This window comes from Salmo trutta, chromosome 33 (assembly GCF_901001165.1).
Source record: "Salmo trutta chromosome 33, fSalTru1.1, whole genome shotgun sequence".
NCBI classification, from domain to species: domain Eukaryota; kingdom Metazoa; phylum Chordata; class Actinopteri; order Salmoniformes; family Salmonidae; genus Salmo; species Salmo trutta.
This window is the reverse complement of record NC_042989.1, coordinates 13,555,247-13,692,511: the sequence shown is the minus strand read 5'-3', so window position 1 is coordinate 13,692,511 and position 137,265 is coordinate 13,555,247. Positions and strand designations below refer to the sequence as shown.

The window sequence follows — 137,265 nt, the reverse complement described above, 5'->3', positions numbered from 1 at the left end:
CCAAATACATTTAAACTCAGTTTTTCACAATTCCCTGTCTTAGGTCAGTTAGGATCACCACTTTATTTTAAGAATGTGAAATGTCAGAATAATAGTAGAGATAATGATTTATTTCAGCTTTTATTTCTTTCATCGCATTCCCAGTGGGTCAGAAGTTTACATACACTCAATTAGTATTTGGTAGCATTGTTTTTAAATTGTTTAACTTGGGTCAAACATTTCGGGTAGCCTTCCACAACAAGTTGGGTGAATTTTGGCCCATTCCTCCTGACAGAGCTGGTGTAACTGAGTCAGGTTTGTAGGCCTCCTTGCTCGCACATGCTTTTTCAGTTCTGCCCACAAATGTTCTATAGAGTTGAGGTCAGGGCTTTGTGATGGCCACTCCAATCCCTTGACTTTGTTGTCCGTAAGCCATTTTGCCACAACTTTGGAAGTATGCTTGGGGTCATTGTTCATTTGGAAGACCCATTTGCGACAAAGCTTTAACTTCCTGACTGATGTCTTGAGATGTTGCTTCAATATATCCACATAACTTTCCTACCTCATGATGCCATCTATTTTCTGAAGTGCACCAGTCCCTCCTGCAGCAAAGCACCCCCACAACATGATGCTGCCACCCCCATGCTTCACGGTTGGGATGGTGTTCTTCGGCTTGCAAGCCTCCCCCTTTTTCCTCCAAATATTAGGATGGTCATTATGGCCAAACAATTCTATTTTTGTTTCATCAGACCAGAGGACATTTCTACAAAAAGTATCTTTGTCCCCATGTGTAGTTGCAAACCGTGGTCTGGCTTTTTTTATGGCGGTTTTTGAGCAGTGGTTTCTTCCTTGCTGAGCGGCCTTTCAGGTTATGTCAATATAGGACTATTTTTACTGTGGATATAGATACTTTTTTACCTGTTTCCTCCAGCATCTTCACAAGGTCCTATGCTGTTCTGGTATTGATTTGCACTTTTCGCACCAAAGTACGTTCATCTCTAGGAGACAGAACGCGTCTCCTTCCTGAGCGGTATGATGGCTGCGTGGTCCCAAGGTTTTTATACTTGCTTACTATTGTTTGTACAGATGTACGTGGTACCTTCAGGTGTTTGGAAATTGCTCCCAAGGATGAACCAGACTTATGGAGGTCTACAATTATTTTTCTGAGGTCGTGGCTGATTTTCTTTTGATTTTCCAATGATGTCAAGCAAAGAGGCACTGAGTTTGAAGGTAGGCCTTTAAATACATCCACAGGTACACCTCCAATTGACTCAAATGATGTAAATTAGCCTATCAGAAGCTTCTAAAGCCATGACATCATTTTCTGCAATTTTCCAAGCTGTTTAAAGGCACAGTCAATTTAGTGCATGTAAACTTCTGACCCACTGGAATTGTGATACAGTGAATTATAAGTGGAGTGGTTGAAAAACAAGTTAATGACTCCAACCTGTGTATGTAAACTTCTGACTTCAACTGTAGTAGCCTAAACCTGTCGCTGTTACATTGAACTGGGTGAATGGAATATGAATGAGTCATCCAATATGCTGTAATAGAAAAATAAGGCCATGCTCATGAAAAGAAAATAGCCCTCCCTCATTTTAAATAGCACTGACCGCCAATGATCACAGGACCTCACTAAACAGAGATGCAACTCATTATATCTCTCCAGCCAGGCCAACGCCTCTGAGTGGACCGTGATTCTGGGTCGTCTGAAGCAGAGCGGCTCCAATCCCCATGAGGTAACCCAGAACGTCATCAACATCACCATGAGCAATGTGACAGGCAAAAACGTGGCCATCCTCCGACTGGCCAGCCAACCCACATTGTCTGACTACATCCAGCCTATCTGTGTGGACAAGGGAACCAGAACCTTCAGCACAGGGACTCTGTGTTGGGTAGCTGGCTGGGCAACAGGTCAGGGTGGGGGTGAGTGGAAGGACAACTGTCTTTGTGTGTTAGTGAGAAATGTTCCCTGTTCAGAAACAAACCCTATAGCACCAAGGCATTTGTGTAGATTTGAAAGAATTGGGTAAGCAATAGTAGTAGGTCCACCTGTCTTCTGATAGGATAGGTGAGATTTTCACCATATTGCTTACAACCTATCCAGGCGTCTCAGATCTTCACAAATGCCTAGGGTAGGGGCTGGCTGTCCTGTAAGACGTTTCTGTAATTTCAACAGTAAATCACTGTAGAATAATACACAGTAATTATCGTGCATTGTGGGAAACTTGTTGGCAGGGAAAGTGTCTTTGGCTCCTAAATATATTTGAAGGTGTGCCTTGTAAGAGGCTATATTTGTTGCACCTGTGAGTGAGAATGCTGTACACAGAATCAAATCAAATCAAATTTATTTATATAGCCCTTCGTACATCAGCTGAAATCGCAAAGTGCTGTACAGAAACCCAGCCTAAAACCCCAAACAGCAAGCAATGCATGTGAAAGAGGCACGGTGGCTAGGAAAAACTCCCTAGAAAGGCCAAAAACCTAGGAAGAAACCTAGAGAGGAACCAGGCTATGAGGGGTGGCCAGTCCTCTTCTGGCTGTGCCGGGTGGATATTATAACAGAACATGATCAAGATGTTAAAATGTTCATAAATGACCAGCATGGTCAAATAATAATAATCATTGTAGTTGTCGAGGGTGCAACAAGCACGTCCGGTGAACAGGTCAGGGTTCCGTAGCCGCAGGCAGAACAGTTGAAACTGGAGCAGCAGCATGGCCAGGTGGACTGGGGACAGCAAGGAGTCATCATGCCAGGTAGTCCCGAGGCATGGTCCTAGGGCTCAGGTCCTCCGAGAGAAAGAAAGAAAGAGAGAAAGAAAGAGAAAATTAGAGAGAGCATATTTAAATTCACACAGGACACCGGATAAGACAAGAGAATACTCCAGATGAAACAGACTGACCCTAGCCCCCCGGCACATAAACTACTGCAGCATAAATACTGGAGGCTGAGACAGGAGGGATCAGAAGACACTGTGGCCCCATCCGATGATACCCCCGGACAGGACCAAACAAGCAGGATATAACCCCACCCACTTTGCCAAAGCACAGCCCCCACACCACTAGAGGGATGTCTACAACCACCAACTTACCGTCCGAAGACAAGGTTGAGTATAGCCCACAAAAATCTCCGCCATGGCACAACCCAAGGGGGGGCGCCAACCCAGACAGGAAGACCACGTCAGTGACTCAACCCACTCAAGTGACGCACCCCTCCCATGGACGGCATGGAAGAACACCAGTAAGTCAGTGACTCAGCCCCTGTAATAGGGTTAGAGGCAGAGAATCCCAGTGGAAAGAGGGGAACCGGCAAGGCAGAGACAGCAAGGGCGGTTCGTTGCTCCAGCCTTTCCGTTCACCTTCACACTCCTGGGCCAGACTACACTTAATCATAGGACCTACTGAAGAGATAAGTCTTCAGTAAAGACTTAAAGGTTGAGACTGAGTCTGCGTCTCTCACATGGGTAGGCAGACCATTCCATAAAAATGGAGCTCTATAGGAGAAAGCCCTACCTCCAGCCGTTTGCTTAGAAATTCTAGGGACAATTAGGAGGCCTGCGTCTTGTGACCGTAGCGTACGTGTAGGTATGTACGGCAGGACCAAATCGGAAAGATAGGTAGGAGCAAGCCCATGTAATGCTTTGTAGGTTAGCAGTAAAACCTTGAAATCAGCCCTTGCCTTAACAGGAAGCCAGTGTAGGGAGGCTAGCACTGGAGTAATATGATCACATTTTTTGGTTCTAGTCAGGATTCTAGCAGCCGTATTTAGCACTAACTGAAGTTTGTTTAGTGCTTTATCCGGGTAGCCGGAAAGTAGAGCATTGCAGTAGTCCAGCCTAGAAGTAACAAAAGCATGGATTAATTTTTCTGCGTCATTTTTGGACATAAAGTTCCTGATTTTTGCAATGTTACGTAGATGGAAAAAAGCTGTCCTTGAAACAGTCTTGATATGTTCTTCAAAAGAGAGATCAGGGTCCAGGGTAACACCGAGGTCCTTCACAGTTTTATCTGAGACGACTGTACAACCATCCAGATTAATTGTCAGATTGAACAGAAGATCTCTTTGTTTCTTGGGACCTAGAACAAGCATCTCTGTTTTGTCCGAGTTTAAAAGTAGAAAGTTTGCAGCCATCCACTTCCTTATGTCTGAAACACAGGCTTCTAGCGAGGGAAATTTTGGAGCTTCGCCATGTTTCATTGAAATGTACAGCTGTGTGTCGTCCGCATAGCAGTGAAATTTAACATTATGTTTTCGAATGACATCCCCAAGAGGTAAAATATATAGTGAAAACAATAGTGATCCTACAACGGAACCTTGAGGAACACCGAAATTTACAATTGATTTGTCAGAGGACAAACCATTCACAGAGACAAACTGATATCTTTCCGACAGATAAGATCTAAACCAGGCCAGAATCCTGTACCATACCGCATTTTTGGAGCGCCAAAAACCTTTTGAACAATAGTGGGTGGATGGTATTGTGTTTCTGACTAACATATTTTTAGGCATCTCTTGTAAGAGCTATATTTTTGCACCCATTAGGGAGAATCCTGTACGAATTTAACTGTATGTGTTAGTGGTCCCCTAACAATTTAATTTATATAGGGGACAAATCAGAGTGGCAGAAAGTCTCAAACCTTTAATAGTTGAATGGCTAGCCATGTCCTTTTGATCTGTTTTGCCCTGTAGTCACTGTCAGCATAGAAGCCTTTGTTAAGGCATAAAGTGCAAGTGATGTAAAACACCAAATATATAGAGTAGACAGTTTATTAGGTATACCAATCCAGTACTGGGTCAGACCCCTCTTTGCCTCCAGAACAGCCTGGGTAATTTGGGGAATGGATTCTACAAGGTGGGGAGTTCAAACGTTGCTCAATTGGCATCAAGGAACCTAACGTGCCAGGAAAACATTCCCCACACCAGAGCCATCAGCATGTAATGTTGACACCAGGCAGGATGTGGCCATGGACTTATGCTGCTTACGCTAAATCCTGACTCTGCCATCAGCATGACGCAACAGGAACTGGGATTTGTCAGACCAGGCAATGTTTTTCCACTCCTCAATTGTCCAGTGTTGGTGATCATGTGCCTACTGGAGGCACTTCTTGTTTTTAGCTGGTAGGAGTGAAACCCGGTATGGTCGTCTGCTGCAATCGCCCATCCATGACAAGGACAGACGCGTTGTGCGTTCCGAGATGCCGTTCTGCACATTACTGTTGTACTGCGCTGTTATATGCCTGTTTGTTTGTTATATGGCCTGCCTGTTTGCTTACAAGATTCTTGCCATTCTCCTTCGACCTCTCTCATCCACAAGCTGTTTTCGCCCACAGGACTGCCGCTGACTGGATGTTTTTCGTTTGTCGCACCATTCTTGATAAACCCTAGACACTGTCATGTGTGAAAAGCCCAGGAGGCCGGCCATTTCTGATATATTGGAACCGGCGCACCTAGCACCAACAATCATACCACACTCAAAGTTGCTTAGGTCACTCGTTTTGCCCATTCTAACGTTGAATTGAACAGTAGCACTGCCTCTGCCTGTCTGCCTTCTTTAAATAGTAAGCCACGGCAATGTGACTACTGTCTGAAGGAGCAAAACATTTTTGTGAATGGGGTGTACCTAATATACTGGCCACTGAGTGTACAGTAAGTTCATATGCTGTAATATCACTGGATTCACTATTAGCAATTGCAGTTTTTCAATACAGTTCAACAATAAATTACTGTATTGCTGTATATTTAATGCAGCATACTGTTGCATCCAGGCCTTGGACCCTCCACGTCACTTGCGGTGTCCCACAAGGATCTATTCTTGGACCCATGCTGCTCATCCTGTACATGGTCGTGTCATTAGCCGGAATGGAATCTCATTCCACTGCTACGCTGATGACACCCAGCTGTATGTAAAAACTACCCCAAGTCCGTCTGATGCATATGCCTGTCAGAACACCTGCGTTGAGGAGATAAGGGCATGGATGAAGCAAAACTTCCTTCAACTGAACAGCAGAAAAACCGAGGCCCTGCTTGTTGGCACCCCCCACCAGGTCCACCATTCATCAATAGCAGGACAGAACCTCCCCTTCAGTTTCCAATCTGGGTGCAAAGCTTGATTCCTCCATGACCTTTGGCAGCTACGTCAAAGAACTGTGTAAAGTGTCATTCTATCACTTCAAGAACATTGCCAAACTCCGTCCCATCCTGACTCAGTCTGATGCAGAAAAGCTCATCAATGCCTTTATCTCCTCAAGCCTGGACTACTGCAACACACTCTTCATTGTGATCCCTGGCAGGAGTCTCCAGAAGCGCCAATACATCCAGAACAGCACTGTCAGTATGCTGGTGAGAGTGCGGAAACATCACCCCCATCGTGGCACCTCTGCACTGGCTCCCAGTCTCATTACGGATTTAATTAAAAACCCTCTTGCTGACTTTCCAGCGTAGTCATGGATATCCCACTTCTTATCTCAAATACCATAACCCCACCTGCACCCTCAGGTCAAGCGATGGCCTACTCCTCCACGCCCCTAGGACCAAGCTCTGCTCCTTGGGGGAATCGGGCTTTCAGCTCGACCATCCCGAGCCTCTAGAATACCCTCCTGGACCACCTGAAGGCACCACAGACTCTGAGCTCCTTTGAAAGGGGTCCAAAGACTTTTGTTAAGGAAGGTCATTCTGTTGATAGCTGAAGCTCCTTGGTGTCCTTGTCCCTTGTAGCGTCAGCTGGGTTCTTTGTTCCTGTTTCCCTGTGATTTTGTTTTTTGTTTTAAGGCAATTTGAGATTATTCTGTATAATGAAAAGCGCTTTACAAAGGTAATACATTATTATTCATTGCTGGGGGGGAATGCATCACTGTCTCATGAACATATTTTAAGCCGTGCCTTGTAAGTGGCTATAATTGCTTCACCCATTAGTGAGAGTCCTGTACTAATTTAAGTGATATGTGGTAGTAGTTCCCTAACAATTTAAATGTATATAGAGGACAGATCAGAGTGACAGCAGGTCACCTTTAATGGTTGAATATTTAATATTTGTCCATTTGATCGGTTTTGCCCTGTAATCACAGCCAGTTTGGAAGCCTTTGTTTAGGCCTCTGGGCCTCATTTAATATGCTGTAATATACAAATGCCTAGCAGCCAATCTGCTTACTCTAATCCCTTGTAATTACAGTAAAATACTGTAAAAAGGACTTTCCTACAGTTGATTTACAGTGCCTTGAGCATTGTACTGTGTTTCATTACTTTGACATTTTAGTAATTTACAGGAAGCTGGCATCAAGTTACCGTGAATATCTCAGTAATGTATTGGTACTATCCAGAGATATCATCATAAGATATCTTGTTGTAATTACAATTATTTTAAAGACCAGTATATCCTTAACTACGACAACATTTTCAGTAATGGTTATAGAAATGTTTACATGCTATGACTGTGATGTTTTTTTTATCAACCTTGGTTGACTGCACCGACTGTAAGTTGATAAGGACAAGAGCGCCGCTAAATGACCAAAATGAAAACTTGCAAATAACACTGGGTAATATGCAGTAATTATAATTGGTACTGTAAATTAGTAACTGACTTGGTACTGTAAATTAGATTTTAGTAACGTTTTTGGTACCGTTAAATGGATTACAGTAGCTGTACTGTAAAATAAAGTACAGTACCTTTCTGGCCAATTGCTGCCACTAAGTTTCTGTTAATTTTACAGGAAATGTTTTACAGTGTAGGTATTGTTTCCGGACGGGACCGTGTGTGTAGGTATGATAAGTAATAAACCCATCTCTCGTTCTCCTTAGCTGAGGAAGTTCTGCAGGAGTTCCAGACCTCTGTGGTGGAATGTGTGAATGTTTCGTCTACGGACAACATTTGCACCAGAGCTGTGACACTACTGCGGGTTTAGTACACATCTGTCTTACTATTTAGCTTGCAACATGTTGTTATAAGCACATAACATTATAACCATATTAACCCTAGTGTACTTCTCCCCACAGGGTAATGCCGGTGGTCCTTTGATGTGTAAGCATGGCAACTCATGGTTCCAGACTGCTGTGTTGACTGTCGACAGCAGTAGCAACACCACTAGCAATAACAGCACCAACAAAGCACGTTGGAGCGGGGGTCCCCACACCTCCCCTATCCAAGTCTTCACCAAAACCTCCCACTTCCAAAACTTCCTGGCTGCCAATTTGGGAACCTTCCTATCCCCTGCCGCCTCAGCTGGTGGCAGCAGTGGAGCTTCCCTGACCCACTCCTCTCTCCTCTTCTCCCTCTCCACTGTCCTACTGTTGGGTTGGTACTAGGAAACTCCACGGCTACCATTGACAAGCCCTCAGCCAATCAACCAATCACAAGTATATTTTTCGAGCCATTAATCAATTTGTGTCAGTGACTGGCAGTGTCAAAGCCAGGATTCTAGTTTTGAACTCAGGGAGCCTTAATTTCCAGTCATTTGAATGATGAATGTTTCCAACTTCCTTTGTCTTTCTTTACTATTTTTGCCATCACAATGTTTTCGTATCAGTAGCATTTTCTGGATACTATGTTATTTTGTTATGACACTTACAGCATTGGTGTTTGAGACACAATATGCAAGATTTTCTGTTAACTGCCTGGGTATGTGTAACATTGTTATATGAAAAAATCCAGATACCATGTAAGACAATGGAACATAATGTTTTCAGAGTTGACCCTTTCTAGCCTGAGCGAAATGTTCCATTTCTTGCTGGATCAAGACCTCTGCGTTCATTAATGGGTATACTTTGCTGGTGGAAAACCATATATAAAAACATATGCTTTTTGAAAGCTGAGAAACAGCCCCTTGAAATTATATGGCATCCCATCAATTGTAATCAGTCAAGAAATAACCTGTGAAAATAAGCTTCTTATACAAAAATCTATGCTTTTCCCAAACTGCCATTCCCACAATTTTTAATGAAGATGAGGAAAGAGAGCATATTGAGTCTTTGTTTTATAAGTGTTGAACATTTGAAATCAGAATAGAAATACCTTTTACTGTGACCGATGTTATTTTTCTAAAATTCTATGGAATATTCCTTGATCAGACTTTCTTATCTGGATAGTAAATACAAAAATATCTGCATCAAAACAAATAGCATTTAATCTTACATATGATAAGGAAACAAGTAATATAATATTAATAAAACAATAACTTTATTGAAAGAATAAGGTTATGGGGAATACATTGTCTGTCATAGCCATAACATTAATCTCAGTGATTTTATCAAAAAAATGGATCTGGAATTACAGTGCCTATAAAAAGTCGACACCCCTTGAACTTTTTCAACATTTTGTTGTGAGAAAATAAGTATATGTTAAAAATATCCAGTTCTGATATTTCAGTTTTGTAAGTCTCCATCCCCCTGATTTAATACTTGGTGGAAGCACCTTTGGCAGCAATTTCATCTGTGATTGCTGAAATACAGTGAGGGGAAAAAAGTATTTAAATAGAAATGATCAGTCTATAATTTTAAATGGTAGGTTTATTTGAAGTGAGAAACAGATTAACAACAAAAAAATCCAGAAAAACATGTCAAAAATGTTATAAAATGATTTGCATTTTAATGACAGAAATAAGTATTTGACCGCTCTGCAAAACATGACTTAGTACTTGGTGGCAAAACCCTTGATGGCAATCAGAGGTCAGACATTTCTTGTGTGTGCAAACCTGGTGGCCAACTACCTCAGGAGGGATTTTGTCCCACTCCTCTTTGCAGATCTTCTCCAAGTCATTAAGGTTTCGAGGCTGACGTTTGGCAACTCAGCTCCCTCCACACATTTTCTATGGGATTAAGGTCTGGAGACTGGCTAGGCCACTCCAGGACCTTAATGTGCTTCTTCTTGAGCCACTCCTTTGTTGCCTTGGCTGAGTGTTTTGGGTCCTTGTCATGCTGGAATACCCAAGATTTGACGGTACATGGCCCCGTCCATCGTCCCTTTGATGTGGTGAAGTTGTCCTGTCCCCTTAGCAGAAAAACACCCCCAAAGCATGCTGCTTCCACCTCCATGTTTGATGGTGGGGATGGTGTTCTTGGGGTCATAGGCAGCATTCCTCCTCCTCCAAACACGGCAAGTTGAGTTGATGCCAAAGAGCTCCATTTTGGTCTCATCTGACCACAACACTTTCACCCAGTTGTCCTCTGAATCATTCAGATGTTCATTGGCAAATTTCAGACGGGCATGTATATGTGCTTTCTTGAGCAGGGGGACCTTGTGGGCGCTGCAGGATTTCAGTCCTTCACGGCGTAGCGTGTTACCAATTGTTTTCTTGGTGACTGTGGTCCCAGCTGCCTTGAGATCATTGACAAGATCCTCCCATGTAGTTCTGGGCTGATTCCTCACCGTTCTCATGATCATTGCAACTCCACGAGGTGAGATCTTCCATGGAGCCCCAGGCCAAGGGAGATTGACAGTTATTTTGTTTCTTCCATTTGCGAATAATCGCACCAACTGTTGTCACCTTCTCACCAAGCTGCTTGGCGATGGTCTTGTAGCCCATTCCAGCCTTGTGTAGGTCTACAATCTTGTCCCTGACATCCTTGGAGAGCTCTTTGGTCTTGGCCATGGTGGAGAGTTCAGAATCTGATTGATTGATTGCTTCTGTGGACATGTGTCTTTTTTTACAGGTAACAAGCTGTGGTTCGGAGCACTCCCTTTAAGAGTGTGCTCCTAATCTCAGCTCGTTACCTGTATAAAAGATACCTGGGAGCCAGAAATCTTTCTGATTGAGAGGGAGTCAAATACTTATTTCCCTCATTAAAATGCAAATCAATTTATAACATTTATGACATGCGTTTTTCTGGATTTTTTGTTGTTATTCTGTCTCTCATGGTTCAAATAAACCTACCATTAAAATCATAGACTGATCATTTCTTTGTCAGTGGGCAAACATACAAAATCAGCAGGGGATCAAATACTTTTTTCCTCACTGTAAGACTCTACCAGCTTTGCACACCTACAGTGCATTCGCGGAATTAGAAGACTTTTTCCACATTTTGTTACATTACAGCCTTATTGTAAAATTCATTAAATAATTCATTAAAATCCTCAATCTACACACAATAACCTATAATCACAAAGTGAAAATAGAATTTTAGAAATTCTTGTAAATGTATTAAATATATAAAAAACAGAAATTCCTTATTTAAGTAAGTATTCAGACCCTTTGCTATGAGATGCAAAATTGAGCTCAGGTGCATCCTGTTTCCATTGATCATCCTTGATGTTTCTACAACTGGATTGGAGTCCATCTGTGGTAAATTTAATGGATTGGACATGATTTGTAAAGGCACACATCTGTCTATATAAGGTTCCACAGATTGACAGTGCATGTCAGAGCAGAAACCAGGCCATGAGGTTGAAGGAATTGTCCATAGAGCTCCGACACAGCATTGTGTCGAGGCACAGATCTGGGGAAGGGTACCAACACATTTCAGCAGCATTGAAGGTCCCCAAGAACCCAGTGGTCTCTACCATTCTTAAATGGAAGAAGTTTGGAACCACCAAGACTCTTCCAAGAGCTGGCCGCCCGGCCAAACTGAACAGGGACCAAGAACCCGACGGTCACTCTGACAGAGCTCCAGAGTTCTTCTATGGAGATGGGAGAACCTTCCAGAAGGACAACCATGTCTCCAGCACTCCACCAATCAGGCCTTTATGGTAGAGTGGCCAGACGGAAGCCACTCCTCAGTAAAAGGCACGACAGCCCGCTTGGAGTTTGCCAAAAGGAACCTAAAGTACTCAGACCATGAGAAACAAGATTCTCTGGTCTGATGAAACCAAGATTGAACTCTTTGGCCTGAATACCAAGCGTCACATCTGGAGGAAACCAGGCACCATCTCTACGGTGAAGCATGGTGGCGGCAGCATCATGTGGGGATTTTTTTCAGCGGCAGGAACTCAGACTAGTCAGGATCGAGGGAAAGATGAACAGAGCAAAGTACAGAGAGATCCTTGATGAAGTCCTGCGTGCTCTGGAGCAGGTTCTCAGAATGGGGTGAAGGTTCACCTTCCAACAGGACAACGCAGGAGTGGCTTTGGGACAAGTCTCCGAATGTGCTTGAGTGGCCCAGCCAGAGTCCGGACTTGAACCCAATTGAACATCTCTGAATAGACCTGAAAATAGCTGTGGAGCGACGCTCCCCATTCAACCTGACAGAGCTTGAGAGAATCTGCAGAGAAGAATGGGAGGAACTCCACAAATACAGGTGTGCCAAGATTGTTGCGTCATACCCAAGAAGACTCAAGGCTGTAATCGCTGCCAAAGGTGCTTCAACAAAGTACTGAGTAAAGGGTCTGAATACTTATGATATACATTTGTGATATTTCAGTATTTTTTTTCTTCACATTTGCAAAAATGTCTAAAAACCTGTTTTTGCCTTGTCATTATGTGGTAGTGTGTAGATTGATGAGGAAAAACAATTGAATCCATTTTAGAATTAGGCTGTAACATAACAAAATGTGGAAAAAGTCAAGAGGTCTGAATACTTTCCGAATGCACTGCAGATTTGATAATATATGAACATTCTTCTTTACAAAACCGTTCAAGCTGCTTGGGGAGCGTTGGACAGCAATCTTCAAGAAATGCCAGAAATTTTCAATTGGACATTTATCTTTTAATTATTTAGCCATTCCACTGTAGCTTTGGCTGTGTGCTTCATTGTCATGCTGAAAGGTAAACTTCCTTCCCAGTTTCAGCTTTCTTGCAGAGGGCAGCAGGTTTTCCTCAAGAACTTTCCTGTACATTGCTTTTTTCATTTTCTCTTCTATCCTGATTAGTTCCCCATTCCCTGACAATGAGAAACATCCCCAGACCATTATTCCTCCTCCACCAAACTTAACAGTTGGCACTATGCATTGGGGCAGGTAGCATTCTCCTGGCATCCGCCAAACCCAGATTTGTCCGTCGGACTGCTAGATAGTTTAGTGTGATTCATTACTCCAGAGAAGGCGTTTCCACTGCTCCAGAGTCCAATGGCCGCGAGCATTACACCACTCGAGCCGACGCTTGGCATTGCACATGGTGATCTTACTCGGCCATGGAAACCCATTTCATGAAGCTCCAGACGAACAGTTCTTGTGATGTTGCTTCCAGAGGCAGTTTGGAACTCCCTATGTGCTTCAGCACTCCGCGGTTCTGTTTTGTGAGCTTGTGCGGCCTACCACTGAGTTGTTACTCCTAGATGTTTCCACTTCACAATAGCAGCACATAGTTGACCGGGGCAGCTCTAGCAGGGCAGAAATTTGACGAACTTACTCGTTGGAAGGATGCCATGTTTAAAGTCACTGAGCTCTTCAGTAAGGCCGTTCTACCAATGTTTGTCTATGGATATTGCATGGCTGTGTGCTCGATTTTATACACCTGTCCGCAACGGGTGTGGCTGAAATAGCAAAATACACAAATTTGAAGGGGTGTCCACATACTTTTGTATTGTATGGCGTAGTCCAGGAAGGGACGTTGCAGGCCAGCTCAGTGCTGGAATTGGTGGAGCTGTGCTTCAGGATACTGTGCTCACCCAAGGATTAAACAAACAATTAGAGCTAAACTGTTTACTCTGGTATACATAGTTCTTCCTAGATTTACCAGTATATAGCCTTTTATGTATTTCATTGTTCTGAGTTTTTGATAATCGCCAGTGTGCCTGCTAATGTGTTTTTTTATACAACGTATTTTAAGCACCAATGCATATACTGTATTTTCTGCACGCAGCTCTGATAGCTTTATGCACGTCCTTTGTATAGACAACATTCCTGTGCCGTTTTTTTTGTTTTTAAATATGTACTTTTCATTTTGCCTCTACACTGACGTGATGTATATAGATTTTGTATATAGCCTAGTTATTTAGGTCTACCTGTCATGTGACATTTACTTGTCGGGTTGTCCCCACCTCTATTTCTAGAGACATGTCCACAAAGCTGCCTGAGCAAGATTAGTTGTCGAAACGCGTTGCAGTTATGCGTCCTGATGTACTATGATGACTGCTCCTATGTATTATGTAATTATTATTGTTGTGTTAATAGTTAAGTTAATTGCAACGTACTAGCGGCTTACTCGTCTGAGCGCAAAGGGTGGCTGCCGTGCCGAAGTAGTCAAAAGTCCGACAATGAGCATTTAATGGTTTCAGATGGCACTCTATCCCCGCTCTTTCAAAGAGAAAGAAACATCTTTTAAGTTCGATGCAGCGATAGAGCGGTATTTGAACTAGGGCTAACTCTATTCAATCTATAAAGCTGAAGCGTTACAAATTCTGTGATTGAAATGTAACGGTCATTTCTGATTGAGCCAATATGCAGCGTTGACCGTGAATGCAGTATCAATTCATTTCACTAGGCCTGTTCCTCCCTCTCTTCCCTAAATGTTCAATCAATAGCTGTTTTAATCTAAGAAAACGGTGATTTATTTACTTAGGCTATTCATATACGGGGCGGCAGCGTAGCCGCCCCATATAAGGTTGCAAGTTCGAATCCCCAAGCTGACAAGGTAAAGATCTGTCGTTCTGCCCCTGAGCAAGGCAGTTAACCCACTGTTCCTTGGCCGTCATTGAAAATAAGAATTTGTTTTTAACTGACTTGCCTAGTTAAATAAAGGTAAAATAAATTATAATTTGGAATAACAGAGTAGCTATATTTCCATGTATTGGATATGGCATAAATGTAAATGGTGTGTAGTGTAAATGACGGTAGTCTTCAATCTGGTGCTGATGTGACCATGATGAAAAAAATGCACTTTCCTATATGTCCAGCAGTTGGCAGGATGTACATCGTCTGAGTTCCAGAGAACACAAAAACAAAATATCGTATGAGTGCAGCTGTTTCTTACAAAAGTCTCAATACTTTCAAATACTTAATCTCAGCAGAAATGACTCCTTTAAATATATATATTTTTTACAATGGAATAATTCATTTTTGTCCTTCATTTTATACAGGTAATAGGTCTAAATTGGTTACAACAACATGGTGCTTTAAAGCTGAGGATTTCACAATGTGTACAGCATAGCAAACCGGTATATAACATCCTTAGATCAGATATGGGCAAAACTGTAGCCTCAGTCACAAATGAGTTACATTCTGTAACAACTTCCACAACATAAGACTCAAATCAATAATCAGCATGATCTTAAAAAAAAAAACTTTAAAAAAAACTTGAAGCAGCATGTACAAGGGCCTTTAAAATCCAGTTCTGTTCTAAGCCAACCAATGTCCACTCAGTTTCAGGGTTATGAGTTTTTTCCAGTTCAACCTAATAAATAACGTTTAAACAGTTTCACACCTAAACAAATTCCATTCTCATTCTAAAGCAAGCCTTATCAAACCCACCTTTCTGGAAGAGAATACTACTCTTTTGTTAAAATCTTCTAGTTGCAATGTTGGAACCTGCTTTTGAATCATCATTCCTGATAGACTGCTTTGACCAGATGATCCGCTTAAGAATATACATGTCAGTCAAAATACTTTCTGAAATTCTGACAGCAATTAATATATATATATTTTTTAAACTATCCCTTTACGGTTACTTTACAGGTACTGTGGCTATAGGCTAGCAAAAAGCTCACGGTCCAAAAATGGCACCCTACTCCCTAGTGCACTACTTTTCAAAAGAGCGTCTATCTATGCGCCCCTGCCAATAGGGTGCCATTTGGGAACCAATTTGACCTGATATATAGGATAGGGTCTTAACTCTGGTCCAGCATTTATTGGTTGTCATTGAGGTTAGGCCTGTTTTAACTACAGGATGTGTCTCTCTCTGTAGCAGAGGTGGTGTAAATGTCTCACTGGGGTGAAAACAAGCCCTGTGCCCAGGATAACTGCTGCCAGTGATACTCTGAACCAATCAGAGTCCACTAAACACATCTGTAATACAGCCCTGACACATACCTCCTCACACTAATGAGCATGGTACTTAGTTCTACATACCAAGCACAACTAGTGAACAGGATGACAAAATATGATTAGTGCTTCCCAATGAATGTGTAGGTCTGAATTCTCATCAAATACTTGCTTTTCCTTGTCTCTTATTGATCATGGCCGTGAACATAGGTGACATTAAAAATATCTAACCCAATCAAGATCTAACCCAATCAAGTTCTTTCAATTTTAGAACTCATAGGAAATGAGACAAGGAAAGGAAGCAATTTGTTACTATTGGGATGTTGCCGTCGTGAAGAGGGCCATAGAACACGTCACAGATGTATTTCTCCATAAGATGAGTAGAACAGACTACTTCATGGTACTATGTCAAAAGAAACTGATACGAACGATGCAAGAAAAAAAAACATGGCAATTTAAAGATTGTCATTCACAACACAAATTCCATCAGTGTTGTTTCCTTCATATATGCAATACATAAAGCCCTTTCAATGCAGATTTCTACAGTTAAAAAATATATATGTAGGCACTTTTTTTCCAGATATAAAAGAAAGCTCGCTGTAAAGGGGTATTTCCTCAACAATAGTTATGGCACTCATTTTAAAACACATTCTGTGTGTTTAAATTAGCATGGATCAGCAGCGTTCAGTCTCTGAACGGCTAAATATGTAAATCATCCACTACAAACCAAACCTTTCCGCCTCATTTCTCAAACCTTTTTCCATCTCATACACATGAATATGACTGAAGTAATCAAATCAATGGCCATGTCTCAATACCTACCTCCTTACAAACCGCTTTCTGACCTATAGTGCATTCAGAAAGTATTCAGAACCCCCTTTGTTGCAGCCTTATTCGAAAATTGATTAAATCATTTTTTCCTCTCTCAATCTACACACAATAACCCATAATGACAAAGCGAAAAAGTGTTTTAAAAATGTTTGCAAATGTATTAAAAATAAACAGAAATACGTAATTTAAATAAGTATTCAGACCCTTTGATATGAGACTCGAAATTAAGCTCTGTTTCCATTGTTCAACCTTGAGATGGTTCTACAACTTGGAGTCCACCGGTAGCAAATTCAATTAATTGGACATGATTTGGAAAGGCACACACCTGTCTATATAAGGTCCCACAGTTGACAGTGCATGTCAGAGCAAAAACCAAGCCATGGTCAAAGGAATTGTCCGTAGGGAGGTGACCAAGAACCTGATGGTCACTCTGCCAAGCTTGTAGCGTCACATCCAAGAAGACTCGAGGATGTAATCGCTGCCAAAGCTGCTTCAACAAAGTACTGAGTAAAGTGTCTGACTAAATAGTTACACTACCGTTCAAAAGTTTGGGGTCACTTAGAAATTTCCTTGTTTTTGAAAGAAAATATATATTTTTTTGTCCATTAAACTAACATCAAATTGATCAGAAATACAGTGTAGACATTGTTAATGTTGTAAATTACTATTGTAGCTGGAAACGGCAGATTTTTAATGGGTGTACAGAGGCCCATTATCAGCAACTATCACTCCTCTGTTCCAATGGCACGTTGTGTTAGCTAATCCAAGTTTATCATTTTAAAAGGCTAATTGATCATTAGAAAACCCTTTTGCAATTATGTTAACACAACTGAAAACTGATGTTCTGCTTAAAGAAGCAATAAAACTGGCCTTTAGACTAGTTGTATCTGGAGCATCAGCATTTGTGGGTTCAATTACATGCTCAAAATGGCCAGAAACAAAGAACTTTCTTCTGAAACTCGTCAGTCTATTCTTGTTCTGAGAAATGAATGCTATTCCATGCAAGAAATTGCCAAGAACCTGAAGATCTCTTACAATGCTGTGTACTACTCCCTTCACAGAACAGCACAAACTGGCACTAACTAGAATAGAAAGAGGAGTGGGAGGCCCCGGTGTACAACTGAGCAAGAGGACAAGTACACTTGAGTGTCTAGTTTGAGAAACAGACGCATCACAAGTCCTCAACTGGCAGCTTCATTAAATAGTACCCTCGAAACATCAGTCTCAACATCAACAGTGAAGAGGCGACTCCAGGATGCTGGCCTTCTAGGCAGAGTTCCTCTGTCCAATGTCTGTTCTTTTGACCATCTTAATATTTTCTTAGTGTATGTAAATGTGATTACATTTTTTTTATAACTTTGCAAAAATGTCAACCTGTTTTTGCTTTGTCATTATGGAGTATTGTATGTAGATTGAGGGGGAAAATATATTTAATCAATTTTAGAAAAAGGCTGTAACGTAACAAAATGTGGAAAAAGTCAAGGGGTCTGAATACTTTCCGAATGCACCGCATGTCCCTTTTCAATTGAAACTGTCTTATCCCACCAACCATTTAGGCACACATCAGTTAGAATGGAATGTACTTAAGGGTTAATCTGCAGTTACTACATCCATTTTTTTTTTTACTTACAAATGAATATGTGCCCATTGATTCTTGAAGAATATAAAACGTATAAATGCATTATGAGCTTGGTTCAACTGTCGTATCCCATCAGAACTTAAAATATAAGCTTGTTTTACTCCAATGTTTGTAAACAAAGTAAATGTAAAAGCCAATGTAAACAAACACTGTATAGCCTCAAAACATGGTTCCAACTATAATTTTGATATCATGGATGGTCAGTCCTTGCACACATAGCTCTGTCTATGAATTTGAGAGTGGCTACATTTCTCCAGCCCCATTCCTCAGCTTTTTACCAAAACAGTGTCGGGAAAAACCCTTATTATTTCAACTGCGGATTGCACATTACGTCTGGTATAGTGCTATATGGGAGAGACAGATGGGGGGGGCTAATGTTCAGTCTAACATCTTGGATAAGCAATGGTAGGTGGACAATTCCATGCATGTCCAAATACCTCAATGTGTGTTTGTGTTTAACAGTAAAGATTCTTTGGTAGACACCTGAATAACTCAACATGATGTGTGTAGCTATTGAATGACTTTAGCGCTTTGGTTACAAATACCCAGTTTTCCCCAAAGTGAGGTTTGTGCTACCAACATAAAATGAAACCCTCTAATAAATCAATACATAGTGTTAGTGTCAGGCCTATTGCTATGTCAAATAAGATCAAAGGAGAAATCCTAAACCACCACAGTAGAGACATGGTAACACATCTATACTCCTTAGATACAAGTGCAGTTCACCAAAGATGCCCTTCATTTTAAAAAAGTGGCCATTCTCATCTTCCATAATCAAGCAGACAACAAACAGTAGTCCAACGTAATCAAAGTGTGATTTTAACTTCCTCCAGGAATTCTCAATCAAAACATTAGTCAAGTCCTTCTTTATAAAGACCATCATCCAGCACAGCACACAAATCGTCAAAACTAAAATCTGTGATAAACAAATATCTGTAATTAATGATATTGATATACAATAATCAGAGTGCTGGGTTTCAAGTGCTGGGTTTCATGTCAGTAATTGTGTAGTGTAAAAAAATCCTACAGTGAAATCTCAATAATACTCTTCAAGAGGGGGACACGCACAGAGTCATGCGATCCTTTCATTGTCAGGTTTTATCGCAGTCTCGCCTCCATTAACACTTCGAAAAAGGACCATCCACCAGCACCACCATTTTGGAGCTAAAGGCCACAGATTCTTCCTCGTGGCCGACACAAACCTTTGGGGGGGGGGGGGGGGGGGCTGCTGAGGTTTGCGCTTAGATTAGCCTGGAGTTGCGAAGGAACTGGATAAGGACTTTGTAAATGAAGGTGTATTGTGAGATGGTCTGCACCATCATCATGCGTTGCTGCCGGAGCATGTTCAGGACGGTCGGGACGTCCAGCATCTGGAGGAAAGAGGGGGAAACAGGACACAGACACTTTAAAAAAGGAGTATGTTATTGGATTTGTTCAGGGGCATATTGAGCTAAACCAGGGATAGGCAACTTTGATGTGGGTGGGAACCACAAAAAATCTGAACTCATGAGGTGCCGCAGTTGCGCCCCATTGCAAGCAAAACATTTTAATGTCCCCCCTCTTGACAGTGGAGAGAAATGTTTTACATTTTAATTTTGTACATTTCTATTTTGCCATGGGTTGTAGAGAACACGTACTAGTTTTAAGGCAAGTTCGCGGCAATTCTATACATTTTGCCATGGGGGGAGAGATTTAGCAAATTTATAGCTAACAATGCAATTCTACTCATTTTTCCATGGGTCGGAGAGGAAAATGAGCTGTTTTACAGCTAAATTCCTGTAATTCTATCAATTTTGCCATAGTTTTTAATAGATCTAATTGAGACTAACAAAATCAAATGGGGGGCCCCCCGGCCGGTAATTCGACCATGATAACAATGTTTAGATAGCTGGCCCTAAACTAACTACTACTATCAGTGACTGCTGACATAATAAGAGAGATCAATGACTGCTGACATAATAAGAGAGATCACTGACTGCTGACATAAGAGAAACTGCTGACGCACAACCAAATTTCAAAATTGCACTTCGTGTATTTTACTAGTCTAACTCGCAACAGTAAGTTAATGAAATCAAATTATTATTTGTTTTTGGGGGAAATAGATCCAAGGGCCTTAAAAAGGGGGGCCCGTGGGCCAGCAGTTGCTCATCCCTGATCTAAACTGACCAATGCCTGCATTACTGATGGAATAGACTAGGGTTCAAGCCTGGCGACATGATTCACGCTGTCCTAACATAAAACAAAGAGAAGCATGAACCTTTACAGAATGTTTTAGGCGTTCTACATAGCCCAGCAATGTAATGGCAATATGCAGATCTCACTATATAGCCCAGTAGACCACTACTGTAATGGTAATATACATGTAGACGTTCGCTTGTTTTTTTTACCTCGTTGTGTTCCAGACAGGCGATCATAATCTCAGTGAGTATGACCACCCCGGTGCGGCCCACTCCAGCACTACAGTGGACCAGCACGGGTAGGTTGGTGTTCTTTGGGTCGCTGGTGCTATTGGTGTGTCTCCTCACTGACTGGATCTCCTCCAGGTACGCTGGGTAAAAAAAAAATAGATAAATGATTTATTATATTAACCAAACTCTTAATGAAAAAAGAGGATTTTACAACAACGTGCCAATTAATCACCCCTTCAAATTAGACAGGAACTGCCTTCTCGACCTCTCCCTTGGAATATAGATTTACAATCGTAAAGCGAATTCCTGGTTTGAATACATGTTACATCTGCATTTCAACCGATCCACTCACAGAGGAAGCCCTTGAAGTCCTCGGGGCAGCCGTGGTCGGGCCAGTCTGTGTACTGCAGGTGCCATACGGTGCGTTCCTGGCCTGTCAGCAGGTGTTTGATCTTCAGGCCCGTGGTGGCATAGCAGCCCGAGTCCGTCCTGAAGCGCGTGGTGATCTTAAAGCGTCCGTATGTCACCGTGTTGTGGCGAGAGCCCAGCCGTGGCCAGTAGCGGAAACTCTTCTCCCTGCCACCCTCCTGCAAAGGGGGTTAGAGGAAAAGGTTAAAGGTTAGCCGGAAGGATAGAGCTGAGAAACCTGCTACAGAAAGGTCCAAGGGTCATGTTACTGCTAGATCTGAGTGAAGGAAAAACGAAACCGCACACTGCTCTTGATAGTATCACTGATATTTAATAAGCTTACGTATCGGCCTCACGGCCTTCGTCAGAGCTTGCTAGATCTGAGGACATTCAATAACAACTTAAACTGATCTTTATTATGTCTGTCAGAAGTGTAACACACACACACACACACACACCTCTTCAGCTGTAACCATGGCGATTATGGCCACACCCTGCTCCCACACCATTTGCCAGAAGTCCAGACAGGTGTTAGAAAGAGGGCCCTGGGAGGCGATGTAGCTCCACTCGTCTCCGCCCACCGTAATCTAGGAAAAGCCAGAGGAGAGATATGGTTAGTGACCTCATTAAGCAATAAAGGCACTATCTGTGTTCTCCATCTAAAGCCACAGCAGGTATGCATGCATGCCATGCTGCTCATTACCCTACCCAGCCCTGGGGAAGGAATGATTATCAAGGAGACAATGTCTGCACAGATGCCCGAGCCATCAGCAGTAATCTGGAATGAAGAGCATTTAAAGGAATGTTGTTTTTTAGGATGTGACAGTCAACAGTTGGAGGTAGTGACTTAACATCCAGCACTTATTACTGTGCTGAGGACTATTTCTGTCTGTAATAAAGCCCTTCTGTGGGGAAAACCGTATTCTGATTGGCTGGCTCCCCAGTGGGTGGGTCTAGCTGCCAAGTGGGTGGGTCTATGCCCTCCCAGGCCCACCCAAGACTGCACCCCTGCCCGGTCATGTAAAAGCCATAGATTAGGGCATCATTCATTTATTTCAATTGGCTGATTTCCTTATATGAAATGTACCTCAGTCTTTGAAGTTGTTGCACGTTGCATTTATATTTTTGTTCAGTATATTTTGGCAACTGATGTGTCAATCCTACACCACATAACCTCGTTGTTCCCATGCACGGTCAGTAAGTTAACATACAAGACCATGAAAATACCTTACATTCTGACTAAGTATGATTGATTACATCTGAAATTATTGACTTAAATTACTTGGTGCAGTAATGCTATTCAATGTAATGCTCTTTTACGTTGTGTTTTGTGCTGCTATAACAAAGTAGAAAAATTGGGGCAAAAGGATAAAATATACTTTTCTTTAAATATCAATGTTTTGGCTACAAGGTCCTTTTCAAATGAAGTTCCAAATGGGACAATGCACTGTTGAAAACAGTTGATTAACCTCTTTGGGCTAGGGGGCAGTATTTTGACATCTGGATGAAAAGCGTGCCCAAAGTAAACTGCTTGTTACTCAGGCCCAGAAGCTTGGATATGCATATAATTGGTAGATTTGGATAGAAAACACTAACGTTTCTAAAACTGTTAAAATAATGTCTGTGAGTATAACAGAACTGATATGGCAGGCAAAACCCCGAGGACAAACCATCCCCCCCCAAAATATTCCGCCTAACACTGTTTTCAATGGCTGTCACTTATTATAAGGCGAAAACCTCCCAGATTGCAGTTCTCCTAGGGCTTCCACTAGATGTCAGTCTTTAGAAAGAGTTTCAGGCTGGTTTTTGGAAAAATGAGCTAGAATTTGAAGTTTTTCTAAGTGGCTCCCATTTTGGCTGTAGTGTTTCCATGCGCGTGGATGAGAGCGCGTTCTTTGTTGTTTGTCTCTGGTAAAGACTAACGATTTTCCCTCTTAAATTTGATCGTTTATTTACGTATGGGTACCTGAGGTTTGATTACAAACGTTGTTTGACTTGTTTGGAGAAGTTTATTGGTAACATTTGGGATTTATGTTGTATGCATTTTAAAGTTTGGAAACCGGTGGATTATTGAATGAGGTGCGCCAGCTAAACTGAGTTTTTGGGGATATAAAGAAGGATTTTATTGAACAAAAGGACCATTTGTGATGTAGCTGGGACCTTTTGGAGTGCCAACAGAAGAAGATCTTCAAAGGTAAGGCATTTATTATATCGCTATTTCTGACTTTAGTGGCGCACCTGCCTGGTTGAAAAATGTTTTTCATGCTTTTGTATGCCGGGCACTGTCCTCAGATAATCGCATGGTGTGCTTTCGCTGTAAAGCCTTTTTGAAATCTGACACAGCGGCTGGATTAACAAGAAGTTAAGCTTTATTTTGATGTATGACACTTGTATTTTCATGAATGTTAAATATTTCTATAATTTGAATTTTGCGCTCTGCAATTTCACCGGATGTTGTCGAGGTGGGTCGCTAGCGGAACGCCTGCGTCAGAAAGGTTATTAAGGGACTTGATTAAGAGGCTATATCCTTTGGTTGGACTCATAAGTCAGCATGAAATAAAGTAATGAATCCAGAAGTGATACTGTTTTTGTTGTCCAACTTTGTTTCTAAAACTACAGGGTGGGAGATGCAACATGGCCTTGAGAACAGCAGGAACTGTGTTGGTCATCTTTCATCTCTTGCAGGTAGCCTATGGTCTCATTTTTAGCTTTGCAGTAGCCCTTGTTGAATAACAATTATAGACTGGGTGGTTTGAGCCCTGAATACTGATTGGCTGACAGCCGTAGTATGCCCTGGATTTGACAAAACATGTATTTTTACTGCTCTAATTACATTGGTAACCAGTTTATAATAGCAATCAGGCACCTCGGGGGTTTGTGGCATATGGCCAATATACCACGGCTAAAGGCTGTATCCAGGCACTCCGCTTTACATCGTTCCTAAGAACAGCCCTTAGCCATGGTATAGTGGCCATATACACCACACCCCCTCATGCATTATTGCTTTAGTAGCTTGTTGTTATTCAACCTATTCTACAGACATTAAAACGGCATAAAATAAAGATTACTCTAAATCTTCTTCTGGTCTGACGTATTCAGTGTCTGTTAAACTGCCTTGTCATTTTAGTCGTCATCTTTCACACCTCACAGTGATGCTTATCTGTGGTTGTCATTCACACTCAGCAACTACTAATAAATGTGTGGATAAAAAAAGCCAAATGTCAGTATGAGCCAATAGGTCTTACAATACTAAATTCAATGTTGTTATAATCTGTGTGTGTGTTGCAGTGATATACAAGGTCAGAGCGACTGGAGTGTGACAATCATGAGCATACAGTATGCGCCTTGAAGGGCTCAACAGGGGACCTGACTTGGACGTACACATACAGTGCGCATTCGTCAAGTATTCAGACCCCTTGACTTTTCCCACTGTTACGTTACAGCCTTATTCTAAAATGGATTAAATAAAAACATTTCCTCAATCTACACACAACACCCCATAATGACAAAGCAAAGACAGGTTTTTAGATTTTTTTGCAAATGTATAAAAAATAAAAACAGAAATACCTTATTTACATAAGTATTCAGACCCTTTGCTATGAGACTCGAAATTGAGCTCAGGTAAATCCTGTTTCCATTGATCATCCTTGAGATGTTTCTACAACTTGATTGGAGTCCACCTGAGTTAAATTTCATTGATTGGACATGATTTGTAAAAGGCACACACCTGCCTATATAAGGTCCCACAGTTGACAGTGCATGTCAGAGCTGAAACCGAAGGAATTGTCCATAGAGCTCCGACACAGCATTGTGTCGAGGCACAGATCTGGGGAAGGGTACCAAAACATTTCAGCAGCATTGAAGGTCCCCAAGAACCCAGTGGTCTCTATCATTCTTAAATGGAAGAAGTTTGGAACCACCAAGACTCTTCCTAGAGCTGGCCGCCCGGCCAAACTGAGCAATCGGGGGAGTAGGGCTGTGGTCAGGGAGGTGACCAAGAACCCAATGGTCACTCTGACAGAGCTCCAGAGTTCTTCTATGGAGATGGGAGAACCTTCCAGAAGGACAACCATGTCTCCAGCACTCCACCAATCAGGCCTTTACGGTAGAGTGGCCAGACGGAAGCCACTCCTCAGTAAAAAGGCACCTAAAGGACTCTCAGACCATGAGAAAGATTCTCTGTCTGATGAAACCAAGATTGAACTCTTTGGCCTGAATGCCAAGCGTCACATCTGGAGGAAGCATGTTGGTGGCAGCATCATGCTGTGGGGATGTTTTTCAGCAACAGGGACTGGGAGACTGGTCAGGATCAAGGGAAAGATGAATGGCACAAAGTAGAGAGATCCTTGACGAAAACCTGCTCCAGAGCGCTCAGGACCTCAGACGGGGACGGGGGGGCGAAGGTTCAATTTCCAATAGGACAACGACCTTAAGCACACAGCCAAGACAACGCAGGAGTGGCTTCGGGACAATTCTCTGAATGTCCTTGATTGGCCCAGCCAGAGCCCAGACTTGAACCCGATCTAAAATCTATGGAGAGACCTGTAGCAATGCTCCCCATCCAACCTGAGAGACTGAGAGGATCTGCAGAGAAAAATGTGAGAAACTCTCCAAATACTGGTGTGCCAAGCTTGTACCGTCACACCCAAGAGGACTCGAGGCTGTAATCGCTGCCAGAGGTGCTTCAACAAAGTACTGAGTAAAGGGTCTGAATACTTATGTAAATGTGATTTTTTTAATTTTATTTACATTTGCAAAAATGCCTAAACCTGTTTCTGTGTCGTCATTATGGGGTAGTGTGTGTAGATTGATGTGGGACAAAAACACAGTTGAATCCATTTTAGAATAAGGCTGTAACGTAACAAAATTTGGAAAAAGTCAAGGGGTCTGAATACTTTCCGAATGCACTTTATCCGAGTGGTCTTAAGGTCACCAGAGTATTCTGGTTTAATAGATTGGAGGGTTTGAGCAAGGACTCAGGATATGCAGGTCACGTGGAGAACCATAGGGATAACAAGAGTGACTGCACCCTGATAATCCCAGAGCTGAGAGAAAAAGTGACACTCATGAGTTCAGACTAATAACAGATCAACCTGGATTCAGTGTGTCCATCACAGACCAACCTGGATTCAGTGTGTCCATCACAGACCTGCAGGTGAAGCTGACTCCTGCCACAGAGGGAGGGAAGGTGACACTGACCTGTAGCAGCACCCTGACTGACATTACCACCTATACCTGGTTCAAGAACGGACAACCTCTAGATCAGGCCACACTCTAGTTACTGCTGTGCTATAAAACACCAGAGATCTCTACTCTCCTGAAGTGGCTGTAATGCGTTCTCTTTGTCAGAGCGTTTTTCATTCATTTCTGCTGGGGAGCGGAGCTCCTGCCAAAGTGAACAAGAGTCAGATAGTGACACTGACCTGTAGCACCACCTGCACTCTGACTGACATTACCAATGCCACCTACACCTGGTACAAGAACGGATAATAAGAAGAGAATTACCCCAGAGCCAAGACTGAAGGGCTATGGCACAAAACCAACCGTAGGCCTCACACCTCTACTTTCATATTGACCTATGTGGGATGTTTTCTACATTCTACTTTAGCCTAAATTCATCATTTTCTTTCTGGATGTTAATAACAAAAACTCTATATTGATTCATTTATTACAGTAAATGGGATAATGTTTTCATAGTTCAAGATTATGCTTCTGTTCTTTCTCCATGGGATTCACTATTTCCAGATTTAAAACTGAGTAATGTACTCTACATGGAAAATACTGACGACATTAAAAAGCTATTTTTGCTTTTCGACCAAGTTGCTCTTAATTTATATGGTTTAGGTTTGTGCGTTCACATTTGTTTTTATGAGATAAATAATCATTTTAGAGAATATATTTAAGCATATGGTGTACGTAGTCTAACATTACCCTGATGTGCGAGGCGTTGATGTAGCCCGTGTTGTTCTCCTTGGTGGGCACCAGCTCCACACGCGTGTCGTCATAGGGCAGCACGTCCTGGAAGCGGTTCCTCTCGCCGCTCTCCGGCAGCTGGGCGATGCTGCAGTCGCCTGCCGGACGCCGCTTGGCCACCTGCTCGTACTCTGTGAACACCATGCCCTGCTCCATACGCTGCTCCAGCACCTTACACTGAGAGAAACAGTAAGACACATTGGATTGATCAGCTTCTAGATAGGAAACGGGTATGGAGTTGGAAAGCTATAGTTTTCTGAGTAAGTATGCAAGAAGAAAGTACATTTTCCTGATGGTTAGAAACATGTAGTAGCCGTATCTGTTGTGCATGAGACGGAAGCATATCAGTCACTGGTGAAATGTGATTAAGACTTAAAAAGCCCTACAGTACATATTACTTAAGATACACTAACACATGCAGGAGTTTCTACTAAAACAGATAAACATCAAGATTTACTTGGTAGACCTGCTCTCCTATTTATTTACGTCACCAGTATCATTCAACACCTTTGTTCTGTTTAAACTACGGTACTGTTTGGATCTCCTTAAATAAAGTCTTATATAATGCATGATGTAAAACACACCCCTTTGAATACCGCTGACCTGGATGTTCAATAGATGTTAGAAAACTCCCAACAGCAATTCTTTTAGACAACATTTACTCTGCCTGCTCGATCACCTGGTAATCGAAACCACTTACACGTCCCAAGTAAACTACGCAAATGTAGAGCCATGTCTGTTTCTTTAAGGGCTGGGTTTCATTTCTAATGTTCCCACCTACAAGCATGGCATTGTTTATTAAATCAGAAACACCAGCAAAGTTCAGAGTTGCGACTGAGCCAAACACCTTTCCGTCTTAGCCTACACTGAGCTAAAGGGGGTAAAAACTTGTTATCCATTGGATAATTAGTCATTTTCACTTATTTCTGCGCAGGTCTGTATTAAATATATTGACAGAGTACAAAACATTAGGAACACCTGCTCTTTCCACAACAGACTGACCAGGTGAAAGCTATGATCCCTTATTGATGTCACGTGTTAAATCCACTTCAATCAGTGTAGATGATGGGGAGGAGACAGGCTAAAGAAGGATAAGCCTAGAGACAATTGAGACATGGATTGTGTGTGTGAGCCATTCAGCGTGTGAATGGGCAAGACAAAAGATTGAAGTGCCTTTGAACAGGGTATGGCAGTAGGGGTCAAGAACCGCAATGCTTTTGACACCATGCCCCAACAAATTAAGTCTGTTCGGAGGGCAAATGAAGGTGTTCCTAATGTTTTGTACTCATGACTATTTTATAAATGGTATAATAATAGCTTGATATGATTGCATTTTGCAACCCTGTTTCCCCCCCCGTCGGCCCAAGATGAATGGCTTTGACCATTAAAGTCTTGCTTCACTACATGTTCACTGCTTTAAATTGGTGCAGCTAAACCACAAGTATCTATCCTATAATGAAAAGGCACCCGCAAAAGAAAATTAAAGGAACTTGTTTACCTATTTTGTTGTGCTGTTATTATATTTGTATTTTGTGTCTGATGCGCTCAGGGTGTTACATGTCATTTGCAATGAGCATCATGATCAAAGTCATTGTAGCCCAGCTGTCACCAACCTTTGCTGAGTCAAGATCACTTTCTGTGTCAAAATGCAAGCCGAGATCTACTGCTCTGATTTTCTAAAGCCTATGCAAGATTAACCTATTAAAAACAATACTGTAGCAATGAGGTTTGTGCAGTAGGCTATAGACCCAATACATTATCACTGCATATCGGCTTTGCTTGTTGTTCAGACCATTTTCAGTTTTTTTTATTACTTGAGGCACAGCTGAGTGAGCATACATTTAAATAATTTGCTTTTTATTTTTATTTTACTGGGCTGATGGTCCCTGCATCTGATGGTCAGTGTCAGCGGAGGGGGAGAGAGTAGCAGACTGAGGGTCCGCCTCTCACTGTCCGTCCTTTTCTCTACTGACACTGACCAAAAAGGGACACCGTCTTCCTGCTGATGGTGAAACTCGAGTCGCACCGCATTATTTCTGCCTCATGCACAAATTCATGTTGCTACTCCTATGAACAGAGAAAGTGAAATATTTCTAGGTATTAAAAAGACCCAAGCCGCTAATAATAAACGCAAACCTATCGATACACTTTCCTACTCATTCATTACAGCTGCAGTGCTGGTTGTAGCGCCGATGGAAGTAGGAAGAACACACATTTTATGGCTTATAAAAGTGTTGAGTAAAGTGTTGACAGTGCTGAGTAAGAACTTAAACATGAACTCACTCATAGAAACAGCAGATCTTTGCTTTATTCATTGACAGTTTCAGTCTAGTCAACTATGCCTTAACTTTCTTTTACACCTCCTATGTTACTGCAGACATTGTAATCTGAGCCATCCGATTGGCCAGTGGTAGGCCTATAGTGCACCTGATTTGCTCTCCAGGCCCTCTGGGAAGGCAGAGGTTGTACCTTCAGACACATGAAATGGGAACTTTTAGCCTACCCGGCGTGTCTGGCAGCTGAATCGGGTGCACCTACCGCCAACAGCGCAAAACAAATAAATAAAAAAACGAACGCAAGGCTTTATCGTTGGGTGTTTATGGAAATGTTTGGCGATCGACTAGGATTGCCTAGGAGATCGACCATACGACCGAGATCGACCGGTTGGTGACCACTGCTGTAGCCTATCATTTCACTTCCCCTGTGAGGACCATGAGCACGGGCTGACTGGCTTTGCTGTACCGCAGCCGAAGCCTGCCAGCAGCCTACCTACCAAAAGGTTGCACCGTGCCCATTACAATGTAGAAAAATACATGGCTCTTATTGAAGATGCAAAAACTTGAGATAACAATAGACGGCAAAGTCAAACATACTGATTTCCATCTGTGGCAAAGTTTTCCCTAACTGCTTATGACAAATCCAGCTCCAGAACCAGCCATAGCCTAGCCAGCTGGCTAATCTTTTTAATACGGTGTAGCAAAAAACAAACGGCAACAACAGATAACATTAGCTAGCTAGATAAGGTTAGCATACTAGCTAGCTACACTGACAGCTGTCAGTTCCCCATTTGTTGATGTTTCTCCACTCAATGTGGAATTCACCACAACGTTCTATCCCACCCTTAATTCGTAAATATGTATAAGTAGCCTGCGTCATTGTTCTGAGGTGGAAACGTAACTATTTATCTCTAGTGCAGGAATTACGCCGAACTAGGGGACGCATTACTCCTTGGTGGGCACCTTTAAACTAGTCTAGAGCATTGCCCACTGCCAGTGCCTACCCTCTCGTCGTTGGAGGCCTTCTCAGGTTGGTCCTTGCCCCCCTCGTGCATGGGCAGCCTGGACAGGGTCAGGCCGTTGAGGGCCGCCACCTTCAGAGGACCCATCTTCTTCAGCTCAGCCCGCTTCTTCATGCCCTGTTGTGACGGAGGACAGAGAGAGAGGTAGAGGGGAGAGAGAAAGTGAGTATGGCTCAAGTTGACCGAATGTCTAAGGAAGTTAGGGGAGGGGCAGTTATGGCTCAGTCTGGTTTGGTGGCGTGTTTTCCCATGGAATGCGACCGAACCAGCTACTGAGGTCGTCTTGCAACATTCCTTTCAGCTGCAGGTGCACAAGGTGTCATCATGAATCGGTCCCCCAACCACCATGAAACTACCCAGAATACCCCTGCATTGGTGGGTCAGTGAGTTTAGGAGTGATTGTGATGTCACAGGTTTAGTCACCTGACCAGCGAGTTTGTTTTTTACATTTATTTAACAAATCAGTTGAGCAAATCAGTTAAGAACAAATTCTTATTTACAATGACGGCCTACCCCAGCCAAACCCTAATCTGGACGACGCTGGGCCAATTGTGCGCCGCCCTATGGGACTCCCAATCACAGCCGGTTGTGATACAGCCTGGAATCGAACCAAGGTCTGTAGTGACGCCTCTAGCACTGAGATGCAGAGCCTTAGACCGCTGCGCCACTCGGGAGGTTGAAATGAACATGGCCCACTTCTGGCCTTCGGTATATTCCACTATTGTGTTGTGTGACAGTTTGTGATGTGAATGACAATCATTCAAATGTGAGACATTTTAGCTGAGAGGAAAAATGTATCTTAACTGACAGAAATTAAAAATAGTCTCCATGAAGATTGGGTAACAGCTGTTCCTTGAACAATGAAAGACACACTGACATGTGTCAAACATAGTAGTCAAATGTGCTTTTAAAAAACAATGCTAAATACACAGGCATGTTTGGGCAGCGAGTAAGGCAGTAGAGACTGGGGCTACTATGGCAGAGGAAACGGTGTATGACTCACGGCAGGAGGCAGGCCATCAATGGGTTTCTTCCCAGCAGGAACGTCTGACACAGGCCTCTTCTTGATGAAATCCTTCTTGGTCTTCGGTTTGTTCTGCCCACTGATGTCACTATCCGACATCGAGGGCACCATCCTGCCAGTCTGCCCACCCTCAAACAGGTACAGTGACTCAGCCTCCTGGATCAGTGGGTGCACCTGATAGGCCGGGAGGCCAGACAGGACAGGGTCAAGGAAGGAGCCAATGGGATATGCGGGCAGGGGCTCCAGGGGAATCTGGCCCAGATTGGTTAGAAGCTGCTGAGGGTCAGGCCCGGACAATAGTGCATCGTGGGATTGGGGGGTGTGGCGTCCGCTCTCATCCTCAAACTCCTCTTCCTCGCTGCTGTGCACCAGCATGGTGGCGTCTGACAGGGACTTCTTGTGGCCGTAGCGAACGTCCTCTTTCCCCTCCCCCCCGTCCTCTGACTTGGTCCGCTCCAGGAACACGTTGAGCTGGGAGCCTGAGGAGGGGCCATGTGGGGCCAGAGGGGGGGTGTCTGCGGCCGAGGCAGATACAGTCCTTTCCTTGACCCTCATACCCTCCAGGCTGTAAGCCAGGCCGGCAATCTCGATGGAGTTACGTTTGTGTGCGTTGTGTTGGTGGGGGTGGTGTTGTGGGGGTCCAGCCAGGAACAGGGGCTCGGATACCTCCTGCAGGGAATGGGCTACAGGCAAACTGTCCTCCTGGAAGGTCTGGACCGAGTGGTGAACGCGCCGCGTAATGATCAGGTCCGGGTTGCTGCTGCTCACATACAGGTGGCGAGACAGGTCCGGCGTGCTGTTGGCGGGCCGTGGGTGGGCGCCGTATGGGTAGGGGGGTGGAGGGCGGTACACTTGGGTCCTCATGATATTGGCCGCAGGATACTCCTGCGCCTGCTGCAGCTGGACGTTGGTCAGCTCGGGCACACTGACCGCCCCCACCACCGGCCTCCTCTCCGTGGGGTAGGGGTATGGCGAGGGGCTGTGGAAGCTGGAGTTGAGGTGAAAGGGGTAGTGGTGGTGCGCTCCTCCTCCACCATGCTCTCCTCTGATCTCCGGCTGGCTGTAGACCAGGGGATCCGGCCTGCTGTAGGCGTACGAGTTCCCAATGTTCAGGTTCCTCATGGAGTGGCTCTGGCGGTGCTCGTGGCTATGCACCATCCCCCCTCCACCTCCCCGGTTCTTCTGCCTCATGACTGTCTCGTAGTCCGGGGTGGCACGGTAGGAGGGGGGGATGAGTGCGCTGTGGCGGTGCGAGGGCACGTAGTCGGGCCGGGTGATGTCACTTCCTGTGATGGAGGGGTTGGAGGACATGGGCGAGGGCTGCATGTAGTGCTGGGGGTTGGTGAGGGAGCTGGTGCTGTGGGCGCTGTACACGCTGCCGTTACGCAGCCGCCCGTTCCCACCGCCGCTGTTGCCGTATTCGAGTGGTGAGCGGTCCAGGCTGGTCTGGGAGTGGTAGTAGTAGCCGTGCTGACTGTTCATGTACAGGTTGTCTGAGAGAAAGGACAAAGACGTATTTTAGAACTACAGGCATAGGAAGGACATACCCATTTTAATAACCCATTTTAATAACCCTTTAATCTAAGCATTGTTGCATGACTAAGCAGCGAGCGGACATTCACCTTCTCTTTGTTCATTAGGGCTCAGATAGATGCATGGTGCAGGTTGAAATTAGAGACAAAACACCAGTGATCTTGGTAAGGTCAGGCCTAACTCTATAGGTACCTTGTGAGGATGTGTAAGGCTCAGTGAAGTGACCATTGTAGTGCATCTGTGGCGGGGGCAACATGTAGGGCGGGGGCTTTGGCTGCACAGAGAGAGAGAGGGAGATCAACCAACAACACGATTTAGTTACTGCACACTTGATCTTCATGCAGCCCAACAGCATGGAATTACACACAAATCTAATAGCGTGCTGAAGCACTGGCCAGAGTCTGACGTTTGTCATGTGCTGCACTCCACCGGCCATAGCTTAGAGGGAAAGTGTGTGTGTTTGAGAGAAAAATTGTGTTTTTGTGTGTGTGCAGTTCACTGGCAGCGTACCAGAGACATCCTGGTGGAGGATCGGCGTCTCACCGGGTTCACAGCAGTAGGCTGGGTTTGGCTGAGAACAGGAACATAAAAACGAAACACAGGTAGTAAAAACAAAAAGGCTTTCTTTCAAGTTGAAAGGAACTCGGGGAAGTAGTTTTAAGGAGGCTGAATAGCTCAGATCATCTCTGTAAAATTAAATCTCCCCTTATCGCAGTGAAAGATACAAGCAATATCCAGGAGAGAAGTCCTTTTCTTAAGATTTGTTTTATTTGTATACGTCTTTCTTCGCCCAAACATTGAAAACCTAAAAAGGTGGTGATGAGAGGATTGGTGTCATTTGAATGTAGCTAGGGTGTTTTGTAGGCCTCTGGTTGGTTTTTAGGGGAGGCTCTCTGAAGAGACCTGTACTGTGGGCGGTGGCTGCGGACAGCGTTGCTCACCCCTTGTTAGAAGGCAGAAAAGGAAAGCGAGGAAAGGAAAGAGTGAGAATGGACTTCTGGGAGCCCTCAGAAGGCGAAGGGGGGTCAGACTCCTCTCTGGAGAGAGGAGGAGAGGGGACAGGAATGAGAGAACACACACACAGGAACAGGGCTAGATTTGTTAAGAGTGACACTTACAGGCTGCTCTTGTTGATCTTATAAAACTTGTGCCTGGCCAGACACATCCGGCACACATATTTGGAGGTTTCCAGGTCTTCCTGTAGAGGGGAAAGAAAACATTCACAGTGTTATACATTCAGTATACTGGACTAGTGGTGGTGTTCTACTCATTCACCGACCCAAATACAACTGAATGGGGCTTTAGCCAGCGGGTGTTGACCCTATACGCACGTGGCATAGTTACCGCCATACAAGATCACATGTTTATCTAGAAAGGTCAATACACATTCACACAGCATGCACTGTGAGAGCATAGAACTCCAGTGCATGTGTGGAGACAATGTGTATAATGGGAAGAGGATAATTGCGGTGTGTGGTGGTGGTGGTGGTTTGAGACTCACGGTCTGGAACTGCACGCTCTCCTCTTTGTTGGTCAGCTCCAGGGCAAAGAAGGACTTATTGTGAGTCATGTTGTTAATTTCATTCCACCTACACAGTTCATTAAAACACAGGAGGGGGGGGGGAGCATGAGGCAGTGGTCACAAAACCTCAATTTCTGCAGCCTGCTGTAGGAGGGGAGTGACGTTAACAGAAACCATATGAGTCAATAGTTAGAGAAGTGTTTACATTAAACACTCTCAGTAGCATTTAGACTGGGATATTCTACACAAAATGAATCTTCCTCTGGGTAAAATTGAAGGTTTTTAGTAAATTGAAGTCATGTAACCTGATCTGAGGCCTTGAGTTTCCCCTTGCCAGGTCACATGGCCAGAAAAAAACCCTGACCCCAACTATAGAACATCCCATCTGATCCAAAATAGCCAGAGACGACCATGCCATCTAAGAATAGTAGCTAGCTGTGGACTGAACCAGACTCAATATGCTGAGTCATTGGATCTAATACAATTACTGCTTCATGTACACAAATAGCAGACAGACTTTTATTCCGACAGCTCATATTTAGAAGCAGAACATATTGCAGGCCTCGGGGATTACTGTAAAAATTGTATATAAAAATAAACTAAATTCTTTCCTGTCTTACTTGAATACAAGGGGTGGCCTGCCGTTTTTGTGCTTGACAAAAATGCCATCCAGACAGGCCCCAAGGAGGATATCAGTGCCTTGGCTGTCCTGTGGGGATGGGAAGAGACAAGAGGATTAAATGGAAGAACTATAACTAATGAAAAATGTGGACCTCACTGAGCTTTTTTGTCCTCTGTGTGCTGGGGGGGGTGGGGGGGGGGGGGGTGTCTCTATATTTATGAATATATTCCAGAAGATCAGCACCTGCATCTACTGCATTTTGAACTGAAAAACCATCTGTCCCTTGATTAATGTCTTCACACATACATAATGTTGAAAGTAGGTATTGACCGAAAGTCAATAGGACTGGATAGCAATGTAGTAGTGCAGTAAGGCTTTGGTGGAGAAGGTTATGTAGGTTGGTGTAGCTGTGTTACCTTGGCTGGGGTACTCTCCTGGCCATAGCCCTCCATCTTCTCCACCTCCTGCATGTACAACATCTCAGCCTCTGGGGCAGGCAACCCCCTGAGAGAAACACACACAGCAATGGAAGTTAACAAACAATACACATGTCCAAAGCAGACAGACTCAAATGGAGACACCAACATCCATTAACCAGCACAGACAGGGTACACAGACAAACCCACACATACTTAGGTCACATTCCGAAACAGGATTCATGAGATCACACCCAGAGCTCCAGACTAACAGTTTCCCGTTGGCACTGGTGCCACTAACTCTTTCAGTTGGTGGCACCAACCCATGATATCGCTCCGTGACACAATAGAAGAAATAAGGAATCATATTATAAAGTAATTCAAAGTGCTTTATTAAAAAGGTGTACTAGACTACTGTTTGAGATTGTATTCAAGAAATAAGTTGTTTCATCTAACATGTCTATGCAGGAATAATGCATGATTCCAGCGAATTTTGGGCTGATAATTAGGTTATCGTTATATTACTGTTAAAATAGGGCCCCATCATTTTGAGGGTTCAGCATCGTAGCTGGTGAAACACTATTGTATTTATTGCAGTCGATTATTATTTTCCTTCTTCTGCCGATTGATGATAAAAATGCATTTTCCTGTGAGATGGTAAGACCGAGGTCAGGTTACAACTTTGCATGATGGTAAAGGAGCGAAGGCCACACCCTATCATGCAATGCAATATGGTGGCACTAACAAGTGATTGAATATGCAAACTTACATTTCACACCCCTCACCCTGTTTGAGCTAGAGTCCTGAAATTCAGTAGATCGGTCCCTCTCCTCACAAGGAACAAGTGTGCCTCAAGGACCCATAAGGTACACCATGATGGATTTTCTACCATTTAGAATTTTGTGAAAAACAGTTACTTAAAAACACTACTTCCCTGGCACCAAATGACTGATCTGTACAAAACATGGCATCGATGGAGCAAGCTCTCACAAATTACTTTTTTCCAGGATAGCATCTCAAGCATTGGCTACTGACCAATAAACAATCACGTGGGTGTGGTCTGGCACAAACGCATTTAATTCCGACACAGATATTAGCATTGTAACAACATTTGGTACACGTCACAAACACTGTCAAGACTCAACATATCTAAGCACATTCAGCTCAACCACACAGTAGTGCTATAATGGGCACGTTTATAATGGCTTGATCGGATTGACTCAGAGTGATGAAATTTGGCACACATGCTCAGGGATATGAGCCTGGTTAACCTGTTAAGTACGATTCAGTTTGGCTCCATGGTGGTGCCGTTGGACAGTAAAAATCTAAAATTCATGCACGCTCATTGGCTAATAGCAAAAGTCTTGGGGGAAAAATAAAAAAAATAAAAAAAAAAAAAAAAAAAAAAAAAAAAAATCGATCGGACTAGTGGTGCTGTAGAAGAATACATTTGAAAGTTGTAAACATCCTTCAAAATGGTCCAAAATACAAACGGATATTACACTGCATGATCAGTTTGATTTTGAGTTCTGATATTTGGCAAGTGTGGTAAACAGTACAGAAGTAACTCATCTTAGGGAAATGTGCCCAATTATTCCTGATGGTGACACAGTGAGCCCATTGCTGAACCATGTATTTTGTTCAATAAAGATACATTTGTCTAATATCACTTTTTTGGGGCTTATTCACTACCTGAATAAGTGGAAACTCCAAAACACATTAGCTAGATCGCTAACTCTAAACATAATACCCACTGACGGTAGCCACGTATTAATCTAAAAGTAAAAAATAAAATAAAAACATTGCTGTGGTAGCCTACTACTCAATGGAGTCCCATGCACTTGCAGTGGACAATGCACATTTCTTGTGCGCCATATCTCAAAGTCATATCAAATATCTTGGTTGTAAAATAGTTTCTATAGAGCTCCATTAGCAGAAGAAGAAAACATGCCTACAGAAAGCTGATAAACTCTTCTCTTCAACAGTGACGACAGTAGTTGCCTCCAAGGCTGTATTTTTCCCGCAATTTAGTTAAATGATTTTGCCTACAATCTGAGCACGGCGGAGAGGGAGTGAGTCGCTCGCTCTACACAGCATCAAAGCAAGCTCCATCGGAACAGGCACAGGGCAGAGACTTCCATTACAGGAACCACAAGGATTAGGGCCGTCCCGGACAAAAAACAATATTGTTTGACCAAGAGTCGTCTGTTCTTTCGACCAATCGGTTGGTGGCTGACTTAGTTGCTGAAGTGGCAACATAAATTACAGCAACTTCTGACTGAAAAGTTGTTTAGGAAATACATTCCCATTTCCCTCAACTCTTGCTCTATTTATGTGACACATGTACGCATTGCATGCGACCAATACGGCCTGACCTATTGCATATCATAATCACATCAATAAATAAAACTCTGATATGTAACACGTGACAAACACGAAACGGGGAAAGTTTACTGGTTAATCCGGAAGTAAATGTGGGGAAGTCAGATGTGTGGAATAAATTTCTCAAATTGTGGAAAATATTGCCGTTCAAGAAAAAAAAGAAAAAAAAAAAGAGGTAAGGCGCAAGCTCTGCGTGCATATTGTGTGTGCCAAACAGGTGCTGTTAGATTACAATATCCTTTTTTCTGACCGTTTGGAACAAATGTAAACACAATACATTACAAGCTTACCAACGAGTCCGTTGTAACACTTTTTTTGTAAAGCCTTTATTACAGCAAAGACTAAAAACAGTTGCATTCATTACTGAATGCAATTCCCGAAATGGAATAGTTTAGACCTATTTATTGTTTACGGTAATTATTCAATGGTCGCTTTGTTATTTTAAAACTAAAATGCTTGATTGTATTTCAAATGATGAAATCATGAATTTCCCTTCTAGGCAGAGTTGAAGAAAAAGCCATATCTCAGACTTGCCAATAAAAAGAAAATATTAAGATGGACAAAAGAACAGACACTGGACAGAGGAACTCTTCACTGTTGACGTTGAGACTTGACCTTGAGACTGGTGTTTTGCGGGTCCTATTTAATGAAGCTGCCAGTTGAGGACTTGTGAGGCGTCTGTTTCTCAAACTAAAACACTCTAATGTACTTGTCCTCTTAGTTGTGCACCGGGGCCTGCCACTCCTCGGTAGGCCTTTGTAGATTTTCCATAAAAATAAAAAATAACTGCCGTTTCCAGCTACAATAGTCATTTACAACATTAACTATGTCTACACTGTATTTCGGATCAATTTGATGTCATTTTAAAATAAACAAAAATGTTGCTTTCCTTTCAAAAACAAGGACATTTCTAAGTGACCCCAAACTTTTGAACGGTAGTGTATATGGATGATTTATAAAGCCAGGCACATTGAACAGTTAGGCTATTGATTATAGACCTAATTAAATTGGGGTTTCCTCTCGCCTCACTTGTTTAGACAAACCGGTGTCTAAAAAAAGTTAAGGGCTGTTTTCTTGCCTTCTAACGCCGTTGCTGCCTCCGCCGCATTGTTCAACACCAATATGCTGGTTAACTTTGCTATTATGCACATAGCAACATGGTCTAGGAAAAGGCACTAATTAAATGCGTTTCAAAACCGCGGAAAATGACCACTATCCGCAGGAGAAAACGCATTGGTGATAAAATAATATTTTTTACTTGTTTTGCACTATTGTCCTTACATAATATAACTATATACAATTTCAGATGCACATGTCTTAGACTGATGGACTGTGCCATCCCCACGGCCTCCACAATGGATCAGTCAACTCAGACAGCCTCCTGGGGGGGGGGGGGGGAAGCATTGCATGTGATACATTTTTCACTAAACCTCAACTAAATCTTGTAATGAATAATGTGGAAATTGAACAAGTTGAGGAGACTAAACTGCTTGGAGTAACCCTGGACTGTAAACTGTCATGGTCAAAACATATTGATGCAACATTAGCTAAGTTCGGGAGAGGTCTGTCCATAATAAAGCTAACAATAATATGCATGTCAATCTCTCCTGGCTCAAAGTAAAGGAGAGATTGACTTCACTACTTGTACTTGTGAGATGTATAGACATGTTGAATGCATTGTCTGTTTAAACTACTAGCACACAGCTCGGACACCCATGCAAAAACAGATGAAAAGACATCTTATGGAGCATGTGAAGAGACACCCACACAGACATGCATGATGATATACGCGCAATACACACATGTACACATAGATTTTGTGCCTGAGGGCACACAATGTGTTGTGAAAACTATTGTAATGTTTTTAAAATTGCTTTAGTTTTGCTAGACCCCAGGAAGAGAAGCTGCTGCCTTGGCAGGAAATACTGGGGACGTATAATAAATACAAATGTAGAATGTGCAGCTCGTACCCATGCAACCAATTAAAACATTTACTCGCACAGCCAAGTCAAAGGGTAGCAAAATGCAACGAAATGGGTCGCAGTCTGGAGCCCTGACAACCCTTATCTCAACAAACTGAAAGTGTCAGTCTAGTTCAACCACCAGCAAGATCAGCTGCTGCTATGTGCTATCCCCCATCACCTCCATCTTCTGTTCATCTGTGTCACTGCACTTCATTTGGCACACACAAAGCAGTGAAACCATTTCATACACAACAACATCGAGGCAAGCATCAACTCCTCACCTCAACTACAAAACCCACCCCCCAACCTGACACCTCCCTCCCCTGTAGCTGGGGCCCAAAACAGCTTTTTCCATCCATCTATCCAGTTCATATGGGGGGTGAGCAGAAGGCTGGAATACTGCAGGTTGGGATGGACGGAATGGAAACCAGCTGGCCTTGGAGGTGGCTTGGTGCCAGGCCAGCTTGGGGCTTTTCATCCATCTGCCTGACTGTAAATTAGAGCTGAGGACCCCTGGTCAGATGGGTTTATTTTCGGCCTGCTGAGGCCAGATGAGAAAGAAGCACCATGGACTGGCCCACTGCATGGATCGAACCTGGACTCAATTAAAAGGCACTGCGAATGCCAGCCTTAGGAGATGTTCAGGGGGTTCCTGTGGAGAATATAAAGCATGTCTTCTTTTCCACAGATGGAAAATCTGATGTTGTAACATCTGAAGATTTCTCACCTGTAGTTCTGGTAAAGCACAGCCACTTTCTGAGTGGCCTCTTCCAGTACTCTCTCATCCTGGATCCAGCCCTATGAATAGATGGGGAAACCTAGATTACATTGTGCACATTCATGAAAAGATGACTATAGATCGTAAAACAAGAACTTTGAGACGCAAAGCCATAGAGAAAAGAAAGAAACTGCTTACGATAGGAAAGAGCACAAACTTCTGAAGAAACTCCTGTGAATCGTAACGATTGAAGTCTCCGAAGTCAGCTGAAACAGAAAATACAATCTTAATTTTAGTACACTGGGTGAATACATAACACTACAGTAATATTTTTCCTAGCAGTGAATACAAGTGAAAACCTGACAAACATTTATTTAAATAGGTAAAAGTCTAATGTGTCTATTTCTGCAGTTAGTGCGAGGCAGACAAAGCGTCCATGGATTTTCAGAATGGTATGATGCTTATTTTAGAAAAGCAGGGGACCCGTGTGTTATGACACGGGATTGCTTTAATGCCTGAAACTGTAGTGGTCCAACGTTAACAGCAATCTCTGTCTGCACGCCAGCTATGTTCACAGCTATGTTCAGTATCCCAGGCATTGGCCATGCTAGCTACGGCTCTACCGGCCAGGCCCCTACAAGCCCTAACCTCAGCAGCTAGGTAAAAATAGACAATGTCCAACATCTTCCAAGCAAAAACCAAAAGCAAACTTAGCAGGGCTTTTTTTTTTTAAGTGAACAAACACTTGAGGTTTCTTAAAGCTTTTAGTATTACTGGGATGCTATTTTGATCTAGCTTGCTATGCAGTTTGGGCAGCAATAGTTTGGACCTGGGTTGCACCAGTAAGTGATCTCAGTTGCTGTGCAATGTTAACACCTAGGCCAGTAACTTGCACTGCCTGATATAACTTTGCCAGTAATGTTTGAGATTCTTCTGGCTGGGCAAAAGTAGGAGTCCAGAAATGTCAAGCTGGAGACTCATGCAAAGGAAGTTTACAGGTTGGTTTGGGCTTGATGGTGCTTGTTAAGTGTCCTACATTAACAGACTTGTGAAAAGGTCAATTAACCCAAAATAAAGGGCTCGACTCAGCTTTTATACAAACAAGGTTCCTTAGGATAGTAGAAAATGGCCTTACGTTGTACAATGAGACATCAATGATGCTCTCTTGAATAGCAACTGTAAATATTCAAGTTTAAAATTCACATTTTCCCTAGGTATGCTTTGAAATCATATGAGACTGCTGACGAGTCCCGAGCTGAGATTCAGTAATGATCCTCAAAACCTTACTCTAACAACTTCACTCCTGTTGCATTCGTGTACCGTCATCAGCTTTAGGTTCAATAAAGCATGAGCTGTGGAATTTACAACAGGTCATGACAGCAGTGTGTGAGTGTGGTGCAAAACACTTGCTGTGGCCACCTATGGCAGGACCTGACCTGTCACCACAGTTTGAACAGGTGGCAATCCTCAGTCACCCCATCAGTAGATAAGTGTGTACTGAGTTTAATTTCCCTTTGTCACATTCAGAGCCAGTGTTCAGTATTCACATTACCTTGCACTGCCAAGCCAGCCAGGCGGATGGCCTGTTCTATGGAGCAAGGGATTCGGCCTTCGAGAACATCCTTCTTCAACTGGAGATAATACTGATATCTGTAGGGAGGTAGAGGAAGTTGGTTAATCTCAAGGTGTGGACAGAAGAAAAACATGACTTGGTTTGACACCTCCATTCAAATCGGTCAGTGAGAGATGTGATGTCATACTGTAGTAGGTGCCAACACAGGGGGAAAAAAGTGGTTACTGGACTGAGTTGCTCAATGCTCAGTAAGTGTTATGGCATACGGAGTATGGCAAATCCTCTGGCATGTAGGACACACATGCATTACATTCCACTACTTTTGACTGATCCAATAGGAATGGATAGATTAAATCAATATGGTGGGAACTGTGTGGCTTAGAGTTACCCAAGAAATACATGGAGACAACATTTTGGCATGAGAAGCAACATGTGTCTAGTGTCCCTCTGTGTTAAGCGGATATCTGACCTAGTGATCTCCTGCTGCAGCTGGCCCACGGTGGGCACGTAGAAGACCACTCCGAAGTAGACGGTGGGCTCCAGGCCGTACTTGTCCAGCTGCTTCTTCAGGGGCTTCTCCAGATCGATCCATCGCTGCTGGTTCTGCTTGTTGAAGTACCATAGGCTGAAGTACGTTATCTGGTGGGGGGAGGAAAGGAAATATGGGGCTTTAAAAAAAAAAAAAAAAAAAAAAAAAAAAAAAAAAAAAAAAAAATCGGGGAAACTGGAAGCAGACTATTGAAAGATGAGGCGATTGTGAAATCGTTACTTGTTAATGAAATAACAGTAATATGGTATTTTGGTTTACAATGACAATAGCTTAGGTTAAATTTCCTATGCTAAATTATAGAATAGTTCATATGTTTGTGCTTCCTTCATTACCATGGCGATACTACTACACAAAGCTTGTATTCATCTGAAACATTAATCTTGACCCACAAGCCCAAAATAAAGTTAAAGGCTGCTGTGCTGCTGCCACTCCCTGTCCAGTCTTGTGACTGTCTGCTGGGGTGGAGCAGTGTGTATCACACAATGAACAGTGGTTCTGGAGTTGACCTGTATTGTTTATGATGAAGGGAGTCACAGCGTGATTGCTCTGACTACAATTATACCATTGCTAACCCATTTACAACGTCTGAATTATGTCTCTTTGAAGTGTTGGAATTTATATCAGAAATCACCGCTAGGCAATTTAAACCCTCCCCTATTGCTAACAATTCACAAAGTTCATGGTAAAGATCATCAACGTCTGTGAGAGAATCAAGACATTCCAACAAAGAGCATATTCTAGAGATTCTCTGATGGCAAAATAGTCAGACCAAAACATAGACTACTAGCCTACAGATTTTGAAAGCATTTCTATCTTCCTTTTATATATTGCATGGTAACAGATCCTTCAACCATGTGACCATAGATTTATTTCAGTGTCCTTTCCTATATAGGGCCCTATAAAAATCAAAAAAATGTTGGCCTGATTCCATTTAGTTTTTCCCTAAATTCAGTTCTCTGTTTTGTTTTCCAGGTTTCTGTTTTTTCTTCTCAGGTTTAAGCTCTAAAAAATAAATCACACTTTTAGAATAGAAAAACAAAATTGGATGTTCAAAGTCCACAACAATGCTTAAACAACAAGACCACTTTTGAGGTTTGGGAAAAATCTATAGAAATGTAGACTTTTTGGTTGTAGTTGCCGAGAGAAGTTTCTGTAGCGCTCATGTGATTGCAAAGTCGTCTATTCTTCCAATCAATCGACTGGTCTACATTTTTTTGTGTATTTTCCATTTAAAAGACACACCCTGTGTTTTAATAAAATCAATTATATGCACTGAGCAATGCTTTAAGGGCATTGTTTGATGAAATAATTAAGACAAATGACTCAAGGAGGGAGCCAGAGATCAAGACAACCAGAAGAACAAAAACCTGTACCCGACCATCCTCCTCCCGCTCCTACTGGCCTTTGCAGATTCTGCCTTTACGCTCCTGAAGTTGCAGGTAGGCTACACAAACCTGTTTCATGTCGAGTGCCAATTTATCTTACCATTTCTACCAATCTGCGTGCCAGTTCTGGTTTTCATATGCACATTCTCAAACAGTTTCATTTTTAATAACGTCTTCGCATCTCAAAACCATTGTCGTGTTGTTAATGAAAATTTGAACTAAATGAAAATGATTCAAATCTAAAAGTAACTTCTATTGCCAACTATGTAAAAATATCCTATATAAAGCCAACAAATAAAAACATTGCAGACTGCAGGTAGAAAATATCCTATGAATCACATTGGCTAAGCATGGCCTGTCTGCAAGGAACTTGAAACATTTTATCAACTTGGTCTGGTGCTAGAAAACTAGCAACACTGTATAAATATTCTGGGCCCTCAGAGTTTCCGGGTCAGACACAGCTGTAGGCTATTTGAGCAAGGGATAAGAAGTAATCAGGTAGGCCTATTTTCTGAAGTTTCCACTGGATCAGAGCATTGTTTTATTTTGCAGAGTGGTTATTGAGCTGTAAAGATTTTTCAAATGGTCTACACTGAGGAACTATTGTCAATGGATGTAAAAACAGAGTTTATTTGCTGTTTGAGATGAATTAAAAATTACTTTGAGATGCTCCACAGCTCATTAGTTGTGGTGGGTTAAGACAATCAGAAATACTATCAGATCCCAAATGGGCACATTTATAGCCCTACATTTGCACGCAGTCCAAGTAGCCTATGCCTACTTCTATGCGTAATCAGGTGCCTGTCCTTACTCAACATTGACAGGAGAACTCCAAACAAAAGACAATGAATAAATTGGCAAAACTCGTAAATGGAATGACATAAACCAAAACCTTGTTTTTCACAAGTATAGCATAGGTTTTTGAGCTCTGCAAACAATGTGTCCACTGACAATGAGAACAGTAAAAGACTGTCAAAATAATAATATATTGAATACATTAACAGAAATGACCATAACCAAACAAACATTGTAGATTACAAATTCTGAGAATTAACGGTAAATGTACTGGTGATAGTGGTGTGCCATCCCCGCGGCCTCCACAATGGATTAGTCCACTGAGCCTATCGACCAAACAATTTACCAGTCGACTAAATGGGATCAGCCATAAACCAATGGCCACTGGATTTATGTAAATAATCATGATATAACTTCTGCCAGGTATGCTTAGGCTACTTTATAGCTAACATTTAATTGAGTTTTTTTGGAAAGCCTTTCCATCTTACCAGAAGATGAGTATCATTAGCATCATTGTTAATGGCTACACAAAGTACAGACATACGCAAGCACACAATATTTTCTTTATGCGGATTCGAGAATATTCACATGAAACTCTGTTGCCAATTAAAGTGAAACCTAGCTACCGAGTCTGATTCAGATGCATACTGAATCACATCACAGGTGTGTCCACTGTGTCCACAGCAGAGGTGGGTCCACTTGAGCGGTGCATGCATGGCCTACGTGATTGAAGAATGACTAGGTCAATGTGGAATGCCTTTGGCTGAATCTAATTATTCTTTCCATACCCTCAAGACAATAGGATAGGTCCTAGGTTTCTGATTGTTTTATAATGACAGGACTATCAGGTAGGCTGTTGGAGAACAGATCATAGGCCATGATAACTTTAGCCTAAACAGCCACCCACTTGAGAAGAGTAATCACGAACAAAACGACAACCATCAGTGTTTCAGTCATCTTGAGCATACATACCTCTCGTAACTCAAGTCTCTGTGCAACTGCCTCCAAACATTCCTGGCCGGTGCTCTCGACAGAAAGAGTAAACTCAACAAATTCACCATTGAGCAGCTGAATGCGGGTGACCAGACAGCTCTTGCTTGAGACAGTATACCTTCGAGTTCTTTTGAGTTTTAAGCCGAATGGCAAGGGCATGTTTCAAAGTCCTTTGGCAAGGAGTACTTCCTTGATCCAGAAATATATGTCCCGTTGTCTCTAAACTTTGCCCATCAAAAATGTAGTGGATAAGAGGCCATCCATGAGTTGGATACATGTATCCCTGTGAAAACAGAGAGACAAATTGTTATGAGAGAATATAAATTATTTGATCATTCCAGATAACATTTTCATGACAAACAACATAGCAAGCAGTATTATACTATATGACATGTTATTCGGAATCACCAACTTTGGTTCTGGAGAGCAACAGTGGGTGCAGGCTTTTGTTCCAACCCAGCACTAACACCTGATTTTAATGTTCATCATTGATAAGTTGATTCAGTTATGTGGTGTGCGTGGCTGGAACAAAAGCCTGCAATCCCTGACCACCAGTGACCACTGGCAGAGGTAACCAATCTCAGAACATAAAACAGATGCCCTTTATGAAACAACCCATTTTATTGGTAATCCACTTAGCTAGTTAGACAGGGAGCATCTAATTTCTTGGTGCAAATCAGACAGTCGAGTGATTATTGAATGAGCTGCAAATAACTCTGTACCAGTAGCTTGCTAATGGTTCTCCATCCCAAAGTTATCTGTAGGACACTTCCATTACACTGGAATAACAGATCAACATTGAATGTTGACAGACAGTGCAGTGATCTCCAGTCCAGATTTAACTAGTAAACTAAAGTTGTTTGTTACAAAAGACAACGACTTTTACTAGCTAATAGCCAATATACTAGATGACAATGTTCAATACATTATATATTATAGAGACGGACAGTCTTCATCAGATATGAGCATTTTTTTTACGTTAGTTAACTAGTCCAGCTAGCAAAGTCAAATTAACCGTGTTAATTTAGTTAGCTAACGTTAGCTCATTAACGCCATCAAGTTGAAGCAACAAATTACTTCGGGTTACATAAAAAAGAAACACTATTTTAAACAAAGCTAGCTATACGGTTATAAAACAGATATGCTCCCCAAAAAGCCTAAACATAGAACCAAAGACAGTTTTTAAACGTACTGTACTATCCAGTAAGTTACTTCATGGTTTCCCAAGCTCGGTCCTGCCACCCTCCCCCGACTGCACTTTTTGTGTTTTGTCCTAGAGCCACACAGCTGATCCAAATAACCAACTCATCAAACTTTGATTATTTCAATCAGCTGTGTAGTGCTAGGGCAAACGTTTGGGAAAGCATGCAGTACACTAACTTTAGCTAATTAACTTGCAGGTTAGCATAGCTAACGTCGTCAGCGTCAAAATGGGATCTCCATCACCATAACAAAATCCCTGCAAATAGCCAGATAGTTGACATTAGCATCTTTACCTTATTGATGTCCGCCAAAAGGAAATTAGTCCATTTGTAAATTGTGCATATCCAAAGCTGCCGCCAGTCATTATAGGTGATAGTTATGTCAAATATCGAAAAGGTTTAGTTTGGAAGCTGCATCCAGAAAACCAACTCAGCTAACGACGTGCTTCACTTCCTGCGGAAAGAGCAACAAGTGTGTATGAATCTCTACATCCGCGGACCTATATTCTACTCTTTTTTTACGCAACCGTTTTCCTATTATTTTGATTTACATAGACAAACAAAACTATGAACATTTACATGAAATATAATATTTTCTTGAGGTCCTGTATGAGTTTCAACGGCTGTATTTCTTTATAAAGGTTTGAGTAGTTCTTCAACAGCGGCGTGATACACGGCAGATTTAGAGGCAATGACATCAGACAGCTGGAATGCCAGGCAGGGAAAATGCCAAGAATGAGACAGCTGCCACCCTGCCTACGACGTACGTTATTCAGCCCCGTACACTGAAAACCTAGATTTCTGCTCATGTTATACTCATTTGTGAACTGTCCGTTTACTTTACTATTTTATTAATGCCAGCTGAGGTTGCTGTAAAATAGTGTGATACTGCTGGATGAAAATAGACGCACACACACCCCTCCCACTAGGACAAAACTGAGACAAGTTGACTTTTGTGCAGAGTGCATGATGAAAGAGGAGGCGGTTCATAACAACATAACAAAACATTTTATTGTAAACATGAACAACACTGTTAGGCAGTCACAGCAAAGGTCACAGTTAACTAGGCTACATTTCTGGTCTAGTTCATTCTCATCATTGTGTAAGAATAATCGAAATACATATTGGTCAACACTTTGTACCGTAAATCTCCATGGCAATACAGTGTCCAGAACAGGAATGGGCATTTACAAAAAGTATGAAATATACAGCTTCCATTTATAAAACACATTCAAGATTCAAAAACCTCAATATCAAATTGCTCGTAGCGAAAATAGCACCCCTTGACTTCAAAGCTCATTAAACTAATCCTTAAAATACAAATAAAATCAGAACTCATCATCACTGAAAGAGGCTAGAGTGTTTATATTCTCCGTGACTCCTGGCGCTGGGAAATCAGTTGCATTGGACACGTAGAAAGACTCTTCCAGCTCTTTGGACAGTCCACCACGATTGTCTTCTAGGTTGATTGTGATCCTCAAGAGGCAGATGGGTATTTTCACCAAGTGAAAGACAACAGCCGTTTTCCCTGCCATGATCCTGCTCATCAAGGCCCTCTGTACCTTCATCAGCATCAGATGAACTAACAGACAGACAGAGTCAGTCCTCTCAGGAGGAGGGCTACCATGTAACGGTGTGGGCACTGACAATGGAACGACATTCTCCAGCCCACCACTGTCCTTGTTACTAAACTATGCATAGGGAAAAAGGTAATTGTCCTCTTTGGTTTCTGATGGTAATCCTCTGTCTAGAGACTCCATACACTGCAGATGACTATGAAGAAGGGCAGTCTCTGTCTCTTCACCAGTCTCAGGCTCTGCACCACAGGTAGGTGTGTTCGCTGGACTTTACAAGTCATTGCGCAGAGTCTCCAGAAGATGGCGCATTTTGTCCTTAAAAATAACAAATCCAAACTTATTGAAAAAAGTTCAGACCCTTTGCTATGAGACTCGGAATTGAGATTGGGTGCATCCTGTTTCCGTTGATCATCCTTGAGATGTTTCTACAACTTCATTTGAGTCCACCTGTGGTAAATACTATTGATTGGACATGATTTGGAAAGGCACACAACTGTCTATATAAGGTCCCACAGTTGGCATTGCATGTCAGAGCAAAAACCAAGCCATGAGGTTGAAGGAATTGTCCGTATAGCTCTGAGACAGGATTGTGTCGAGGCTCAGATCTGGTGAAGGGTACCAAAATATTTCTGTAGCACTGAAGGTCCCCAAGAACAGTGGCCTCCATTATTCCTAAATGGAAGAAGCTTGGAACCACAAAGACTCTTCCTAGAGCTTGCCGCCCAGCTAAACTGAGCAATCTGTGAAGAAGGGCCTTGGTCAAGGAGGTGACCATTTTCTGTGGAGATGGGAGAATCTTCCAGAAGGACAACCGTCTCTGCAGCACTCCACCAATCAGGCCATTATGGTAGAGTGGCCAGACGAAAGCCACTCCTCAGTAAAAGGCACATGACAGCCTGCTTGTAGTTTGCCCAAAGGCACCTAAAGGACTCTCAGACCATGAGAAACAAGATTCTCTGGTACCAAGATTGAACTCTTTGGCCTGAATGCCAAGCGTCACGGCTGGAGGAAACCTGGTGGCAGCATCATGCTGTGGCAGGGACTGGGAGACTAGTCAGGATCGAGGGAAAGATGAACGGAGAAAAGTACATAGAGATCCTTGATGAAAACCTGCTCCAGAGGGCTCAGGACCACAGACTGGGGCGAAGCACACAGCCAAGACAATGCAAGAGTGGCTTCAGGACAAATCTCTGTATGTCCTTGAATGGCCCAGCCAGAGCTTGGACTTGAACCCGATCGAACATCTCTGGAGAGTCCTGAAAATAGCCGTGCATCGACGCTCCCCATCCAACCTGACAGAGCTTGAGAGGATCTGCAGAAAAGGACGGGAGAAACTCCCCAAATACAGGTGTGCCAAGCTTGTAGCATCATACCCAAGAAGACTCGAGGCTGTAATCACTGCCAAAAGTGCTTCAGCAAAGTACTGAGTAAAGGGTCTGAATACTTATGATATATATTGTTTTTAAGTGATATTTCAGTATTGTTTTTCTTCACATTTGCAAACATTTCTAAAAAACAGTTTTTGCTTTGTCATTTTGGGGTATTGTGTGTTGATTGATGAATCCATTTTGGAATAAGGCTGTAATATAACAAAATATGGAAAAAGTCAAGGGGTCTGAACACTTTCCGAATGCACTGTACATACAAAAGTACGTGGACACCACTTCAAATTAGTGGATTCGGCTATTTCAGTCACACCCGTTTCTGACAGGTGTATAACATAGCGCACACAGCTATGCAATCTCCATAGTCGGGGCGGCCGGTAGCCTAGTGGTTAGCGCATTGGACCAGTAACCGAAAGGTTGCTAGCTCAAATCCCAGAGCTGACAAGGTAAAAACCTGTCGTTCTGCCCCTGAACAAGGCAGTTAACCCACTGTTCCTAGGCTGTCATTGTAAATAAGAATTTGTTCTTAACTGACTTGCCTAGTTAAATAAAGGTTAAATAATTTTTTAAATAAAAATAAAATAGACAAACACTGGCAGTAAAATGGCCTTACTGAAGAGCTCAGTGACTTTCAATGTGGCCCCGTGACATGATGCCACCTTTCCAACAAGTCAGTTCGTAACATTTCTGCTCTGCTAAACCTACCCCGGTCAACTGTCAGTGCTATTATTGTGAAGTGGAAACATCTAGGAGCAACAATGGCTCAGCCGCAAAGTGGTAGACCACACAAGCTCACAGAACGGGACCGCAGTGTGTAAAAATGCAACACTCACTACCGAGTTCAAAACTGCCTCTGGAAGCAACGTCAGCACATGAAATGGGTTTTCATGGCCGAGCAGCCACACACAATGCCAAGCATCGGCTGGAGTGGTGTAAAGCTCGCCGCTGTTGGACTCTGGAGCAGCGGATGCCAGGAGAACGCTACCTGCCCCAATGCATAGTGCCAACTGTAAAGTTTGGTGGAGGAGGAATAATGGTTTGGGGCTGTTTTACATGGTTCGGACTAGGCCCCTTAGTTCCAGTGAAGGGAAATCTTAACGCTATAGCATATAATGACATTCTAGACTATTCTGTGCTTCCAACTTTGTGGCAACAGTTTGGGGAAGGCCCTTTCCTGTTTCAGCATGACAATGCCCCCATGCACAAAGTAAGGTCCATAGAGAAATGGTTTGTCGAGATCGGTGTGGAATAACTTGACTGGCCTGCACAGAGACCTGCCCTAAACCCCATCGAACACCTTTGGGAAGAATTGGAACACCGACTGCGTGCCAGGCCTAATCGCTCCACAACATCAGTGCCCAACCTCACTAATGCTCTTGTGGCTGAATGGAATCAAGTCCCCGCAGCAATGTTCCAACATCTAGGGGAAAGCCCAGACGAGAGGAGGCTGTTATAGCAGCAAAGGGGGGACCAACTCCATATTAATGCCCATGATTTTGGAATGCGATTTCTTCGATGAGCAGCTGTCCACATACTTTTCGTCATGTAGTGTACCTGTCAGAGTACAGGCCCCTGGACAATATCTAATTTGTTACATTAGCAATACATTCAAGGTTAATTATTTCTACCTGTAGAGAAAATAATTGTAAGCCGGAATGGTTACTTTACAGGGAAACTATGTACTGTAGGTGAGACTGCTAGGAGTTGCTAGGGCTCTGAAGTGATCATGAATTTATTATATCTAGCTGCCTATTTCACACTTTACCATCTTCTCCTATATTTATAAAAGCTTTTAAAGCAGTAATTAAAAGTTTAAAAAATCATTCTTACTCTGCAAAAAAACCCTCTTCATGATAGGAGATTTCATTATTTCTGGTGAAACCCTGCAAGAAGACAACAATCAAGACAAAATACATACTTCTTCACAGAAAGCACAGCATTAAAAACAAAACAAATACAGTCTGAAACCAGAATAAACAGTACCTGTATGAGGAACTGAAGTGATCACTGCTTCTGCTCCTGTTTCCCTTGCTTCGTTGTCCAAATGCTGACAGATTCAGTGTATGGGACTCATCGTCTGTGTCCGAGCACTCATGCCCTATAATAACAGAGTGAACAATTCATTCCGCTTTAATTAGTCTCCATGTGTTTAATTAAGCTTTCTAAACATTTACAAGTATAATTTGCTCAAGACTTGTTCGTTGTTAATGAGTTTGGTGTTTGTTTCCTTATTTAGACCAGAGTTGTTTACTCTGCGTCTGAAATATTAGTCACTTCAATAATATTGACCTTGCAGCACAGCTAGTGTAATTCACCTCTCTCAATTTGAAAGAGTATTTTTATTGGATGCTGTTTCTTGCTACTCTAAGACAAACCAGGCTGTCAATATGATGGATGCTGCCTTAGTCCTCTCCCCCTTTACTATTACCTTATGGCAAGAACTTGGCACTGCGTCCAGATCAATCACATTTGTCTCTATTCTAGCCAATCCTACTTCTTGTCTATCATATTCTTAGCATGCCATACACCACTTCAACCTTCTAATTCTAATGGATGCTGATCTTGCATTGTCTTTCATTTGTGCTAGTTGCTCTTGAATTATTTATTTTTTGATTTCCTCTATTCATACTCTATTTAACAGCAACAAAATTCAATGAATTCTACCACACTTTTTTCCTAACTATATTGTATAATACTGCAATATGTGCCTCCAGGATTGAAGGGTTTAATCCAACCTCTGTGAATGTGAGTGGGCTGACTGAGGACTTCTCTCAAAGCTGGCATCTTTCCTCAACTGTTCCCGCCGTAACTGGTCATTGTCTGTGAATGTACACAACGATGATTAACTAAATCAGGTCATATAGCCTATGTGCGATTTTTTTCTTATTGAATTTTGTGATCGATTTCAGGCCACTCTGGTAGGCCTACATTATGATCAAATAGCCACAGTAGCCTACTTGGCCACTGATAAAACTGTAACTTATAGCGGGTACAGCCTCAGTGTTCACAGTAAACGTGCGTTGGAAGTTACACAGAATTTCCATAACATTCAAGTTTGCGCTCAGCAGACCTGAAATTTGCTCAGTGCCAAACAAAATTAGAGGGAACATTGGCCAGTACATCTCCATGCCATCCAGGACCTCTATACCAGGCGGTGTCAGAGGAAGGCCCTAAAAATTGTCAAAGACTCCAGACACGCAAGTCATAGACTGTTCTCTCTGCTACCTCACGGCAAGCGGTACCGATGCACCAAGTATGGAAACAACAGGACCCTAAACAGCTTCTACACCCAAGCCATAAGACAGCTAAATAGTTAGTTAAATAGTTAACCAAATAGCTACCGGACTCTGCATTGACCCTTTTTGCACAAATCTTTTGATTCATCACATACGCTGCTACTGTTTATTATCTGTCACTTTATTCCTAGTTATATGTACATATCTACCTCATTTACCTCATAGCCCTGCACATCCACTCAGTACTGGTACCTCTTGTATATAGCTAAGTTATCATTACTCATTGTGTATCTATTATTACTTTTATTATTACGTGTTTTACTTTTCTTTCTCTCTGCATTGTTGGGAAGTAAGCATTTCAAGTAAGCATTAGTCCACACCTGTTGTTTACGAAGGATGTGACCAATAAAATTGGATTTTGATCAGATTTTGAAAAGCCCACTCCTGGTCCCTCTGATTGACTTAACTTTTCCCAACAACCAATTTACCCTCTTCGAGACCCTAAATGGATTTCCCAGATAAACATCCTCATCCAAAAAATCGCATCCCAACAAGAAACAAATCCTTGTCCAATATACTATAATCTATAAACCTTCAAGTATCGTAGCTTTTTAACTTTTTCATTGCATTCTTCGACACTACTGTTGTCCATTCCTCTTCTCCAACTCCACTCGATGCACTTCTCCTTTCAAACTCTGCATTCACTTCTGACATCTTTTTCCTGTCCCTGTCTGACATTGTCAAAGTGGATTGGACAACATGAACATTGTGGAGGAGCCTCAGTGAATTACTGTAATCATGTGATTTGGAACTGGTCCGGTTGAATTAATTATTTGTGTGCTCTGATTGGTTGTAGCAGTTATGACCCTGGAGAATGCACCTCCACCTGTTTCCTACAAGATGATGGTGCTTTACTGCGTTTCCTGCCACAGGACAGAGAGGGAAAGACATGGCAGCGCTGCAATTGTCTCCAGACAGCTAGCAAGGTAATTCGTGTGAAGTGAAAATTGCATGTAAGTTGTAACCACTGAATTATTGTAGCAGCCCTGTTGTACTGAGTACTTTGAGACTAAACCTTTCATCAGGAAAATAACCTAAAACACAAGGCCAAATCGACACTGGAGTTGCTTACCAAGAAGACAGTGAATGTTCCTGAGTGTCTGAGTTACAGTTTTGACTTAAATGTACTTGAAAATCTATGGCAAGTGTCATGGGCGTCAAGGAACGGTGACCAAAATGCAGCGGGTATAGTGCTCATCTTTCTTCTTTATTTGAAAGAACACTCAAAACAAAATAAACAGACGACGAAACAGTTCCATAAGGCACACAGGCTATACAGAAAATAACCACACACAAAAACACAGGAAAAAACAGGCTGCCTAAGGATGGCTTCCAATCAGAGACAACGAAAGACACCTGCCTCTGATTGGAAGCCATACTTGGCCACACATAGAAAAAGAAACATAGAAATAGAAACTAGAATCAAAATCCCCTAGAACCAAAAACCCCAAAACACACAAAACAAACACCCCCTGCCACGCCCTGACCCCTTACTGGTCAGGACGTGACAGCAAGACCTGAAAATGGTTGTCTAGCAATGATCAACAACCAATTTGACAGAGCTTGAAGAATTTAGAAAACAATTATGGGCAAATGTTGCACAATCCAAGTGTGGAAAGCTCTTGGAGACTTACCCAGAAAAACTCACAGCTGTAATCGCTGCCAGAGGTGCTTCTACAAAGTATTGACTCAGGGGTGTGAATACTTATGTAAATGAGATATTTCTGTATTTAATTTTCAATAAATAAGCGAACATTTCTAAAAGCACGTTTTATTTTGAGTTCAGGATGTAACACAACAAAATGTGGAATAAGTCAAGGGGTATGAATACTTTCTGAATGCACTGAAGCAATTATCCCATACCATTAACAGTATAGGCCTATACCAGTAGTCAATAGATGGGGTCATGCCAGACATGACATCACACACTTACAATAAATGGTCTCTCTCAACAGCAATGGCCAATCAAAGATAAGGTGATAAATACCCCTTTTCCAAACACAAAGAAAAAAAGAGAATCTGATGAACACTATTTTGAGTACTCTTTGGTCAAAGGAACATGCTGTCAACAGCATATTGCTATTGCTGCCATGTTCCTTGTTTTGTTTAAGGGACCTTTTGACCCAGTACCGCCCATTATGAGCAAAGTATTATGATTTATTTTACAGCTGTGTGGTGAAGTACACAAGTGGGACAGATAACTCTCCCTCAAGGCTGGAGTGTTGGCAGTGTTGGGCAGCCCACTTACATCATAAAGCAATGTTCTCTACTTTTACCAATTTGCTCGATATTTCCTCTCAGACTCCTGAGTAGCGATCATTTATGAGCCTCAAGCTTGAAATATCTCTCTTGAAGTGTTTAAAGGCAAAACTCTTCATTTGTGCAACTCAATATTAGGAAGGTGATCTTAATGTTTTGTACTCTCAGTGTAGATACTTGTGTAAAACATACATATTTAAATGTTAAGTACACGAACCATAGGGACAAGTGTCATGTCAGCCATACTTTTGTATTAATGACAACTTTGTGTACAACAATCTATCCTCAATGTGTACATGTCATTGACATATGGTAGGCTATTTGCAGGCAGAAACCCTCCTGTTAACCTCTTAAATGCAGATGTGTTCATTCTGAGTAATGTCCTCTGACATGCTCTAGTAGTTGTTCACCTCTAATTTTGCAATGGGGTTGTGTACTGTGTATTTGAATATTGTTTTCTTTCACATACTGTATTTCTACTACTGTACATTGCTTTTTAGTTAGGCTTAGGCCTACACTGTTTATACACACCACATTTGATGTATTTACTGGATTCTTGACATAGCTCACTGTAATATATCTACTGCTGTACATATCATTCTTCCTTTATCTTGTGTAAATTCATCCTGTCTGTATACGTGTAGATTGCATTTAGATTACTGTTAGTGCTATTTGGGTTGTTAATTGGATTCGTTACGACATTTCTTGATTTATTTTTATGTATAAAAAAATGTGTATTTGTGCACTTTGACATTTTACTGCTTTGTTGAGAGCTAGTAACATACGCATTTCGCTGCACCCGCACTAACATCTGCTAAACTGTATGACCGACCAATACACTTTGATTTGATTTATTCACAAATCTATGCCCACAATAGGCTGACTACGATAGTATATCACCAACAAATGGCTTGCTTTCCTTGCAGACAGTTTTTACACTTGGTATGCCAATTCTATTTCAGCTGAAAGTCAGACAGCTGTCTATCATAAGAACTGGTTGAAGGTTCTTGGGGAAAGCATAGTCTATAGCAGCTACAGCCGCCGAGTGTTTCTGGAGGTGCACTTTTCTCATTGTGGAATACCATTGTAATGGTTTCTCTGGATAATTATGCATTTGTTAACAACAGTGAGATGTTCAATGAACTGTATCAGAATTAAATGAAATTAGGATTTATCCATTTGTTTGTTTAATTCCTTTAAAAAAGTGTCCACTAGTGGTTGAATGATATGCAATTATACTACTCAAATGCACAATTCAATACATAACATAATATGCAAATCATAGGACATGTTGATGTTATTAACATACCAGTGGCACAGTGCTTTGTTCTGCAAGGCCGATCCACTGCAAAAATAACAATCATTTGATTTAATTTTTTTGTAAACAAAATGTAGCCTACTGACTGAAAGTGCGTTTTGTATCTTAAATGCATTTCAAGCATCCCTATAAAATAAGTGCTGTTTATCTAGAACCTCAAAATAACACATCACAAGATTTAATGGCATCTTTTTAAGGGGCACAGTGACAGTATTGCAGAGATTACTGGTCTCGAGGTAGGCTATTCATTTTGATACATTATGTATGATTTCTCCAACATCGGATGATGTCATGTTTTTTTAGTTGTCTATGCTTGAATTTATTAATTCATTTATGACTTTTACTCCGCGCCATGTGCCTACACGCCGGTACCCAATCGTGATTGGAGTGGAGTGGGGATTTAACTGAAAAAGGCGGATAGGCGATATCCCTCCCTGGCACAAAATAGTAAGTAAACCATTTAGACATTTGTTAATTAGCATGAATATAATGAGCCTACAGTATTAGTGGTAATATCATTAATACTTTTAGAAAAGCGTCCATTGATGGAGAGATGGACTATTATCCAAGAAACGTCGTTCTTCCTTTGTTGGGGTTACATCCACATCCTTGTGTGAAGTTCGTTGTTCTAAGTGCGTTCGTTGTCCACTTCTGTTCCGAGCCTTCTTCAAGTGGACTGGCGTGTGAAATGTGTTGTAGCCCATAGGGTGGTCCTGAGTGGTGCGAGAGACAGAACACATACATAAACCTCATTACGATCAACCGCTGGCGTGCACCCGCCCATGTCAAGCTGAGAAGGATAGGCTACATCTATGGCTTCAGACCCTGTCATTGCTCCAGACACATTTTCGCCTTACTTTTCGGGTATATTTTATCATGCCATTCTAAGCAACACTAACACATATTTGTGACAAAGGTGCTGGCACATTTGTTTTATTTTTTCTACATTTTCTCAAGCGCTATTGAGCAGATCTATGGTCTTTGTGTTTATTGAGAAGAACAATAGCTATGAAATTTCCACTGGAAAACCCTAGAAAACAAGTCAATTTGGACCCCGAACAACAAGGTTAGTAAATGTACATTTTACTCTAAAAGTGGAGCTTGATAATGATGGCTTTGTGCAAGGATGTTCTATGTTGACTGAAGAACCTGAGTATACAGTTGTCTCAGCATCCTTACTGTGTGACTTGGACAAAATTAGTTACATTGTGAATATGTGCTATAGCCTTTCTTTCAAATGATTTATTTTGTGTTTATTTCATCTAAAATAGGAGCATTAATGCCATTTACAATCATGCAATGTGCTTTTTATGACGCCAGGTGGTTGGGAGTGGATCTCTTTCTTCTCCATCCCTTACGTGCTCAGCTGTGTGGTAGGCTACAGTGTGCTCTTCGTTAGGGATAGATAGAGGCGGGGATAGGACAGCTGCTGGGGAGATGTCGTTCAGGCCAATTGGGAATTACTGGGCAAAGAGAGAGCCTTTCTACTGACATTCCGCATGCTATTATCTGATTCAGTATTTGAATGTGATCCTCCACTCTTAATCTCCATACTGAACCCACACAGACAGACTCCTTTCATGTGATGTTTCCCCATCTACAGCTGCTAGGCTGGATAAATCAATATTCTGGCCTCCCACTGTGCCACTTGCCTGGCTTCCCAGACTCCTTGTTCCAGCCAAGCGCTACGCCACGCCCACGGACGTTAGCTTCTTCTCCACAATGAGTCTGGATCATAGACTTATGTTAGACATCGCATCATTGTATCTGTCCCAGTGTGGCATATGTGAGAGCATGGGCGGTGCCATTGAGGCCATCTCAATTTTGAAGTAGTACATTTTCTTCTACTACTTCAATGACTTCGCAAAGAAACTGAAAGGGTGCACACTGCCACCTGTATATTGTGTTGTTTGAACAGGTATAAAGCCAAGGTTGGTGATTTACTGCCACCTGCAGTTCTGGAATGTTTGCTCACGAGTGTAATTAATTGGCTGATCCAAAGACAGTACAGTATGAAGATAGGCATGAACTGCTTCTCCAATAGAACTGCCCAATCACGCTTGTAGGCGATGCCATGGCAACGCTGGCTAGCTAAGCTCATGCGCAGAAACACAAATCGGATCTAACAGTAGTCTCGTGCTGAACTGCACATGTACAGGCCATCAAATCAAAGGGAATCCGTCAATATAAAGTTGGTTTTGACAAAAATTAAAACTTGTCAGTTTTTCACTTTCCCAAAGGTTGGGGTAATAACACATTCAACTACCATTATCCCAGAAAATCTAGACCCACTCCAATTTGGATACCGCCTCAACAGATCCACAGATGATGTAATCTCTAATGCACTCCACACTGCCCTTTCCCACCAGGACAAAAGGAACAACTACGTGAGAATGCTATTCATTGACAACAGCTGAGCTTTCAACACAATAGTGCCCTCAAAGCTCATCACTAAGCTAAGGACCCTGGGACTAAACACCTCCCTCTGCAACTGGATCCTGGACTTCCTGATGGGCCGCCCCCAGGTGGTAAGGGTAGGTAACACATCTGCCACGCTGATTCTCAACACAGGGGCCCCTCAGAAGTGTGTGCTCAGTCCCCTCCTGTACTCCCTGTTCACCCATGACTGCATGGCCAAGCACGACTCCAACACCATCATTACGTTTGCTGACGACACAACAGTGGTAGGCCTGATCACTGACAATGATGAGACAGCCTATAGGGAGGATGTCAGAGGCCTGGTAGTGTGGTGCCAGGATAACAACCTCTCCCTCAACATGATCAAGACAAAGGAGATGATTGTGGACTACAGAAATAGAGGACCGAGCACGCCCCCATTCTCATTGACGGGGCTGTAATGTAGTGGAGCAGGTTGAGAGCTTCAAGTTCCTTAGGGTCCACATCACCAACAAACTATCATGGTTCAAACACACCAAGGCATGACAACGGCTATTTCTCCTCAGGAGACGGAAAAGATTTGGCATGGGTCCTCAGATCCTCAAAAAGTTATACAGCTGCACCATCAAGAGCATCCTGACTGGTTGCATCACTGCCTGGTATGGCAACTGCTCAGCCTCCGCAAGGCACTACAGAGGGTAGTGCGTACGGTCCAGTACATCACTGGGGCCAAGCTTCCTGCAATCCAGGACCTCTATACCAGGCGGTGTCAGAGGAAGGCCCAAAAAATTGCCAAAGACTCCAGTCACCCTAGTCATAGACTGTTCTCTCTGCTATCGCACGGCAAGCGGTACTGTAGCGCCAAGTCTAGGTCAAAAAGACTTCTTAACAGCTTCTATCCCCAAGCCATAAGACTCTTGAAAAGTTAATCAAATGGCTACCTGGACTATTTGGATTGTCCCCACCCCCCATTTTTACGCTGCTGATACTCACTGTTTATTATCCATGCATAGTCACTTTACCTCTACCTTATTTGTTATATATATTTATTTTTTCTTAAAACTGCATTGTTGGTTAAGGGCGTGTAAGTAATCATTTCACTGTCTACACCTTTTGTATTCAGCGCATGTGATGAATACAGTTTTATTTTAAAGGGATACTTCAGGATTTTGGCAATGAGGTCTTTTATCTACTCCCCCAAAATCAGATGAACTTGTTCGTACCATTTTTATGACTCCGTATCCAGTATTAAGGAAGTTAGAGGTAGGATTTGGGATCCGAATGTTAACTAATAATTGGAAGTCTATGGGTATCTGCTAGCATGCAATCAGATACCCATAGACTCCCAGTTATTACGCTAACGCAAATTAGCAATTGCGCTAGTGCAACTTTCTTCTAACTGCACGCAGAGTCATAAAAATGGTATCCACGAGTTCATCTGACTCTGGGTAGGTAGATAAAAGGCCTCATTGCCAAAATCCCGAAGTATCCCTTTAAGACATTGACTCGAACATAGGTTGAGCATCTGGTTTTCAGGGGAAATGGAAGGAGAACCTGTGACACGACTTCCACTTTTGGGCATTAATAAAGCTACACTCCGTCATAACTCCTCCTCCACATTTACTGGATTGGTTCGTCAAGATCAGAAGTAATTAAATGCCGCTCAGGCGTTTCTTTTACACCTGCTATGTTAGGTTACCGAACGAATGCGAACACATTCGGGGATGTCTGATTGGTCCAGAAACCGATGTATTCGGCCAGAGCAAGAACACGTGGGTAAAGCGCTGGTTTGAAAATTCGTCATTGGCTTTGATTTTCTGATGGTTTAGGCACAATCCAATTGCTGATGACTTTGTTTTGTATAACGCCTCTCGTCACCACAAATGACTTCAGTGATGGCAGTCTCAGACTAAAGTATGTAACGCATAGAGATTGATAGAGGCCTCTAGTGGCCAAAAGGCCAATTTAGCATGGGCAACGCCATTGAGGGCTTACACCATTTTAATGTAGTCAACTGGGTACAACTTCCAACTTTATTGGCTGATCCCTCTTAATGACCCCGTTGGAGTCATGTCCAACTGGGTCATCAGGAGGAATCAGCCAATCGGGAAGAAGAAAATCGACTACTTCAAAATGGAGTTTGCCTCAATGGAGCTGCCCCCTGTGCTCACAGACGCCATAATGGAAACTATATAGGGATGCTCTACTATTCTTTGAGCTAACGACAGAGCAGCGGAATAATTGAGTTTGAGTCGTCAGGCTACTGTGCCACAACAGTATACAAAAAGTTTAGGTGTCAGATTTAACACTTGCAATTTGTGTGGCTCGGCATAAGATATTTATTTTGTAAACATGGATAGGAGGTATGAAATTATCATATCATGATCACCAATCATCATCATCATAATGGCCTGTGGATGGCATCATCATATCCAGGATTTACCAACATGAGCACAAGAAAAAAAATAATCTTTATCATCCATGCAGTTTAATATAGCTTTTCTTTGAAGATCCTCCAGTGCATCACATCACACTTATTTTTGTCCTGTCAGCTTTGTATTCCTCTGGTAACGTCTGGATGAGAGACAGAGAGAGGTGTGGAAGATGGGGAGGAGGAATGTATTGAATAAAAGCTTTAGCCTACTCTCCTGCATAATCAAATCTTGTGAAACTATGGAACTCAACAGGAGGCAGATTCAGTGCTTTGAATACTATTATATATTTTGTGAAAGCTGAACTTGGAGCACAATATTCATTTCAAAGCCACGGTAGGTTTCAAATCTAGATCGCCATTACAACCATGAGTTATGCTAATAATGATGGAACCATTTGTGATTGGAATTGAATGGCTATTTTTAGACGGATGCAGATTTAGTGGTAGAGAAATAGCTCAACCCCTTTCATAAAGTACTCGTCCAAGTATGATAAACTGTAGTGCCCATTTATTCCATTCCACTCATTTATCACAAACGATGCAAACCAATTCATGGTTTTGTCAGAGGAGTCAGACACTTGAATGGGTGGGCTGTAGAGTTGGAGGTTCTATAATGTCCATCAGCAAGCCCCTCTCTGTAGCTTGCAGGTCTGAAAATATTACACCAAATGTCTTCCTAAAAATAATCCCACCCTAAGAAGTTCATTGTGAATTCCTTAATTGTGAAGTTAGTATTCTTGAGCCGGCTTCCCGAACTCCTAGTCTTGGACTAAAAAGCAAGCTCAATGGGGAATCTTCATCGAAAGTAGTTTTATATCCAGGACCACGCTTCATCTGTGTCTGGCAAACTGCCCTTAATATCCTAAAAATAGCTCGAAAATGTTTTCCTAGGCACCGGTAATGTGGTAACTCAATGTGGCCATGTTGGTGTTGATGTTGGTGAATCTCCGGCTGTGTCTTCCCATCCTGATGACAGTTTGTTTTGATCAATTTAAGCTGTGATCCATGTCAAAGGATGGACTAACATGATTTCGATCCCTGTAAGTGAGTGAAACTTCCTTGATGTTCTTGAGTCTTCATGACGGGTTGTGTTGGTGTTCATACTGAAGGATGCTAGACAGTTGTTCCAGGAACATATTATGTGGTAGTGTAGTAAATGTATAATACAGTAAAATACACAAAAAGTCTACAGTTTAAATAGAAAAATACAATTCTTCACAAATTACGCATATTCTCCCAGATATGTATTAAATGAATACATTACATATAGTATGCAAAGTATGACATATCTTGCAAACAAGGCTTCTTGTTTCAATTACACAAACATATCTTTAGTACAATAAGAGATTTGCTTCTAGAATACTGACAGGGGCTTTTTAGATTGTGTCACTTTAAAAATAAATAAAAAATGGGCTAGCACGTTACATGGCCATATAGCCAGTCAATCTCTCAAATTAAACAAAGAAGCACCTCCCTATGAACAATGAGCTCTTTTTAAAAACAGTGTTAGGTATTGCATCATGGTGAAACCCAGCCAGGCCCCTCCCACCCCCCCTGGGGCTCAGTCAGAACAATCTCCTATAGGAGGAGATCTAAATATGGATGCCTCCTTGACACAATCCCCCACCTTGAGTGACCCCACCCCCCTCCCCATTCACATGCATTTATTGCACACCCCATTCGCAAAGCAATGACCCAGTGGCAGTTATCCCCCTTTTACGGGCCACGCTTGTCTATTAGAGAGATTGAATCCTGCTTTTGGAGAGGAAGGCGTGTACATTTTTTAAGCACACTCTCGTCAATGTTCTTAGTGTCTCTGTGTGTCAACAACAACTTGTCCTTCCCTTGATATCAAAACACCCACCGCATAATGCCATTTAGATACGGCTGTGGAAATTAGAATCGAGGGTTGAATACAAAACTATTCTCACTGTGGTAACATTATAACATATCGCAATGGCCTGCTGGGATCTCAGAGAGAGAGCGATGAAACGCTATTCTACCCTAGGGTGGAATGGGGCATCAGTCCAGGGCTGCAGGCTGAGTACTACACTAATGGCTTCAATCATAAGTCTGCTCTGATAGATGAATACAGTTATCCCATCTGCCTCTCCGTTAATGTCTAGAACTGCAGAGGACAATGCACCATACTTGAACTTTGACTGTTTTTGAGTATTATTCAGGGCAGGTAAGGTCAATGACAACATTGTCAAAATGCCCTGTAATAACAAACTAAAAAGCTAAATTCCTGGAGGTTAATTAAAACAATAGTTTGCTAACACTTTAACTCTCTCTCCTCCTGTTAGTGGCAGTCCAAACCAACTTGGTCCCTCCCAAGAAGGTCCAGTCAGGGATGGTCCAATCCAGCCCTGTCCAGGCCAGTGTGGCGGCCATGCAGAACCCAATGGGCTGTGATCCCAAGGGAGCCAACGTCCACTGTCCCTTACCCCGGCTCTCCGTCTCCTCCCGTTCCGCCAGCGTGGTGGCCAGCATGGACACCACCGGTGACCTCTTGGCCCTCCACTCTGTGATGAAGTGGAAGACGGTGGTGGCGGTGTTTGTGGTGGTGGTGGCCTACTTGGTGGGAGGCGGCTTGGCCTTCCGGGCCCTGGAGCAGCCTTTCGAGAGCAACCAGAAGGACAGCATCACTCTGGAGAAGGCTTTGTTCCTGCAGAGGCATCGCTGTGTAATGCCTGCTGAACTGGAGGCACTCATCAAGGTGAGTGTTGGTGGTAGTGATGGTTCACTACATGTGGACACCTTCTTGTCAAAAATCAAATTCCAAAATCATGGGCATAAATATGGAGTTGGTCCCCCCTTTGCTGCTATAACAGCCTCCACTCTTCTAGGAAGGCTTTCCACTAGATGTTGGTACATTGCTGCGGGGACTTACATACATTCAGCCACAAGAGCATTTTTGAGGTCGGGCACTGATGTTGGGCGTTTAGGCCTGGCTTGCAGTCTGTGTTCCAATTCAACCCAAAGGTGTTTGATGGGGTTGAGGTCAGGGCTCTGTGCAGGCCAGTCAAGGTCTTCCACACCGATCTCGACAAACCATTTCTGTATGGACCTCGCTTTGTGCACGGGGGCATTGCCATGCTGAAACAGGAAAGGACCTTCTCCAAACTGTTGCCACAAAGCTGGAAGCACAGAATCGTCTATAATGTCATTGTATGCTGTAGGGTTAAGATTTCCCTTCACTGGAACTAAGGGGCCTAACCCGAACCATGAAAAACAGCCCCAGACCATTATTCCTTCTCCACTAAACTTTACACTTGGCACTATGCATTCGGGCAGGTAGTGTTCTCCTGGCATCCGCCAAACCCAGATTTGTCCGTCGGACTGCTAGATGGTGAAGTGTGATTCATCACTCCAGAGAACGCGTTTCCACTGCTCCAGAGTCCAATGACAGTGAGCTTTTCACCACTCCAGCCAACGCTTGGCATTGCGCATGATGATCTTAGGCTTGCGTGCGGCTGCTCGTCCATGGAAAGCCATTTCATGAAGCTACCGATGAACAGTTATTGTGCAGATGTTGCTTCCAGAGGCAGTTTGGAACTCTGTAGTGAGTGTTGCAACCAAGGACAGACAATTTTTATGCCCTACGCGCTTCAGCACTCGGCAGTCCAGTTCTGTGAGCTTTTGTGGCCTAACACTTCACGGTTGAGCCATTGTTGCTCCTAGACGTTTCCACTATAACAGCACTTTCATTTGACCGGGGCAGCTCTAGCAGGGCAGAAATTTGACAAAGACTTGTTGGAAAGGTGGCATCCTATGACAGTGCCACGTTGAAAGTCCCCGAGCTCCTCAGTATGGGCCATTCTTCTGACAATGTCTGTCTATGGAGATTGCATGGCCGGGTGCTCGATTTTATACACCTGTCAGCAATGAGTGCGGTTGAAATAGCCAAATCTACATACTTTTGGCCATGTAGTGTATGTGCGTGCGTGTGTGGCTGACTTTCATAAGGGGTCATTGGGACGTTGAATAGTGATGGTTATGGTGAATTAATAATTTATGTGATCTGGCAGATAATGGGATCTGTTTATGATAGATGATCATGGGATCCTCAAAGAATTCTTAGGGTCAACATGTGCTTACAATAAGTATTGGTCTGTTCATATGAACACTAATCTTTTCCAATTATATTCTATGTTCTGGAGCAATTCTGTTATAGTGAATGGACTTGGGTATTGTCATATCTACAAAGTTCTGGGTGTGCAGCATTAGTGCAAAGGTACATATATGTATGATGAGTTACGTAGATGCCCAGCTAGAGAAATGTAAAAAAGGGTTGTTTGTATCCATATTACATTTGCAATCCTGCTTTAGTAGCTCATTATAATTCCTCCAGCTGTGTCCATGAGTCATGAGATATGAGTTAGGAACTAGCTAGCTAGTCAGGGTTGTTATCAGTAGCTAGCTTAGCCAGCTAACTTTCTTAGCTAACTAGCTTGGAAATGAAACAACTCCCTGATGAACAATAACGTTTGACTCCTAGCTAGCTAACATTAGCTAACAACAACTCTTACCCCTAAACTCCTGCTTGCTTCACACAAAGTAGCTAGCTAGCTTGATAAAATATGTTTATTAATATCTGGTACTTCATTCAGCTGACTAACATTAGCTAGCTAGTAAATAATTGAAAGAACAGCTAATATTGCAGAGAGGCTTGACATTTATTTTGAATTATGCTAAGACAGTGAGTGGATCTCTCTAGCTAACTGACACTGAAATTCAAATATTCCCGCCCCAACGTGAGTGGTACTAGCCAGTTGGTCGGGTGTGTACTTACGTGACGCTATGACGTCTCCTCTTTCCAAGGGTTATCACTAGTTACCACAGCCACAAATGGTTAAACCCTGCCTTTTTCTACAAGTTTTCTTAAAATATGACTTTAAACAACCTTAATCACACGGCTAACCTTATGTCTAAATCTAACCTTAAATTAAGACTAAAAAGCAGAACATGTTCATTAATTTTTACAATATAGGTAATTTTGACTTTGTGGCTGTGGTACTAGTGACAACCCTTTGCAAGCGCGAGTGTCATGCAGTTTACACACCCGAAAATGTCATTACGTTAATGCCCAATAATGAGTATATGATCCCAGAAATCCTTGTTAATGTGTAATCAAGAATGTACGATCCTGGAAATACTTGTCAGTGCGTGGTCAGGAGTGTGCAGCGATCTGCACACAAATTTGAGAAATTACCGCTCACGTCAAATTTCACTGAATGTGTACAGGTAATAAAATACCCGTAAACACTTATTTTCATGCAGTGCATGGGAACACACCCTGCTGACTAGAGGTCGACCGATTATGATTTTTCAACGCCGATACCGATACCGATTATTGGAGGATAAAAAAAAAGCCAATGCTGATTAATCTGCCGATTTTTTTATTTATTTGTAATAATGACAATTCCAACAATACTGAATGAACACTTATTTTAACTTAATATAATACATAAATACTATCAATTTAGCCTCAAATAAATAATGAAACATGTTCAATTTGGTTTAAATAATGCGAAAACAAAGTGTTGGAGAAGAAAGTAAAAGTGCAATATGTGCCATGTAAAAAAGCTAACGTTTAAGTTCCTTGCTCAGAACATGAGAACATATGAAAGCTGGTGGTTCCTTTTAACCTGAGTCTTCCATATTCCCAGGTAAGAAGTTTTAGGTTGTAGTTATTATAGGAATTATAGGACTATTTCTCTCTATACGATTTGTATTTCATGTACCTTTGACTATTGGATGTTCTTATAGGCACTTTAGTATTGCCAGTGTAACAGTATAGCTTCCGTCCCTCTCCTCGCTCCTACCTGGGCTCAAACCAGAAACAAATCGACAACAGCCACCCTCGAAGCAGCGTTACCCATGCAGAGCAAGGGGAACAACTACTCCAAGTCTCAGAGCGAGTGACGTTTGAAACGCTATTAGCGCGCACCCGCAACTAGCTAGCCATTTCACATCGGTTACACCAGCCTAATCTTGGGAGTTGATAGGCTTGAAGTCATAAACAGCGCAATGCTTGAAGAATTGCGAAGGGCTGCTGGCAAAATGCACGAAAGTGCTGTTTGAATGAATGCTTACGAGCCTGCTGGTGCCTACCACCACTCAGTCAGACTGCTCTATCAAATATCAAATCATAGACTTAATTATAATATAATAAACACACAGAAATACGAGCCTTAGGTCATTAATATGGTCGAATCCGGAAACTATCATCTCGAAAACAAAACGTTTATTTTTTCAGTGAAATACTGAACCGTTCCGTATTTTATCTAACGGGTGGCATCCCTAAGTCTAAATATTCCTGTTACATTGCACAACCTTCAATGTTATGTCATAATTACGTACAATTCTGTCAAATTAGTTCGCAATGAGCCAGGCGGCCCAAACTGTTGCATATACCCTGACTCTGCGTGCAATGAACGCAAGAGAACTGACACAATTTCACCTGGTTAATATTGCCTGCTAACCTGGATTTCTTTTAGCTAAATATGCAGGTTTAAAAATATATACTTCTGTGTATTGATTTTAAGAAAGGCATTGATGTTTATGGTTAGGTACAGTCGTGCAACGATTGTGCTTTTTTCGCAAATGCGCTTTTGTTAAATCATCCCCTGTTTGGCGAAGTTGGCTGTCTTTGTTAGGAAGAAATAGTATTCACACAGTTTGCAACGAGCCAGGTGGCCCAAACTGCTGCATATACCCTGACTCTGTTGCAGAGGTGACACATTTTCCCTAGTTAAAAGAAATTCATGTTAGCAGGCAATATTAACTAAATATGCAGGTTTAAAAATATATACTTGTGTATTGATTTTAAGAAAGACATTGATGTTTATGGTTTGGTACACGTTGGAGCAACAACAGTCGTTTTTCGCGAATGCGCACCGCATTGATTATATGCAACGCAGGACAGGCTAGATAAACTAGTAATATCATCAACCATGTGTAGTTAACTAGTGATTATGATTGATTGATTGATTGATTGTTTTTTATAAGATAAGTTTAATGCTAGCTAGCAACTTACCTTGGCTTCTTACTGCATTCGCGTAACAGGCAGGCTCCTTGTGGAGTGCAATGTAAAGCAGGTGGTTAGAGCGTTGGACAAGTTAACCGTAAGGTTGCAAGATCGAATCCCCAAGCTGACAAGGTAAAAATCTGTCGTTCTGCCCCTGAACAAGGCAGTTAACCCACCGTTCCTAGGCCGTCATTGAAAATAAGAATGTGTTCTTAACTGACTTGCTTAATTAAAAAATATTATAAATGTAAAAAAATAAATACAAAAAAAAATACAAAAAAATCGGCAAATCGGTGGAGCACAGAGGAAGAATTCGGCAGACTGAATGAGAGGGTCGTCACACCCCCTCCCATAAAACTGGAGACCACGAAGGACCTCGGAACACCACACCAACCAAACAAACTACTGCCCTGGTTAACACTACCCCAGCCAGCCTGATCCTCCCCAGACCTCAGCAACCTTTGCGTACAGGAAGCAACCTTTTAGAGGAAAGAAAACGAGGACAGCAGGGAACAGATGACAGGAGCGACAGAACAGGCCAATACGAAACACAAAATAAACAGTGCTCAGTCACGTGGACGAAACGCATATACTCGGGGACAATGCGCTCATCCACCTCTGGCCTGCTGGCCCCCCTACCTCTGAGGAAGCACAGTTCCCGCTCAGCCCAGTCAAAACTGTTCGCTGCTCTGCCACCCCTATGGTGGAACAAGCTCCCTCACGACGCCAGGACAGCGGAGTCAATCACCACCTTCCGGAGACACCTGAAACCCCACCTCTTTAAGGAATACCTGGGATAGGACAAAGTAATCCTTCTAACCCCCCCCCCTAAAAGATTTAGATGCACTATTGTAAAGTGGTTGTTCCACTGGATATCATAAGGTGAATGCACCAATTTGTAAGTCGCTCTGGATAAGAGCGTCTGCTAAATGACTTAAATGTAAATGTAAATATGTGTCCACCGATCAATAGGACCGGACGCGTTCAAGACCGGGCGCACGAGAGGACGCGTCAGGAACGACATTATCAGTCCTCCTGACGTCAGACCTCAAGAAGGTAAGAGGGTTATGGTTACACCCGACCCGACGTACACCTCAAAGTGTTGTAGTGCCCATATGAGTGCTAGCACTTCTTTTTCCACCACAGAGTAGTTCAACTGATAATGGTTCTTGGAAAATAAGTTAACAGGCCTCTCAACACCGGACACATCTGCTTGCAGCAGGACTGCACCTGCCCCCACGTGACTGCGTCCACCCGCAAGTTGAATGACAAATTCACGCGAGCAGCAGCCAACACCGGAGTTGAGGTAAGCAACCTCTTTGCATCCCCAAAAGCCTGTTGACAGAGGAGACCAGACGTAAACCACCTTAGCTTTCAGCAAATCTGTCATTAGAGTGATTACGGTAGAGAAATTCCTACAGAAGCTACAGTAATAACCAATCATTCCCAAGAAACCCATCAGTTCCGTTTTAGTAGTTGGTGGTGGGAAAGCATCAATAGCTACTACTTTAGACCAAACAGGATGCACTTCACCCTGCCCAACCACTGTACCAAGGTATGTAAGAGTCACCTGAGCAAACTAACATTTATCCAGATTGATAGTGAGGCAACCCACAGCCAGGCGGTCGAACAAGGGTTGTATAAGGGACAGATGCTCCTCCCAGGTATCTGCATAAACTACTACATCATCCAGATAAACAGTGCACCCGACCAGACCGGAGACAACCCTGTTCACAAGGCGCTGAAAAGTGGCAGGTTCATTGCGCAGGCCGAAACTCATAACCAAATAAAAGTACAGACCGGAGGGTGTAATAAAGGCAGAGATTTCACATGCCCTACTAGTCAGTGGCACCTGGCAATAGCCCTTTAACAGGTCAAACTTGCTCACAAACTTAGGTGCTCCGACCTGATCAATGCAGTCCTCCAACCGAGGAAGAGGAAATTAATCTGGCTTAGTGACACGGTTTACCTTACGATAGTCCGTATAAAATCTGTTTGTCCCATCCAGTTTACTGACCAAGATACAGGGAGAAGCCCAGCTGAAGAAAGAATACTCTGCAATATCAATCTCAGCATCCAGACAATGCCATTTCTCTGAAGAAACTACAGAACTGCTGACAGATGGGGTCAGCATCCCCAACGTCAATATCATGTTCTATTAAGTTTGTACGTGTAGGTGTATCAGAAAACAACTGGAAAACTCAATCAGACCGACCAACTCGTCCTGCCTATCAGCTGGTAGATGAACGAGAAGGCTATCCAAAACATCCAGTGACTGAATTTTTCAATCTACCCTGCAGTACGCAATCGTCAGGACCAGGGATATCCTCACCATGCACGGATCTAGCATGACAAAAAGAAGAACCCAGCAATGTAACAGTACCGGCCAAAAGAACAGGTTTACCGTCCTCTGCGGACTCCCAGTTCGGCCCCAGAGGAATGTGCATAATAGGGTTTTAGCAGATTTACATGGCACAGTTGGTGCGCTTTCCTCCATTCCGGAGTGACAACTAGATAGTTTTGCTCAGTGCACTGGTGCACAACCGTATATGGACCTTGAAATATGGCTTGAAAAGGACAACCAACAATTGGCAGCAGAGCAAGACCTTGGTCACCGGGACTAAAGTGACGATGCTCAGCTCGCTGATCAAATATGCCTTTCATCCTCCCCTGTAAAGATGACAGCTTCTCTTTAGCCATCTCACCAGTGGTGTACAGGCGTCGCCAGAAATCACACACAAGATAACGAGGACTGAGGTGGCTCAGGAGACTTCTAGTCATCCTGGAGCACCGCTAGAAGCCCACGCACACTATGTCCAAACACTAGGTCATTTGGACTGAAACCTGTGCTCTTCTGTGAAACCTCCCTGGTGGCTAACAGTAAGCAAGGCAACCCCTCCTCCATCTCCGTACAATAAGCTCTCAACAAAGACTTGAGTGTTTGATGGAAACATTCCAGCGGTCCTTGACTCTGCGCCAAATTGTGTTTAATATGGAGCTGTTGGAGAACCTGACCAAACAGATTAGAGGTGAAATTACAATCTTGGTCACTCGGAATAACCTTAGGGATTCCAAACAGCGAGAAACTGAGTCAAAGCTTTTAGCACAGACTTAGTCGTCATAGACCAGAGAGGATAGGCAGCAGGAAACCTAGTGGTCTGACACATCACAGTGAACAAGTAACTACTACCATTCTTAGAACGAGGCAGAGGACCAACACAGTCAATAATCAGATACTCAAAAGGCTGGCTGAGTACGGGAATAGGAAACAGCAGTACCTGCTTAATAGCTTGATTAAGTTTACCCGTGTATTGACTGGTGTTACAGGTTGATGAAGGCAGAAACATCCCTCTTTAACCTAGGCCAAAAGCATGTCTCAGTATGCAACTGTAGGTTTTCCTCACACCCAGATGTCAAACAACATCGTCATGGGAAGTTAACGCCAACTCAGGAAGCTTAACTGGAACAACAACCAAACTAATAACCTCCCCCACAAAACTACTATGAGGCACCCACATTCTCATCAGAACATCAGCCTGGAGAAAATAGCCATGTGACATCTCCCAACTGTTCCACAGCAACAGTTTGGTAATGAACTCTTCTAATGTAGAGTCAGCCCGTTGCTCCTTGTTTAGATCAGAGCGGGGCACAGATAACGGAATAACAGGGAAAGTAGTGTCAGATTTCTTTGTAACATCATCATTAGCCGGCGCAGTGACCAAGTCGCCACGGCTCATGGAACCCGTCACGCGTACGCAGAGAACACCTCTGCGTGGCTTAGTGGAAACCATCAGAGATGAAGACACGACAGGCGACACAAGTTATTCCCAAGGATAACGTCGATACCCTCAACAGGCAACGAAGGACGCACCCCTACAACAACCTCACCTTTCACCAGTTAAGAATCCAACATCAGTTTATGCAAGGGAATTGACAGCGTGTTCAAACCGATTCCCCTAATTAAAACACTATTCCCCGAATTAAAACACTATTCCCCGAATCAGTCTCAGCAGATTGTACTAACCTCCTCGGACCAATGTCCCAACAGCAAGTAGAGGAAAAGTTTCCAGCCTTGGCAGGGGCCTGGAAACTAACGAATGTTACTCTCTCCAATGCAGCACACAACCAACTAGCCACCGCAGTGGCACATTTATCAAACAAACAAAGGCAACCAACACTGGGCCTACCAAACAGTACAATTTTTTTTTTTTTTAAGTTTAAATAAAAAATATTCAAATAAAGCACCTAACGCCACATTTCCTCCCAAACAAAATACTCATACCAGTTAGCTCAACACTAGTAGTAGGCCTACTGGCATACTTTTCCATTCAATGCACCGTTTAATGACATCACCGGACAACCAAAAATCACTGATGCGTCTCTAAGGCACTATACCGAACACTTATAAGACTATGCAGTGAATACCTACCCAAGCACATCCCAATTAGCATTACCCATTAATAAAATACCATCCACCAAAATATCTAGGAACAAACCTTATAATCCTGGACGAGCCCCCACTTGTCACAAACCGGCTTGTAGCCTGTAACAAAAAGACAACGCAGAGATCAAGGAATAACAAAAACATATTTATTAACTATATACAGTTAACAATGGTGTATGTAGTCAGTAATGTAAGTGAGTGGTTGTGTGCATAGATGGTGATAATGAGGGGTGTTGAGATGTGCTGAGACAAACAAGCCACAAAATGCCACAACTAAAAAATACAGAGTGACAGCATCGAGAGAGTCTCCTCAATGAATGGGGAGGTGTCCCATTTAGCTGACGACCCTCCTGGCTCCGCCCACTGGCATCCTATTAAGGAAAAGAAGATCAAAGAGAAATAATTCGGCAGACAGAGTGGAAGGGTTGTCACAGTTCTAATTGATAAGGAAATGTAATGTGCAGACTGACAGGTCAGGTCCACAGAGATCCTATTGAATTAATATTTTTGTACTATAATTCCTAATTCTATGGTCAAGCCATCCTTCCTACAGTAAGCACAATTAAGACCCCCAGGGCCTGAGTCAGTACACTCTTAAAAATAAAGATGTTATCTAGAACCTAAAAGGGTTATTCAGCTGTCCCTATGTAGGAGAACCCATTGGAGAACCCTTTTTGGTTGCAGGTAAAAAATGGAGAAGACCTTCCACAGAGGATTCAACAGGGAACCCAAAAGGGTTCTACAGGAAACCAAAAAGGGTTCTCCGCTGGGGAAAGTTGAAGAACCCTTTTATTTTAATTTTTTTAAGTCTAAGAGTGTAACCATAATATTAGCCAGTATAATGCACAATTACACATCATGTACATTCACTTCAGGCATCATGGTAAGTGACACAATCGACCAGCAGTCGTCTGTTACAAAACTGTCAGCAGAGAAACAATAAGGACTTGGGGGAATAACTGGATAGGTGATCATCTGGGTAAGAAATTCAGCCTTACCTAAAAAGTTGTAACAGCTGGACCTCTAGAAAATCTCCTTTTATGCCTGATCCTGTGAAAAATTAAGGCTGTGTATTGATTTTTTGCTATTTAACGGCGCCTACACGTCGCTAAATCAGGAAAACAAGCTGGTGGTCACTGGTCATAGCAGAGTTCATATTTCTTTAAACACAACAACAAGCTGTAGAAAGAGAGCGTTGTTTATGTATCAGACATCAGTTAATTGTGTAAAACATTCATCTGTGTCTTCAAGCGACTTTAGTTTGGCTAGGTAGGAATGTAGTCTCAGTATATTCACCTAATATGAAAGATGTACTGAAACTGATACCTACCAATTGAACCCGAAATTGAACCGAAATTCTGAATGTAGTGTTGCTGGCTATACAGTGCCTTCGGAAAGTATTCAGACCCCTTGACTTTTTCCACATTTTGTTACGTTACAACCTTATTCTAAAATTGATTAAATACATTGTTTTCCTCATCAATCTGTACACAATACTCCATAATGACAAAGCAAAAACAGGTTTTCAGAAATACCTTATTTACATAAGTATTCAGACCCTTTGCTATGAGACTCGAAGTTCAGCTCAGGTGCATCCTGTTTCCATTGATCATCCTTGACTGGAGTCCACCTGTGGTAAATTCAATTGATTGGACATGATTTAGAAAGGCACGCACCTGTCTGTAGAAGGTCCCACAGTTGATAGTGCATGTCAGAGCAAAAACCAAACCATGAGGTCGAAGGAATTGTCCGTAGAGCTCCGAGACAGATCTGGGGAAGGGTACCAAACATTTTCTGGAGCATTGAATGTCCCCAAGACCACAGTGGCCTCCATCATTCTGAAATGGAAGAAGTTTGGAACTACCAAAACTCTTCCTAGAGCTTGCTGCCCGGCCAAACTGAGCAATCGGGGGAGAAGGGCCTTGGTCAGGGAGGTGGCCAAGAACCCGATGGTCACTCTGACAGAGCTCCAGAGTTTCTCTTTGGAGATGGGAGAACCTTCCAGAAGGACAACCATCGCTGCAGCACTCTAACAATCAGGCCGTTATGGTAGAGTAAAACTAGGCCTTCAAAGTAAGGCCTTATAGCTTTTTTGTTTTACCTGGTTCCTGATCTTGAGCTAGGCTACTCATGATGATGGACCTGTATTGCTTGTTTGTTTTCTGCTTTTGGGATTGAGATTGTTCCACATAAATGTTATAAATTATTATTGTAATGTCATAAAGTTGTATATTTTTAATGATAATATTCACCTAGGTACTCAATTGGTGAAGTCACAGGCCTTTAAAATTAAAGAATGTCTCTGTCACTAACAAATACAGTCATGGGTGGTAACTCTACAATGCGCTCAAAAAGGAAAGGCACCATGGGAAATATGCAAATGAGGCTTAACCCATATAGTGTTCAAACAAACCATTTACTCTTAAGTCTTTTTCCATAACACTAATGGGAGTTAACTCTAGATTAGTGCTCTCCAACCCTGTTCCTGGAGAGCTACCATCCTGTAGGTTTTCACTCCAACCCTAATCTAGTGCACATGATTCTAATAATTAGCTGGTTGATAACTGAATCAGGTTAGTTACAACTGGTGTTGCAAAAACCTACAGGATGGGAGCTCTCTAGGAACAGGGTTGGAGAGCCCTGCTCAAGATGAATGCTAGTGTTGAGTAGAAATAACACTGGGAATGTTAATTATCCCATAGTGTTAAATTTGAGCAACATTGGCATGTGTGCTATTTTTGTGTTACATTAACATCAGAGTACTTTTTACATGCCATAGAGTGGGACCATATGTTATCTGAGGTAACTCTTTAAGTATTGATTTAACACTGCACAATTTGCTCTGTAGGGTCATGAACCTTCCAAAACCGCCAATTCCTGAGCCAGAACTGAATCAAATAACAAGCAGAAAATCCCATAGTATTTTTTTTATCCTACCAGTAAACCAGTTCACACCATTACAGTGCTCTCATGATGTCTGTACTATAAAATCACACCTAAAAATAGGCCTACTGAGGCCAAGAATGAATCCCTACATCTGACAAGCAAAGAACCGGGATTAGAAAATTGTTTGAGATCTATTGCTGCAGTTAACTGAGCTAAATGGTGAAGTATGAAGGAGTCAGATAATGGAAAGAGCTGACTGGAGATCAGTGCTGTTGTAGTGGTTGTTGATTCAGCTGGCAGTACACTCCTAGAAAAAAGGGTTCCAAAAGGGTTATTCGGCTGTCCTCATAGGATAACCCTTTTTGGTTCCGGGTAGAACCCTTTTTGGTTTCCGGTAGAACCCTTTTGGGTTCCATGTAGAACCCTCTGTGGAAAGGGATTTATATGGAACCCAAAAGGGTTCTACCTGGAACCAAAACAGTTCTACCTGGAACCAAAAAGGGTTCTCCTATGGGGACAGCTGAAGAACCCTTTTAGGTTCAAGATAGTGCCTTTTTGGATCATACAGCTGTAACACAGAAAATGTAACAGAAACATAATGGGGATATCGTATGTCAGATCATGTCAGGTTATTTGTCTTAGACAGCTCTTTTTCACTTTCAACTGATGAAACTGCAAATGTCACACTGTTTTAGTGAGTGTCTGCTGAGATCTTTGTTATTATCCTGGAAACAGACAGTCGTTACGGTAATTTGAGACAGAGTCAAGGGTCTATGTGTGTTGACCCTACCCTCAACACAAGCTATGGCTGCATGTTTATGTGAATCCAACCAAACCCCAACATACAGTTGAAGTCAGAAGTTTACATACACTTAGGTTGGAGTCATTAAAACTCGTTTTCAACCACTCCACAAATTTCTTGTTAACACACTATAGTTTTGGCAAGTCGGTTAGGACATCTACTTTGTGCATGACACAGGTCGTTTTTCCAACAATTGTTTACAGACAGATTATTTCACTTATAATTCACTGTATCACAAATCCAGTGGGTCAGAAGTTTACATACACTAAGTTGACTGTGCCTTTAAACAGCTTGGAAAATTCCAGAAAATGATGTCATGGCTTTAGAAGCATCTGATAGGCTAATTTACATAATTTGAGTCAATTGGAAGTGTAACTGTGGATGTATTTCAAGGCCTAACTTCAAACTCAGTGCCTCTTTGCTTGACATCATAGGGAAATCAAAAGAAATCAGCCAAGACCTCAGACTTTTTTTTTAGATATCTACAAGTGTGGTTCATCCTTGGGAGCAATTTCCAAACGCCTGATGGTACCATGTTCATCTGTACAAACAATAGTACGCATGTATAAACACTATGGGACCAGGCAGCCTACCGCTCAGGAAGGAGATGCGTCCTGTCTCCTAGAGATTAACGTACTTTGGTGAGAAAAGTGCAAATCAATCCCAGAACAACAGCATAGGACCTTGTGAAGATGCTGGAGGAAACAGGTACAAAAGTATCTATATCCACAGTATAACGAGTCCTATATCGACATAACCTGAAAGGCCGCTCTGCAAGGAAGAAGCCACTGCTCCAAAACTGCCATAAAAAAGCCAAACTACGGTTTGTAACTGCACATGGGGACAAAGATCATACTTTTTGGAGAAATGTCCTCTGGTCTGATGAAACAAAAATAGAACTGTTTGGCCATAATGACCATCGTTATGTTTGGAGGAAAAAGGGGGATGCTTGCAAGCCGAAGAACACCATCCCAACCGTGAAGCATGGGGGTGGCAGCATCATGTTGTGGGGGTGCTTTGCTGCAGGAGGGACTGGTGCACTTCACAAAATAGATGGCATCATGAGGTATGAAAATTATGTGGATATATTGAAGCAACATCTCAAGACATCAGTCAGGAAGTTAAAGCTTGGTCGCAAATGGGTCTTCCAAATGGACAATGACCCCAAGCATACTTCCAAAGTTGTGGCAAAATGGCTTAAGGACAACAAAGTCAAGGTATTGGAGTGGCCATCACAAAGTCAATTCTATAGAACTACAAACCTGACTCAGTGACACCAGCTCTGTCAGGAGGAATGGGCCAAAATTCACCCAACTTGTGGGAAGGTTGTGGAAGGCTACCCGAAATGTTTGACACAAGTTAAACAATTGAAAGGAAATGCTACCAAATACTAATTGAGTGTATGTAAACGTCTGACCCACTGGGAATGTGATGAAAGAAATAAAAGCTGAAATAAATAATTCTCTCTTCTATTGTTCTGACGTTTCACATTCTTACAATAAAGTGGTGATCCTAACTGACCTAAGACAGGGAATTTTTAAATGTCAGGAACTGTGAAAAACTGAGTTTAAATGTATTTGGCTAAGGTGTATGTAAACTTCCAACTTCAATTGTACATATGACATAGCCACCAAGCAAGCCCAGGAGCCATGCTAGGTAATTCACGTGATGAATGAGAATAGCAGAGGCAAGCTTCACTTTTCTCTTCCTGAATAGGTTCTTCATTAGTCTCAGCTTTTAGGTAGTAAATGACCCCAAAGACAGAATCAACGCTGCTCCAGTGAATATCGGAGTGCCCGTCTTTCTTTTGCCCGCTTTATTTATATTATTTCCACACCCAGTTACATTCAGATTAGTGGAGTATCATCTTTTTCATTATTTCTGCAGTGGCTGATTTTCTTAAGAGGAATGAAAACAGGCTAACTAACCAACTGCTGTGTTAGTATTTCCTGAAGGAGGTGTTGACATAAAAAAACATTTAGCATGGTGTTCCTAGATTCCTCCATTGGGAATCTATTATTCATTGTATGGTCTGCCAGTGACAGACCTTCCCCATAAGCAGCAGCAGCATCAGCCAGCTGCATCCACATCTGACCCAGCGGAGAGCATTGGGAATCTATTATTCATTGCATGGGCCGCCAGTCACAGACTTTCCCAATAAGCAGCAGCATCAGCCAGCAGCATCTACAGCTGACCCAGCGGAGAGCATTTCTACAGCATTACCTGTGGTTTATAATGGTATTGAGCAACTATAAAGATTATTTGTGAATGCCATAGTATCCAAATGATTTCAAGGATTTGGAAGAAATGCTATTTTGCTTTTGTTGCTTCAGTATAAAGGAATACATTGGAAATATGAGGTTGAGTCAGGGCTGTTGCGGTGACCATATTTTTTATTGTTATTTATTTCACCTTTATTTAACCAGGTAGGCCAGTTGAGAACAAGTTCTCATTTACAACTGCGATCTGGCCAAGATAAAGCAAAGCAGTGCGACAAAAACAACAGAGAGTTACACATGGGATAAACAAACATACAGTCAATAACACAATTGAAAATCTGTATACAGTGTGTGCAAATTAAGTAAGGAGGTAAGGCAATAAATAGGCCATAGTGGCGAAGTAATTACAATTTAGCAATTAACACTGGAGTGATAAATGTGCAGATGAGGATGTGCAAGTAGAAATACTGGTGTGCAAAAGAGCAGAAAAAACAAAAAACAAATATGGGGATGAGGTAGGTAGTAGGTTGGATGGGCTATTTACACATGGGCTGTGTACAGCTGCAGCGATTGGTAAGCTGCTCTGACAGCCGATGCTTGAAGTTAATGAGGGAGATATAAGTCTCCAACTTCAGTGATTTTTGCAAATCGTTCCAGTCATTGGCAGCAGAGAACTGGAAGGAAAGGCGGCCAAAGGGTGTTGGCTTTGGGGATGACCAGTGAAATATACAGTGAGGGAAAAAAGTATTTGATCAAATCAAATCAAATCAAATGTATTTATATAGCCCTTCGTACATCAGCTGATATCTCAAAGTGCTGTACAGAAACCCAGCCTAAAACCCCAAACAGCAAGCAATGCATGTGAAAGAAGCACGGTGGCTAGGAAAAACTCCCTAGGAAAAACTCCCTAGAAAGGCCAAAAACCTAGGAAGAAACCTAGAGAGGAACCAGGCTATGAGGGGTGGCCAGTCCTCTTCTGGCTGTGCTGGGTGGATATTATAACAGAACATGGTCAAGATGTTAAAATGTTCATAAATGACCAGCCAGCATGGTCAAATAATAATAATCACAGTAGTTGTCGAGGGTGCAACAAGCACGTCCGGTGAACAGGTCAGGGTTCCATAGCCGCAGGCAGAACAGTTGAAACTGGAGCAGCAGCATGGCCAGGTGGACTGGGGACAGCAAGGAGTCATCATGCCAGGTAGTCCTGAGGCATGGTCCTAGGGCTCAGGTCCTCAGAGAAAGAAAGAAAGAGAGAAAGAGAGAATTAGAGAGAGCATATTTAAATTCACACAGGCCACCGGATAAGACAAGAGAAATACTCCAGATGTAACAGACTGACCCTAGCCCCCCGACACATAAACTACTGCAGCATAAATACTGGAGGCTGAGACAGGAGGGATTAGAAGACACTGTGGCCCCATCCGATGATACCCCCGGACAGGGCCAAACAGGCAGGATATAACCCCACCCACTTTGCCAAAGCACAGCCCCCACACCACTAGAGGGATGTCTCCAACCACCAACTTACCGTCCTAAGACAAGGCCGAGTATAGCCCACAAAGATCTCCGCCACGGCACAACCCAAGGGGGGGGCGCCAACCCAGACAGGAAGACCACGTCAGTGACTCAACCCACTCAAGTGACGCACCCCTCCCATGGACGGCATGGAAGAACACCAGTAAGCCAGTGACTCAGCCCCTGTAATAGGGTTAGAGGCAGAGATGCCCAGTGGAGAGAGGGGAACCGGCAAGGCAGAGACAGCAAGGGCGGTTCGTTGCTCCAGCCTTTCCGTTCACCTTCACACTCCTGGGCCAGACTACACTTAATCATAGGACCTACTGAAGAGATAAGTCTTCAGTAAAGACTTAAAGGTTGAGACTGAGTCTGCGTCTCTCACATGGGTAGGCAGACCATTCCATAAAAATGGAGCTCTATAGGAGAAAGCCCTACCTCCAGCCGTTTGCTTAGAAATTCTAGGGACAATTAGGAGGCCTGCGTCTTGTGACCGTAGCGTACGTGTAGGTATGTACGGCAGGACCAAATCGGAAAGATAGAAAGATATTTTGTATGTTTGCCCACTGACAAAGAAATGATCAGTCAATAATTTTAATGGTAGGTTTATTTGAACAAAAAAATCCAGAAAAACGCATGTCAAAACTGTTATAAATTGATTTGCATTTTAATGAGGGAAATAAGTATTTGACCCCCTCTCAGTCAGAAAGATTTCTGGCTTCCAGGTGTCTTTTATACAGGTAACTCAGCACTCTATTGTCCCTCTAATCCCTCTGACATTAATGTAAATGATATGTGGATCGTGTATCAAAGCAAAAACACAACAAAATGGCCAATTATTTCTAAGGTGATGATTAATTCAAAGCATTTAAGATGTCGCATGTAGGACACGCATTCACATTTTAGAACTTATGCATACTGTATGCATAGGCCTATGAGCCCAAGGCTGAAAAAAAGCCTGAATTAAAATAATTATTGTGCCGTTATACAACACATAGCCTAATAGCCTACCACTTATGCCTATAGGCCTTGGTGATGCTGTTGGTTCAGTGATTGTGCAGGCCGGCATACAGAGTTAGCCTACAACTATAGTGAATTTGTATTTGATTTTGAATGGACTAGTAATATTTTCAAAAGTAATAGGCTGACATTTAGCTACAGAATATCTCACCGCCGTGCATTTCCATCTCCTCCTCTCTCTTCTTCATTCCTTTATCGTGCGCGCAGAGAGAGGGGCTGTAAAGAGTTTAATGAAATATGTTTTGTTGTAAAAAATGTTATACTATCCATGTTCCTGAACTGAGTTCACTTGGTTAACCAAATTAAGCACTGGGTAGCTGAATGAACAAGGTTGGCGAGCCCATGGCATACAGAGTTTGGGCGAAATATCACCTGTCATGCAGCAAAGGCTACTACTCAAACAGTGGTTGATGCATGGTGTGAAATAAGGGTTCTTATAAGCCCAGACATTTCTATATGCAATCCCGTGTGAACGTTTTGATGGTTGCCACTAAAAAGAGGAGGATCCCAGCTGCTACTATATTTATTTCTCAGCTGCTAATATTAAGCACATTGCCTACCCGGCATGATTGAAAAAGGAAGAATGGGAAAGCGCGGCCTCCATTCGCTATTCCAGTGCATATGGATGACATGTCTTTTTCCCCTGCCCGTTGTCCTCTCCAGTTGATAATGGCCCATTATAAATCCAAACTAATTTCACATATTAGTAAAGACAAGATTAAATTGAGAATAGTCTCATGGGTGAGTATTATCACTTGATGAGAGAACAGCGTGTGCAGCCTGACGCAAGGAACAGAGCGCAAGCTTTTTTTGTGACTTTTTAAATTAATCAATATAGGCACATCATGCAACCCATATGTGTTTTGATTTTTAAGACATTCTAAGGTTTGTGTCATTCACAACTAAAGTTGCCAAATAGACTAATTGTAAAAAGGACCTGTTTCAAATTTTCACCTTTATGTGAAAAATATCCTTTCTGTTTTATTCATCCAAGTTGAATTATATTCTTCTCACTATAAAAATATCTTGTCTGCTAAATGAACTAGCCTACAGCCTAGGCTGCCAATGGCATGGCAAATAGCCAGATAACATACATGTACTCACTGACTCAAAAGATGCTATTTTGTTCTTCTGAAATACATTTTCTTCATATCATAATGTTTCTTTATACCTGCCTAAAATAAATAATGAATTTATTGTGATGGTGTGTATTAAAAATACCTTTTAAAAAAAAATCAAAATGCGCACATCAGTGGCTTGTATGTGTGGAGGCCTGGGGATGCTAAATGTTAATTAACGGTCAATTAACGTGAGACCGGCAGTCATTTGCATGACAGTTACCGGCTGACAACATTTGAAGACCGCCACAGCCCTAGGTTGAGTCACTCCTTAATTGATGACAGAGCAAACAAAATGCATTGATTTCCAGTACATGTTGTCATGACGTGCCTCGTGAGGAGCATAGCCCCCCCCTCTCTCCCACCACAGGTTTATGACTGTCGTAAATACCGAAAATCCTTTCCCCACTCTGCCGAAATGAAAGTTGAGAATCCCTTTGTTAACACAGAGAGACACTTGGACATCAAAAGGTTGAATAATTGAACAGTATTTCTGTATTCCAAGCAGTTGGAGTGGTCCGTGGACACTTAAGGAACAGTTATGTCGAGTTTGTTTCATTTGGTGACCTCATGAAGGACAGGAGACACACATTACTGTTTCTTTTTTTGTATACACTTCTCAATTATGGGGTTTGCATCTGAATGTTGTATAAAATAAATTATTGAGTATAGGAATACATTTGGAAAGATGTAATGTGATGTTAGTCTTCTAAATGAGAATTGTTTTTCATAGTAACTTATGATCAGTCAGAGGCCACGCCCCCATGAGAACAGACATTTACATGGGTGTCATGGAACGCCCCCTTTTCTTCTCCAGTATAAAAACCATTTCTGACAAAATTTGACAAGAAAACACGGAGCTGTCGCTACATGTTCAAATGGTTGGCAACTCTACCAATGGACAAGATCAGAGAACGTGGAGATCATTCCCACTTTGAAATGGGTAAGAAATCGACAAACTACAGAACAATTATTCAGGCTGCAGCTGTTTAAGTACTTTAGTCTGGTAAACGCAACCAGTTGAACGGCTTAATGATACTTAATGGTATAATGACGTATCCATTATAACAAGCTACAACTCCGAAAGACTTTGATCTCTGGTGGACAAACCAGAGATTTCGGTCAACAGTCTATCCAGCAGACGGACCGGCAATCGCAGAGAGGGATAACAAAGGCATACACTCGTAAATATGTAAATTGCCATTTATTTTAGAATGAGCGGTTGTTCATGTTCAAAGTATAAGCATTTCCATGACTGTAGTGTATGTACGGGGTTCCACTCTGAGTTTTCCGCTCCTGAGCTGGCCCCACCCCTTTCCTTTGTCTACCAAGCTGTCATAATGGCTTAGCCCACTAGGGACTTTTCAGTGTATCATGTCAGTAACCAATGTATAAGTATTGTGTGTGTTTATGTATTTCTGTGATTGATTAGTTAGTAAATAAATAATTAAGCCAATTTGTATATCGCTGATTCATGATTTGATGCTAGGGTTCGTGCAGATATCCAATGGTTTGCAACATTCAGGAATGAGATTGATGAGGTAATAATACATTGATAGAAGATTGTAATTGATAAGATATGATAATATCTGAAGAGTTAATTCAGGAAATAGAGACTCTATAAACATTTTCCTGTGGTGCCCCGACATCCTAATTAATTAAAGTTACATGATTAGTTTAATCACATAAGGAATAATTACACATACAGTGAGGGAAAAAAGTATTTGATCACCTGCTGATTTTGTACGTTTGCCCACTGACAAAGAAATTATCAGTCTATAATTTTAATGGAAGGTTTATTTGAACAGTGAGAGACAGAATAACAACAAAAAAATACAGAAAAACTCATGTCAAAAATGTTATAAAATTATTTGCATTTTAATGAGGGAAATAAGTATTTGACCTCTCTGCAAAACATGACTTAGTACTTGGTGGCAAAACCCTTGTTGGCAGTCACAGAGGTCAGACGTTTCTTGTAGTTGGCCACCAGGTTTGCACACATCTCAGGAGGGATTTTGTCCCACTCCTCTTTGCAGATCTTCTCCAAGTCATTAAGGTTTCGAGGCTGACGTTTGGTAACTGGAACCTTCAGCTCCCTCCGCAGATTTTCTATGGGATTAAGGTCTGGAGACTGGCTAGGCCACTCCAGGACCTTAATGTGCTTCTTCTTGAGCCACTCCTTTGTTGCCTTGGCCGTGTGTTTTGGGTCATTGTCATGCTGGAATACCCATCCACGACCCATTTTCAATGCCCTGGCTGAGCGAAGGAGTACTCACCCAAGATTTGACGGTACATGGCCCCGTCCATCGTCCCTTTGATGCGGTGAAGTTGTCCTGTCCCCTTAGCAGAAAAACACCCCCAAAGCATAATGTTTCCACCTCCATGTTTGACGGTGGGGATGGTGTCTTGGGGTCATAGGCAGCATTCCTCCTCCTCCAAACACGGCGAGTTGAGTTTATGCCAAAGAGCTCCATTTTGGTCTCATCTGACCACAACACTTTCACCCAGTTGTCCTCTGAATCATTCAGATGTTCATTGGCAAACTTCAGAGGGGCATGTACATGTGCTTTCTTGAGCAGGGGGACCTTGCGGGCGCTGCAGGATTTCAGTCCTTCACGGCGTAGTGTGTTACTAATTGCTTTCTTGGTGACTATGGTCCCAGCTGCCTTGAGATCATTGACAAGATTCTCCCGTGTAGTTCTGGGCTGATTCCTCACCATTCTCATGATCATTGCAACTCCACGAGGTGAGATCTTGCATGGAGCCCCAGGCCGAGGGAGATTGACAGTTCTTTTGTGTTTCTTCCATTTGCGAATAATCATACCAATTGTTGTCACCTTCTCACCAAGCTGCTTGGCAATGGTCTTGTAGCCCATTCCAGCCTTATGTACGTCTACAATCTTGTCCCTGACATCCTTGGAGAGCTCTTTGGTCTTGGCCATGGTGGAGAGTTTGGAATCTGATTGATTGATTGCTTCTGTGGACAGGTGTCTTTTATACAGGTAATAAACTGAGATTAGGAGCACTCCCTTTAAGAGTGTGCTCCTAATCTCAGCTCGTTACCTGTATAAAAGACACCTGGGAGCCAGAAATCTTTCTGATTTCGAGGGGGTCAAATACTTATTTCCCTCATTAAAATGCAAATCAATTTATTACATTTTTGACATGCGTTTTTCTGTATTTTTTTGTTGTTATTCTGTCTCTCACTGTTTAGATAAACCTTCCATTAAAATGATAGACTAATAATTTCTTTGTCAGTGGGCAAACGTACAAAATCAGCAGGGGATCAAATACTTTTTTCCCTCACTGTAGAGAATTGATTTGATAATACAACAGTCTTGACATTTAATGATAGTCAACGCTACGACAATGTCCATCTTCTATAACAAGTCACATCTAGTCATTAGCCTTCATTTGACAGATACATCCATGTCTGAAGCTCAGCAAAAGGAGGTTACAGTAAAAGTAGTAACTGTGCCCACTTGAGAGATGTCCTGTGGGGCGTGCATCCTAAAACAAGCACTACATCAATATGACTGGGATTTATCTGTTCCCCTAACAGGTTCTATAGCCCGGCCATTAGTGCTGTGTCAAGCCTATCATTCAGCCATCATTCATCCTGATGGCCATGGGCAGTAGCCCAGCTTTCGGTGTCTCACTGTTGTCATGCTGTTTGACAGGGGCGTCGGTTGCGAGATGGCAATTTCGAGAAGAGTGTGTGTGCATGCGTGCATGCATCAAATCAAATCAAATTGTATTTGCTGTTTGTGTCCTCACCCCAGATTGGCCATCCCTGTAGCTCAGTTGGTAGAGCATGGTGTTTGCAACGCATGGTGTTTGCAACGCCAGGGTTGTGGGTTCGATTCCCACGGGGGGCCAGCACAGGGAAAAAAAAAATGTATGAAATTAAATGTATGCATTCACTACTGTAAGTTGCTTTGGATAAGAGCGTCTGCTAAATGACTAAATTGTAAAATGTAAATGTATTTATCACATACACGTAATTAGGAGATGTTATTGTGGGTGTAGCGAAATGCTTCTGCTTCTAGCTCTGACAGTGCAGTAATATCTAACAAATTACACAACATATTCCCAATACACACAAATCTAAGTAGGAATGAATTAAGACTATATACATGTGGATGACTGATGTCAGAACGGACTAAGATACAGTAGAATAGTATAGAATACAGTATATACATATGAAATGAGTAATGCAAGCTATGTAAACATTATTAAGTGAATGAGATACTGTAGAATAGTTTAGAAAACAGTATATACATATGAGATGAGTAATGCCAGATATGTAAACATGAAGTGACTAAGATCCCGTGGAATAGTATAGTGTGTGTGTGTGTGTGTGTGTGTGTGTGTGTGTGTGTGTGTGTGTGTGTGTGTGTGTGTGTGTGTGTGTGTGTGTGTGTGTGTGTGTGTGTGTGTGTGTGTGTGTTTGTATGTGTGTCTGCTGCCCACCCACTGTGTGCCCACCGGGACGTTGGGCCTAATTGGCAGTGCCTGGCAGGGTTGGTATGACTCAGTGTGTTTGGCACAATGGGAGTTCATGGTGTCATCCACTCCAATCAAGACCTGTTGTTTTTCTTATCTAAGAGCTTTAGCTCTGAAATAGAGCTTTTTAATGTTATACTGTCCACAGGCCGTTGTTTTTTATAGTAAATATATTATTTGTCTTTATCGGGTAGAAAAGCTGAAATTTACAGCCCAGTTATAATGGGTTGTTCTATTACCAGTTACTCAAGCGTTTCCTCCTGCAGGCATACACAAACACACTCCTGCAACATTACAATGCCCTTGGTATAGTTGCAGTCACTACTTTTTTGTGGCACTAGTCACTGATTAATTTGATTAGCAATAGACAATTGATTAAACCGAGGTTCAAGGTTAAATCCAGGTGGAATGATTGGATAATAATATCTCTAATGATATGTAGGTTTAATGTAGGGTTAAAACCAGTGCTAACTAAGCATGCAGAGAATCAAATGTCCACCAGTACGGATATTCTTTTGTCACATTAATGTATTCCTTTCATCATACAGACATCAAACCATACAGCTTGAATGATGTAGCTAGCGGGTTGATTAATCCAGGTGAGGTTTTGTGAGAACTAAAATTAATCAGGAAGACAAAGAGGAAAAGTGAATAATTTATATAGTGATTGTATGTGTTAACTGATTGTATGTGTCACTGTGTTAACTAACCTCCAGATGAGCTTCAATGCCATACAACTCTCCTTCCGTGGCCTCCAACTGCTCTTAAATGCAAGTAAAACTAAATGCATGCTCTTCAACCGATCGCTGCCCACACCTGCCCACACGTCCAGCATCACTACTCTGGACGGTTCTGACTTAGAATATGTGGACAACTACAAATACCTAAGTGTCTGGTTAGACTGTAAACTCTCCTTCCAGACTCACATTAAGCATCTCCAATCCAAAATTAAATCTAGAATCGGCTTCCTATTTCACAACAAAGCATCCTTCACTCATGCTGCCAAACATACCTTCGTAAAACTGACTATCCTACCGATCCTAGACTTCAGCAATGTAATTTACAAAATAGCCTCCAACACTCTACTCAGCAAATTGGATGCAGTCTATCACAGTGCCATCCATTTTGTCACCAAAGCCCCATATACTACCCACCACTGCGACCTGTATGCTCTCGTTGGCTGGCCCTCTCTTCATATTCGTTGCCACACTCACCGGCTCCAGGTCATCTATAAGTCTTTGCTAGATAAAGCCCCGCCTTATCTCAGCTCACTGGTCACCATAGCAGCACCCACCCGTAGCACACGCTCCAGCAGGTATATTTCACTGGTCACCCCCAAAGCCAATTCCTCATTTGGCCGCCTTTCCTTCCAGTTCTCTGCTGCCAATGACTGGAACGAACTGCAAAAATCACTGAAGCTGGAGACTCATATCTCCCTCACTAACTTTAAGCACCAGCTATCAGAGCAGCTCACAGATCACTGCACCTGTACATAGCCCATCTGTAAATAGCCCATCCAACTATCTCATCCCCATGCTGTTATTTATTTATTTTATTTTGCTCCTTTGCACCCCAGTATCTCTACTTGCACACTCATCTTCTGCACATCTATCACTCCAGTGTTTAATTGCTATATTGTAATTATTTCGCCACCATGGCCTATTTATTGCCTTACCTCCCTTATCCTACCTCATTTGCACACACTGTATATAGACGTTTTCTATTGTATTATTGACGGTATATTTGTTTATTCCATGTGTAACTCTGTGTTGTTTTTTGTGTCGCACTGCTTTGCTTTATCTTGGCCAGGTTGCAGTTGTAAATGAGAACTTGTTCTCAACTAGCCTACCTGGTTAAATAAAGGTGAAATAAAAAAATTAAATGGAATAAAAATTTTTTTATCCTGATGTACTCAGGCTGCGCTGACAGAGCTAAAACCAGACATTTCATGTCTAACCTTTTGAGCCTCTATAATATAGAGTGCCTCTCACTGATGCACTACCCTAAATTCAATGATGTGGAGATTGTAATGCACGTTTAAGGAGAGGGGGAACTCATCTTTCCGTCTGTGGTTCCACCTATAGATCCAGAATTCCTTTGGTGGAAGGCTTGCTTGAGGAACATGTAGTTATGGACAATCTATTTCTGCCAGGCACAGTGGACCTATGGAAACCTTTTAAATCTTACTTCAATGACCACATCATTCCTAATACTGTTAGAATTAAACTGAGAATGGAATTAGTATAAGGATTTAGTCTGAGGGGAACAATAATATCTGTTAGTAAAACCTGGACAGAGATAATATTCCAGACTGTGCCTCTAACAACAAGGGAAATGCTCTCAAGGAATCCATTTCCTCTACGCTTCCTCTGTCTATGGTCAGTTCTTTTGTTGCACATATCTTTTCTTTTTTTCTTCATACCTCTATTTATCCATGATAGGTGATTGAGAATACATTCTCCTTTACAATAACCTGGTGTATATATTCAACTGCTCAAGTGTGAAGTTGATCTTGGCTTAGTCAAGATAAGCAGGGAAATAGACAACTAGACTTACCTGGGCAGTGGAGCCTACTGCTGTTTTACCCTGGACAGCACCGGTATCATTAGTCACACTGAGAGTCTAAACCTCAGCGTTAGTGTTGCCTTATGCTTTATCCCTAATAAGGCAGCATTGCGTAAATCTGAACATGACATATTCAGACATACTGGGAGAAAATGTAGTTGTCGCGTTTGGTCTTGAAACGTATGAATTTCTATCCTATATTATGATGTATGGGGTGATGTCCAGATTCATTGGAGTACAGTACAAGTTATCCTAAAAACGGCATGTTCAATCATATGCTATCAAAACCTACGGCCCTATGCAACCAATCCAAGTTTCAACGTTTATTCAACACGTGCACAGGATACAACAGGTGTAAAACAGTACACTGAAATTCTTACCTTGAGAGCTCTTTCCGACAATGCAGTGATAATAACAATATAGATAATAATAATAATTTTATTTAACTAGGCTAGTCAGTTAAGAACAAATTCTTATTTACAATGACGGCCTAGGAACAGTGGGTTAACTGCCTTGTCCAGGGGCAGAACGACAGATCTTTACCTTGTCAGCTCGGGGATTCGATCTAGCAACCTTTCAGTTACTGGCCCAACGCTTTAACCCCTAGGCTACCTGCCACCCCATAATAATATAGATAATAATAGAAAATAGAATACAAATAAAACTAAGAATAAAAACCACACAAGAACTACAATGAGAGTAAAAGAAACTTAAGAATGCAAGTATATACAGGTCGGTGCCAGTACCTTATTCAGTGTGCAGGGATACTGGAGTGGCATGGACTGACCAGGTGAATCCAGGTGACAGCTATAATCCCTTATTGATGTCACTTGTTAAATCCACTTCGATCAATGTAGATAAAGGGGAGTAGACAGGTTAAATAAGGATTTTTAAGCGTTGAGACAATTGAGACATTGATTGTGTATGTGTGCCATTCAGAAGGTGAATAGACAAGACAAAATATTTAAGTGCCTTTGATATGGTAGTAGGTGCCAGGCGCACCGGGTTTGAGTGTGTCAAGAACTGAAATGCTGCTAGATTTTTCACGCTCAACAGTTTCCCATGTGTATCGAGAATGGTCCACCACCCAAAGGACATCCACCCAACTTGACACAACTGTGGGAAGCATTGGAGTAAACTTTGTTCAGTCAACAGTAGTAATAGTAATAATCAATGGACAGCAGCCTAATGGAGTAATACATCTAATCAATAATCATATTAGCAGCAGCGTAGGTTGTGCCTGAGCAGGTAGAGAGAGACCTGTGGATGGGCATAGTGTCAGTGTGGATAGCCTTTGGGAGAGAAAGAGCAGTAGTTGTTAGTGATTTAACAGTCGTATGTCCATGGGGATAGAAGCTGTTTAGGAGTCTGTTTGTCTGAGTCTTGATGCACTGGTACCGCCTGCCGGACAGGTGCATGGAGAACAGTCCATGTCTCGGGTGTCTGGAGTCTTTGGCAGTTCTTCGGGCCTTTCTCAGACACCGTCTGGCATGTATGTCCTGGATGACTGGGAGCTCTCTCCCAGTGATGCGCTGGGCCGTCTGCACGACCCTCTGTAGCAGTGGCGGTCGGTGACGTTTAAAATGAGGGAGGATGATTATAGTTTTTTATGAGCATGGCTTTATTTCTATTACAGCATATTGGATGACTGTCATTCATACCCAGCTCAATGTAATATCAATAGGTTTAGGCTATTACATGATATTGCTACAACCTAGCCTGACTGAAAATGCACAACGTAGGTACACAGGCTGAGAGAAAGTTTTGAGTACTCAAGGTGACAGACAGTGACATATTCAATAACGCCTTGCACACTCTTGTCTGCATCTAGCTGATCTAGGGTGTAATCTTTAGTCCAACAGTTGCAAACGAAAGTTTCTATTCAACAAACTTCTGTTAAAGAAATTTTTTTCAACAGAATTGGCGGAATTAATACACCCCTGATCACACGCAAACACAGTGAACTTTCACAGGAGCCACATACAAACAGCATGATCATTTTTTTATCATTGTACTATTCATTCTTACATCTACGTGCTCTCCTCCTCTAAACCTTTTCCCTTTGCTTGTGGACTTCAGTGCACAACATATCAGCTTTCTGTGACCAGGCGAAAAAAACTTTCCAAGCCAAATATATCATAACCAATAACGTGCTACACACAGCCTACCTACATCGTCGTAGCTACTAGAACTAATGCGTTAGTAAACCCGCTACAATCATGCAGTACAGTGTAGGCAGCAAGCAGTTACACCAATGGGCCCCGGTGCCAATAAATTAATAAAACCAAAAAGCTTACCTTGACTTGGAAGAGTTCCAGTGTTGGATAGCCATAGCCATCTACAATAGCTAACATAGCATTCCTTTTTGTTTGAGCCGGGTGTTTGAGAAGGCTAAACTAGCTTGCTGAATTCACTAGCTAAGTTAAAGTGAACAAAAAATACAACGAAATATAGCTATAGCTTGCTTCTCCTTCAATTTTAAAGATATTAATTTGTTCAAAACTGTTCAACTATTGTCTCTCTTTGAGTCAACTACTCACTACATGTGTGCACTTAAATAGTGAATGGAGGACGCTTTTTCTGTGGTTCATTTTCATGCCAGCCAGGTAGGCTATACTCCTGTTGTAAAGATAAGCAATCTGCTTAATTTTAGGAAAGTTGAGAAATAAATATAGTAGGCCTAGCCTATAGAAAGCTGATGGGATCCTCCTCTTTTTAATAGAGGCCATCACTCTGTTTTGTCGCGCAATTGCATAGCTATAGAAATGTTGCACATCATGAGCTCATGGGCTCTCGTGAAGTGTTTGATTCGATTTTCGATTACATTTGCATTGATATCAGAGTGATTAGAGGGACAATAGAGTGGGAAATGGGGATACCTAGTCAGTTCTACAACTGAATTCCTTCATCTGAAATGTATCTTCTGCATTTAACCCAACCCCTCTGAATCAGAGAGGTACGAGGGGATGCCATAATCGACATCCACGTCTTCGGTGCCTGGGGAACAGTGGGTTAACTGCCTTGCTCAGGGGCAGAATGACAGATTTTTACCTTGTCAGCTTGGGGATTCGATCCAGAAATCTTTTGGTTACTGGCCCAACACTCTAACCACTAGAGTGCTGAGTACCAGGCCGTTAGCAAGTATGGTAGGCTGCTAATGACTATCAGCAGCATCAGAGCTTGAAAAAGCCTAATTACCGTGACTAAATGGTAACGTGGAATTTGACTGCCTTCATGACTCGTAACCGCCTGTGTGGCGGTAATACGGTCACCGCAACAGCCCTAGTCATAATTACTGTGTAAGTCTATGGAAGGGGTGGAGAACCATGAGCCTCCTAGGTTTTCTATTGAAGAGGAGGACTGAAGCTAGCTGTCCTCCGGCTACACCATGGTTGTCACGGGTGTCATAATGTAAAGACCAAGGCGCAGCGGGTTGCGTGCTCATCATTATTATTTATTCAAGAGAACACGAAAAAAACTAGAAAAACACGACAGTAACAGTTTTGCAGGCTATACACAAAGCAATGCAAAAACAACCACCCACAATACGACAGGTGAAAACAAGCTCCCTAAATATGACTCTCAATCAGGAACAATGATGTACAGCTGTTCCTGACTGAGAGCCACACCAGGCCAACAAAGAATACAAAAACTAGAACAGCCCCTAGAAATACAAAACACAAGAACATACCCAACACCCCGGAACACATAAATCAAATAACCCCTCTACAATACACACACACCAATAATCCCCAAAAACACTCTACACAAATTATCCCTCTTATCTAAACATATACACAAAACCATGAAAACAAATACCCTCTGCCACGTCCTGACCAAGCAACAATAACAAATAGACCCCTATACTGGTCAGGATGTGACATTACCCCCCCCACCCCCAAAAGGTGCAGACCCCGTATGCACCTTAAAAATATTTTAAACAATAAACCCCTAACTAAAGGGAGGGAAGGGAGGGTGGCTGCCGTCAACGATGGCTCCTGTGCAACACAACCCCTCCCCAAACCTCCTACAGTGGAGGTGGCTTAGGCTCGGGCCTAAGACCACCCCCTGACCAGTCCACTCCTCCCAAATACCTAGGCCTGACACGTGTCACTATAGACCCTGGACTGTCTTCTCGGAGCTCCGGACTATAGGGCGATTCTAGGAGCTCCGGACCATAGGGCGACTCACTCGGCTCCGGACTGCAGGCAGACTCACTCGGTGCCGGACTGTAGGCCGTCTCACTCAGTGCAGGACTGTAGGCCGTCTCACTCGGTGCCGGACAGTAGGCCGTCTCACTCGGTGCCGGACTGTAGGCCGTCTCCCTCGGTGCCGGACAGTAGGCCGTCTCCCTCGGTTCCGGACTAGACACTGTTGCCGGATACTCTGGACGAGGTACTGTTGCCGGACACTCTGGACGAGGTACTGTTACCGGACACTCGGAACTGGGCTGACGCACTGGAAGCCTGATGCGTGGGGCTGGTAGTGGAGGTACCAGCCTGGGGAGACGCACCTCAGTGCTAGTGCGGGGAGCAGGAACCGGCCGAGTTGGACTGGGCTGACGCACTGGAAGCCTGATGCGTGGTGCTGGTACTGGATGTGCCAGTTTGGGGACACGCACCTCAGGGCTAGTGCGAGGAGCGGGAACAGGACATCCTGGACTGGACTGATGCACTGGAAGCCTAGTGCGTGGTGCTGGTACTGGAGGTATCAGACTGGAGGCACGCACTTCAAGGCTAGTGCGAGGAGCGGGAACAGGACATACTGGACTGGGCTGATGCACTGGAAGCCTAGTGCGTGGTGCTGGTACTGGAGGTATCAGACTGGAGGCACGCACTTCAAGGCTAGTGCGAGGAGCGGGAACAGGCTGAATAGGACTGGGCTGACGCACTGGAGGCCTGGTGCGTGGTGCTGGTACTGGATATACCGGGCCGTGGAGATGCACTGGCGGTCTCGATCGCACCTCCTGCACAACCAGTCCTGGCTGGATGGAACTAGTAGCCCTGCACAAGCGAAGTGCTGGCACAGGGCGAACTGGGCTGTGCAGGGGCCTGATGGTTGCCGTGCGTAGAGCGGGCGTAGGGTAGCCTGGACCTAGGAGGCGCACCGGTGACCAGATGAGCTGCGCAGGCATCCTCCTTCCAGGCTGGATGCCCACTCTAGCACGGCACTTGCGAGGGGCTGGGATCACTCGCACTGGACTGTGCGTGCGTATGGGCGAGATTGTGCGCACTTCCGCATACTCCGGCGCTCTCTTCTCCACCTGTTCCCCATAAAAAGCACGGGGAGCTGGCTTAGGTCCACTGCCTGGCTTAGCCAACCTACCCATGTGCCTCCCCCAAAAAAATTATTGGGGCTGCCTCTCCGGCTTCCTAGCCAGCCGTGTTCCCCGGTAGCGTTCCCGGTCCTCACCAGACTTCCTCCATGGGCCCTCTCCGGCCAGAATCTGCTCCCAAGTCCATGACTCGCGACAGTCCACGCGTCGCTCCTTCGCTGCTTGGTCCGTGTTTGGTGGGTAGTTCTGTCACGGGTGTCGTAATGTAAAGACCAAGGCGCAGCGGGTTGCGTGCTCATCATTATTATTTATTCAAGAGAACACGAAAAAATCACGACAGTAACAGTTTTGCAGGCTATACACAAAGCAATGCAAAAACAACTACCCACAATACGACAGGTGAAAACAAGCTCCCTAAATATGACTCTCAATCAGGAACAACGATGTACAGCTGTTCCTGATTGAGAGCCATACCAGGCCAACAAAGAATACAAAAACTAGAACAGCCCCTAGAAATACAAAACACAAGAACATACCCAACACCCAGAACACATAAATCAAATAACCACAATACAATACACACACACCAATAATCCCCAAAAACACTCTACACAAAATATCCCTCTTATCTAAACATATACACAAAACCATGAAAACAAATACCCTCTGCCACGTCCTGACCAAGCTACAATAGCAAATAGACCCCTATACTGGTCAGGACGAGACAATGGTGCTACCCTACAGAGTGCTGTTAAGGCTACTGTAGACCGTAATTGCAAAACATTGTGTTTTAATAAATTATTTGGTGATGTGAATATATTTAGTATAGTTTTAGTATGGTGCTCCCTTTCCTCCTCTGAGGAGCCGCCACTGCTCTGTAGGGCCTTCCGGTTGCGGGCGGTGCAGTTGCCATACCAGACGGTGATACAACCAGTCAGGATGCTCTCAATGATGCAGCTGTAAAAGTTCCTGAGGATCTGAGGGGCCATGCCAAATTGTTTCAACTTCCTGAGGGAGAAGAGGCACCGCCGTGCCTTTTTTTGGCCCCCTCAATGTGGATGTGGGTGTGCACCCCCCTGGTTTCCTGTAGTCCACGATCAGCTCCTTCTTCTTGCTGACGTTGAGGGAGAGGTTGTTGTCCTGGCACCACACTGCCAATTTTATTACCTCCCCCTTGTAGGCTGTCTCATCACCGGCTGTTTCATCGTGTCGTCAGCAAACTTGATGAGGGAGTTGGAGTCGTGTGTGGCCAACAGTCGTGGGTAAACAGGAGGGGGCTGAGCACACTCCCCTGGGGGCCCCCCGTGTTGAGGGTCAGCATGGTAGAGGTGTTGTTGCCTACTCTCACCACCTGGGGTCGGCCCATCAGGAAGTCCAGGATCCAATTGCAGAGGGAGGTTTTTCAGTCCCAGGGTCTCAGCGTTGTTGAACGCTGAGTTGTAGTCGATGAGCAGCATTATCACACAGGTATTCCTCTTGTCCAGGTGGGAGAGGGCAGTGTGGAGTGCAATTGAGATTGCGTTGTCTGTAGATCTGTTTGGGCGGTATGTCAATTGGAGAGGGTTTAGGGTGTCTGGGATGATGGAGGTGATGTGTGCCTTTTAAAGCACTTCATGATTACAGATGTTAGTGCCAAAGGGCAGTAGTAGCAATCCAGATAATCAGGTTTATAGAATAAACTGGCTATTTATGTTTTTAATACTGAAAGCAGCCCAATTAGATACACACACCGTACATAATGTTCTGTTTCTTACTTCCAACACATGCATATATATTAGAGGGCATGTGCAATGATGTGTAGAAAGTCGTGCTCCTCTGCTGAAGATGTGCTGTTTACTCCGTCTCTCTCTGTATATGTGACAGCAGGGTAGATGGATCCATATTCATGAGGGAGTGCTCATCACTACCACCTGACAGCATGGAAGTGAGGAGGTGTGAGGAGGTGTTTACTAGGCAGGCATGGGTTGGTCTTGTATTTGTATATTCCCATCAAGAAGGCTACAAGTGCTGAGGCAATTTCATTCTATTGTTCATTCTAATCTACGATTCCCTCTTCTGAAATAGCTCTACTTCAGCAGAAGTGCAGTTTATTCTAAGGCAATTTGAAGTTCCTTAGGGAAATATAAAAAGATTTTAAATTTCTACAATAAGTCCTTATTGTTTAACGCACATAAACATTGTGATTATATAATGGAGAAAATGGAGATAATGTACTACTACGGGCGGCCGTTTACGCCATGATGAGTTTATAGTGGCAATTAAATGCAGCCAAGACACATGTTAGGCCTATGGTTTTGTCTTTCCATCAGATGAGGGCTTAGTGTGGCATGGTACTGTCCTCTGTACTGTATGTAGCATGTGTTGAAAGACCAAAGACAACACAGGTTATTCCATTGGTGCCAAGATATCAAAGAGCTTGACTGTGGTTGGTTCTGGGTTCATTTTGTTCATCATTTGTATGTTTAAGCAGATTAACTACACATTGAACTGTATGGAATTGCTGTGTAGCCTACCAGTTAAAATAACCAACCCTATTCTCTGTCTGTTTCTCTCTTTGTTAGCATTCCATAGACGCTGTCAGTGCAGGAGTCAGTCCGATCGGAGACACGTCTTACAACTCCAGTCACTGGGATCTGGGCAGTGCTTTCTTCTTCGCTGGAACCGTGATCACAACGATAGGTAATCTCCATCACCAACCTACTAACTCATTACTTCCTCCTCTTAACTGAGTAGAATAAAGCAATATCACTTTGACGTGAACGTTATGAGGTAACCTACGGGTGCCGTGACTCGCTAATTCAAGTGCAGTTCTGTCAGCATTACACTACTGTATTGCAATGTGTGCTATTTATCATGAGCTTGCTGGGAAATGGATAAAACAAACGTCATTCACAGGATGTACTTTATGCTAATGTCTGTGTGTGTGTCTTCACAGTATATGATTTACTGATGATAATAGCATCCTGTCGGGAGGTGGGAAGGAACAGTGGCACCAGGTTGTCTTTTTAGCAGAACATATGAATACCATTTCATCTGTTTACACAATTACACTGCTTCTCTCACTTTGGAGAGGGACACACATCCCACCGTGCTGGTTTAGATGAAGCTGTGCCTTAGTCATCCCTGCCCTGTTTTGTCTCTCCATTCACTGCAGGTTGTAATTCATGTCATGTTCTCTGAGCCCAACCTGATTATTTCCTCTCTTAGTGCTTATTTACCTCTGACCTCCACCTGCAGGAATATAACACAGGCTTCACATAACAAAACACCACTGTGACAGGTTACGGGAACATAGCACCCAGCACGGAGGGAGGGAAGATCTTCTGCATCCTGTACGCCATATTTGGCATCCCGCTGTTTGGGTTCCTCCTGGCTGGCATCGGAGACCAGCTAGGAACCATATTTGTCAAGAGCGTCTTGAGGGTGGAGAAGATATACAGGGTAAATTGGATTACTTGAGAACGTTGGGTTTTGTTATGTACAGGGGATTTACTGGAACTGCATAAGCACATGATGCTTTCAGAGATAAATTGGTTATAGTTAACTTTCAATAAGTTTATTCAAATTAATTTAGACACACCATGTTTGATTACTTATTTTGTGAAGAAAGGGGTCTTTGAAAATGAGTATTTGGGGCATGTTATATACAGATGTAGGATCTTGATTTGAGCCTGTTTGCTACAGCAGGAACATAATCCTGCAGCAACAGGACATTTTAAAATATTCTATTATAATTAATAGACATTTTTGTAGGGCTTGATGCATTTTTCGTAAACCAATATGCTACCCACAGTGAAAACCAGGGATATTACTTCCAACCTATAATCCCCCCATTCACTGTGAACAGCACAGTGAATAGGGTGATTACAGGGTGACAGAGTCATCCCTGTAAAAGCCATATCTGTTATCCAGGTATTATACCAGGTTCAGTGAATGGTTTTGGACTCTTGTCCCCCCCTAGCTGAGGCTGAGATTACGATGTGGTCCTTGTAGTGAGGGCAGAGGTGTTTGATAGAGTGTGGGGGCAGGGGAGGTAGAGGGCCAGGACCTGATTGAGATTATGTGAGCAGGCTGTATGTATCAAGCATCTCAGAGTAGGAGTGCTGATCCCTGTCCATGTAATCTTGTTTATTGGGATCTAAAAGCCAAAATGTAGAGCGAAGCCCCTCCTCTGACTACTGAAAGCCCCTGGGCACTTGAGTTTCTGTGACATAAGGGGAGTTTGGGAATTAGGATTTTCCTGCTGGATCAATGGAAGGGTGGTTTTGTATGGTTTTCTTTCTTGGTGCCTGGGGTGCTTTGGAGTGTTTTGGCTAATGGGTATTGATACATGAAGCAATTGATGAAACAGCATCTCTTGAAGCCTTTTGTCTTTTAGCTAGAAATGTACTGTGTATAGCTAACTTTGTTCTATTTTTTTTGACAACTTTGTAATTGTTGTCTTACTGTCGTCCTCTGACCATGTCTTGTTTGTACTGCAGCAAAAACACAAACAGATCAGCCAGACCAAAATCAGAGTCACCTCCACCATACTCTTCATCATAGCCGGGTGCATAGTCTTCGTTGGCATCCCGGCAGTCATTTTCAAACACATCGAGGGATGGACGACTCTGGATGCGATCTACTTTGTCATCATCACGCTATCAACGATTGGCATAGGGGACTATGTGGCAGGTATGATAGTGTTACGGTAAAACAGGTTTATGTACTGTGACTTTAGTCTGAAATTATCCATTGGATTCTCCATCAACTCAAGGTTTTATTTGCTTGTGTTTTGTTGTGTCTGCATTACATTGATAATCCCTTGAATAATGATGCTAAAAGTGACTGCCGGTAATTATATCTCAGGAAGACTTATCTTGGGGAATATTATGGCAAAAATAATGCAAAAATAATGCTGATATAACATAAAGTCTCTTCAAAACCCAATTACAAAAGTTGTGTTTGTCAAACTGAACCTTTCCACCTCCCTTGTCCTACTAATCTGTCTGTAATGAAAATATTTTTGGGGTGGTAAATGTTTTATTGTTGACAATAACTTGATGGTAACAGGCACATACATACATACATACATACATACATACATACATACATACATACATACATACATACATACATACATACATACATACATACATACATACATACATACATACATACATAATCCAATAGTTGGCATGCAATGTAACAACTCTTCCTCTGTTGTTCCAGGTGGGGATCGGAAGATCGAGTACATGAAGTGGTACAAGCCTCTGGTCTGGTTCTGGATCCTGGTGGGCCTGGCCTACTTCGCAGCTGTCCTGAGCATGATTGGAGACTGGCTCAGAGTGCTGTCCAAAAAGACCAAAGAGGAGGTGGGTGCTGCTCATTAAATTACACTGCCTGTCATTACATTATCTAAAGCAGTGGAAACTAAAAGGTCACTCCTTACTAGACTCATCTCCTACCCTACCCACCTTTCTTCCGTGTCTGTTTTGCTATTATGCCTTGTTGATGCCCCTGTCTGGAGCCCTTGAGACACTCCCGAGAGACAGCTGTGTGTGAGAAGTGGTTAGAGATGCAGTCATTAGTGTTCAGGCTGACATGTTAATAGTGAGCTTACTAAGCTATTTATCTGTACATACAATATGGATGGATACTGTGGTATTGGCTTTCCATGGAAGGAGCTAGGCTTTTGTCTGAAGGGGAATTTGTAGAAGATCCAACAACTGATGTAATGCACCCCTTCCACCCTCCTGTCTCTAATGACTCTCCATCTTTGTGTACTTGCAGGTGGGGGAGTTCAAGGTCCATGCGGCTGAGTGGAAGGCCAACGTGCGGGCCGAGTTCCGGGAGACGCGGCGGCGGCTGAGTGTGGAGATCCACGACAAGTTGCAGCGGGCTGCCACCATCCGCAGCATGGAGCGCAGGCAGCTGGGCCTGGAACAGAGGGCCCACTCCCTGGACATGCTCTCCCTAGAGAAGAGGGCTGTGTTTGCCAGCCTGGACCAGGGCCGCTTCAAAACCTCCTCCCAGGAGAGCATCGACACCAAGCTGAATAACTTGAGGTCGAAAGGGGCAGGGGATCTTTGTTATGACCAGCGGAGAGGCAGCGAGCAGACACAGCAGGCCTCGTCAGAGGATAATCTCTTCAACCTCCGCTTCCGCTCCCTCACCAAGCTGGCCAAGAGACACAAGAACCGCGACCTGAAGAGGAACATTCCTGAGGACGTGCGGAGGGCCTGTGAGGCGATGGAGAGGAGGAGGGAGGAGGGAGTGGAGAAGGAGGAAGAGGTGGAGGAGATGGAGGTGGAGGAGGAAGGGGGCGAGAGGAAGGAGGGCAATACCAGCTCAACGAATTTAGAGTATGCAGACGAATGCTGAGGCCAAAGAAAGAGAGAACGATAGAATGTTGGAAGGAAGAGAGCTTGAGCCCCAGAAAAGTCCCTATTTTGATGTCTCAAATTGTGCCTTGTTGTTTTTTCTTTTCAGAGCACCCTACTTCCGATCCAACCCCACCCCACCCCCAACCGACAAAAAAGCAGACGCAATGTGGGATAGCTTCTCTTTTTTACCCAAGGCTTATGTGAGCAAGTAACCCAGTGAACTAGTGCAGGGTTTCCTAAACCCGGTCCTGGGGCCCCCCCTGGGTGCACATTTTGTTTTTTTGCCCGAGCACTACACAGCTGATTCAAATAAGATGAGTTGGTTATTTGAATCTCTGTAGTCCTTGGGTAAAAAACGAAATATGCTCCGTCCTAGTGAAATCTTCACCAATTATATTGAACCTTACTTATTCATTTCACACAAGCTATACTTTTAGCCCAGGCTGATGAGCGGACTGCAACAAATGTGACTTAAGGGGGAATTGGATCAATATACAATGTGTGAATTTACTGAAATAAACTGTCAACAATTATTCCTACATTGGTTTTGAAATGTAGCCCAAGGATAATCTACTCATATTTTATAACAAACAACCCCTACACTACACTCTGATTGTACACTGCTCCAAAAAATAAAGGGAACACTTAAACAACACAATGTAACTCCAAGTCAATCACACTTCTGTGAAATCAAACTGTCCACTTAGGAAGCAACACTGATTGCCAATAAATTTCACATGCTGTTGTGCAAATGGAATAGACAACAGGTGGAAATTATAGGCAATTAGCAAGACACCCCCAATAAAGGAGTGGTTCTGCAGGTGGTGACCACAGACCACTTCTCAGTTCCTATGCTTCCTGGCTGATGTTTTGGTCACTTTTGAATGATGGCGGTGCTTTCACTCTAGCGGTAGCATGAGACGGAGTCTACAACCCACACAAGTGGCTCAGGTAGTGCAGCTCATCCAGGATGGCACAGGTACTGCAGCTCATCCAGGATGGCACATCAATGCGAGCTGTGGCAAGAAGGTTTGCTGTGTCTGTCAGCGTAGTGTCCAGAGCATGGAGGCGCTACCAGGAGACAGGCCAGTACATCAGGAGACGTGGAGGAGGCCGTAGGAGGGCAACAACCCAGCAGCAGGACCGCTACCTCCGCCTTTGTGCAAGGAGGAGCAGGAGGAGCACTGCCAAAGCACTGCAAAATGACCTCCAGCAGGCCACAAATGTGCATGTGTCTGCTCAAACGGTCAGAAACAGACTCCATGAGGGTGGTATGAGGGCCCGACGTCCACAGGTGGGGGTTGGGCTTACAGCCCAACACCGTGCAGGACGTTTGGCATTTGCCAGAGAACACCAAGATTGGCAAATTTGCCACTGGCGCCCTGTGCTCTTCACAGATGAAAGCATGTTCACACTGAGCACACGTGACAGACGTGACAGAGTCTGGAGACGCCGTGGAGAACGTTCTGCTGCCTGCAACATCCTCCAGCATGACCGGTTTGGCGGTGGGTCAGTCATGGTGTGGGGTGGCATTTCTTTGGGGGGCCGCACAGCCCTCCATGTGCTCGCCAGAGGTAGCCTGACTGCCATTAGGTACCGAGATGAGATCCTCAGACCCCTTGTGAGACCATATGCTGGTGCGGTTGGCCCTGGGTTCCTCCTAATGCAAGACAATGCTAGACCTCATGTGGCTGGAGTGTGTCAGCAGTTCCTGCAAGAGGAAGGCATTGATGCTATGGACTGACCCGCCCGTTCCCCAGACCTGAATCCAATTGAGCACATCTGGGACATCATGTCTCGCTCCATCCACCAACGCCACGTTCCACCACAGACTGTCCAGGAGTTGGCGGATGCTTTAGTCCAGGTCTGGGAGGAGATCCCTCAGGAGACCACCCGCCACCTCATCAGGAGCATGCCCAGGCTTTGTAGGGAGGTCATACAGGCACGTGGAGGCCACACACACTACTGAGCCTCATTTTGACTTGTTTTAAGGACATTACATCAAAGTTGGATCAGCCTGTAGTGTGGTTTTCCACTTTAATTTTGAGTGTGACTCCAAATCCAGACCTCCATGGGTTGATAAATTGGATTTCCATTGATTATTTTTGTGTGATTTTGTTGTCAGCACATTCAACTATGTAAAGAAAAAAGTATTTAATAAGATTATTTCATTCATTCAGATCTAGGATGTGTTATTTTAGTGTTCCCTTTATTTTTTGAGCAGTGTATATGATTTTGAAATAAAATTGGTGTTCCAATGCAGTCAAAATGAAGTCTAAAAACTTGAAAGCTCAGGGCGAGCTGTCCTGTTTGTTGTAATTTTAACTAAAGTAAATGTACTGAATTCACTCTGTACTGTTAGTGGAACTAGAAACAATTAAGGGATTTTAAGGGCTGGGGTCAATCTGATCTCAAAAGGAACGGTTAAATTTAAACTACTTTTACTGATGAGGTTTTGATGGCCATTGGACCCAGTTCATTCTGCACATCATAGGAACAATTTATTAGTGTGACATTTTGTTACTTTATTCTGTCATTTAAGATTGATTATGAATTTAATGTTTTTTATTAATTGTATTTTACACAGCATGTCTGTGTACAGTATCTATGTAATATCAATTTCTGCAATTCATTTTTTTTTTCACAGTAAAAGAGAATACAATTATATTTGTCCACCATACGCTACATGTGTTAGTGTTTTTCTCTCACACAATCAGATCAAGTATTGCATTTACCTATACTGAAGCAGGAACTTTACCATATGGGTTGTAGCCACTTTACAGATGACTAATGTTTTTGGTCCTTTGCTATGTTTTTGTCATTGATGTGCTTCCTAAAGCTTTACCTACTGGGCAAAAACTAGTTGAATCAATGTAATTTCCATGTAATTTCAACCCAATAAATCTACGTGATGTTATTGAATGAACGTGAAAAACTTGCTGGATTTGCAAAAGTCATCAACGTAAGGGAACTTCGTATTTTTTCACTCAACTTTTAACCTAAATCCAATGAAAATGATGACACTTGTTGATTTTGAAACTAAAGGTTGAACTGACGTCTGTGCCCAGTGGGTGCTCAGTAATCAAAAACACTAATTATGTGAATGGTGGTAACAACTTTTACTCTGTCAAACACAATTACATAATGGTTTTTGGTATGAATGAGCTAGCCTCTCCATTATTTAATAAGGGAACACATGATTATTGGATTTTTGGTAGTCTAGTTATGTTCCTCTACGGTGGAACATTGAATTCTGTCTTTGGTCCCTCTGGTCTTCTGCTTGGTCAAAGAAGAAACAGATGCTGGTCGGGACTTAGGCTCACTCATATCAACAACAATAATACATATTGGATTGACTGAAAAGCTTGTAATCCTGATAATGAATAATGTAAGTACTGGTTATAACCTCTATTTCTTGTATTCTATCATAAAAATGGCTTACCATGATAATGACCTTTCTAAGAACCAGAGTGGATTGTCCTTGCTCAGTCTTTTTTTGTGCAAACATTACATCAAATGAAGTGAGTGCCTTTCTGGGAATAAATATCACTAAGTAAAATTAAGCTGACGTTGTGAAATGGCTTCTTATCACTCGTGTCATCTGAGACTCCCAGAAGTCTCTTAAAGTCCCCCACCGCCATTATTTCCAAACTTGTAATTAACAGACTAATTCGATTTCTGCTGAAGGAAATGATCAGATTTGACTTCTAGAACAGATTTACTAAGCTAGCTTTGCTTTCTGGTCACAGTTTTTTTAATATATTGTATTTGAAAATCAACAAAAAGCATACATAGACGAAAACAATAGACAACTTAACATTTACAAACATTTCAACAAACATTAATGTCATCACACTTGCTCAGACACACATATTCCCACCATATCACACTCAATGTTGTTTTTCCATTGCTTGTAAGACCCATATGACTTCAGATTGTGTCATGTTGTTTCTGTCTGTAGACAGATTTTTTTCAATATTTAAATAATTCCGGTCACATTGTTGACCGTGAGTGAAGTAAATCCAGGAAAAATTGAGATATATCTACTGTATGGCGGCAGGTAGTGGGGCGGCAGGTAGCCTAGTGGTTAGTGCGTTTGGACTAGTAACCGAAAGGTTGCAGGACAAATCCCCGAGCTGACAAGGTAAAAATCTGTCGTTCTGCCCTTGAAAAAGGCAGTTAACCTACTGTTCCTAGGGCGTCATTGTAAAAAAGAATTTGTTCTTAACTGACTTGCCTAGTTAAAATAACCATAGCCTATGCCTGATGTAAATATACTGTTGTGTGTGAAGACTTTTTAAAGACACACAGACATTCTGTGTTTAGGGAATCTTCCTGGGGTGTTCCTGAAACACATTATTAATTGGATCTGAACGGTGGTTTCCCCGCAGTCTATTATCACTCTCATGCTGTACTGCATGTGAAAGATGCTGCAGAACATCTGCAAACCGAAAGGAGGGCCTTGTGAAGAACCAGAGAGAAAAAGTAGAGATGGTTTGAAATGAATTAGCTTAGTAGCTTACATTATACAAGTTCAGCCTTTACAAAACAAATGATACCAGTTAAAAGAAACAGCTTAATGCTAAAGAAATGACAACATAATAATGTATAATATATTTCATAGGTAACGACAGAAAGAACATCGCCTGACATTGTGCAGAACATCGCTAACTGCTGATAATACTCTGGACCCCAGGGCTCTGACTGTGTCTCTTACACGCAGCTTGGGTCACGCGTGGTCTCATGCTGGATCCAGTAAACCTGCTGACTGCAACAGAAAGGAAATTAATCAAGACACCGAATAGAATAGGGAGAGAAAGCCATACCTGGGGTGGCAGGTAGCCTAGTGGTTTGAGCGTTGGACTAGTAACTGAAAGGTTGCAAGATCGAATCCCGAGCTGACAAGGTACAAATCTCTTGTTCTGCCCCTGAACAAGGCAGTTAACCCACTGTTCCTAGGCCGTCATTGAAAATAAGAATTTGTTCTTAACTGACTTGCCTAGTTAAATAATAAAAAAAACATTCTATCTAATAGAAGGGGTTGGGTTGTCAGAGAGGTTGGGGCTGCTGCTGCCTTCAAGGTTGAAGTGTCCTCCACTTGCCTGCCTTCCCTTGTCTCTTTCCCTCTCTCCACTGATAAACCAAGATGAATTGGCTAGTGCTCTTACAACACTTATTTTGTATATTTATTTACGTCTTGAAACCGGTAATCAATGGTAACAATGAAGCAGTAGCAGGTGCCCCGACTACCCGGGGAAAAGTCAATGCGCTGACAAAACACAATCACCTTGGGGAGATTGGGGAGGCACCTTGGGGAGGCATTTGCTGATGTTATTGGCTGGATAAATATTATATGGGTGTTAGATCCATTGTAATTATCTGATCATTATTAGTAGTAGTTGGCATATAGATCAATTTGATTATCAATGTCTGTCTTTTTTTTTGTCTGCCAATCTAACATTGTCTTCTGGTCAGTTCCCTTTCCCTATCAGTTCCTTTGCTTTATCTAGGCTGTAGGCTTAGCTGCTGAGCATAAAGAAACCCAGTGGTTCATGGTGGTATATTTAAGCAATAAGGCCCCAAGGGGTGTGGTATATGGCCAATATACCACGGCTAAGGGCTGTTCTTAAGCATGACGCAACATGGAGTGCCTGGATACAGTCCTTAGTCATGGTATATTGGCTATATACAACAACCCCCCGGATGTGCCTTATTGCTATTATAAACGGGTTACCAACGTAATTAGAGCAGTAAAAATAAATGTTTTGTCATACCCATGGTTTTCTGTCTGATGTACCACGGCTGTCAGCCAATCAGCATTCAGGGCTCGAACCACCCAGTTTATAATATAGCTTACTTACATGCCAAATAGTCACGTTTAGCATTGAGTAATAATAATTTTTAAAAAAGCTTTAGGTTCAGACTCTCTTGTCTGTCTGCAGGCATGTTTGTCTGGAGCACAGCCTTTTGCCTCTCTCCCTGCCCTGCATGCTCAGTGTTGGCGCCTGGAGCTCTCTCTGGGGTGAGCCGGACTGAACTCACATTTGGAGTCACAGCTGCGCCCCCGGGCCGTGGTCCCAGGTACCCACAGGGCCACAGGGCTGACCTCACATGACAGGGCCACAGAGTGAGGCATGTGGGAGCATGTGGAAAGGCCTGGTTGACAGCGTTACCCATCTAAAATTAAAGGCCAAAGCCTCTGCATGTGATAAACAAATTGCATACTGTGGCAGACTGGAAACAATGACAAATTAATTCAACTATTTCTTGAGACACAGGAAGTGCTTGAGACACACAAAGCATAGCAACAAAGTCTTTGAGGTAGAATTATGATTTACAGTCCTTCTCTTAGATATTGGTTCAGTCTGATGGGACCACATTTGAAAACATGCCCCCTAGCTGAATATGAAGCTATGATCGCTGTGTGCATTCCACTGCTTATTGTAAAGGAAGTGACTCAATTTTAAAAGGGTCCTTGATTAAAGTCAAACAGAAGTGAATGATATTTATCATGCTAAGTCACTGCAGTGCCGGTGGCTCACAGTTGCTCCTCCATTAAGGGATTTAAATGACACTGAGGGGATGGGACCATACATTGGACCAGGGGCTGCAAAGAGAGAGAGAAAGAGACAGAGAGAAACAGTCCTTGGGCGTCTCAGACACATTACCAGCAATATGGTGGTGCGTGGCTCTGTCCAGTGGTGTTTCCATGCAAGCCCTGATGAGCACATCCCACCCAGTACTCACCCAATCCTGTTGACTATGCTTTCAGGTTTACTAGTGGAGTGATGGACTGAAAATCCATTCCAACATTCTGATGGAAATATCCATTAGACATTTAGAAAGAGGGAAGAGCTAAAGATGCAACAACAAATTGTGATAATATAGGTACCTCGACTTTTACTCAAGTATGACAGTATTGGGTACTTTTTCCACCACTGAAAACTTCATCTCATGTGCTACAGAAACTCTGCAAACCAAAATTTTTTTGGATTTTCTTCCAGACCTAAAATGTGGTATCCTGATATGGTTTAAATATTGTTATGGGTTTAGAACAACCAATTTGATCGTTTTTCTATTACAAAAGTGTGACTTTGAGAGCGAAACCCTGAAAGAAATGAGAAGAATCAGAAACCTGTGAATTTCTGACTCAGTTGACAGCCTCATTTATCTGTTTCAATAGTAGGCCTACTATTAGCCTATTTGCACAGTGTAGCTTAGGTTGGCCTGACTGAATTATCAACATGGGCTTTATAATTTTAGTTCATTCAGAGTTGTATACCACTGTTCCTCATATAACCTATCCATCGCTGGGCAGGCCATTTGGGAGATTTTAGACACAAAAAATGTAACCAAACGAAAGTCACACATTTGTTTGGTTACCCACTTCCAGAGGCACCATTACAACACGGCATTAAGGTGTCTATAATAAAATAAATGTGCAAAAACAAATCAATAAATGCATCTCTATAGCTTCCAAAATATTTTTGGGCCATGGTGGGGAAGTTCCAAGGAGCCGCGGTGGCTTCAAAACAGCAGCCCGTTAGTCATCTAGTGTACAGTGCATTCGGAAAGTATTCAGACTCCATGACTTTTCCCACATTTTGTTACGTTACAGCCTTGTTCTAAAATTGATTAAATTGTTTGTTTCACCTCATCAATCCACACACAATACCCCATAATGACAAAGCAAAAACAGGTTTGTAGAAATGTTTGCAAATTTACTTAAAAAACCCAGAAATATCACATTTACATAAGTATTCAGACCCTTTACTCAGTATTTTGTTGAAGCACCTTTGGCAGCGATTACAGCCTCAAATCTTCTTGGGTATGACTCTACAAGCTAGGCACACCTGTATTTGGGGAACTTCTTCCATTCTTCTCTGCAGATCCTCTCAAGCTCTGTCAGGTTGGATGTGGAGCGTCGCTGCACAGCTATTTTCAAGTCTCTCCAGCGATGTTCGATCGGGTTCAAGTCTGGGCGCTGGCTGGGCCACTCAAGGACAATTAGAGAGACTTGTCCCAGAGCCACTCTGGCGTTGTCTTGGCTGTGTGCTTAGGGTCTGCCACCACCATGCTTCACCGTAGGAATGGTGCCAGGTTTCCTCCAGATGTGAGGCTTGGCATTCAGGCCAAAGAGTTAAATCTTGGTTTCATCAGAGCAGAAAATCTTGTTTCTCATGGTCTGAGTCCTTTGGGTGCCTTTTGGCAAACACCAAGCGGGCTGTCATGTGCCTTTTACTGAAGAGTGGCTTCCGTCTGGCCACTCTACCATAAAGGCCTGATTGGTGGAGTGCTGCAGAGATGGTTGTCCTTCTGGAAGGTTCTGCCATCTCCACAGAGGAACTCTGGAGCTCTGTCAGTGATCATTGGGTTCTTGGTCACCTCCCTGACCAAGGCCCTTAACCCCGATTCATCAGTTTGGTCCGGTGGCCAGCTCTAGGAAGTCTTGGTGGTTCCAAACTTCATCCATTGATGAAGGTCACTGTGTTCTTTGGGGCCTTCAATGCAGCAGAAATGTTCTGGTACCCTTCCCCAGATCTGTGCCTCGACACAATCCTGTCTCAGAGCTCAACGGATAATTCCTTCCACCTCATGGATTGGTTTTTGCTCTGACATGCACTGTCAACTGTGGGACCTATACAGTACCAGTAAAAGTTAGGACACACCTACTCATTCAAGTTTTTCTACATTGCAGAATAACAGTGAAGAGATCAAAACTATGAAATAACACATGTGGAATCATGTCGTAACCAAAAACGTGTTCATATTTGAGATTGTTCAACGTAGCCACCATTTGCCTTGATGACAGCTTTGCACACTCTTGGCATTCTCTCAACCAGCGTCAAGAGATAGTCACCTGGAATGCATTTCAATTAACAGGTGTGCCTTGTTAAAAGTTCATTTAGGGAATTTATTTTCTTGTTAATGCATTTGAGCCTATCAGTTGTGTTGTGACAAGGTAGGGTTGGAACACAGAAGATAGCTCTATTTGGTAAAAGACCAAGTCCATATTATCGCAAGAACAGCTCAAAAAAGCAAAGAGAAACGACAGTCCATCATTACTTAAACACATGAAGGTCAGTCAATGCGGAACATTTCAAGAATTTGAACGTTTCTTCAAGTGCAGTTGCAAAAACCATCAAGCGCTACGGTGAAACTGGCTCTCATGAAGACCGCCACAGGAAAGGAAAACCCACAATTACCTCTGCTGCAGAGGATAACTTCATTAGTTACCAGCCTGAGAAATTGCAGCCCAAATAAATTCTTCACAGAGTTCAAGTGACAGACACATCCCAACATCAACTGTTAATAGGACTGCCTGATTCACGCATTCATAGTCAAATTTCTGCAAGGAAACCCCTACTAAAGGACACCAATAATAAGAAGAGACTTGCTTGGGCGAAGAAACACGAGCAATGGACATTAGACCGGTGGAAAGCTGTCCTTTGGTCTGATATGTCAAAATGAGATTTTTGGTTCCAACCGCCGTGTCTTTGTGAGACGCAGAGTACGTGAACGGATGATCTCTGCATGTATGGTTCCCACCGTGAAGCAAGTAAGAGAAGGTGTGATGGTGTGGGGGAATCTTTGCTGGTGACACAGTCAGTGATTTATTTAGAATTCAAGGCACACTTAACCAGCATGGCTACCACAGCATTCTGCAGTGATACGCCATCCCATCTGGTTTGCACTTAGTCGGAATTTCTTTTGTTTTTCAGCAGGACAATGACCCAACACACTCCAGGCTGTGTAAGGGCTATTTGACCAAAAAGGAGAGTGATTGAGTGCTGCATCAGATGACCTGGCCTACACAATAACCCAACCTCAACCCAATTGAGATGGTTTGGGATGAGTTAGACCGCAGAGCGAAGGAAAAGCAGCCAACAAGTGCTCAGCATATGTGGAAACTCCTTCAAGACTGTTGGAAAAGCATTCATGGTGAAGCTGGTTGAGAGAATGCCAAGACTGTGCAAAGGGTGGCTACTTTGAAGAATCTCAAGTATAAAATATATTTTGATTTGATCAACACTTTTTTGGTTGCTACATGATTCCATATGTGTTATTTCATAGTTTTTATGTTTTCACTATTATTCTACAATGTAGAAAATCTTAACAATAAAAAAAAAACCTTCAATGAGTAGGTGTGTCCAAACATTTGACTGGTACTGTAGATAGGTGTGTGCCTTTCCAAATCATGTCCAATCAATTGAATTTACCACAGGTGGACTTCAATCAACTTGTAGAAACATCTCAAGGATGATCAATGGAAATAGGATGCACCTTAGCTCAATATCAAGTCTCCTAGCAAAGGGTCTGAATACTTACATAAAAAAAACATTTTTTTATTTTTGTGCAAAAATCTCCATTAAATCTGTTTTCGCTTTGTCATTATGGGGTACTTGTAGAAGGCTGTAACGTAACAACATGTGGAATAAGTCAAAGGGTCTGAATACTTTCCAAATGCACTGTATATATAAGTCATTGGGTCTAGCCAGGTAGTGAGCATAGGCATCACCATTTTCTGACACTAAAATGAAACATGTTTCTAAAATGAACCATATGCAACTAACAATACACAGAGCTGATTCTTGCAATCAAATCAAATGTATTTATATAGCCCTTCTTACATCAGCTGATATCTCAAAGTGCTGTACAGAAACCCAGCCTAAAACCCCAAACAGCAAGTAATGCAGGTGTAGAAGCACGATGGCTAGGAAAAACTCTCTAGAAAGGCAAAAACCTAGGAAGAAACCTAGAGAGGAACCAGGCTATGAGGGGTGGCCAGTCCTCTTCTGGCTGTGCCGGGTAGAGATTATAACAGAACATGGCCAAGATGTTCAAATGTTCATAAATGACCAGCATGGTCAAATAATAATAATCACAGTAGTTGTCGAGGGTGCAACAAGTCAGCACCTCAAGAGTAAATGTCAGTTGGCTTTTCATAGCCGATCATAGAGAGTATCTCTACTGCTCCTGCTGTCTCTAGAGAGTTGAAAACAGCAGGTCTGGGAAAGGTAGCACGTCCGGTGAACAGGTCAGGGTTCCATAGCCACAGGCAGAACAGTTGAAACTGGAGCAGCAGCACGGCCAGGTGGACTGGGGACAGCAAGGAGTCATCATGCCAGGTAGTCCTGAGGCATGGTCCTAGGGCTCAGGTCCTCCGAGAAAGAGAGAATACTTAAATTCACACAGGACACCGGATAAGACAGGAGAACTACTCCAGATATAACAGACTGACCATAGCCCTCGACACAAACTACGTCACCATAAATACTGGAGGCCGAGACAGGAGGGGTCAGGAGACACTGTGGCCCCATCCGATGATACCCCCGGACAGGGCCAAACAGGCAGGATATAAGCCCACCCACTTTGCCAAAGCACAGCCCCCACACCACTAAAGGGATATCTTTAATCATCAACTTACCATCCTGAGACCAGGCCGAGTATAGCCCACAAAGATCTCCGCCACGGCACAACCCAATGGGGGGCGCCAACCCAGACAGGAAGACCACGTCAGTGACTCAACCCACTCAAGTGACGCACCCCTCCTAGGGACGGCATGGAAGAGCACCAGTAAGCCAGTGACTCAGCCCCTGTAATAGGGTTAGAGGCAGAGAATCCCAGTGGAGAGAGGGGAACCGGCCAGGCAGAGACAGCAAGGGCGGATCGTTGCTCCAGAGCCTTTCCGTTCACCTTCACACTCCTGGGCCAGACTACACTCAATCATTGGACCTACTGAAGAGATGAGTCTGCGTCTCTCACATGGGTAGGCAGACAATTCCATAAAAATGGAGCTCTATAGGAGAAAGCCCTGCCTCTAGCAGTTTGCTTACAAATTCTAGGGACAATTAGGAGGCCTGCGTCTTGTGACCGTAGCGTACGTGTAGGTATGTACGGCAGGACCAAATCGGAAAGATAGGTAGGAGCAAGCCCATGTAATGCTTTGTAGGTTAGCAGTAAAACCTTGAAATCAGCCCTTGCCTTAACAGGAAGCCAGTGTAGGGAGGCTTGCACTGGAGTAATATGATCAAATTCTTTGGTTCTAGTCAGGATTCTAGCAGCCATATTTTGCACTAACTGAAGTTTATTTAGTGCTTTATCCGGGTACCCGGAAAATAGAGCATTGCAGAAGTCCAACCTAGAAGTAACAAAAGCATGGATTAATTTTTCTGCATCATTTTTGGACAGAAAGTTTCTGATTTTAGCAATGTTACGTAGATGGAAAAAAAGCCATCCTTGAAACAGTCTTGGTATGTTCTTCAAAAGAGAGATCAGGGTCCAGAGTAACAACGAGGTCCTTCACAGTTTTATTTGAGATGACTGTACAACCATCAAGATTAATTGTCAGATTCAACAGAAGATCTCTTTGTTTCTTGGGACCTAGAACAAGCATCTCTGTTTTGTCCGAGTTTAAAAGTAGAAAGTTTGCAGCCATCCACTTCCTTATGTCTGAAACACAGGCTTCTAGCGAGGGCAATTTTGGGGCTTCACCATGTTTCATTGAAATGTACAGCTGTGTGTCATCCGCATAGCAGTGAAATTTAACATTATGTTTTCGAATGACATCCCCAAGAGGTAAAATATGTCGTGTCTTTGGGGTACCATTAAACTGAAGACATGTTTATCAATTAACTCCCTGTAATTATTATCACGCGATTAAACTGATTAATCGTTTAATTGTAATTAACTAGGAGATCGGGGCACCAAGGAAAATATTCAGATTACAAAGTTATAATTTTCCTAATATAACTTTCCTATATTATAACATTATATATTATATTCTATTATAGTATAGGCCGATTATCTTCTGGTTTAAATGGTGTATTTTACCTCGCGTCCAGTCTCATTCCAAACGTCGTAAATTGTTGTATCTGCACGAACCCAGTCTTTACTAAGAGTCATCCATACATCAATTGTCTTAAAATCGTTTATTTACTAAACTAAGTAATTCACATAAAGTATACAAACAGTAATTATCATCACAAAGGATTGGTAGAGTAATGTGCCCTAGTGGCTAACAGGCATGGCTGGTGTCTTGTAGAACAATGGGTCATAAAATGTTCAGCTGAGGAGGTACACAGAGTTCATTAATATTAACAATTGCTAATCAATTGCACATGAACGCTCATTCATTTGGGAACAATTGCAATCAATATATATTTACGCTCAGTGTGTCGTCGGGATCCTTGTTGAAGAGTCGTTCTGTTGGAGAGTTCTCTCTCTCGGTTAGAATGGATCTTTCAAAGCGACATTCATTAATGTTGTTATAGAATGGATGTTTCGTTGGTCTTCGCGTTCAATTATATAATTTCTAGCTGCAGACTATTAATTAATATCAAAGACTTGTTCTTATTCTGTCGGTATCAATAGTCTAAAAGTTAACCACGTGGTATGGTTCACTTTCAGTAGAGTACTTGGAAGGTCAAACCTATTGGCCAACTCGCAATGGAGTGGAGGCCTGGTCTCAAGAAATGTAAATCAGGGTGGGTTTTATAGTGAACATAGAACAGCTTGTCACATGACGCCTGGTCCTGTCTGTGTCCCTGGGGGGGAGGGGGGGGGGGCGTGCCGATGACTGAGTTAAGCTTGGTACGGAAATACAATTCTCTCACATTAACATCAGTACATAGACATTTACATTTTTACATTTTAGTCATTTAGCAGACGCTCTTATCCAGAGCGACTTACAGTAGTGAATGCATACATTTCATACAATTTCATAGATTTTTTTCTTGTGCCGGCCCCCCGTGGGAATCGAACCCACAACCCTGGTGTTGCAAACACCATGCTCTACCAACTGAGCTACAGGGATAGCATCTCAATGTATTACAAATAGCTTTATCCTTATTAATACATTTTATACAACCATGTGGATGCAAGTCTCATCGCTGAGGCTATTATATAAACAGTTTTATGGTAATATATAATATTGTCTCTTCTGAGTATCACAAAATTGTACCAAGCGGACCAGTTCGTAGCTGGATTCTTCACCAATCTTTCATACCTTCTCCAGAACACAAATGTCGCTTGGCTCCCCAATTCTGTGAGTTGGAAGAATTTCCTGTGTCTCTCTATGGGCCATGTGGCAAGAGATTCTCCTCTTAGAGTTTTTACAACCCTTTCACACAGGGCCTGGGTGGGGGTAGGTAGGTTGGGGGATGGTGCAAAGGGGGGAGGGGGTCAACTGTCCTCCCTGTACTCAAAGAGGCCAACATCATGACAAATATATAGTGAAAACAATAGTGGTCCCAAAACGGAACCTTGAGGAACACCGAAATTTACAGTTGATTTGTCAGAGGGCAAACCATTCACAGAGACAAACTGATATCTTTCCGACAGATAAGATCTAAACCAGGCCAGAACTTGTCCGTGTAGACCAATTTGGGTTTCCAATCTCTCCAAAAGAATGTGGTGATCGATGGTATCAAAAGCAGCACTAAGATCTAGGAGCACGAGGACAGATGCAGAGCCTCGGTCTGATGCCATTAAAAGGTCATTTACCACCTTCACAAGTGCAGTCTCAGTGCTATGATGGGGTCTAAAACCAGACTGAAGCATTTTGTATTCATTCTTTGTCTTTAGGAAGGCAGTGAGTTGCTGCGCAACAGCTTTTTAAAAATTGTTTGAGAGGAATGGAAGATTCGATATAGGCCGATAGTTTTTATATTTTCTGGGTCAAGATTTGGCTTTTTCAAGAGAGGCTTTATTACTGCCACGTTTAGTTAGTTTGGTACACATCCGGTGGATAGAGAGACGTTTATTATGTTCAACATAGGAGGGCCAAGCACAGGAAGCAGCTCTTTCAGTAGTTTAGTTGGAATAGGGTCCAGTATGCAGCTTGAAGGTTTAGAAGCCATGATTATTTTCATCATTGTTTCAAGAGATATAGTACTAAAACACTTGAGTGTCTCCCTTGATCCTAGGTCCTGGCAGAGTTGTGCAGACTCAGGACAACTGAGCTTTGGAGGAATATGCAGATTTAAAGAGTCCGTAATTTGCTTTCTAATGATCATGATCTTTTCCTCAAAGAAGTTCATGAATTTATTACTGCTGAAGAGAAAGCCATCCTCTCTTGGGGAATGCTGCTTTTTAGCTAGCTTTGTGACAGTATTAAAAATAAATTTCGCATTGTTCTTATTTTCCTCAATGAAGTTGGAAAAATAGGATGATCGAGCAGCAGTGAGGGCTCTTCGATACTGCACGGTACTGTCTTTCCAAGCTAGTCGGAAGACTTCCAGTTTGGTGTGGCGCCATTTCCGTTCCAATTTTCTGGAAGCTTGCTTCAGAGCTCGTGTATTTTCTGTATACCAGTGAGCTAGTTTCTTATGACAAATGTTTTTAGTTTTTAGGGGTGCAACTGCATCTAGGGTATTGCTCAAGGTTAAATTGAGTTCCTCAGTTAGGTGGTTAACTGATTTTTGTCCTCTGACGTCCTTGGCTAGGTAGAGGGAGTCTGGAAGGGCATAAAGGAATCTTTGGGTTGTCTGAGAATTTATAGCACGACTTTTGATGCTTCTTGGTTGGGGTCTGAGCAGATTATTTGTTGCGATTGCAAACGTAATAAAATGGTGGTCTGATAGTCCAGGATTATGGGGAAAAACATTAAGATCCACAACATGGGACAAAACTAGGTCCAGAGTTTGACTGTGGCAGTGAGTAGGTCCAGAGACATGTTGGACAAAACCCACTGAGTCGATGATGGCTCCGAAAGCCTTTTGGAGTGGGTCTGTGGACTTTTCCATGTGAATATTAAAAAGTCACCAAAAATGTGAATATTATCTGCTATGACTACAATGTCCGATAGGAATTCAGGGAACTCAGTGAGGAACGCTGTATATGACCCAGTAGGCCTGTAAACAGTAGCTATAAAAAGTGATTGAGTAGGCTGCATAGATTTCATGACTAGAAGCTCAAAAGACGAAAACGTTGCTATCGTAAATGTTAGCAACACCTCCGCCTTTGTGGGATGCACGGGGGACATGGTCACGAGTGTAACCAGGAGGTGAGGCCTCATTTAACACAGTAAATTCATCAGGCTTAAGCCATGTTTCAGTCAGGCCAATCACATCAAGATTATGATCAGTGATTAGTTCATTGACTATAACTGCCTTTGAAGTGAGGGATCTAACATTAAGTAGCCCTATTTTGAGATGCGAGGTATCACAATCTCTTTCAATAATGGCAGGAATGGAGGATGTCTTTATTCTAGTGAGATTGCTAAAGACGAACACTGCCATGTTTAGTTTTGCCCAACCTAGGTTGAGGCACAGACACCGTCTCAATGGGGATAGATAGCTGAGCTGACTACACTGACTGTGCTAGTGGCAGACTCCACTAAGCTGGCAGGCTGGCTAACAGCCTGCCAACTATTTCATTGCGGAGCTAGAGGAGTTCGAGCCCTGTCTATGTTCGTAGATAAGATGAGAGCACCCCTCCAGCTAGGATGGAGTCCGTCACTCCTCAACAGGCCAGGCTTGGTCCTGTTTGTGGGTGAGTCCCAGAAAGAGGGCCAATTATCTACAACGTCTATCTTTTGGGAGGGGCAGAAAACAGTTTTCAACCAGCGATTGAGTTGCTGTAGAGCTCATCACTCCCCCTAACTGGGAGGGGGCCAGAGACAATTACTCGATGCCGACACATCTTTCTAGCTGATTTACACGCTGAAGCTATGTTGCGCTTGGTGACCTCTGACTGTTTCATCCTAACATCGTTGGTGCCGACGTGGATAACAATATCTCTATACTCTACACTCGCCAGTTTTAGCTTTAGCCAGCACCATCTTCAGATTAGCCTTAACGTCAGTAGCCCTGCCCCCTGGTAAACAGTGTATGATCGCTGGATGATTCGTTTTAAGTCTAATACCGTGGGTAATGGAGTCGCCAATGACTAGGGTTTTCAATTTGTCAGAGCTAATGGTGGGAAGCTTCGGCGTCTCAGACCCCGTAACAGGAGGAGTAGAGACCAGAGAAGGCTCGGCCTCTGACTCCGACCCGCTGCTTAATGGGGAGAACCGGTTGAAAGTTTCTGTTGGCTGAATGAGCGACACCGGTTGACCATTCCTACAGCATTTCCCTCCAGAAGCCATGAGAAAGTTGTCCGGCTGCGGGGACCGTGCGAGGGGATTTATACTAACGTTACTATCTGTACTTACTGGTGGCACAGACATTGTTTCATCCTTTCCTACACTGAAATTACCCTTGCCTAACGATTGCGTCTTAAGCTGGGCTTGCAGCTCAGCTATCCTCGCCATAAGGCGATCATTCTCCTGTATATTATGAGTACAACGATTGCAATTAGAAGGCATCATGTTAATGTTACTACTTCGCTTCGGCTGTTGGAAGTCCTGACGAACCATGTCCAGATAAAACGTCCGGAGTGAAAAAGTTGAATGAAAAAAGTTGAGTGAGGCAAAAACTAAAAATATAAATGGTAATTAAAAAGTAAAAACCGTAAAGTTGTCATGTAGCAAAGTAAGGTTGGCAACAAAACGCACAGCAGCACGTAAACAATCAATGTTAAAGCATTAAATGAATTGATTCAAATTAGAGCAGAGGTGCCAAGTTGGAAACCCAAGCATACTTACAATTAAACCATAACGTCAATCAAAGAATACTACTCTGAACTATGAGGACTACAGGATGTATCCATTTAAAAACAACTGAATGTATTACAAGATTGCATTAAGATGCAGTTATCAAAGAAGTACATACCATGAATCGTCAATGTAAAAAGGTACAAAAAATGTCTGGAAGAGGGATCATCAACTAACATTAGATTCAGCCGCGGGCCGATTTTTTCTTGAGTGATGGTCGAGGGGCCTCGAGATAATTACAAACTATTTGTAGACTGCAAATTGATTGCAAGAAGCCCAAACAGATATCTTTGTCTAAAACATAATAATATCAAACCTTGCTTACAAAATTAAAATAACGTGGAGTTGATTTCCTGGTGTTTTTACAGTCTTCCAACAATGAAAATGATTGAATTGGTTAATAATAATAAAAATAAAAAAACTTGCGGCCCAGTTGGGGAACCTTGGTCTAGAACACACCACAACCATGGCGATAGAATGTATAGCTAGGATATTTGTAATTACAAATGACTCAAATTGAACAGAGAAAAACATTTAACAAATAAATAATCCTACCTCCCCCTCCTTGCTTGTTCTGCCCACTCTTGCCAATTTGCTCCCATTGGAAATGACAGGCTGTGGTCAATCTTGGTTAAGTTATAAAAATCTTTGGTAATACTAAGTGTACTTTGTGTAGTAAGCTGTTTGTAGCCCATGTGCCTCAACATAATAATGTGGTCCCTTTCCCCCGTATATCTTAACATTAGAGAAATGACATCATCGAATATTGTAAGCGCTTTCATTGTCTGCTAATATGCCCCCTTTATTTATCCTAAGGTTCTGACTTGGTGTACAGGGAGAAAATTGTAAGAATGGCCCATGTTCTGAATTCTGGTGCTGTACATTTCAAAAGTGCTGAACAAATAGTTATACTGACTATGTCTTAGCTCGCTCATTACTGTCTTAAATCGAAATTACGGATTGCCTCTTGTTCCACTCATTGTTCCCTTATCCATAGTTTGCAAATCTCAATTGTCAGTAGAAACCACATTTGTTTAAGCAAGTCAGCCATATCAGCTATGTTTTAAAAAAGGCAGTAAATGAGGCTGAATTAGGACTAGGTGATAGACAAAATATTATATCACGGTATTTAAAAAAAAAAATTGGACGGTATGACAGTATTTTTAGTTTTTTTAATAATAAAAGTTCTACATTTGCTTTATGAGTAGTGAGTGATCCTAGGGTGGCAACACATACATTCTTAGTGATTTCAATTAGTCTTTCTCCATTCTGATTGTTTTATACTGTTCAATTCAACGTCAACCATAACAAATTTCAGCACTTTTATAATTTCTGCATTTCCTGCACTCAATTGCAGTGGTGGAGAAAGTACCCAATTGTCATACTTGAGTAAAAGTAATGATACGTTAATAGAAAAGTATCTTTCACTTTTACTCAAGTAAAAGCTAAAGTCACCCAGTAAAATACTACTTGAGTAAAAGTATTTTGTTTTAAATATACTTAAGTATCAAAAGTAAAAGTATAAATAATTTCATTTTTTTTTCTTTATTTACAGATATCCAGGGGCACACTCCAACACTCAGACATGATTTACAAACAAAGCATGTGTTTAGTGAGTAGATGACAAGGGATGTTCTCTTGATAAGTGCGTGAATTGGACAATTTTCCTGTCCTGCTAAGCATTCAGAATGTAACGAGTACTTTTAGGTGTCAGGGAAAATGTATGGAGTAAAAAGTACAGTATTTTGTTTAGGAATGTAGTGAAGTAAAAGTTGTCAAAAATAAAAATAGTAAAGCACAGACACCAAAAAAAACAACTTAAGTAGTACCCGAAAGTATTTTTACTTAAGTACTTTACACCACTGCTCAATTGAGATAATTTCCACACAATATGGGCAAATAATCTAGGACTTATTTTTAACTAAATGCCAGGGTGGCAGGTAGCCTAGTGGTTAGAGCGTTGGACTAGTAACCGTTGCAAGATTGAATCCCCGAGATGACAAGGTAAAAATCTGTCATTCTGCCCCTGAACAAGACAGTTAACCCACTTTTCCTAGGACGTCATTGAAAATAAGAATTTGTTCTGAACTGACTTGCCTAGTTAAATAAAGGTAAATAAAAATGTTGCAATTGCGAATTTGACTTGCGAATTAGAACAAAAATGTTGGAATCATGGAAATAGAATGACTATTCTAATTCTATAGTTAGAATATAATAGTGGGCACTTCGTATACAGTGTTGTTTGAGATGACAATTAATTAAAATGCCAGGGAGGAGTTATTGTGACAGGGTAGGAACTAAAGCGCTGATAAGTGTTTCCTAGGGGTCCCTATAAGCTTTAGCTACATCGAATCCTTAAGCTGACTAGGTGAAAAACCTGTAGATTTGCCCTTGAGCAGTGTATTCAACCCTAATTGCTCCTGTAACTTGTTCTGGATAAGAGCGTCTGATAAATGACTAATGTAAATGAAGAAAATAGGAGTTGGCCTACTGTATGTTGTTATCTGGCTATGCTCCATGCCATAGGCTTGTTCATTTAGCTGACATAATATGCTTATATGTCCCGTTACATTATTTTACAGTGCCTTCGGAAAGTATTCAGACCCCTTCACTTTTTCCACATTTTGTTACGTTATAGCCTTATTCTAAAATTGATTAAAAAATTCAAATTCTCAGCAATCTACACACAATACCCCTTAATGACAACGCGAAAACAGGCTTTTAGATTTTTTTTGCAAATGTATTAAATATAAAAACAGAAATAACTTATTTACATAAGTATTCAGACCCTTTGCTATGAGACTAGAAATTGAGCTCAGGTGCATTTTCATTGATCATCATTGAGATGTTTCTACAACTTGATTGGAGTCCACCTGTGATATATTCAATTGATTGGACATGATTTGAAAAGTCACACACCTATCTACATAAGGTCTCACAGTTGACAGTGCATGTCAGAAAAAACCAAGCCATGAGGTCGAAGGAATTGTCCATAGAGCTCCGAGACAGAATTGTGTCGAGGCACAGATCTGGGAAAGGGTACCAAAAAATGTCTGCAGCATTGAAGGTCCCCAAGAACACAGTGGCTTCCACCATTCCTAAATGGAAGAAGTTTGGAACCACCAAGACTCTTCCTAGAGCTGGCCGCCGGGCCAAACTGAGCAATCGGGGTAAAAGGGCCTTGGTCAGGGAGGTGACCAAGAACCCGATGGTCACTCTGACAGAGCTCCAGAGTTCCTATGTGGAGATGGGAGAACTTCCAGAAGGAAACCATCTCTCCAGCACTCCACCAATCAGGCCTTTATGGTAGAGTGACCAGACAGAAGCCACTCCCCAGTACGGAGAAAAATGTATGAAATGTATGCATTCACTACTGTAAGTCGCTCTGGATAAGAGCGTCTGCTAAATGACTAAAATATAAATGTAAAAGGCACATGACAGCCCTCTTGGAGTTTGCCAAAAGGCACCTAAAGGACTCTCAGACCATGAGAAACAAGATTCTCTGGTCTGATGAAACCAAGATTGAACTCTTTGGCCTGAATGCCAAGTGTCACATCTGGAGGAAACCTGGCACCATTCCTACGGTGAAGCACGGTGGTGGCAGCATCATGCTGTGGGGATGTTTTTCTGCGGCAGGTACTGGGAGACTGGTCAGGATCGTGGCAAAGATGAACAGAGCAAAGTACAGAGAGATCCTTGATGAAAACCTGCTCCAGAGTACTCAGCACCTCAGACTGGGGCGAAGGTTCCCCTTCCAACAGGACACCGACCCTAAGCACAAAGCCAAGACAACGCAGGAGTGATTTTGGGACACGTCTCTGAATGTCCTTGAGTGGCCCAGCCAGAGCCCAGACTTGAACCTGATCGAACATCTCTGGAGAGACCTGAAATTAGTTGTGCAACAACGCGCCCCATCCAACCTGACAGAGCTTGAGAGGATCTGCAGAGAGGAATGAGATAAACTCCCCAAATGCAGGTGTGCACCCAAGAAGACAAGGCTGTAATCACTGCCAAAGGTGCTTCAAGTACTGAGTAAAGGCTCTGAATACATATGTAAATGTTATATTTGCTAACATTTCTAAAAGCCTGTTTTGATTTGTCATTATGGGGTATTGTGTGCAGATTGATGACACACAAAAAACTATTTAAGCAATTTTAGAATAAGGTTGTAACGTAACAAAATGTGGAAAAAGTCAAGGGGTCTTAATACATTCCGAATGCACTGTATATTTTATAGTAAGAAGAATATAAATGAACTTAGCTGAATAAAATAGAAAGGATATTTTTCCCCATTCCTGAGTTAGTGTGCATATGAAGTGGCTATGTTGAGCATAAAAGTGATCATTTCAAACAGGTCCTATAAAACTAGATTTAGAGTTATTTGGCAACTTTAGTTGTGAATGATACAAACCTTACAATGTCTTAAATCTAAAAAATATATGGGCTGCATGGTGCAACTATAGGCTTGATGATTTGAGAAAGTGAAAAAAAAAAAAATAGCTCACACTTGGTTCCTTGCCTCAGGCTGCACAGCTGTTCTACATTTACATTTTTTACATTTAAGTCATTTAGCAGACGCTCTTATCCAGAGCGACTTACAAATTGGTGCATTCACCTATAATATCCAGTAGAACAACCACTTTACAATAGTGCATCTAAATCTTTTAAAGGGGGGGGGGGTTAGAAGGATTACTTTATCCTATCCCAGGTATTCCTTAAAGAGGTGGGGTTTCAGGTGTCTCCGGAAGGTGGTGATTGACTCCGCTGTCCTGGCATCGTGAGGGAGCTTGTTCCACCATTGGGGTGCCAGAGCAGCGAACAGTTTTGACTGGGCTGAGCGGGAACTGTGCTTCCTCAGAGGTAGGGAGGCGAGCAGGCCAGAGGTGGATGAACGCAGTGCCCTTGTTTGGGTGTAGGGCCTGATCAGAGCCTGAAGGTACGGAGGTGCCGTTGCCCTCACAGCTCCGTAGGCAAGCACCATGGTCTTGTAGCGGATGCGAGCTTCAACTGGAAGCCAGTGGAGAGAGCGGAGGAGCGGGGTGACGTGAGAGAACTTGGGAAGGTTGAACACCAGACGGGCTGCGGCGTTCTGGATGAGTTGTAGGGGTTTGATGGCACAGGCAGGGAGCCCAGCCAACAGAGAGTTGCAGTAATCCAGACGGGAGATGACAAGTGCCTGGATTAGGACCTGCGCCGCTTCCTGTGTGAGGCAGGGTCGTACTCTGCGAATGTTGTAGAGCATGAACCTACAGGATCGGGTCACCGCCTTGATGTTAGTGGAGAACGACAGGGTGTTGTCCAGGATCACGCCAAGGTTCTTAGCACTCTGGGAGGAGGACACAAGGGAGTTGTCAACCGTGATGGCGAGATCATGGAACGGGCAGTCCTTCCCCGGGAGGAAGAGCAGCTCCGTCTTGCCGAGGTTCAGCTTGAGGTGGTGATCCGTCATCCACACTGATATGTCTGCCAGACATGCAGAGATGCGATTCGCCACCTGGTTGTCAGAAGGGGGAAAGGAGAAGATTAATTGTGTGTCGTCTGCATAGCAATGATAGGAGAGACCGTGTGAGGATATGACAGAGCCAAGTGACTTGGTGTATAGCGAGAATAGGAGAGGGCCTAGAACAGAGCCCTGGGGGACACCAGTGGTGAGAGCACGTGGTGCGGAGACAGATTCTCGCCACGCCACCCGGTAGGAGCGACCTGTCAGGTAGGACGCAATCCAAGCGTGGGCCGCGCCGGAGATGCCCAGCTCGGAGAGGGTGGAGAGGAGGATCTGATGGTTCACAGTATCAAAGGCAGCAGATAGGTCTAGAAGGATGAGAGCAGAGGAGAGAGAGTTAGCTTTAGCAGTGCGGAGAGCCTCCGTGACACAGAGAAGAGCAGTCTCAGTTGAATGCCCAGTCTTGAAACCTGACTGATTATGATCAAGAAGGTCGTTCTGAGAGAGATAGCAGGAGAGCTGGCCAAGGACGGCACGTTCAAGAGTTTTGGAGAGAAAAGAAAGAAGGGATACTGGTCTGTAGTTGTTGACATCGGAGGGATCGAGTGTAGGTTTTTTCAGAAGGGGTGCAACTCTCGCTCTCTTGAAGACGGAAGGGACGTAGCCAGCGGTCAAGGATGAGTTGATGAGCGAGGTGAGGTAGGGGAGAAGGTCTCCGGAAATGGTCTGGAGAAGAGAGGAGGGGATAGGGTCAAGTGGGCAGGTTGTTGGGCGGCCAGCCGTCACAAGACGCGAGATTTCATCTGGAGAGAGAGGGGAGAAAGAGGTCAAAGCACAGGGTAGGGCAGTGTGAGCAGGACCAGCGGTGTCGCTTGACTTAGCAAACGAGGATCGGATGTCGTCAACCTTCTTTTCAAAATGGTTGACGAAGTCATCCGCAGTGAGGGAGGAGGGGGAGGAGGATTCAGGAGGGAGGAGAAGGGAGCAAAAAGCTTCCTAGGGTTAGAGGCAGATGCTTGGAATTTAGAGTGGTAGAAAGTGGCTTTAGCAGCAGAGACAGAAGAGGAAAATGTAGAGAGGAGGGAGTGAAAGGAGGCCAGGTCCGCAGGGAGGCGAGTTTTCCTCCATTTCCGCTCGGCTGCCCGGAGCCCTGTTCTGTGAGCTCGCAGTGAGTCGTCGAGCCACGGAGCAGGAGGGGAGGACCGAGCCGGCCTGGAGGATAGGGGACAGAGAAAATCAAAGGATGCAGAGAGGGAGGAGAGGAGGGTTGAGGAGGCAGAATCAGGAGATAGGTTGGAGAAGGTTTGAGCAGAGGGAAGAGATGATAGGATGGAAGAGGAGAGAGTAGCGGGAGAGAGAGAGCGAAGGTTGGGACGGCGCAATACCATCTGAGTAGGGGCAGAGTGAGAAGTTTTTGATGAGAGCGAGAGGGAAAAGGATACAAGGTAGTGGTCGGAGACTTGGAGGGGAGTTGCAATGAGATTAGTGGAAGAACAGCATCTAGTAAAGATGAGGTCAAGCGTATTGCCTGCCTTGTGAGTAGGGGGGGAAGGTGAGAGGGTGAGGTCAAAAGAGGAGAGGAGTGGAAAGAAGGAGGCAGAGAGGATTGAGTCGAAGGTAGACGTGGGGAGGTTAAAGTCACCCAGAACTGTGAGAGGTGAGCCATCCTCAGGAAAGGAACTTATCAAGGCGTCAAGCTCATTGATGAACTCTCCAAGGGAACCTGGAGGGCGATAAATGATGAGGATGTTAAGCTTGAAAGGGCTGGTAACTGTGACAGCATGGAATTCAAATGAGGAGATAGACAGATGGGTCAGGGGAGAAAGAGAGAATGTCCACTTGGGAGAGATGAGGATTCCAGTGCCACCACCCCGCTGGCTCGATGCTCTAGGGGTATGCGAGAACACGTGGGCAGACGAGGAGAGAGCAGTAGGAGTAGCAGTGTTATCTGTGGTGATCCATGTTTCCGTCAGCGCCAGGAAGTCTAGGGACTGGAGGGTAGCATAGGCTGAGATGAACTCAGCCTTGTTGGCCGCAGACCGGCAGTTCCAGAGGCTGCCGGAGACCTGGAACTCCACGTGGGTCGTGCGCGCTGGGACCACCAGGTTAGAGTGGCAGCGGCCACGCGGTGTGGAGCGTTTGTATGGCCTGTGCAGAGGGGAGAGAACAGGGATAGACAGACACATAGTTGACAAGCTACAGAAGAGGCTACGCTAATGCAAAGGAGATTGGAATGACAAGTGGACTACACGTCTCGAATGTTCAGAAAGTTAAGCTTACGTTGCAAAAAATCTTATTGACTAAAATGACGAAAATGATACAGTACTGCTGGCTGGTGGAGTAGGCTAGCTAGCAGTGGCTGCGTTGTTGACTTTGTTTGAACGTGTAGCTGGCTAGGTGTAGCTGGCTAGGTGACCTCGATAGTTTCAGTACTACACCTTGTCATGATACAAAAGCAACTTTGTAGCTAGCTAACATAACACTAATCAAGACGTTCCTTTGTAATGTATTTAGTTTCTACAGTGTTACTCGTCGGTAATAGTTGGCTGGGTTTGGAAAAATGGCGTCGCGGGGGACGGCAATAGCTGGCTAGCTAACCTCGGTAATTACTAAACTACACAATTATTAAGCTATGACAAAGACAACTATGTAGCTAGCTAGCCAACACTGCACTAGTCAAATCGTTCCGTTGTAAAGTATTAGTATCTACAGCGCTGCTAGTCGGTAACGGTTGGCTAGCTGTTGGCTAGCTAGCTAGCAGTGGGTTAATGATGACTAGGTGTGTTGACTACGTCTGGCGTCGCGGCTGGCTAGTTACTAATAATACTCTAAACTACACAATTATCTTAGATGCAAAGACAGCAAAGACAACTATGTAGCTGGCTCACTAACACTACACTAATCAAGTCGTTCCGTTGTAAAGTATTAGTGTCTACAGCGCTGCTAGTCGGTAACGGTTGGCTAGCTAGCTAGCAGTGGGTTAATGAAGACTAGGTGTGTTGACTAAGTCTGGCGTCGCGTCGCGGCTGGCTAGTTACTAATAATTACTCTAAACTACACAATTATCTTAGATGCAAAGACAGCAAAGACAACTATGTAGCTGGCTCACTAACACTACACTAGTCAAGTCGTTCCGTTGTAATGTAATAGATTCTACAGTGCTGCTAGTCGGTGGAAGTTGGCTGGTTGGCTAGCTAGCAGTGTTGACTAGCTAGCTAGTAGTGATGACTACGTTAGGAGGACGAAGATAGCTAACTTCGATAATTACTCTAAGCTACACGATTATCTTTGATACAAAGACGGCTATGTAGCTAGCTAAGAAAAAATTGCTCAGATCAAACAAATCAAACCGTTGTAATGTAGTGAAGTGTAATATTACCTGTGGAGTGAAGCGTAGTGCGACTGCTCGCTCCAAACCGGAAGGAGATGTGATTACAAGTGATTACATTTTCACCTATCAGACTATTCTCAATTTAATTTTGCCTTTCTAATATGTAAAATTAGTTTTGATTTAGAATGGCCCATTATCAAATGGGCAGGAAAAGGGCCAGGGGAAAAAAATACATCACCCCTATGCACGTGAATAGCGAGTGAAGGCCACACGCTTTCCCGCTGGTCCACTTCTCAGTGATGCTGGGTAGGCTACTTTGGTTTTATCTAGGAGTATGAGCAGCTGAGAAATAAACACATATCACTCCACGGTGAATCACTGTTTGAGGAGCATGCTCTCGCTGCGCAACAGGTGATATTCTGCCCTAACTCTGTATGCCATGGGCTCTCCAACCCTGTTGCAGCAGCTACCCAGTGCTTCATTTGGGAAACCAAGTGAAATCTGTTGAGGAATATCGACAGTAACAGGTTTTTACAACGAAACATATTTCACTAAACTGTTGACAGCCCCTCTGCACGCTCGAGAAAGGAATAAAGGAGAGAGGAGATGGAAATGCATGGTGGTGAGATATTCTGTATAGTGTCACCCAATTAATTATGAAAATATAAAACAATTCCCTATTACTAGGCTATTCAAAATCAAATACGAATTCATTGTAGGTTAACTGTAGGCCACTCAGCACAATCAATGAACCAACAGCATCGCCTAGGGCAATACTTTCTCTCCCAGAAATGTTGCAGCATAGTTTAAGGTAACCAGTCCATCCAGCATGCATAATAATACAGTCCATACTCAAAGGCGATTACTCAAATTTGTTTAATTTTGGAGTATAGGCTAGACCAACTATGTACCAAAGACATCTTAAATCAGTTTTGTTTAATGTTTTGCCATGTGTAATAAGCGGTAGACTATGTATAACATCACAAACTGTATTCTTATTTTGGGGTGGGGGCTTCGGCTCATAAGCCTATGCATAAGTGCTAATATGCATATGGGAGTTTTGAATTAATCATCACCTTAGATAGCACTGTCCATTTTGTTGTGTAACAGGCTGACTACACGGCTCACGTCGCGTGCATTGCAAAATAAATGTAGAAATCTATGTTATTCAATTATTGCACCCACACTGCTCGCGAGCGTCTGCGTTGCGTTGCGTTGCCAAGGGCTAGAATAGAAATCAGTTCTATTTCTGACGCAGATCGCGCTGCAAGTCCTGCCTCTCCCATCTCCTCACTGGTTTATAGAAGCAGGTACCCACGTGCCATCTCCTCATTTGTTATACCCATGTGGGTGACTGAAAGACGAACGAGGTCAGTGGCGGTAATGCACCTAATTTATGAAAAAGTTGCCAATCGCAATATAAAGTCAAGAGAAGAAAAAGCCTGGAAGGAAGAGAGATGACTAGAAACGATTCGGGTGACCGTTTTATGTGGGGATTAATTGGCGGAGTAGAGGACCTTGTGCATTTCAGGTAAAATAACAACTCAATGTTTATATCCCAGGACAAATTAGCTAGCAACAGCAAGCTAGCTAAATGGGACAAATTAGCTAGCAAGTGCAAGCTAACTAGCTAAATTGCTATAAATGTTTAATGCTTTTCGACCTGCCCCCAAATTAATATAATTGGTTCAGAGTTTGTTTTGATATTTTAACCTGCGTGTCGTGATCGCGTTTGGTGTGGGGGGACAAAATACATTTATGCACGATGGCGCACACGCGCAGCCAGTTTGGGTTCCGTGTAAGGCTTTGAAACAACATCCACTAAGACCATGTTTTATACTCAGTTTCAACCTGCTGTTGAACTCCTTTCTTTAAATTGATCATCAATTCAAGTGGAACTGAAACGATTTATGAAGTAAGGGTCCTTTTAATAACCCAATACATCACCAAGCATGTCCCAATCCATAAAATTGCAAAAACTTGCATAATTGCAAAAACTTGCATATGTAAATAAAAACTTTGTAAACTTTCTCACTGACCAACCGGGCGTGGCCATTTTTCACCTTTATTTAACCAGGTAGGCAAGTTGAGAACAAGTTCTCATTTACAATTGCGACCTGGCCAAGATAAAGCAAAGCAGTTCGACAGCATACAAAAACAGAGTTACAGATGGAGTAAAACAACATACAATCAATGATACAGTAGAAAAAATAAAGTAAATAAAGTATAGCAAGTAAAACACTGGAATGGTAGATTTGTTATTTGAAGAAAGTTCAAAGTTAAAATATAAATAATATGGTGCAAAGGAGCAAAATAAATTAAATAAATAGGGGAAGAGGTAGTAGTTTGGGCTAAATTAGAGATGGGCTATGTACAGATGCAGTGATCTGGGAGCTGCTCTGATAGCTGGTGCTTAAAGCTAGTGAGGGAGATATGTGTTTCCATCTTAAAACCGTCAAGTCGGTGACATCATCTGCATGTTTTTTTTGTCATCTGCATGGTTTTTATTTAATTTTTTATTAACGACAAACCAATACAGGAAGTACATGTGGGAACACAAGTATATATGAATAATATACAATGGACAATTGGGATAGGGGGTACAATATCACATTACACAAGGACCTTAAGTGACATACATACACTTTTTTGTTAGTAGAGTATTTAATTGTCTTACAAAAAAAAAGAACTGTATTTTAAGGTAAGAAAATGTGTTTTTTTGTTTATAAATTCACATTTGTGAATATGAAATTTGGCCAAAAGAATAAAGAAATGAATTACATAAAAATGTTTCAGCTTATTTCTATCGTAGGTAAAGAATCCAAGCAGTCCATCTCTCCACAATAGTGTAAGATCTTCATAAATGTGTTCAATTATAAATCTACTGATGTCTTGCCACAGTTTTCTTACATGAATACAATGCCAAAAAAGATGCAACACTGTTTCTGGGTGGTTATTACAAAAGGAGCAATTTGAGTTGATGTTTTCCTTAAACTTCTTCATATAGTGGTTGGCAGGATAATATTTATGAATACTTTTAAGGGAAACTTCCTTAATTTTGTTAACAAGTAGGTATGTGTGTGGCAACATCCAAACTTTTTTACAACAGATATTATCAATAAATCCATTCCAATAAGGCATGACATAAGGTATAGATAGATACAACATCCTGCTGAAACAAGGTTCGTATTGCTCTGTTGTTGAATGGACCAAAAGAGAAAGGTCTTGACACATTCCTGAATAATAAAGCAACACATGAGGGAATGGCATCTAAAACAATTGCAAAATCTTTTAGGTGTTACAGGGACCTTGACAAGTGATAAGAATTCCTTATAACTGAGTAAAAGACCCTTGTCATCTGCATGGTTACTTCTCACTGACAGCTAGCAGTGACAGTGTGTGTTCACGTCTCGCTGACAGCTTCTTTAGATGGCAGCTAGCTCAAAATGGCAGCTCGCTCAAAATGGCTTTGACAGAACCAGCTCAAAAGAGACGTAAATGGGGGTCTTACTGTATAGCCCCAGGCTGTAGTAATGAATTTCACAGAACAGGAGTCCACTACCACTCAAGCGACAATCAGTGTTGCGACAATGGCTTGCAGCTATGAAGCACCAAAGCGCACCTGTTGCCCATGGATTCAGGGTAATAACTAAACAAACCTGAGTGTACACGCGGTTACTAAATGAATGATAGACATGTTCTCTATGCATATACACATAATGACGTGATAGGGTGCTAGCCATGCTACAGATACATATTGCTAGCTTACTTGGCTAATTATCAAATTAACACACTGCTGACAAACGGCATCTTAACTCTGCGGGAAATATGGTGTGCTGGCTAACAAATGTACAGGAGAAACACATAAACCGTGACATGGAAAGCAACTTACTGTTCATCAACGCACAGGAAAGGAACCACTGTTTTGTACTAAGAGCCAGGAGCGCCAATAACTTATGCCGCGTTCAAGACAACTGGGAACTATGAAATCTCAGACTTCCACCTTCAGTGCGTTAAGACGACTGGAAACTCGGCACAAAAAAAAATAGCTCTGACTGGGAAAAATCGTTTTGAACTGTCATCGGACTCGGAATTCCAAGTCGGAAACTCATGCATTTTCCTAGACTTTCCGACCTTAAGATCACTGACCATGATTTTAACTCGCTTTTCCCCCCTGAGTTTCCATTAGTTCTTTACAATAGTTGTGAACTTGAAAAGGTGCTCGCGTGCGCACTCTACAGGGAGAGATGTCATACCTAAAATGAGAACAGCTCGAGAGGCAGCCTTGGTGGAATAAATTAAATTGCTTGAAGACATTTAGCCAGTGCCCCTGTGACAACAATTTTGGACCCCCTTGTGGCTCCCCTAAATGTGGAGTATGAAATAATTTTAAAATAACACATTTAAAATAACACATTTTTCTATCATTCTTTTTTTTACATCCGTCATTAGAAAGTGGCAACACGGAACACTAATGATTATGAACATGGTCTTTTGCCTGCTAATGCCTGCAATGCAGTGAAGAAAATGATATGACAACAATAATGTCTAATGTAACTGGCCCCTCTAACAGTACAACTGGCCCCGCCACTAGACCCAGGTCATGTAGGGCTGCTTATTTGCAACATATCAACACTGTGACCGTGGGCATCGCAGTGCAGTTGCCACAAGTGTACAACTCGCAATTGTTCAGCCTGTAGTGTAATCTGTCTACAACTACATTATCGTGCACAAAAGGACCTGAAAGTACTACTAAGGGACAATGACGAAAAGGTTCAAATGAATATGCCAGGGGATGAAAATGGACAGTTTAGATGTATCGGTCTTCTTCGTTTGTATTCTTCTTCTGCTTCTGTGGGGTTTATGGTGGTCTACAACCCCAAAAGGTGTCTTGCCGCCACGAACTGGACAGGTTGAAAGAAAATCCATACGTAATTGAGAAACTAACTTAATCCACCCAAATAAACAGAGTACATTGACAAAACAAAACTCCCACTTCTTCCTTCTTTCTTTCAAATCTCCATATCTTCCTTCTCAGGCTGTAGGGCCCGAGAGTGTGGTACTGCTTTTGAATATATTCCATGTAGCTCCTTCACCAAGAAATCTTTCAGCGCCAGGAATCGCTCTGCCGCATCCACAATGATTTCTATCTTCCTGGACCTGCTCTCCACCTTGGCAGTGGCATTTATCACCATAGGCCACCTTCTAAACCTTTAAAATGTCTGGCTCCTGCTGGTGAAAGTCAACCCCTGCAGCTTGCAGTTAAGGCCTATCCACCACCATGGACTCTTCTGGTGCACCATTCAAACCCTCAACCCTTTTAACAGCTGCTGCATATGAAAAGCTCTGGACAGCCCTGACTTTGGCCACCTCATTCTCTTTCACTCTTGCGGGGCATTCGAAAGACGTGGCTTCATGGTTCCCACCACAATTGCAACATATCTTTGTAGTTTATATACCCCAACTGCACTTGAGTAGGGGCGACTCCAAAAAACAAAAAGATCAGATAGACTCTTCACTTTTTCACCATTCACCACACGATTCATCCGAAATGCTTCAATCACTCCAGGAATATTTTTCATCTCTTCAAAATCGACTTCCCACGAGATGCCAGATATAACCCCCTTGAGGGATGCCCTATTCCGAAGAGACACAAACAACACTTCAAACTTATCAAACTGGTTAAGACACAACGCACGTTCCCTCTGATCCGCAGAAGCACAAAAAATCTAAACTAGCCCGCCTCTCGTGATCCTCACATCCCTCACTTTACCAAGCACTCTCTCCACCATGTTTGGATAACTCAAATGGTTTCTTCAAGATTGGTACTCTGCTCAGCTGCTCTTCATTAACAAACCGTACTCCTACTAGATACAAAGGGTCATTCTCATCACTTATCATAATTGTTGCGAATGCCATTATACCAAAGAAGAGATGTGGGAGAGCTGGTGAAACGAAAGATGGCGGAAGCGGATGATGAAGTGGATTCTAAATACAATGGCAGTAGAATCAAGGAGAATTGGAGTATTGTCCAAAATAATGGAAAACGAAGCAATACTCCAATTCTCCTTGATTCTACCTCCATTGTATTCAGAATCTACTTCATCATCCGCTTCCGCCATCTTTCGTTTCACCAGCTCTCCCACATCTCTTCTTTGGTATAATGGCATTCGCAACAATCATATGTGCATTCCACCACCTACTATACAGATGGATAAAGATCCAAAAAGGAAAAATTGCGGGGTAAAAAAATAAAAAATCCATACAAACTACCAATAACGAAATATTGATTCAACTAAATCAGCCTGCTTTTTTGTTTTAATCAGCTCCCTACACAGACTTTATAAATGCTACAAAATCCACCTTCTTCACAATAAGTGTATCCAGATCCCTTGATTGACATGTAACATTTGCAACTGGTTGTGGTGCATCCACCACCGTATCTTCAGAATTGTAGGAGATAGGATATTTGCTGTACAGCCCTGATACTTGAGACCTCAACCTCTTTCACCCTAACAGGCCGCTCAGCGAATTTGGAAATATGATCCCACAACAGTTGTAACATGTTACATCATAGACTCTTCAATAACATATTCCTTCAGTCTGCAAACACTTGACACATGGCCAAACGTTTTACACTTGTTGCATTGCATCAGGTTTTGCACGAACACTCTTACAGCGTATCTTGTATATCCCAACTTTCTATAGGGTGGTAAATACTCATGAAACATCAATAATACTGTAACATCTGCTTCCAACTCACACCCTCAAACACGCAGCTCACTTTCCAGCCCACTTTCCAGCTCACACTCTCAAACACCTTGCTCTCCTGAACGCAGCTCACTCTCCATATCCCAATCACCTGAATTCTAATCTCCTGTTCACACACCTGTATGTCATTATCACACACTATTTAGTTCAGTTCTTGCACCCCATCACTGTGAGGTATTGTTGGTTTTGTGACACATGTCTTTCAGAGCGCTGGGTTTCCCATGTATGATAGTTTTTGCCTGCCTCACTAACTCTGCCTATTCCCTGCCTGTACTTTAGCCTATCGGATTTCCTGTTATCTACCTATTGCCTGATCTCCTGGACTAAGTTACTAGCCTTCTTTCTGTCTGTACTGTTGCCCTTTTGGACTCCCTGTGTATGACCTTCTGCCTGCCCCTGGACCCAGCTACCTCCTCCTGTGGTCCATTGCAATAAACACCTGCTGCGCCCTGCGCTTGAAACCAGCTCTCTGTCTGTAACGATCGTCGCCTGGTGACGAGGAAGCGGACCAAAACGCAGCTGGGAGCGAACACATGTTTATTCAACACACTGGAATTAAACATGTACACAAAAATCAAGAAAAATGCCGATACGTTACGTGCTCAAACAAAGAGACAACACCCCACAAACAGCGTGGGGAAAACAGCAACTTAAATGTGATCCCAATCAGAGACAATTAGCGACAGCTGTCTCTGATTGGGAATCGACAGAACCCAACATAGAAATAACCCACCTAGAACCTACACAAGGCTAAAACGTAAACAAAACACAAACCGAGGAAAAATACCTAACATGACACACCCTGACCCAATATACCCGAGTTCACCTGGTCAGGGCGTGACACTGTCTCCCCTCGTGTTCATTACAAATACAGATAAACATGGTTCCTTTTTCTCACTCTCCATACGGGTCATGCGACGTTTATTAACTACTCCTGGAATCAAAGCTGTCCACTTCATGCGTCAATAATTTTGCGAGCCACAATGCACTCTCCTTTTGCTCTTTAGATACACACCATACCACTCCTGGTTACTTTGACTGCATCCATTTTTCCCAACACCTACTTCACCATCCTCGTGACTTCAAATAAACATCAAAATAAAAATCATTTTCCAAAAAACATACTTTACAAGCAACGATTCATCAGACTCATTTTCCACAACAATTTTAGCCATTTTGTTCCATTCTTGGACTTCCCTATTGTCCACTCATCTTTCTCGCTAACTGTACTCGACGTGCTTTCAACTTCAAACGACACTTCTGCTTCCGCCATCTTCCCACAACCTACTCCCCTTCTATTTTTTTATTTACCACTGTGTTGATGTGCGAGGCTGAGACACAACATCCCTATCCACAATACTAACCTAATTGACAGAGTGAAAAGAAGGACGCCTGTACAGAATACAAATATTCCCATACATGCATCCTATTTACCACAATGCACTAAAGAAATACTCCAAAAAAATGTGGCAAAGCAATAAACTTTTTGTTCTGAATACAAAAGCGTTATTTTCAAATCCAACACAACACATTACTCCATATTTTCACACCATATTTTCAAGCATAGTGGTGGCTGCATCATGCATCATGGCTGCATCACGTTATGCGTATGCTTGTATTCGGTAAGGACAAGGGAGTTTTTAGGATACAAATAAATGGAATAGAGCTAAGCAAAGGAAACATCCTAGAGGAAAACCTGGTTCAGTCTGCTTTCCAACAGACACTGGGAGTCAAATTCACCTTTCAGCAGGACAATAACCTAAAACAGTAGGCCAATTATACACTGGAGTTGCTTACCAAGACGACATTAAATGTTCCCGAGTGGCCCAGTTACAGTTTCGACTTAAATCAGCTTGAAAATCTATGGCAAGAGTTAAACGGCTGTCTAGCAATGATCAACAACCAACATGACAGACCTTGAAGAATTTTGAATAGAATAATGCGCAAATATTGTACAATCCAGGTGTGCAAAACTCTTAAGAGACATACCCAGAAAGACTCATAGCTGTAATCGCTGTATTGACTCAGAGGTGTGAATACTTATGTAAATGAAATATTTCTGTATTTCATTTTCAATACATTAGACAATCTCTAAAATCATGTTGTCACTTTGTCATTATGGGCTATTGTGTGTAGATGGATAAGAAATGGTTTAATCTGTCAGTGATGTGTGTAACTGTCAGTAGGACCGTTTATTGGTTCTATTGTTCTTATTTTAAATGTGTGTAGTTCAGTCCTTGAGCTGCTCTTGTCTTTTGATATTCTGTATTATGGCATGTTTTATGTTTTGTGTGGACCCCTGGAAGAGTAGCTGCTGCTTCAGCAACAGCTAATGGGGATCTGAATAAAATACAAAATACTCGAATATTTATCATATTATTTCTTGTAAGAACATGACTCCAGGGTTCTGATATTGGCTTGCTAATGTGGCCATCAGTGAGACTGGAAGTTGATAATGGAAGCATGGGGTGTTATTATTCCCCATATAAAATGCCCATCAGCTTCAACTGTTGTGATCAAACATGGATCGTGGAGAAACTGAGTCATCCACCTCTGATAGAAGTGATGCAAAATTGAAATCCCAGTCATTAAAAGTGGCACCATGGTGAATGAGTAAATACATATTTTTACGGTTCTTCTTTTAGCATTGACA

General features: G+C 42.7%; 2 protein-coding genes across 3 annotated transcripts; one reads left to right on the top strand and one right to left on the bottom strand.

Annotated features, from left to right (window-relative positions):
- Positions 1-19,087: 19,087 nt before the first annotated feature.
- LOC115172428 (tyrosine-protein phosphatase non-receptor type 21-like) lies at positions 19,088-47,869 on the bottom strand. 2 transcript variants are annotated; one of them, XM_029729861.1, is made up of 21 exons: positions 47,637-47,869; positions 47,352-47,511; positions 45,835-46,138; positions 42,602-42,771; positions 42,112-42,209; positions 40,758-40,825; positions 40,569-40,639; positions 35,496-35,583; positions 35,078-35,166; positions 34,437-34,524; positions 34,054-34,133; positions 33,877-33,972; positions 33,446-33,506; positions 33,128-33,209; positions 31,382-32,895; positions 30,361-30,495; positions 27,039-27,257; positions 21,566-21,694; positions 21,052-21,286; positions 20,679-20,839; positions 19,088-19,661 (listed from the first exon to the last, which is right to left on the bottom strand). In XM_029729861.1, the coding sequence occupies exons 3-21, from the start codon at positions 46,012-46,014 to the stop codon at positions 19,533-19,535; spliced, it is 3,693 nt and encodes a 1,230-aa protein (XP_029585721.1). In that variant the 5' UTR covers positions 46,015-46,138; positions 47,352-47,511; positions 47,637-47,869; the 3' UTR covers positions 19,088-19,532. The 2 variants fall into 2 exon arrangements, with proteins under 2 accessions (XP_029585721.1, XP_029585722.1); XM_029729862.1 differs by lacking the exons at positions 33,877-33,972; positions 47,637-47,869.
- A 9,677-nt stretch (positions 47,870-57,546) lies between these two features.
- Positions 57,547-101,670, top strand: LOC115172427 (potassium channel subfamily K member 10-like). The gene is made up of 7 exons (XM_029729859.1): positions 57,547-57,958; positions 64,030-64,442; positions 97,668-97,785; positions 98,387-98,547; positions 99,588-99,780; positions 100,318-100,460; positions 100,879-101,670. Exons 1-7 carry the CDS (start codon positions 57,901-57,903, stop codon positions 101,467-101,469), a joined length of 1,677 nt encoding a protein of 558 aa, XP_029585719.1. The 5' UTR covers positions 57,547-57,900; the 3' UTR covers positions 101,470-101,670.
- Positions 101,671-137,265: the final 35,595 nt, after the last annotated feature.

Bases quoted from the DNA above. Each gene is read 5' to 3' on its own strand.
- LOC115172428 (XM_029729861.1), bottom strand. From the start codon at position 46,014: ATGCCCTTGCCATTCGGCTTAAAACTCAAAAGAACTCGAAGGTATACT. The intron at 40,640-40,757 runs GTAAGCAGTTTC...ATCTATTCATAG, and splicing joins AGTTTGTGCTCTTTCCTATC to GGCTGGATCCAGGATGAGAG. The intron at 21,287-21,565 runs GTGTGTGTGTGT...CCCCCTTTGCAG, and splicing joins CCATGGTTACAGCTGAAGAG to GAGGGTGGCAGGGAGAAGAG.
- LOC115172427 (XM_029729859.1), top strand. From the start codon at position 57,901: ATGAAATTTCCACTGGAAAACCCTAGAAAACAAGTCAATTTGGACCCC. The intron at 57,959-64,029 runs GTTAGTAAATGT...TCCTCCTGTTAG, and splicing joins TTTGGACCCCGAACAACAAG to TGGCAGTCCAAACCAACTTG. The intron at 98,548-99,587 runs GTAAATTGGATT...TTTGTACTGCAG, and splicing joins GGGTGGAGAAGATATACAGG to CAAAAACACAAACAGATCAG.